The 142,914-nt window shown below is 45.2% G+C and overlaps 4 protein-coding genes and 1 long non-coding RNA gene across 7 annotated transcripts in view; 3 read left to right on the plus strand and 2 right to left on the minus strand.

The window, feature by feature from the left end:
• Positions 1-2,939: 2,939 nt before the first annotated feature.
• ARHGAP25 (Rho GTPase activating protein 25) lies at positions 2,940-36,785 on the minus strand. Its single transcript, XM_083368336.1, has 11 exons — positions 36,722-36,785; positions 27,755-27,954; positions 18,725-18,812; positions 15,961-16,080; positions 14,330-14,537; positions 12,934-13,066; positions 10,986-11,059; positions 9,182-9,303; positions 6,284-6,486; positions 4,704-5,299; positions 2,940-3,353 (listed from the first exon to the last, which is right to left on the minus strand). Exons 1-11 carry the CDS (start codon positions 36,780-36,782, stop codon positions 3,131-3,133), a joined length of 2,028 nt encoding a protein of 675 aa, XP_083224462.1. The 5' UTR covers positions 36,783-36,785; the 3' UTR covers positions 2,940-3,130.
• A 9,659-nt stretch (positions 36,786-46,444) lies between these two features.
• CDS2 (CDP-diacylglycerol synthase 2) lies at positions 46,445-94,548 on the minus strand. The gene is made up of 13 exons (XM_083368348.1): positions 94,433-94,548; positions 69,860-69,993; positions 68,853-68,949; positions 67,136-67,233; positions 65,523-65,662; positions 62,296-62,354; positions 58,373-58,455; positions 56,812-56,899; positions 56,029-56,097; positions 54,117-54,269; positions 52,207-52,326; positions 51,485-51,588; positions 46,445-51,273 (listed from the first exon to the last, which is right to left on the minus strand). The coding sequence occupies exons 1-13, from the start codon at positions 94,493-94,495 to the stop codon at positions 51,144-51,146; spliced, it is 1,338 nt and encodes a 445-aa protein (XP_083224474.1). The 5' UTR covers positions 94,496-94,548; the 3' UTR covers positions 46,445-51,143.
• Positions 94,549-102,289: 7,741 nt separating this feature from the next.
• On the plus strand, positions 102,290-104,490 carry LOC310644040. Its single transcript, XR_014493218.1, has 4 exons — positions 102,290-102,638; positions 104,059-104,142; positions 104,268-104,349; positions 104,469-104,490. It is a non-coding gene; the product is annotated as an uncharacterized lncRNA (long non-coding RNA).
• Positions 104,491-124,748: 20,258 nt separating this feature from the next.
• On the plus strand, positions 124,749-131,002 carry PCNA (proliferating cell nuclear antigen). The gene is made up of 6 exons (XM_083368281.1): positions 124,749-125,018; positions 126,370-126,467; positions 128,008-128,075; positions 129,761-129,955; positions 130,046-130,169; positions 130,280-131,002. Exons 1-6 carry the CDS (start codon positions 124,798-124,800, stop codon positions 130,357-130,359), a joined length of 786 nt encoding a protein of 261 aa, XP_083224407.1. The 5' UTR covers positions 124,749-124,797; the 3' UTR covers positions 130,360-131,002.
• A 2,729-nt stretch (positions 131,003-133,731) lies between these two features.
• Positions 133,732-142,914, plus strand: part of TMEM230 (transmembrane protein 230) — a 12,346-nt gene continuing 3,163 nt past the window's right edge. Inside the window, exons 1-4 of one of the 3 annotated variants that reach the window (XM_083368265.1) lie at positions 134,122-134,180; positions 136,497-136,603; positions 136,997-137,230; positions 141,737-141,859. In XM_083368265.1, the coding sequence (XP_083224391.1) occupies positions 137,135-137,230; positions 141,737-141,859 (219 nt within the window). In that variant the 5' untranslated portion in view covers positions 134,122-134,180; positions 136,497-136,603; positions 136,997-137,134. Of the gene's footprint in view, positions 133,870-133,919; positions 134,181-136,496; positions 136,604-136,996; positions 137,231-141,736; positions 141,860-142,914 lie in introns of those variants that run through there. The other 2 variants (XM_083368266.1, XM_083368267.1) reach the window with 2 other exon arrangements.

A 142,914-nucleotide genomic window follows, 5' to 3' on the forward strand; every position in this document is an offset into this window, starting at 1 on the left:
CATCTTTAAGAAGTGTGGACTTCAACTCCCAGAATCCCCCAGCCAGCCACATTCTGGGGAATTCTGGGAATTGAAGTCCACAAATCTTAAAGTTGTCATGCTTGAGATGTAGATCTAGTTTTAGCAGATTAAAAAAGATAAAGGTTCCCCCGCACATGCGTGCTAGTCATTTCCAACTCTAGGGGCCGGTGCTCATCTCCGTTTCAAAGCCGAAGAGCCAGAGCTTGTCCGAGGACGTCTCCGTGGTCATGTGGCCGGCATGACTAGACGCCAAAGGCGCACGGAACGCTGTTACCTTCCCACCAGAGTGGTCCCTATTTTTCTACTTGTATTTTTACGTGCTTTCAAACTGCTAGGTTGGCAGAAGCTGGGACGAGTAACAGGCGCTCACTCTGTTATGTGGCACTCGGGATTCGACCCGCCAAACTGCCGACCTTCTGATTGACAAGCTCAGTGTCCTAACCCACTGAGCCACCGCGTCCCTTTTAAGCAGATTAGTCCTAGTTAATAGTTTAATGAAACACCATTAGAACATGGCAAGACTTTAGACTGAATTTAAAAAAAAACAATCTCAGAAGAGAGAACTGGCAAACCACTGGTGAAATGACTTCTAGATAATGCCTTGAATTCATGAATATGTGCTGACAATTGCTCTTTGGAGTAGATGTGAAACCAAACTTGGCCATTAAGATGTCAAATCTTCTGTTCTTGTGTTCAACAGAACCAAATGGCCACAACCGACTCTCACACAGAGGGCCATTGATAACCCCCTTGGACTGGTTCGATGTTTATAGATTTCTATTGCCTCTCAAATTATTCTGGAGAAGCATCAGGCTGCTATTTCTAGCACTCATTTTTTGGTCTGATCCTTGTTCAGCTAATGATGAACTTCGGCACTGTTGCCAAGATAAATACAAAGACACTTCCGTGAACCAAGCTGGAGCTTAACATAAGGCTTACGTTTTCCCTGGCCAGCTTCATTAGAACACAGACATGTACTTGAAGCTCTGTGCAAGCGGGGGCATGCCTGAGCTGCCTGATGCTCATATGGAGCTTCACGTGCACGTGTGAGTGCCCACCGCTCATGCAAATGGAACTGCCCGTGCACGCTTGCCCACTGCTTGCACGGCCTGATTCCGAACTGGCCACGGCCCAATACCAAGCCACAGTGCAGGGGACCCCTGGGGACCCCTGGGGACCCCTGACCTAATCCAACTCTCTACCATGTGCAGGAAAACCAATTTAACCATCTGTGAAAAGCTGTTCAGCCTCTTCATCAAAGTCTCCAGAAATGGAGAAGCACCATCTCTACCGATTAGCTGTTCCACTCTTGAATTTATATTTAATTAAAATCTAGGTAAGTTCAAGTTCTATCTGTTATTTCTGGTCTTAGTTTGTGAAAAGTAATAACTTGCCATGCTTTTAAAACCTCAGTCTTCCACTGTCATAGCAGGCAAGGGGTGGCTTCAGATGTAGAAGACCTCATACTTTCAAGTCCAATAGTAGGCCTCCAATAGGGAGGTCCACCTATTCTCCGAAGCACCTGAGGGCAGGACATGAAGTAATGGGTGGAAGATCATTAAAGAGACATCCAACCTGGAAATAAGGAGGAACTTTCTGACAGTGAGAACAATTAGCCAGTGGAACTGCTTGCCTCTAGAAATTGTGGGTGCTCCATCACTGGAGGCTTTTTAAGAAGAGAATGGACAACCATTTGTCTGGCATGGTCTCGGGTTGTGGTGGTGAACCTATGGCACACGTGCCACAGGTGGCATGCAGAACCCACTCTGTGGGCACGCACGCCATCGCCCCAGTCCTAGGCCTTCAGCTGGGTTTTATAAAACCTTTTACCTTTAGGCCTTTGCTGCCATGTGCAGAAAAAAAAAGGTTCAATCAATCAATCAGTTTCAACTTCTCACGGGAAAAAAAAGATCTCGCAAAGTTGGAATTGATTGATTGAACTTTTTTAGTCCCACCCAGTCTACCGATACCACTGCAGCCACGTCCACCCAATTTGCCACACCCACTCAATGGGCCATGCCCACCGGACAACCGACGATACATAAGTGGGTTTTGGATTGCAGTTTGGGCACTTGGTCTCTAAAAGGTTTGCCATCACTGGTATAGGGTCTTCTGCTTGAGCAGGGGGTTGGACTAGAAGACCTCCAAGGTCCCTTTCAACTGTTATTCCATATTATTTTATCATAAAAGGATAAACTATTAAATTTTGCACTCTGTGCCTAAGCAAGACAATTGATAGATGATATATGGAGAGGATACTAAATTTGGAGTACAGGTAGTCCTCGACTTATGACCACAGTTAAGCCCCAAAATTCTGCTGCTAAGTAAGAAAGTTGTTAAGTGAGTTTTGCAGCATTTTACAACCTTTCCTGTCACAGTTGTTAAGTGAGTCACTGAAGTTGACTTAGCAACACGGTTGTTAAGTGAATTGACTTTGCTTGTCACAAGGTGGCAAAAGGGAATCACGTGACCCTGGGACACTGCGGCCATCATAAATATGAGTCAGTTGCCAAGGGTCTGAATTTTGATCACATGACCACGGGGAGGCTGCAAGAGTCGTGTGAAAAACAATCACAAGTCACTTTTTTCAATGCCGTTGTAACTGGTCACAAAATGGCCACGAAATGAATTGTTATTAGTCAAGAACAGTCTGTATAAACATAAATGATCACAAATGGCGGAGCTCGTAAAAGCTGAAATGGATTTTCACTGTTTCTCCCTTGCAAATCTCAGGCCAGTCAGATGCCAAAATAGCTTCCTTCCTTATGTTTTTTTCTTGTGAGCCCACTCAGTGGTTGGTTCTGTCAAGCAGGGTCCTAGGGCCAAAAAATGTCTGGAAGGGTTATAAAAGCTCTGAACTCTGCCCTGCCCTGCCAGAAATAGAGATCGTATGGAATGCAAAGAGCAGAACAGAACAAAACATAAAGTTTACTTATTTAAGACACCTTTGTTTTTGTTTGTATTTATCATTTGTAAACGGGAATAAAATTTCTTAATTGAAAAAGTATTATACACAGAGCCACCAGAATCAACCATCTCGGTGAACCCACCAGGGGTTCTGTACTGACTTACACGAGTGCAAGTGCAACAGTCCTTCGACAGAAAAGAATCACAGCTGGCTTGCGCATTCTGTCCTCTGCTCAATTCTTGTGGGCAACTGGCTGGTGGACTTCAACAAGTCTTCGTGGTGTTGGTTCTCCTTGTTGACCCCCCTGGAACGTTTAAGCTTCTGGAGCTCAGATTCCAGCTCTGCAGATTTAGCCTTTTCTTCTTCAACCTCTTTCTTAAGCCTCACCACTTTGGTCCAGACTTCAAAGTTTTCCTTCTCAAGGCTGCAAAAGGAACACCAAAGGATATCAAACCAGGATTCAAAGGAGTGAGTCCCTTACTCCTGTAGGGAGAGGAGGAAGGAGGCAGAAAAGCTGGGGCCACCCTCACCCCGTGCTCAGTTCTCCCTAAAGCTTTAGGTTCACGTGGTAGGCAGCAGACAGTCTGACTCGCAGAATGCCACCTCCTGGCTCTTGGATCTAGATGGCATAATGATTCTCAAGTGGAACTGGGCAATGGTGACCCATCCTGACAACCCCGACAAAATGCACAACAAAACATGGCATTAAAGTCTTTAATTTTCAGTGCATCCAGTTTTGCTGCCTCTGCAAAACGTAATATATTACGTAATCTTACACTCTTGTTTAATATCATGCCCTCACACATTGCACACACACACATACACATCAGTGAAATGAATGGCATCTCTCTTACATTGCATTATGTCACTGAATTATCTGGTTCACACATAATGTTAAAGTGGAATTTTTAAACCATGGTTTGTTGAACCTGCCCACGGTGGCTTGGTTTACATAGAAATTATAATGAATGTGGAGCCACAGGTTCTGCTAAGCTGAAACCAAACCCACATTGTGGCTTTGCATGATGTGTGAACCAGTCTCCTCTGAATGCTACACGGGTCCTGTCCATTTCCTCAGAGAAGAAACAACATTGGTGATACTGGTGAGTCAGGCTTAGTTTCCCACATAAACCATGGCTTACTTCTGTGCTGAAACAAGCAGCAATTCACTAAAATCTCTGTCCCAAGTTGTAACTCAGGCCTGGCTGAACATAGAGTATCCCAAACACAGCACCTTGCAGATGAGTTAGACTACAGCTCCTATAATTCCCAGCCAGCATGGCTCATGCACACAGTGGGGAAGGATGCAATAAGTCACTTTTAGAAACAACTTCTTCCCAATCTCTAAAGCAGGGGTTCCCAACCGGGGGTGCGAGATGATATTCCAGGGGGTGCAAAAACTTGGGTTTTCAAAATTATAGTGTATGTGCATAATTTGTTGCCGTTATCTTGAACTTTTTGTAAGGGGTACGAGAATATATCAGAAGTGTTCTAGGGGTGCGGGGTATAGAAAAGGTTGGGAGCCACTGCTGTAAAGAGATGCATGGAAGACCAGTTGACTGGGATGGGATGGTAGACTTGGAAGGGCCCTGAAGCCCAGAACTTGTTCCCTACTGGAATCCAAATTAAGACCCTGCACCAAAATGCCTGCCCTTTTTTCAGCATTGTCATAAATTTGAATGGTCATTAAATGAATGACCATATGTTTAGGACTACCTGTAGAGCTAGTTGGTTGGAGAAAGAAAGGGAATCAAGCAAGGTTGATTCTAATTACCTGCTAATTTGCTCCTCGTGGCTATTTTTCTGTGCCATCAGCTCCTTTTTCAGCTCCGCAATCATTTTCCTAAGCAGTTCAGGGTCTTCTGGATATAAGGTGTCTTCCTCAGATGGGAGCTCCAGAATTGTAGTGCCATTTTCTTTAGACCTGGGAGGGTCGTTCGTTTGTAAACATGGTCCAAACTCATCTCTTAGTTGGCCTGAAGAACTGTTGTCAGCCTCCCTTGAAGTCCCCTGCCCCAAACTGCGGAGACACCCAGAGTCTGAGGCTTGTGTGAAGCTGAACAGTTTAGAAATTCCCTGAGACAAAGTTCTTTTGTGACCTCCTGAGGGAGAATTAGGACCGGGCCGGACCATGGAGGAAGAGGATGAGGATGACAAAAAGTTGCTACTGGAAATGTCTGTTCTGTCCATGTTTTGGTTTCGCCTGTTGGAAGAAAAGCTCTCAAAGCATTTCCTGTTTGGAAGTGTCTGAGTCCTCTTTCGCACAGCCCGTGTCTCCAGAGCATCCCTAGACTGAGGTTCTTCTTTATCTTCTGCTGATGGAGCCAAACCATCACTTAATTCAGAGCTAGAAGCTTCGAGATCATCTTTCTGAAAGTAAAACCGAGAATATGAGGGAATAAGGAGCCCTATTAGACACAACAAAGCAGTCCTGCTGATTTTCGTGCCCCAATTGACACGTCTACTTTTAACACCAAAGGGGCGTCTAACCACTCCCTCATCTGTCCCTTTAAGTCCTTCCATTCCCCTCTAGTCAGTTAGAACTGAAGAAGCTCCTTGGGTGGGAAGTGAAGCATTTTCAAAGGAAAAAACCAAGAACGTCCAGTTGCCTTTCGGAAAAAGCACCTTTGGGACAATCGTGACCTGGATGGTTGAGAATCTCCCTAGAGATTCTCCATCTGAACACTCTGCAGACCGCTTTCTCGCCAGGCACCACACAGACAGATCTCTCTGTGAAGGCCAGAAACCGGGTCTCTCTTGAAGCCCAAATGACCAGGCAAGGCATGACCCAGTCACCAGGGTAGTCTCAAGTTGCCGCTTGGGAGCTGGGAAATCTCATTCAAAATCCACTGTTGATGGAGCCAGTTCAACCGTATCTCTGGCCAAAACTGTGTCAAAAGAGAAGCAAACTTTATCTTTAAAATGGCCAACAGCTAAAGGTGACTTTAAGCTGCCTTACGAGGACTCAAGGGCAACACCAAGAGGATGTGGCATTAAAACCTCCCCCCCCAGACATGTCCATGGAAACTTATACCCAAATAACTTCCTTTGTTATTTTGCATCAATTAAAACATAGTTGTTTATTTAGGTTCATTTGGAGGCAGGACTTCAAGGGCTGTAGTTGTTTTAAGTTTTCGTGCTTCCAGCAGTTATAAAATATTAGCTGGATTTCACTGTTGGTATTTTTGCTAGCTTCTTTGAGCGCCACCTGTAGGCCAAATGCAGGAACTGAGACCTCAGAAATAAGTGGTTTTTTAATTTTTTCAATAGGGCACAAAATCAGGTTTTTGCTTACATGGGCAGATGCCCTCACCCAGGTGAGCCACGGGATTAAAAAGCCCGGCAGACACTCACAATTTGCAGCAGTCTCCTGTTCTCCTTCCAGGCCGTCAATGGCCTTTGTACAGCATCCCAACCCACGGTGCTCCGTAGCACTGGGGCTTTCTTGGCGCTGCTTTCCAAGGGAGGTGGAGGAGGCCTGGCATCCTTGGCTGCAGGAAAGAGCTTCTCGTGGTCACTGATCATGGTCGTCATCACTTTCTGGATCTGGGGAGTCCCTGCAGGAGAAACAAGGAAAGCACAACAGGCATTGCTTTTAACACACAACTGAGCTGGCGTGTAAATGGAAGAGGTTCACAGCTTCAGTTCCCACAGCCAGGCTTCTGATAGCGGGGGACAACTCCTCTGGCCAGTCTGGAGAAAGTGGCTATGAAAGGAGATCTCCCAAAGGTGGATTTAGCTTACAGGTAGCCCTTGACTTACAACCATTCGGTTAGTATCCATTCAAAGTTACAATGGCCCTGAAAAAAGTGGCTTATGACTGTTCTTCACACTTATGACCATTGCAGCATCCCCACGGTCATGTGATCAAAATTCAAACACTTGGCAACTGATTCACATTTATGATGCTTGTAGCATAAATGTGTGGTCCCTTTTTGCGACCTTCTGACAGCAAAGTCAATGGGGAAGGCAAATTCACTTCAGAACCATGCTAGTAACTTAACAACTACAGTGATTCACTGAACAACTATGGCAAGAAAATTCATCAAGTGAGACAAACGTACTTAACAACTGTCTTGCTTAGTAATGGAAATTTGGGGCTCAGTTGAGGTCTTAAGTTGAGGACTACCTGTAGAGCAAAATCTAGGGCAATGTTCACTTCTTCTAGGGCAGGGCTTTTCAACCAGTAGTACGGGTACCACCTGTGGTTCATTGGCACCTGGCAGGTGGTACATGACCATCCTAGAAAAGTGGTAGCAGGGGAGGGGAATGAGCTGAACCGGTGGCAGCACCGCACAAGCCTGAGTGAGAGACGGCTGGAGCTGCAGGGCTGTCAGGGCTCAGCAAAAGCGCCAGGATCAGCGCCAGGATCCAGCTGGAGCTCAGCGCTGATCCTGGTGCTTCTGAGCCCAGAAGAACCGCCGATCAGCTGGAATGCTGCAGCATCTCCAGGGTCTTGTGATTTACATTCAGATGCTTGGCAACTGATTCATATTTATGACGGTCACAGTGTCCCAGGGTCATGTGAAGTGACCAAAACCTGCTGCAACCACACAGCAGAGGGGGGGGATAAAAACCAAACACCCCCCACCCCACCCCCACTGCCAATCCTCAACAGAAATGCTCACAACAATGAAAACCTCGGACAGGAGGAAGAGTGCCACTGGGCAGGCAGGTGTCTTGCTCGGCTGTGGCTTGGGGGGCACTTTTTTTGGTGCCATTGTAACTTTGAACAGTCACTAAACAAACTATTGTAAGTCGAGGACTACCTGTACTTCATCACTTTTTTCCCTTTTTTTCTTTTTTGGTCATCGAGTTTTTGACACCTTGCTAGGCGACTGGTGGTACTCGGATGTTGCCATAACTTAAAAGTGGTACAGTGTGTGAAAAGGTTGAAAAGCCCTGGACTAGGGGAATCATACAATGTATGATTTGGAAAGGTCATCTGATCCAAGCCTTGCTCAGGGCAGGAAAATGCAACCGTTCTGCATAACTACCAAGAGCTGACCAACATTTATGCCCATGTGCCTTGTAGGTGCAGCATTTGGGCCAAGCTAGGTTGGGACTGTGGCCCTGTCTTCTCTGGAGCTCTTCAGCAGCTCTTCTGCAGCTCAGTGGATTAACTTCCAGCTCGGATGAAGACGAGAGAAGAGTCCTGCCTATTAATACAGCCATCAGGGTGGGGTGGGGGGCTTCTCTTGCTACCTTCTCCTTGGCTGTTCCCCCTCCCTGCTGAGGTCAAGATCCTTCTGTGCATCTCCATCATTTTATTCTGTACTCCCACATCTTCCCTTGGTCTGTTGGAGGGAGCTGTAGTCGGGAACTAGTAACGAGGGTGGAGCTGGGGCATTGAGTCAAGGCTTATTTAATTCTCCATACTAATAGGCCAAAGGGAGAATTAGCTGACTCATCTAGAAAGAAGACCAGCAGAAAGCAGTATGAACATGGCTCTGAAAATGTGGGAAGTAGCAACAAAGGCTGTGTAGAAGTGCCGTTGAACAACCTAGATCCCGATGTAGCTGAACTGTGTTGAGAAATCTGAATAGATCAAATCTCACCTTTTGTTCCCCAGTAGTAATTGGAAATTTAAATCTTTGGGCATAATACATTTGTCCAACTGGAAATGATCAGGACATTAAAAGGTGATTTCAATTACAAAAGGTGGTTCCAATTTTGTAGCTACTCCAGTAAGAGAGACAGTTACATTATTAGACAAAAGAATAATTGATCTCCACTAAGAGGATGGCTTTCTCCAAAATCAGGTGCTCATGGTTATTTTGTTCTTAATCTATATTTCCAAATAATAGTGATACCTTGGTCCTCATCATTAATTGGTTCTGTGAAGTGCAACGAGTACCAAAAATGATGAGTAGCAAATTTTTCCCATAAGGAGTAATGCAGCGAGTCAGTCACAAAGGCAGTGAACACTGAGAAGTTCTAGCATGTGCTAGAGAACTAAACAAATGAAGATTACTGGGACAAAATTTCCATGTCAAAATGTGTTGAGTACCAAATTTGATGAGTTTCAAAGCATTTGAGTACCAAGGTACCACTGTATTAGTATTCATCACTTTGGTGTCCTAGTTTGGTCTACCTCAAAGGGCTGACAGAGTGGGGCTGAACATGAATTGTAGACAGACAGTTCTTCAGGTACAGGACAAGTCATTGACAGCAATTTTATAGACATCTGGCCCCTTAGAGACCCACAACAATGTCAAAAATCCTTGTGCAAGGAGCGGGTTCCAGTTTCACCTCTCATAATAGTCACTGGATCTTCCATCTGGGGTCGGATGAGGTTCACACCAAACACAGTTGCCAGATTCTCCACACTCATCTTGTTGGTGTCAGAACTCTGCTGGACTTCATGCAGGAATCTGTTAGAATTGAAATCAAGAATCCATGTCATCACCTGGATGCACATAGATTGCAAGGGAGGAACAAATAAGAAAGGGATAGAAACTGGGGCAAGAAGCAGAAACCTAACCTAAATCAACATCCCATTATGAACTCTCTAATAGGGCACTTCTCAATGGCAAAATTTCAAACAAAATGGATATGTCTGAATGCTGGAATACATGTTAGAAAATATTTTGTATTGCAACAACTACAGAATTATTCAGCCAGTAGATGGCAGTGTTTAGTTTGCATCTATGGTTATAATCTGTGTTCTGAGGAGAGTTTCCTGTGACAGTTGAAAACAATAAGTAGCAAGGTCCATGGTGACTGTACACTTTATTTGATCTGTATGGCTATGTAACCATCATCTGCTACCAATCTTTATGGCTATATCAGGGGTGTCAAACTCAATTTCATTGAGGGCCGCATCAGCATTGTGGTTGCCCTCAAGGGGCCGGGTGGGTATGGCTAGGGTGGGTGTGGCTGGAGTGCGTACTGGGTGGGCATGGCCAGCTCTACATCGTTCGCATCAAGGGTGCCTATGGGGGCCTGGGCAGGAGTGGGGCAGATCTGAGGGTCTCTGGCAGGAGGAGGGTCTCTGGGCCAGGGCCAAGGCAGTGGGGGCCGTTCCCTCACTGTTTCCAGGATGGCTTCGCGGGCCACATGAAACCACTTTGCGGGCCGGATCCGGCCTTGTGTTTGACATGTCTGGGCTATATAATAATCCTCTGCTACTATTTCTATATAATAAAACAGAATTTCTAATAGGTTATGGGCCCAGTACCCAGAGATGAACCCAGTTTAAACCCAATATAAGCCCAGATTAGAGGAGAAATATAAAGTTCAGCACAGAACAGAACAAACCAATCATAACCAGCTACAGCAAATAAGTGCAAGATACAGCAGCAGCAACAACAACAACAACAAAAAGACAGCAAATGGCCAGTAACACAGCTGAAACAAAGATTTCATTTGCGAATCTGACAAACCAGAACTACTAGTCTTGGAAATTCAAGATGAAAATGCTGCTAGTAAGGGAAGGTTCATAGAAATGTATAAATGAAACTGACTTAAGGGAATGGGTGGAATATAAGGGAATATACAAAAAGAAAAAGGACTATTTTATAGGGAAATATACAATGGCAAAAAGGACTATTTCATAAGGGAATATACAAATAGAAAAAGAATTATTTTATTGTGAAATACACAAAGAGAAAAGGGACTATTTTATAGGGAAATCGTGGGCGCTCCATCACCAGAGATTTTTAAGAGACTAGATAAACACCTGTCTGAGATGGTCCCTTCCAGCTCTATTCTATTCTATTCTATTCTATTCTATTCTATTCTATTCTATTCTATTCTATTCTATTCTATTCTATTCTATTCTATTCTATTCTATATTGTAAAAAATATACAAAGAGAAAAGGGACTATTTTCCAATAGTAGAGATTAGTTTGGTTGTAATTTTGTAATTTGCAAGACAAGACGATGACTCGTTGGTAGCAGGGGCTCTGAGTCTTAAAACAGATGAACTCAGAAAAGTTGTTAAAATCGCATTTCTTAAGATCAGCAATTTAGGATCGATTCCAAGAGAAGATCAGAGCAGCAACGTGTTTTGCTCTTTGGTTGAAAACAGCGAAGTTTTTAAAGAAAAACCTACCGGCAGATGTAACTCAGAAGGTTATAGTTGTCCTGGGGTAAACATGCCAGCTGCTTCACTAGCTGTGTGTGACCCTAGAAGAATATTAGGATGGTTTTTAATTGTCACTTGATATGCACTGATGGCTGCCATGAAATTCCACCAAATATTTGTAATTTGCATGTTTTCTCTTGGAGAAATACACCTTGGCTCATACCAGATGAAGAGACGAGCTACATTGCACCGAGTATTGCCTAGGTTTGCAAAGAGGGATCGTTTGGTGTAGTCGTGCAATGTTTCTCAGCCTTGGCAACTTTGAGGCCTATGGACTTCAACTCCCAGAATTCCTCAGCCGGCCATGTATGGAGTTCAAGTCCAGATGGCTCAAAGTTGCCAAGTTTGCAAAACCAGGGTGTAGCAACTAAGCAACTAGAAACCAGGAAATCAGTCTTGCCTTGGGCACAAAGTCAGCTGGGTGAGCTTGTCCGGTCGGTCTTTCTCTCTCAGCCCCAGGAAGAAGGAGGCCAGGGCAAACCACTTCTAGAAAACCTTGCCAAGAAAACTGCAAGGTCTTGTCCAGGCAGTTGCCAGGAGTCAAAAATTGACTCTAAGACAAAACAAAACAAAAACTCCAAAGCCAAAAAGTTGTACAGGTGGTCCTGACTTACAGCCACTCATTTAACGACCATTCGAAGTTAAAACCACAATGGAAACAGTGACTTAGGACCGTTTTTCACACTTATTGCAGCATCCCCATGATCATGTGATCAAAATTTGGGACACTTGGCAACTGACAAGTATTTATGGCGGTTGCAGTTTCCCAGGATCACGTAATCACCTTTTGCAATCTTCTGGCAAGCAAAGTCAGTGAGGAAGCCAGTTAACAGCCATGTTACTAACTTAAGAACTGGAAGGGATTCACTTCACTGGCAAGTGATTCTTTCTGGCAAGAAAGATCATAAAACGGGGCAAAACTCTCTTAACGACTGTCTTGCTTAGCAATGGAGGTTTTGGGCTCAGTTGTGGCTGTAGGTCAAGGACTAGCAGTACAGGTTGTGGGGAGGGGAGAGAAAAACTATGCACCCTCTCCTGAACTTCCATGGTTCTTGATCTCTTTGCCAAGTTTAGCCTTTTCCACCTTGAAATATCTTCATGTTCTTCAAAATATTTGCAGCTCAAGGATGGAAGGAGAAACAATTAACCAGTGGAACCACCTGCCTCCAGAAGCTGTGAATGCTCCAACACTGGAGGTTTTTAAGAAGAGACTGGACAGCCATTTGTCTGAAATGGTACAGAGTTTCCTGCCTGAGCAGTGGGTTGGACTAGATGACCTCCAAGGTCCCTTCCTATTATTGTTGTTGTTGTTGTTATTTAATTATTAAAACAGCAATCAGTCAGGGTGTTGCTGGAAAGTAGACATTGTTTAAACACTAAAATGCCTAATTTATTTAAATTAAAGGTAAAGGTTCCCCCACACATGCGTGCTAGTCATTTCCGACTCTAGGGGCCGGTGCTCATCTCCGTTTCAAAGCCGAAGAGCCAGCGCTTGTCCGAGGACGTCTCCGTGGTCATGTGGCCGGCATGACTAGACAACAAAGGCGCACGGAACGCTGTTACCTTCCCACCGGAGTGGTCCCTATTTTTCTACTTGCATTTTACGTGCTTTCGAACTGCTAGGTTGGCAGAAGCTGGGACGAGTAACAGGCGCTCACTCTGCTACACAGCACTCGGGATTTGACCCGCCAAACTGCCGACCTTCTGATCGACAAGCTCAGCGTCCTAACCCACTGAGCCACTGCATCCCTTTTATTTAAATTACTAGGGTTCAACCTGTAGGGTGGTGGGGAGATGGACTTTGGCCTCTCTCTTGGACCCCATGGTGGGCCACCCCATAATATTATCAGAGTGGGAGGAACCATTTCAGGAGGATCATCAGTAGCATTTTGAGAAGTACGTGTGATTTCAATACCTTGCCTTCCTCAGACGTTAGAAGCTGACCACACAGGAGAAAATCCTCGTACTGGCTCCAAGGAATGACTGGCTGAGGAAGTTCTCGTAGGTAAAGTTTAAGCAAAGAAGCCACAGTGTGCACATCTGTATCTCTGTAAAAAAATAGAATGAGCCAGACATTGCAGGAAGTAATCATTCCATTTTAATCTACAGGTAGTCCTCAACTTATGATCACAATTGAGCCCAAAATTTCTGTGGCTAAGCAACACATTTGTGGTGAGTTTTGCCCCATTTTATGACCTTTCTTTTCACAGTTGTTAAGTGAATCACTGCAGTTGTTACATTAGTAACACGGTTGTTAAGTGAATCCGGCTTCCCCCATTGATTTTGCTTGTCAGAAGGTCGCAAAAGGAGATCACATGACCCCGGGACGCTGCAACTGTCATACATGTGAGTCAGTTGCCAAGCATCTGAATTCTGATCACGTGACCATGGGGATGTTGCGACAATTGTAAATGTGAAAAATTGTCACAAGTCACTTTTTCCAGTGCTGTTGTAACTTTGAATGGTCAGTAAATGAACCGTTGTAAGTCGAGGACTAACTGTACTTTGGAGCGGTCTCACTTCTAGGATATACAATAGTGGGATGTTTTAACTACACAGGTGGTAGATTCTAACATAATCTAAGTAGAAGAATAAATCCTTTAAAATGTACGGAAGGAACCTTTAATAATAAGTAAATAATACAGTTGTTCTCCAAGACTCTCTCAAACCCTGATTCCAAACTATTATGTGAAATTTTCAATTTAAGGAAACATAAAAACAGTGAGCATAAAGCAACAAAATATTTATCCCAAAGCTTTTTCACCTTTGGGATAACTATGACCTGGATGACCGAGAATCTCCATAGAAAACAAAATATTTACTTGATTTGCTTGATTTAAAAAAACAGAAAGCCTATCTAAAATTAAAAGAGCAACTCCATGCCTAGGAGTCTATGCCTACTACAGGCTCAACAAATTACGGTTGTTGTTTATTTAAGGGCAGTGTCCATTCCTAGAAAGATCCTTTGTAGAAATGCAATGTTTCTCAACTTTAGCAACTTTAAGATATGTGGAGTTGAAGGAGTTGAAGTCCACATATCTTTAAGTTGCTAACACTGAGTAATTCTTCCCCATGGACTGCAACTGCCAACAGTCTTCACTACTTGGAGATCGTAGGATATTAAAACCCACCTTAGTCTGAAGGCTGATTTGGCTAACGGGAACTTCCAGCCCAGCCATTCCCATCTGGGCACCCTCCAAGTTGAAATGGATTCCAACTTTTAGCAGTCTCAGCAATGCTGACTGGGGGATTCTGGGAACTGGAAAGCTCATCAGTCTTATCACTGCAAGCTTGAGAAATGCGCCACCTACTGGTCAAATGAGGGTCTCTCGCCAGCATCAAATGCATCCCGCAGTTTCTTCACCAAATTGTCTTGGCCGGGGAGTCGGAAAATGCCCTCTTCAGTCAGTCCATTCTTCCTGATGAATTCTGCACACTTCTCCACCAAGATAGGAACCTGATGCTGTCCAAACCTCTGTTCATACATCATGGTATCCCCCAGCTGTTGTCCAAAGACCACTGGAAGGAAGGAAGGAAGGAAGGAAGGAAGGAAGGAAGGAAGGAAGGAAGGAAGGAAGGAAGGAAGGAAGGAAGGAAGGAAGGAAGGAAGGAAGGACGTTTTCAAATACTTTTTCAATTCTGCAGACCAAATCCGTATCTGAAGCCCTGTCAAAAATTTCAAGTATACTAATAGTGAAATAATAAAAGTATGTTGTAAGCTGCCCAGAGCCACTATATCAGTGAGATGGGCAGCATAAAAATTTAATAAATAACTAAATAAAATAAAAAGTTAAATATCACCAAATTCTTGGATCCTCTAGTCCAGCGTTTCCCAACCTTAGGAACTTGAAGATGCGTGGACTTCAACTCCCAGAATTCCCCAGCCAGCATAGCATAGCATAGCTGGCTGGGGAATTCTGGGAGTTGAAGTCCACGCATCTTCAAGTTCCTAAGGTTGGAAAACGCTGCTCTAGTCTATCATCCCTCTGTTGATGCAGCCTAGGACTGCATTGGCTTTTTTGGCAGCTCCATTCCATTCCGTAGCATACCATTCCAGAAACAGGATAAATTGAGGCAGGTGAGCCCACTAAATGTAGAACCCGCATAATCTATTAGGTCAGAAAGGAAAACTAAGCACCAGAGAGTCTGAATGATATTCAGCCCTCTGGCCTTTAATTGCTTGCTGTTGTTCATCTGCCCCACTCTCATCCCACTCTACCTGTCTGATGACCGCTGATGCCCTCCCTAAACAAACATCCATCTGTATTTATTGCTAGATGAAGCAAGCAGCACACAGGCTGGCCCTTACTATGCTGCCCTGATTAAAGTTTGCAATTTTCCAATCCTCTCTTTGTATCAAGCTAATTTAAGAATCAGAGAGTTGCAGAAAATAATTTATTTATTTATTTATTTATTGATGGGATTTATATCCCGCCCTATCTCCCGAAGGACTCAGGGCGGCTAACAACAAAACATATAATAAGTACATAAATCAAGATAAAATGAAATTGAGAACATAATAATTGTCAGGCTTTCCCCCCACAAAGCAGGAACGAACCACTGAAGAAGCTCAAAGGAAATCTAAGAATTCAACTAAGTCCCGTTTCCTGAAAAAAAGTTAAAAGTCATTATCAAGCCCTCTTCCAGGTAGGTACTTTTAACCAGGTCCTGCTATTTTATGCAAAGCGCATTTCCAAAATCAGCGCATCTGACCCCTTGAGAGAGAGATTGTACTGCAAAGATGCCTTGCCATCCTAAACGTTTGCATGAGATCCTAACTTTCAACCTTTCCCTTGACTTCATCCCTGGAAATTTTTGCCCTAAATTCTTCTCCTGGCAATCCAAGGCAATCCATTGTCTGGCCTGTCCAGTTGGTGTGAATATGATGGACACAGACTAGAATTTATCTGGGTGTACCCTATATAATTCTGGCTGTACGTACCTCCTAATGGGGAGCCAACCACTCTTCGGAGCAGCTTGACCCATTCTTCCATGTCAGCCTGAGAGTTCGCCATCAGCACAAAGGAGTCTGGTCCAGTTCGAGTTTGCTCTGCTGAGAGCCCTGTAAACAGGGGGAAACAGATGACTTCTAAGATATATTTTGCAGCAGGAAAAAAAATCCGCACAGTGCACTTGCTAAAGAAGGGGCCTAAGTGTTTATAAATCCAAAAAAATGATTGAGATATAAAGAAAGAGGAAGATAGAAAGCCAGGACAAGAAGCAACGGATGGAAACTTATCAAGGAGAGATCCAACCTAGAACTAAGGAGAAACTTCCTGACAATGGGAACAATGAATGGCTTCCCTTCAGGCATTGCAGGTGTGCTCCATTACTGGGTGGTTTTAAGAAGAGATTGGATAGCCATTTGTCTGGAATGGCATAATGGGGTCTCCTGCTTTAACAGGGGGTTGGACTAGAAGATCTCTGGTGCCCTTTCCAACTCTGTTACCTTGTTATTCTGTTATATGTAAAGCCTCGCCTTTAAGATCTTAAACTTGATCTTAAACAAATATAGACCTTTCAGACGATAGATGAACATTTTAATCATTTAATTAGACATGAGCTTCTAACTGTAAACGAAATATAACAATTTAAACGTGGGGATCTGCCATTTGTTTTAGTCTCATGCATTCTCCTCTCCCACATCAACCCCCTGTTTGAAATTTCATGACCTTTCTGCATCCTCATATGAGATTAGACAAGACTTGTTACATAGCAAACTAATTTAATGCACTTTGCAATTCTTTATCACAGTTAAACTCATCTATAATACAATATAAGCAACATTATTATTATTGTATAAAAACTCATTTATTTATCTAGGGTTTGATATTTAGATCATATTTAGCATTTTTATCCATCTACTGAGTCCTTCCCAAGGACCTGGGATAGGCATATGCTATTTGATGATAGTACGTAAGTCTGGTAATAATAATAATGAAATTGGAAGGGACCTTGGAGGTCATCTAGTCTAACCCCCTATACCATTTCAGACAAATGGCTGTCCAGTCTCTTCTTAAAAACTTCCAGTGTTGGAGCATTCACAGCTTCTGGAGGCAGGTTGTTCCACTGGTTAATTGTTCTAACTGTCAGAAAATTTCTCCTTAGTTCCAGGTTGCTTCTCTCCTTGACTAGTTTCCATCCGTTGCTTCTTGTCCTGCTTTCAGGTGCTTTGGAGAATAGCTTGACTCTCTTCTTTGGGGCAGCCCCTGAGATATTGGAACACTGCTATCACGTCCCCCCTCGTCCTTCTCTTCATTAAACTAGACATACCCAATTCCAGCAACCGTTCCTTGTATGTTTTAGTCTCCAGACCTCTAATCATCTTTGTTGCTCTTCTCTGTACTCTTTCTAGAGTCTCAACATCTTTTTTACATCGTGGTGAGCAAAACTGGATGCAGTATTCCAGGTGTGACCTTACCAAGGCATTGTAAAGTGGTATTTGTACTTCACTTGATCTTGGTTCTATCCCTCTGTTAATGCAGCCTAGCAGTGTGTTGGCTATATTAAAGGTATTAAAAAACCCAACTAAACCCAAAAATTAAGACCAGAAAACTGAAGAAGCAAGCAAAGGCAAGTCATGCATCAGTTAATGCAGTCATCTAAGAGAGAGGTGTGAGCACTCACGTGAAGTATTACTACTTTATAAAGCCCTAGTGAGGCCACACCTGGAATACTGCAACCACTTTTGGTCACCATATCACAAAAAAGATGTTCAGAGTTTGGAAAAAGTTCAGAGAAGAGCAACTAAGATGATCAAAGGCCTGGAGACTAAAACATATGAAGAAAGGCTGCAGGACTTGGGTTTGGCCAGTCTAAAGAAAAGAAGAAATGATAGCAGTATTCCAGTATCTGAGGGGCTGCCACAAAGAAGAAGGGGTCAAATTATTCTCCAAAGCACCAGAGGGCAGGATGAAAAACAGTGGTTGGAAACTGATCAAGAAGAGAGGCAACCTGGAATTAAGGAGAAACTTCCCGACAGTGAGGACAATGAACTGGTGGAAGAGCTTGCCTCCAGAAACCGTGGGCGCTCCATCACTGGAGATTTTTAAGAAGAGGCTGGACAGTCACTTGCCTGAGATGGTATAGGTTCTCCTGCTTGAGCAGGGGGCTGGACTAGAAGACCTCCAAGGTCCCTTCCAGCTCTATTCTATTCTATTCTATTCTATTCTATTCTATTCTATTCTATTCTATTCTATTCTATTCTATTCTATTCTATTCTATTCTATTCTATTCTATTCTATTCTATTCTATTCTAATTCTTTTCATTTCTGATTTATAACCAGCAACTACTTCTATAATTCCATAGTTTCTCTCTTTCCCAGAGCAAGACAAATGATTGAACCACAAAGCACTTGGTCTCTCACAGCCCTTCAGAAATCTTAGTTATGGCTTAGTAGTTAGTAAACCATGATTTACAGCTGTGTCTTGTGCAAGTCATCAGCTCTGGTTGACATATTAATTTATAGTTAAACAAACCACAACAAACCGTATTATGCAAATGCACACAATTATAATTTGCTGAATTATACACTAAGGACAGAAGTCATTTTTCACTGTTCTGTCATCAAAGAAGGAGAAAGGTTATGTCAGCTGTACTGCTCAGCAGTTTCCATATGCATGCAATTAATGACGGTTTATCCAAGCATGTGTTTGCTAGTCCATCTGGACTAGTTCAACGTGCAATTTAGTTTCCTGTTACTGACCTGGGATGATTTCAAAGATGAATTTTCCAGCTTCATCGGACCCAGAAGCCACTTCTCTGATGGTGCAGCCCTGAAGTTGTAATGAACCCTAAAGCCAAACAGTTGCAAAAGATCAAAAACAGAAGGCTCTCCATTCTTTCACCATACCGTGATCTCTGCTTTTATAAAGTAAATATAATTATATTATACACATAATGCACTGTAAGCATTCCACAATTCACATTCATCTAATAAGCCCAAGAGTATAATGTATTAAATCAATCTTTAAAATGGTTAGATGTTAATATAACACATATAAATCTAACAACAAATACATAGGATCAGATTTGGAGTATCAGCAGGGACCTAGGATCAGCTAGTCTGACCCTCTGCAATGTACAAGAAACTATTGTTGAAGAAAAAAATCTTCATCAGGGTTCAGTCCAAGCCAGGAATAAACAACATGGCGACTGCTTTAGAAAGAAGGTTGCAGTTTATTGAAGAGGAGAGCCAGACAGAAAGATGGCTCTGGAAGAAAAAAGAGAGACCACATGTAATGGGAAGTGGGTTTCATACCCTATTGGGTTTTTGTTTGGAGTCGTTTCCTGTTCGAGGATTTGTATTTCCTTTGACCTGAGTCTGAATGTGCCCTCTGGGATCTGTGGGGTAATCCTATTATGTCCTGTCCTAGAGTTTGGGTGGGGTATGTAGGTTTTAGGTCTCTTTGTCTTCCTAAGCTTCTAGCTGGAGGCCTCCAACCTTCCTGAATGGATTATCACATCTGCATTTCTACAGAGCTGGTTTCTGCTCGGGGGAGGGAGACTTGGGGCTATTAAGAAAAACTGGGCATGCTTTTCTGCCTCTTTAAGATCCTTTGAGGAAATAAAATATTTTGCCCTTTTAATATTTCCTTCTCTGGGTGGGCTGACTTCCCACACTATTTACAGCTGTGTTTTTCAAACGGCAACTTTTAAAATGAGTGGACTTCATTTCCCAGAATTCCAAGTTTGAAAGACACTGATTTACACCATCCAGTAGATGTGGGCTTCCCATCTTCTTAGAACTCTCTGGAGTTGGAGAACCCACAGCCTCTGTAGACTGACTATTCCCTGTTGGGGCAGATCTTACTGGCAGAAAATCCTTCTTTATATTCAAGTGACGTCTAGATAGCTGCAAACTGCGCTCCTTGTTTCTAACCCTAGATTCCGTGGCCACAGGAAACAAATCGAATTATGGTTACAAATTAAACGCTCATACCTTCAAAACCTCAGTGACTCCCACTGTCTCATTTCACATCTATCCAAACTGATCTGAATTTATAGTTTATTTTTATTTTATTTATTTAATTCCATTTATATCCCGCCCTTCTCCGAAGACTCAGGGTGTCTTACAAGCTTAGCAGTAGCCTTCATTCTATGTATATACCTGCTTATTAGGGCTTTCACACACACCCCAAGCGGCATTATTACAAAGTCAGCTTAATTGCCCCCAACAATCTGGGTCCTCGTTTTACCTACCTCGGAAGGATGGAAGGCTGAGTCAACCTTGAGCCTGGTGGGATGTGAACCTGCACTAATTGCAGGCAGCTGGTGTTACTTAAGGAGGCATTAGCCCACTGCGCCACCAAGGCTCTTAAGTTTAGTACTTAATAAGTTTTTTCTTTCACAAAACCAGAAATAAATATTTCCAGGAGTGGAGCAGGCTAATTAAAAACAGCAAAGGTAACACAGGGCAGAATGCAAAGGACAAAATGAAGGAATGGCAGCTGGATAGTTTTGAGGAAAGATGTGTGAATGGATTTGTGATGTCCATTTTCCAGCATATAAAGGGACGTCTCATGGAAGAAACTCAAGATAACACCTTGTATCCATGTGAACATGTAAACATTTGGACACTGCAAGTGTTTGGGGTAGACAAGATGCTTCATGCACTAGGACAGGGGCAGGCAACCTCGGCTCTTTTATGACTCATGGACTTCAACTCCCAGAATTCCTGAGTCAGCTGACTCAGGAATACTGGGAGTTGAAGTCCATGAGTCATAAAAGAGCCGAGGTTGCCTACCCCCGCACTAGGAATAGGGCACATGCAAAACTGGGACCACCCTCTCAACTTGTTGGACCATTCCTTGCTGATTTCCTTTTATATCTTTTATATCTTTTCAGGGATATGAACAAACTGGGGGCCTGAATAAATTCTGACTAACATGGATTTCAAACAGTAAGAAAAATCCAGTTCGGTTCACAAATACAAAATTGGAGGAGATGCATTCAGAGGCAGGCAAACTGAACAAATCTCTGGTATAGCCCACAGCTAAAAATGACAGCTTACTTCATCGCTAGTGAAATCCCAAGACTCTTCTGAAAAAAAAGAATCAGCCCTTTCTTTCTTTTTTTTTGTAATATATTTTATTGATTTTTTTTAAAAAAATAAATCACTTCATAATTGGTGAACAGTGTGTTGTCTGGGTTACATTTGTAAAACAATCACTAACAATTGATTTCTATAATCCATAATCCACATAATAGTTTTAGTTGATTTCCTCTTTTCCCAAAATATCCTCTTTTGCAAACACTGAGTTAATACAATTCTTATTGTTTGATAGATAACAATTAAATATATATATTTTCCCAATAGTCCTAAAATAATAATCACATCAATAAAATATTTCTGTTCTATCCAATCATCCTGGTTGCCTTATCATAGAGCCCGTTACAGTCCTTATTTTAATTTGTTTCTCCCACCAAATTCTAGATATTCTTACCGGTTAAGATTTTCTCAAAAATTAATTACATTTAAGAATTTAACTCTATTTTTCCATATGAACCACCTCACATTTTTACATTTCTTAAGAAATAGATAAAACAGTAGAAAGAAAGAAAAGCAAAAGTAAAGAAGCATTAAAAATAACATACTACCTAAAGTATTCCTCTTAGCTAATATGTATTTATTTCCTAAAGGGACGCGGTGGCTCAGTGGGTTAGGACGCTGAGCTTGTCGATCAGAAGGTCGGCAGTTTGGCGGGTCGAATCCCGAGTGCCGCGTAGCAGAGTGAGCGCCTGCTACTCGTCCTAGCTTCTGCCAACCTAGCAGTTCGAAAGCACATAAAAATGCAAGTAGAAAAATAGGGACCACTACAGTGGGAAGGTAACAGCGTTCCGTGCGCCTTTGGCGTCTAGTCATGCCGGCCACGTGACCACGGAGACGTCCTCGGACAAGCGCTGGCTCTTCGGCTTTGAAACGGAGATGAGCACCGGCCCCTAGAGTCGGAAACGACTAGCACGCATGTGCAGGGAAACCTTTACCTTTTACCTTTACCATTTATTTCCTACATTTCTTATTCTTTTTAACCATCATTAAAAATGTTTAATCTTTAAACATTCCATTTAATACATCTAGTCATCTAGTCCTTTAACTCTTATTCAAAACATTTTTTATTCATTATAATTTTCTTAAATTCAATCACATTTAAATATCTAAAATATTTCCTTTATCTAAGTCATTTCAACTTTTTTATATTACTCATATCAAGAGAGAACAAAAAAGGGAAAAAAGCATACTATTTTATATTTAGAGAATTCATCCCTCTTAGAATGACATATATATTCCAAAACTTTTCTTTTTCTTTAACCATACGCAAACAAATGTTTCTTTTTAAAGTATTCTCTCTGGTAAGTCTTTTCTTAGTTTCCACTTTAGTCTTTTTCTTTTGCCCAGTGTCTTTCTTAATCAACGTATTTTGCTTATTCAAAAAGTTTTTCTCTATGTTCGTAAATGTTGCTGTAGGTATAAAAAGTAAATCAGGAGAAGTGTCTTTGTACGGGACTTCTGCCTTTCCATGTTTGTTGAAAATCTTTTTCTTTTTCTTTCTCTCCACTTCTCTTATCATTTCCTTTCTCTCCAACGTTCTTGACTTCTCTACAGTCCATTTTATCCGATCTGTTTTCTTGTCCTCAGATTTATTTTGTAGTCTTAAGGGATAAGTTGTTTTTTCCAATTCTTGTGAATTTTTTCCCACTAGGATTAAATCATGTTTCCTTGTTTTTTTCAGTTCCATCTTTAAGTCTCTATTCTCAATTCTATGTCCATTTATCTGTTTTATCTGCTCCTTCTCTGTTGGAATTTTTTTGTTGTAGAATTAACCTGGAAATAGATTGATTTATATTTTCAAAGTTGTTTTGGATTTCTTTGTGGTTTAAAGTTATTGTTGTTTGAATTAGTTGCAGTATACTATATATTTCCTCCTGTGACGTATTTATGTTTTCTTGATATGTTCTTTCTACATATCTCTGATCCATGATAGCCAAGAATTTGAGTTTTCCTCTTCCTTTCTTTTCTCCGTAAATAGCTTTAGAGTCCCAATTAGACACATATTTGTAATCCAAATAGTTCAAAAAAGATTTTTTTCTGAAATTTATAATTCTCTCTTTGTCTACAGCCCAGATTATTGTCTTTTTTTGTCACAGCTATTCTTTGTTGTTAAAGCTTTGAAGGTCACAGACCTAGATTAGCTTTTCCAAGATTTTGCCAAGTCTTATATTAAAGTCATAGCTGTCATAGTCTTCATCTTAGGTTTCAGGTTTTATATTTATTTCACTTCCATATATTTCGATCCTCCATAAAAAGATTAATTCTCCACTTCCGTTAGTATAAGGGTGGGGCAGAAATCCCCCACCTTCCCTTTCGGAAGTATTTTGCTTCCTGGGGATCTTTTCCAGGGAATCAAATATAAAAGAGAAAAGAGAAGATCAAATTCCTCACCTAGTTTCAAGCAGGCTGTTCACAGTTGTGCTGGTTAGTGCTTTTGGACTTCGGTTGCTAGTAGCTTGGGCTGGTCGATGCAATACGGCCAGCCTTTCTCCTGTCAGGTTAGAAGGCTTTCCCCAAGTTGAACGGAATGGCCGCTGCCGTTCCAGAATTGCCGGAGCACCCTTCTTTCTTCATCGCCTCTCCGGGGTGACTTAGACCCATTTAGGGTCCCCTGGCAGGGCAAAATTAGCCGTGGGGGTGCAGAGAATCTGCAAGCCTGCGACCAGTCGCTATCACACAAAACCGGAAGTCCCAGAATCAGCCCTTTCTATTTAGCCACAAAGGAACCTGCTCACCCCATGAATCAGACCGGTCATGGAGCAATCTAGGAAGGTGCCTTGTGACTTGACAACAGAGGAAACTCAAGTTCCTTGCAAGCACTTATGCTTTTGATCCTGGATGGACCAGAGCAGGAGGCAAAGCAGCATGGGTTGAGCTACCCTAGCTGTAGGAAACCAGAAACAGGCAGGGTTGGGTGGCGGAGCTGAGAGGTAGGACTGCAGTGGCAAAGCAAGAGCACGGGTGAGCTTCTGAGAAGGGAAATTTACAGACAGGAAGCAGACTGAGGGGGAGGGAGATGGAGGACAGGATGCTCAAGCAGAGCAGAGAGGTGCCAACTGTTGAGCAGACTCTGTTCTTCCACACTTGGTTGCTCTCCTGAGACAAGAGGTGGACACACATGGGTCAGGGGAGTAAGGATGGCATCAAGGAATAGCAGCTTTTGAGAAAGGTTCTGGAAGTGGGATCTTGCCCTCCATCCAGAAAAGTTATTGGTCATTAGAGAAGAAAAAGATAAGGATCAGATTAGGATGGTCCTGCTAGATTCCAATTGAACGGACCTAATTATTGAAAAATAGTGGTGGCCCAGTGGTTAGAATACAGTACTGCAGGCTACGTCTGTTGACTGCCGGCTGCCGGCAGTTCAGCAGTTCAGTTCTCACTGGCTCAAGGTCGACTCAGCCTTCCATCTTTCCAAGGTGGGCAAAATGAAGACCCAGATTGTTGAGGGGCAATACGCTGACTCTGTAAACCTCTTAGAGAGGGCTGTAAAAAGCACTGAGAAGCGGTATATAAGTCTAAGTGCTATTGCTATTGCTATTATGCAAAGATCCAGATTCTTGTAGAGGCTGCAAAGAGTTAGAGATTTCTGTATCTCTTTGTGATCTGCAGCCCAGAGATGCCAGCTTGGTCCTTCTCCTCAGAAAGGAACTTTTCTAGAGATTTCAGGAAAGGGGCCATTTGCAGATTTGTTCATGGAATGAAATAAAGCTACAGATGCATTTTTTTTAACCAATCACTTATACAACACCACTTAAGCTGCCCTAAGATTTAAAGCCAAATTTTAGCTGCTGTATCATTGCAATTTGGCATTTTATTCGCAACGAGCCCAGGAGCTGCAGAAAAACAGTTTAGGAGCCACACACAATGAGGCTGTCCACTCCTCCTACTGATCTAGCAGTTGAAATATTACAGTTGGACACACAGACAGCTAGAATATTGAGATTGAATTTGGTGTTTTTGTCCACCTATTGAGTCTTTCTCAAGGACCCGGAATAGGCAAATGTTGTTATTTAATAACATTAAAATATTGCAGGATATAAGCTGTTCCTAGTAAAGCTGCCTTTTGCAATTGAATAATGGTGATTTTGTCTGCCAATGGTGTTCAAGTGGTGCTCCAGATGTTTTGGAGTTGCACCCAAAGTGCTGCTGATGATGATGATTTTTATTATTATTATTATTATTATTATTATTATTATTATTATTATTATTATTATTATTATTATTATTATTATTATTATTATTATTATTATTATTATTATTATTTGAACAATATTGAGACAGGATGTGACAGTTTTATCCTTCCCAAATATCTGGGAAAGAGCAGGTGCTGTTGTTTGATGGGATCAAAGGTATATAATCCTGCAATCATCCTGAAATTTCTGCTACTTTATGAATTATTCTTTTTTCCAAGAAAAGAAAAAGATCAGTTTAGAAGTGAAAAAACAATCCAGGTTGTTTCAGATGGAAATACTCCATGTGGAGGAAGCCTTAAATTTCAGGAATAACTTGAAAATATTTTACTGGGATTGTATTAGAATTATTTATAAGTACTAATCTCCCTTTAAATTCTATCACAATCCTAAAGCAGGGGCACTTCCGCATTCCCATGTAATTCTGTGAAGCATAGAAGATGGAAAGGGAGCAGGCACTTAAACCCCTATAAAATATACAAAGGTTTTCAAATAGTGTCCAAAGCACCACATCCCTTTTCAATTTCACTGTTATCATCTGAAATTGAAGAAAAATACAACAAATCTCTAAGTAGTTGAACAGAAGGGAAGCTTAACTATCAGTTACAATGATGGATACTTTGTTGACTCAAAGATACTGCTATGTTTGTAAGCCGCCCTGAGTCTTCGGAGAAGGGCGGGATATAAATGGAATTAAAATAAATAAATAAATAAATTTTTAAATGAAAATAAATGTTAAATTTGCCAATTATTAATATGCATGCTGCATTGGCAGAACTCACAAGCATAATACTCAAATTGAAACTATGAAACGACACTCATGGTCTCTGGGCAGCTTCATCACATCTGTGAACAATGGGCATCACTGATTTCCATAGTTTAGGTGGGAGGCTCTCATTGAATTTGATATCTAATGCCCTATATTTCTGTATTGCTAACATTTTTCAGCATCAGTTTTCATTGAATGGTTGGGTAAACCCGGTAGGAACTTCACAGAGTGGCTCTTTAGAAAGAGGTACAGATCTTGTCTTGCAGTCGTGGGAATGCAGAAAGTTCCACTAAATGTTTTAAAAAAGGTGTTGGAGTGCAGAAAGAAAAGGCTTTGGCCTTTTTGTTACAAACAGCATGCATTTGTGTCCCTTTCAAATTAAAGGTTTGTTTCCTTATGAGAGGGTACAGACTCCAGTGCCCATCCCCTTCTCTGTTTTCAGAGTCACGAGCTTTTGGTTAGCACCGTGAAAGAATGAGATATTCAAACATTGAAACTTTGTTCGTTACATTTCAGAACTCCCCTTCAGAAGCCCAAATGCTTGGCACAGTCTGCAAGAAAAGACCCTGGCAACAGAGCTGGCTTAATTGATTGTCTAGGGCAGGGGTAGGCAACCTGAAACAGTGAAAGAGCCACTCAGAACTGGTTCCCTCACAAAAGGAAAAACTGGGAGCCGCAAAAAATGTGTGCACATGCGCGTACATGCGCGCATGCGCAGAACAGGGTTTGACTGAAGAGTGGAGCCAAGGCAAGATATGCACCTACCCTGCATATTTGAATTGATTGGTTGAACTTTTTTAGTCCCACTTTTTTTTTGGACTGCACATGGCAGAGGACTGGGAGCCGCAGGAGACAGCTGAAAGAGCTGCATGTGGCTCCGGAGCCGCGGGTTGCAGACCTGTGGTTTAGGGCAGGGGTAGGCAACTTGGCTCTTTTATGACTTGTGGACTTCAACTCCCAGAATTCCTGAGCCAGCCATGCTCATAAAAGAGCCAGGTTTGCTCAACCCTGGTCTAGGGCTAGGCCAAACCTAGAATCAACCAGCAGCATGGAGGACATCAGCTGAGAATAAATGGCATGATCATGAATCTCAGTTCCAAAAATCTGACTAAATATTGCACCCTGGATGTAGCCCAGAACCTTCTTAAGCCGAAGGAGAAACTCTGAAACTTTATCGTAGATAAATCATCCTCTACAAATACTAGACATTTAAGGAGCTCTTTCGTAAAGAGAGGGACCAGCTCTTCCTTTGACCAGAACTTGCCTCCAGAAAATAGAAAACACAGACAACATTGTCAAGACTTCTGAAATATAATTTCTTCAACTCTCTGGAGTTGGTGCAAGAGCAAAATGCCTTGAAAGCTCTAAGAATTAGAACAGCCCATCAAATTATTTTCCTTGCGTTCTTTCCTTCCCAACTCCTTACGATCGGTAATTGGCCACCCACAATGCTAAAAACCAGCCACTCTTCTCTAGTTCAGATTTCAAACTGAACGGAAGAGAACTAGAACTGAAGTAGGAGGTTCTAGTTCAAGGTCCCTCTGTACTTTTCCTGGCTCCCGAGAACTTGATTGGCCTCCTCTACAGAAGGTGCATTTCAGTGATTCTATGCATTTCAGTGATTCCAAACCCTTTCCCCCCCTCAGCCTTTCCATCTCTCCCATCACCCCAGCAGCATAAATATGCATCAACATCAAGAATCTTTCTCCTCCTCCCTAATGTTACCTGAGGCTTCAGCTCTTCCTCTTCCTTGTAATAATACAGGTGTTGCCCCTTCAGCACGAAGTATCTCTGCTGCCAGTTCTTGACAATGGATCGCTGCTTCTTAAGCCAGCCAGCTTTCAAGGGGCGCTCCAGAGGATTGGGGGGCTGAAGCCAAGTGCTGGAACCTTTTGCATCAACAGCCATCATGCTCTGCGAGCGAACTAGGGAGAGAAGTGAAATGTGAGCCCAGAAGAAAGAGGGCCACCAGAAGAAGAAGCAGAGGACAATCAAGGGAGGACCTCTGGCCCAGAAGCACATGAGGCTTCCTTGATAGGAAAATCTGCCATTGGGTCTCCAGAACCAGACCCAGAGAGCAAAGCTGATTTTTGCTTTGCTAAGCCCACTGCCTGTGGCAAGGAGTTTGCTTGAAAGGAAGCTCTATCTCTGAGTGGACTTCCTTTTTCCTGCGTAGGCGGTGCGCTTTACAAATAAGAACATAAGGCATCTTCTTTTTGTCATTAAATCTGCAGATGAACCCAGGGGATCCTCGTTTGAGCAGACACAGAGCAAGAAGCATCTGTTGTGTGGGTGGAATACACCAAAAATGCCTGGACCATTACTACTGCATTTATAAGCTGTCCTCAAGGAAAAGATAGAATTCTTCACCTATTTGAGATCTTACACACTGCCTGGTTAGTTTTCAAAGAGCAATAGTTGTGTATCTTGATGAAAATACACCTTGGGGAAAAAACAGAAGTCCTGCAAGAGCAAAAATAAACAGCAAAGAAACAGAAGGGGGAGATGAAAAAGTCGCCACCTCATCTAAAGACAATGGGTGGGAAGTGTCTACACTGGAAAGTCATTTTAGTCGGGGTGGGTGTTCAGGGTGTTCAAGAAAGGGCAGAGCTGGGCACCTTCCAACTTATGCAAAACCTCAGTTGCAATAGAGCAGAAGGCTCATGTCTGAACTGTTGGGGTCTTAGTGTCCCTTGAGATTGGTTTTCATCTTGCGGACATTTGATTACCATGTCAAAGAGCAGCAAGAACCCAAGAAAGTCTCAGTGCTAGAATCAAAGTTGTTTGTTGCTTGCAACAGAGGTCTCCCGTTGATCCCATCTCTTTCCTAAGTTCTTTGCAAATTATTACAGCCTTTCTAGAATGTGAAATCGGCTTGGAAGAACAGAACCTTGGCTACTTCCAAAGTACACGAAACAATTATTGGCAAGAGAATTCAGAAGTCCCTCATCCTAGCCATCCTTGGAATTAATGGATAACATTAAAACCTAGTTGCTGCCATTTCTGCAACCTTTCAAAAGTCTGATTAAAGAACTTTGTGAGCATCTTAATTTGATTGTCTAGAGACGCAGGTGAAGAATTACAGCTTTTCTCTTGTGCCATTTTATCTATCCTGTCATCTTGTTTTTATTATTTGTTTTGTAGTGCCCATTTATTCATGCAGAGGCCTTTGCTTTCAACACAGTAACAAAAGCACCTCCCCCTTTTCTGAACGTGGGTGTAATGTCCTGACACAAGTAAAAAGAAGCAGAACTTGATGTCACAACTCTATTTCCATAAGTCACACACACACACACACACACACACACATCTTGCCTCTGACAGAGATCATGTTGTCCTTTAACCGGCCAAATGCTCGTGCCCATCTATAGATGTTCAGTTCTACCACATCTTGGCTGACAGATTGGGATAGCCACTGAGACATCGAAGTTGTGTGTCTGTGTGTCAAAAAGAAGGCAGCCATGACTGCGTGATTGAAGCCCAATCTTGGTTTGTTTATTTATTTATATCTCACACTTCTTAACTCTCCATCTCCTTCAGCGAGGGGCTCTGGGCGGTGCGCCATTTAAACAATTTAACAAAAGTAACCACTGAAGAAGCCTCTTGGTCGAGAAGTGGAATATTTTCAGGGAAAAAAGTAAGAAAGTCCAGCTTCCTTTTGGAAAAGCACCTTTGAGACAAACATGACCTGGATGATGGAGAATCTCCTTTGACACTGGACTCCATGACTTTGCTTCACAATGCTTAATGTCTTTGCTTCATGTCTGTGGAGATTCCCAATTGTCCAGGTCTTGGTTATCCCAATGGTGCTTTTCCAAAGGCAACTGGACTTCCTTACTTTTTTCCTTGAAAATGTTTCGCCTCTCATCCAAGAAGCTTCTTCAGTTCTGGGTGAGAAGCAAAATGTTTTGAAGGAAAAAAGCAAGAAAGTCCAGTTGCCTTTTGTAAAAGCACCGTTGCAACAACCATGGCCTGGATGGCTGAAAATTTCCATAGAAAATTAAACAATAAACGCAAGCATTAAAGCACCTTGGTTTATAGTTATTAAAAGTTCAAAAGAAGAAAGGCTTTAATTTTGCCACTGTGACCATCCTCTGGCTGCTGCTGGCCACTGACATCTAGGAACATCTGGAGAGCTGGTTTTTCCACTTTTGACACAAGGGAGGCCTCTACAGTAAACACAGCCACACAATCAGTTTTTATCACACTGGTATGATCTGTCATCTAGGGTTGTCTCTTTTAGCCTTCCAGCTCACAGACACACACACACACACACACACACACACACACACACGGCAACAAATTTAAAGTTTCCACTGCTGGTTGACTTTCGTTCTCTGCATAGACTGGCAGACAAACTTGTTGCAAGAGGAAATTAGGTGGAAATGAAACTTCTGGGGAACTTGTGGTGTAGCGGCTCAGAACTTCAGCTGATTGTGTGGAAGAATTCAATTTTGCCCCAAATGCTGCCATTTCACTCCAGCTTAGTTCAGTTCAGATCCAGCCAAATAAATCCCCTCCTGAAATCCTATAACTCTTCTCCAGCAAGAGAAGTTCAGAGGGTCTCTAAAGAAACCTAAAATTTGTTCCTGAGTGCTCTCTGCTGGCTGCTGTTGGGTGAGGCAGGAGGAAATTGAGGGTGTGAATTTTTTTTTAAAAAAAAAGGTTTTACCTCTTTCCATTTTGATTCATCTCATTTCTTTGAGGAATTAGTGCAAGCAACACACTTCTTGAAAATGGAGATCAGCAGACTCAAGAGATTGAAAGAAGGCAGCAGCATCCCAGGTCCATACTGTTGGCAAGTTCTACATGGAAATCTCCATAAAGTCAAGTTATTGGTTTCTCTTTTTAAATGTTTCCTTTATTTTTTATATTTTTATTGCATTTTAAAATGTAACTAAATAAATAAGGTTGCCAAAACAGAGGTGAGCAATTTCTTTTTGGATTTCCAAAGTCTTAAAAATCTTAAAAAGTTAAAAAGTCTTAAAAAAATTTAAAGACTTAAACTTCAGTCGTATTTGCCTTAGGATGGGCTTGCTGGTCTTCTGAGCACAGACCATGTTCTCTGGATTTAGGCTCCAGTCAACAGGGGGCAAAGGCAGAAGACATGGCGACGCATCCCCATATAAAAGAAGAAGCAGAGACTTCCGGCTGTTGTTTTACACTCCAGAGATAGGATTGGTTTTTCTTTCACTTTCAGCATGTGAAAATCTGTAACACTGATTTCACGTTTTATGACTGGAAGAGGAGTTGGAGAGCCCAAAATAGATTACAGTAGTCATTTTGAAAGGGGCTGAACTTGTAAGGGCTATGTTGCGTTTTGATTTCCCTATCCTGCTGTAGAAAATGCTGCAACAAAGCTCAAATCTCTACCTTGGGTGTTGAAAATCTGAAGCTTTTACAAGAGATGCAAAGCATCTTAGAGGGGACTAATGGATTGTATGCAAAGATATTGTAGGAGGACAGCACCCCCCGACTCTGAGAAAGAAATATTTGGGGAAATATAAAAAAGCAGAATATTATATTTCCCCAAAGGAATAATGAAAAATCTTAAACAAAGACAGCTCCAAGTCTCCCTCCCCCAAGCAGAAGCTTTTAGAAATAGAGATTTGATCATCCTGTTCAGGAAGGTTGGAAGCTAAAAGCTGATGAGATTAGAAAGACAAAGACCCCTAAAATTTATACACCCCACCCAAACTCTAAAGAGATGACCTTTAGGACATAATAGGATTAACCCATCACCATCAAAATACCAAAAGGACATGCTCAAAAGCTCAGGTCAAAGTTCATGCTACAGAAACAAGAAGAACAACTCCAAACACAAAAGCCCAAGAAGGTATAAAAACCTACTACTCCCAGCAACATGTGGTCAGCTGCTCCAGATCCTCATGTCTTGTGGTCCTGCTCTTCAATAAACTACAACCTTCTTTCTAAAGCAGTCTCCATTTTGTTTATTCCCAGCTTGGACTGGACCCTGATGAAGATTTTCCTTTCAACAATATAGTAACACAGCATTTTTCAAATTAAAAAAAATGTCTCTCCTGCTATGAAGAAGAACTTCCACTGGCTATTCATTTATTAGATTTTTATCCTGCCTTTATTATTTTTGCAAGTAGCCCAAGACTCAGCACACCTTCTTCCTCCGATTTTCCCCACATAACAACTCTGTGTTGTGGGCTTAGAGAGAGTGACCATCCCAAGGTCACCCAGCAGGCTTTTGTGGCTAAGATAGGATTAGAACTCTTATCTTAGAACCGACTCCTGGCTTCTAACCTGATGCCACTAGACCAAATTATGTATTACTTGTTTATTAAATAATAAGCAATCAGTAAGTTAATAGCTTTCTTATTGATTTCTGTTGCACATTCCAAATACAGGACAGTGCAAACAATGGCCAGGGAAACCTTTGACTTCAAAGATGCTCCCACAGAGTTCCTGATCACACCCACTACTACTGATCTTGTGAAACTTTTCCTCATGTAACTTGTAAATTTTTTTCCTCATGTTCACCCCTTTTGGAAAAGGAAAATACCCTGTTTTTTAAAGCCTTTACATTTTTACTTAAATTAAGTCCTCAAATTAAGTCTTCCCCCACATCAAGCATATAATCACGGTGTCCTATTTATTCATTTCCCACCTTTATTATTTTTACAAATAACTCAAGGCGGTGAATCTGAGAGAGAGAGTGATTTGCCCAAGGTACCCAGCTGGTTTTCATGGCTAAAGCAGGATTTGAACTCATGGTCTCTTGCTTTCTAGCCTGGTACTTTAACCACTAGACCAAACTAGCTCTTATATGTTATACTCTTATGAAGGAAAATGCGATTAGTTTAGATTAATCCTGTGCACCTGTAAAGGTACATGAGAATGAACCACAGACTAGGCCATGGGTAGGCAACCTCGGCTCTTTTATGACTCATGGACTTCAACTCCCAGAATTCCTAAGCCAGCATGGCTCAGCTTGGAAACCTCTCCCTTTCCCCTCAGCATGGCTGGCTCAGGAATTCTGGGAGTTGAAGTCCACGAGTCATAAAGCGGCCTAGGCCTAAGCCAGGGGTAGGCAACCTCGGCTCTTTTATGACTCATGGACTTCAACTCCCAGAATTCCTGAGCCAGCTATTTCCACTGACTTTGGAAAGCCAAAAAGAAATTGTTCACCTCTGTTTTGGCAACCTTATTTATTTAGTTACATTTTAAAATGCAATAAAAAAATAAAATAAAGGAAAAATTGAAAAAGAGAAACCAATAACTTGACTTTGTGGAGATTTCCATGTAGAACTTGCCAACAGTAGGGACCTGGGATGCTGCTGCCTTCTTTCAATTATTGTTTTTTTAAAATTGCTTAAGTGACTCTAAAGTCAAAATCTGAGATTGCTTTTATTCCCAGGACATTGATATTTTTTTTAAATTACTCAGGGACACAGATTTAAAAGATGAAAACATTATTATAAGTACTAGAGTGGCTATATTATTATTTTTAAAATTCTGTGAGAGAGGTTAAAGGCAAGATAACCATTTGGGAATGTGTTTTTTTTCAAAGAAAAGTGGGTTAAACAGAAGTTTAAGACTGATGTGTTATTTCAAGTGGACATTTGAACGTTGGTCTCAGGAGAGGTCTCTTGCGCTTTTGTTGAAAGGAAGGTCTCGGCCACTCCTTGCTCGCAAATGTGAGTGGATGCCAGTCCCAATGAAACATACATGGTAGGTTGGCTGTTGCGGCAAGATAAAATAGAGCAAAAAATTTAAAAACTATGTGTGGTGCTGTCAACTTTATGAGTAGGCCAAACAAGACGCACACCCAGAAGAACTAGCTCTTAAGTTTATATAAGGTTACATTAATAGAATCTTGCCAGCCTGAAAGTACATATCTCTCCTCACATCTTTACATCCAAATAATTAGGGAGGGTCCTTCGGAGACCCTTTCCATACCCCCATTCTTTCTGGGAGCTCAGCTGTGCTAATCTGACCACTGATAGGAGCTGGCATAAAACAGAATAAAACAGAATAATATAACTTGAAACTGTATAATATATTAAGAGAAGGAAAGATTGTATAAATTTGGTTTTAGTATGGAAAATTAAAGACCAGGTGGAAAGAAGAATAGAAAAATTGGTTTTTTAATGATTGATGTAAATTTGTTTTGTCTGTAGTTGTTTTTATTGGGTATTTTTATTGACACTACTGTTGTGGATATCAAGCGGATGTTGAATTTAACTACGGCAGTAAGACTTTTAGTAGGGCAATATTGGAAGAAGGAAGAACTGCCGATTATAGAAGAATGGACTGTAAAAGTTCCCAACTTGGAGGATATGGCAAAGATTTTAGTATACTTGAAAGACTATTTGCAACAGAGAGATACTGTGGAGTAAATATGGGACTAAAAAGTATTATCCAGCATTTGAATAATTATTGATGTGATATTTATACTGTTTGGAGTTAATTTATATGAGTTAAAGTGCGATAGCTTTAACAGTTTATGATTGTTTGCATAAGGTAGATTATGATTGTTTGTATTTTTATACCCTGTACTTAGCTCTGGGAAGTCGGGGAGGGGGGAGGGGGAAGGGAGGGAGGGGCTGGGGAGGGTTGGGGAGTGGGAAGGGGGTGGGGTGGGGTTGTGTTTTGTTAAAATGTATTGTAAAACTTTTTAAATAAAAAAACAGAATAATATAAAGTAGAAATCAGAAAGTTGTCCAAGGTACATATCTGACTTTTGAAGTGCTAAACTTATAGTTTTACTTCCATTTTTATTTAAATTATTTCATTTCTGCAAGACTCTTCCCTTTTACCACCCCCCCCCCCAATAATCTACAGGTTCAATTTTCAGTAAGACAGCAGTGGAAATTCTTTTTCTCTTGCTACAGGCTGCCTTCCCACAATCTACCTTCCCTGATGGGGTGCGAAGGACTGAAGAAAATAACGCTAGGCCTGAAGTCTAAACTGATCAAGGACATGCTTTCCCCAGACTGACTTCAAGCATGAGGCAATTGAGAAGGGATCAAGCTTTCATCATAAATCTGAAGTGGACTCTTGCAGAAACCTTTGAAATTAGTCCAATGGTCACAGGTGACTTAAACCTGAAAACTAACCACTTTTGATTTAAGGAACCACAACATTCTTTCTACATAGATTTATTCTCCTAGTTCATTGCCTTTCAAAACCATAGTCTACAACTGCACTAATCTACAACTTACAGGTTAGTTTTCTCCTAGAGAAAGCTATCACAAATATATAAAAACTCCCGACCACATTAAAGCAAGGGGAATTTGCAAGTGTGGGGAATTCCATCTTTTGCAACGATACAAAAAAATCTTTATTTAGACAAAAAGGACAAGGAGAGCAAAAGACCTCAAGTAGTAAAATGACGATCACATGTATTTCTTCTCTACATGATGAGGAGAAATGCTGCACTGTTGGGTTGGAGGGGGAGAGAAAATGAAAATGGGAGGGGAAGTTGGAGGGAAAAGGGAAGGTGTTGGAGAACGCTAAGTCAACAATGCTTGACCATGGAACCTCTAACTTCTGCAGGAGGTTCTTGGAAGCAGAGCACAGCCCTCCCTACTAGGCTGAGGAGCAGTGAGCTAAAATGCCCCTTGAATCACAAAGTGCTCATGATCAGATCCTGTCCACTGGCAGGTGCCAAAACCTAGTACAGCAGGGATCCATGAGGAAAGCAACTGACAAGATCAGAACTCACAGAACCCGTTTCCTGCAGGACCATGTGCTGTGTCCCTTTTCTTGAAGACTCATTGAAATGGCATCAGAAGGCATGGAGGGCCAGAGATTTTGACTTAACTGCTCAAAGAATGCGCTTGATGTTGACACCCTCAAAAATGGAGATTTTGCGGGCTCAACGGGAACACTAATTCAACAGAGATGTTGTTGTTAGTTGCGAAGTCGTGTCTGACCCATCGTGATCCTCAAGAGATGCTACAGCACAAATGATTGATCCACCAGAAACTTCAACCTCCAACCAAGATCACCCTAACTGCAGATTCCCCTCCTGTTTTCAATACACCTTCCCTTATTTGACACAGTCTGAAAAGTGGTTGAAAAAAAGAAATGGATGCAGTCAACCTTGCGGGGTGAGGTTAGATGGGGGTTCTTTCTCGGCAAGACAAGAAAAGAAAATGATTTGATGGGCTTGAATGGTGCCACCAAGAGCCCTCTGGCTGTTTTTTTTTTTTTGCCAAATGGGCATCACAGAAGTTGCGGGGGGGGGGGGGTAATGGCTTCTTCCAGCTTGTGAGAATGGAACGCTGGAACCCCACAGATTCTAAATCTACATGAAGTCAAAAGCCAGAGCAAGACCTTGCAAGAACAAAACCACCTGCCTGCTATACGGAACTGCAAAAGAACTGAGCAAAACTGGGTGATGCATTTAAATCAGAGCCTAAAATGGCCTATCACTAGATACAGCTCTTTGTCTCAAGGGGCAACATTTGCCTATTGCTAGGAGGAGGGCTGGACCTCAGCAGAAGCCTTTCAAACCCAAACCAACCCTGAGACCCACAAGAGGCAGACTGAGGAAGCAGGAGAGGAGAGCCTTGAGTGGCTCACCTGGGTTTAAATCTCTACACAGCCTGCAAAGGGAGCAATTCCACGTTTTCACAGCCTTTACACACCGAACCCGAGGACAAAGTCTAGGGCTACTATAGACTCCTCAACTCATTTTTTAAAATAAGAGAATACCTATTTTGGACATATTCTTCTTCAGATGCAAATCCCAGTGACGAGGAAATTTGAGAGACATCCCAGCTCCAGCTGTAAGGCTTGCATCCACGCAGGGGCCCGTAGCGTGGGTCCTTTCTCCTGCTCCAGACTATGAGCACTGGAGAGATGTTTTTCAATTGACGTTTGAGCTTCCTTGAGAAAAGCAAAGTCTCGTTGGTTTGCCAACAACTTCCGCCTACCCAGTGTGGGATCCTCTGTGACATACAGATAGTTCTCTCTTGCTTTCTTGTGGCACAAAGTTAGTTCCCTCGCTTTCCAGATGTTAGTCTGACTTCAGTTCATTTCACAGACAGGAAGAACCTGGTGGGGTCACCTTCATTCTTGGTAGGTCCTTGGTTGCATTTAGCTCCATGTTCTCTGGAGCGTTCCTCTGCAAAACCACAGACGTGCCATGCAAGGCACCCGCCCTGGGTGGCTAAACACATGGGTGCTGCTGTCTCACCAGCTTTGAGGAAGTGAGCCTTCGGCATGTGAAGCTGATGGACTAAAGCCGGAGGCGGGCGGGCAGGCGGGACTGGGGAAAGAACAGCTAGAAAGTCTTTGGAGTGTTTAGTCTGCTCGTCTCAGCCCACAAAGTTGGGAATGACTAAAAGGCAGTGATGCTCTAGGTCAGGGGTGTCCAACATTGGCAACTGTAAGAGTTATGGACTTTAACTCCCAAAATTCCCCAGCCCGCATGGTTGAAGTCTTAGTTGCCAAGATTGGAGACCCCTGACCTACGTCAAGCTGCCACCACCTACATCTTCTGGTGTCATTTGGTCTTTGGGTAGAAGAGCTGACTGCGTGGGCTGTAGACCTTTCACTTCCACTGCAAGGCAACATAAGACCTTGGCATGATGCATTAGTCACAAGTTGGGCAAAACTGGGAGAGCTTGCAGGCTCCTTAGAGATTCAAGAGTAGATACGCATTCACCAAATATCTCCATGGGAAACCTTCCCTACACCACACAAGCAAGCTTTTAGCCCAGAAACAAACAAAGCATTAGAAAGACATTCAGACTGGCCTCACCTCAACACTCTTGCTATAAGAAGGGAAGGGAAAACACAGCAGGTCAGACTGAGAGAGCTCCAAGCAATCTTGTCGTGTCTGCTTCCTGATCTGGTCAAAGAGCTTCTGATTGAGACAGGGAGCTTTGCTAGAGCCAAGGGTCATGGTACCACCTAGATCGGGGGTAGGCAACCTCGGCTCTTTTATGACTCATGGACTTCAACATAGCTGGCTCAGGAATTCTGGGAGTTGAAGTCCATGAGTCATAAAAGAGCCGAGGTTGCCTACCCCGACCTAGATCCTTCAGGACCACCTCCTGGTCACATAGTTCTATCTCAGTAATAATAAAGATGGGATGAAAATAAAATACCTGTCAGGGCCCACTTCAAAACCTCATCCCAAAAAAACAGGACTCTTGGAACAGTTTCATTCCAAAAGGAACTTTTATTAGGAGAAGCTGATAGCAGACATAGAAGGCAGGATCTGAGGCTTTCCCACTCAGATCAATAGGTTAAAAGAGTCCCAAGCAAACCCCACCCCAAGAGTTCATCCGGTCAGTTTGAATGGGCCAATCCCCAGGGGTTAAGTCTGCTGTGGAAAAAGAGCTGATAACGGGGTCCTTTCCCATGCTTGTGAAGATGTAGTTGGGTCTGCACACCTTCTCTTCCACAGCGAGAGATAAGCCAGATGGTTGGAGGCACATTCCTTTATCACCCCAAGGTAACATCAAGGGAGACAGTTCAAGGAGTAAGGATATAGGAACAGTGGAAAGGATACATTGTAGCTAAGCAGAGAGCCATACCACAGACCCTTCCCCCCTCCCCCTCAGGAGAATGGCAGAAAGAGATGAAGAAGAAATGAAATAGGTCCTCCCCCCCCCCAGGGAAAGAATGGGTTCTGACGGTATCTTACTCACTGGATGGGTTAACTCAGTAGAGTTCACCTTTGTTTCAAGACAGAGCTGTGGGCGAGCAGGGTGATGACAAGATGGTCATGGCAATCAAGCTGTTGAAGCCACCATTTTAATTTTCAGAGTTACCCCTCCCATCCCCAAATGCCTGTGGTTCCAGAACAAGGGCAAACGGAGTAATTCAAAATTGGCATCTTTTAGAGCAGGGTTGGCGAACGATGGCCCCTTTATGACTTGTGGACTTCAACTCCCACCCTGGCTCAGGAATTGTGGGAGTTGAAGTCCACAGGTCATAAAGGGGCCACCGTTCCCCACCTGTTTTAGAGGATGCATTTTTTTTTTATTTGCAGTCACAGTGCCAGAGCAGGAAACATCACTTTAGGCTTTGTTCAATGAACCATTGGTTTGTGTTCTTGATTACCCATGCTCCAACACCAAAATTCAAAAGCATTAATATTCTTCCTATCTCGCTCCTTTAAAGTCCAATTTTCACTTCCATTGAGTATCAGATGGAATACTATGGCTTGCACTTCCTGGACATCTCAACTATCTGATTTGCAAACATTTCATGGGTTGGGTTGAAATACACAACTAGTGGCATCAATGATTCCCCCCCTTCAATTCTACTGTAATGCTGTAACACACAGGTGTTAAACTCGCCACATTACGTGACGTGTCGTGATGTATCTCGGGGTTTTTTTCACATTGCCAGGGCTGGGGTGGGCGTGGCCTCTGTATGATGCAACTGGCCTGTGGGTTGGCAGATTGACACCCCTGCTGTAACACAATAGGAGCTGGAAGGGACCTTGGAGGTCTTCTAGTCCAGCCCCCTGCTCAATGGTTCTCAACCTTTTCGTCACCACAGGCCCCCTTTAAATACCTTTTGTGGCTTTGGACCCCCAAGACTTAACTCAAGATTTAAATTATAACGTTTCTTCAAGTCTTCATGGACCCCGTGACATTGCAGCCCCCCAGGGGCCCATGGACAGAGAAACAGTGTTATAACGTGTAGATTTGAGTTTGTGAAAGCAACACATGCAACCATTCCCTCTCCCCCCCCATGCCACAATTTCCACCAAGTCAGAAAGGTTGGACCACATTTTATCAGAACTTGTTGTGACTCAGGGCCAGCCTGTGGGCCCGACAGCCGGGTCCGATGTATCGGAGGACTCAGATGTGGGGGAGGAGGGAAACGAACCGGCTGATGATGATTTGGAGACTTTGCAGAGTCCTCAGCCGGGAACCTCTTCTCAGCTGTGTGAGCCCGAGAGTGCGGAGGATGATGACCCACAGCTGGCCCTGTTCAAGGACGCCCGACGCAGGAGGCAGACGAGCAGGGACAAACAAAGGAAGGCTATGGGACTCCTCGGGAGGAGGCACAGGGAGACCACGCCCTGAGCTCTCTATAAAAGAAGTGTTTGGGGAGGGGCTAGTTGCTGAAAGCAACTTTTTCTTTGAGAAGTCAAGCTCTTGTATTTTTGTAACAGTGTAATTAAAACTTGGCAGAAGCCTTTTGATCTTGGACGCTTTCCAGACTCTTCCTTTGATTAGGGGTGCGAGAAGAGGGCTGGTTTAGAACAGTTTGCTTTCAGCCACCCACCCCTTAATACTACGATGGAGCAGCTTCTTGCCGAGAATGTCCAGCTCAACCAGCAACTCACCTTGCTGGCCACTCAGGTGGCACAACTGCAGGCTCAGGTACATGCTGCCCCCCCACCCAGGAGGAAATGTCAGTTAGCTATGCCGGATAAATTCGCTGGTAATCCAGAACTGTTTCCTGCCTTCCTGGGACAATGCCAGCTTTATATCAGCGTGAAAGCAGCTGATTTCCCCACTGACCGAGATAAGGTGGGATTCGTGTTGAGCCTTCTGTCGGGAGATGCAGCTCGTTGGGGCACGCCTCTGTTGGCACAGCCTAGCCCTTTGTTGGATAACTTTGGGGGGTTTTGTGACCATATGCGCCTCATGTACGAGGACCCGATTAAGGCACAGACGGCCACCCGACGCCTGAAAGCTTTGAGGCAGGGTCAGCGCCCTCTACAGGCCTATATCAGCGATTTCCGGCTGCTTAGCCAGGATTCCGCCTGGAATGAGGCTGCGCTCGTGGATGCCTTTCAGGATGGCTTGTCAGAGGAGATGTTGGATGAGCTGGCCCGCGTGGACATTCCCTCAGACCTGAATGGGCTGATCCATCTTTGTCTGCGGATCGATGCCCGGCTGCAGCAGCGTAAGAGTCGCCGTGCCACCCCACAGACCCCTGCCGCCCCTGTTGTGCGTGAGCCCCCGGTCCAGAGGGAGGAGCCAATGGAGCTGGGTGCCGCCAGGTCCCGTCTATCGGTGACGGAAATGGACAGACGACGATCGGAGGGGTTGTGTTTTTACTGTGGGGACCCTGGACATTTGGCTGCTTCTTGCCCGAAGAAGCGTCAGCGGGCGTCAGTGACCAAGCCTGCCCTGAGAAAGTCCCCTGCTTTGTTATCGGGAAACGGCCCGAGCCCGATCTAGACGGTGTGAAAGATCGGGCGACCCACAACATCCACTCCGAGCGACGCCGTTCCAACGGTGCCTGTGAACCTCCACGGCATTTGATTTTGGAGGCACGTCTGATCCTCCCTGGCAAGTCAGAGGGGATTCCAGTCCATGCCTTAATTGACTCTGGGGCTACCACTAACTTTATGGATTCGGCCTTTGTGGCCAAATGGGCTGTTCCCCAGTGTCCAGTGGATCCGCCCATGCTTGTGGAGACCATCGATGGTCGAGTGCTCCTGTCCGGGCCTATCACGGCCGCCACGCAACCCGTGTGTATGGCCATCAGTACCCATGTGGAGGCCATTCAGTTCTACGTCACTTCGGATCTGCACTTCCCCGTGGTCTTGGGACTGGCGTGGCTCCGGGCGCATGATCCACAGATCTATTGGTCTCAGAACTTGGTCACCTTCCCAAGTTTGCAGTGCGTGGACCACACCCGCCATATCTGTGCCGGCCAGGTGGAGGGTTCCTCAGGGGTTTCCTTGCCTCCCGAACTGTCCGACTTTGCTGACGTGTTCAGCGAGTCAGAGGCGGACCAATTACCCCCGCACAGGCCCTACGACTGCTCCATTGACCTAGTCCCTGATGCGCCTCTCCCAGTGGGGCGTTTGTACTCCATGTCGGAGCCCGAGTTGGCTGCATTGCGGGACTTCCTGACGAAGAACTTGGCTCGTGGTTTCATCCGGCCCTCGTCCTCGCCAGTGTCTGCGCCCGTGCTCTTCGTCAAAAAGAAGTCGGGCGAGTTACGGCTTTGCTGTGACTACCGGAAACTCAACGCTATCACGGTGCGTAACCGCTACCCGCTGCCCCTCATCCCCGAGCTCTTGGACCGACTCCGGGAGGCTAAGATCTTCACGAAACTGGACCTGCGTGGAGCTTACAACCTCGTCAGGGTTCGGCCGGGTGATGAGTGGAAGACGGCGTTTGGTACTCGCTATGGACATTTCGAGTACACGGTGATGCCGTTTGGCCTGACCAACGCCCCCGCTGTGTTTCAGCATTTTATGAATGACGTCTTTCGGGATCTGTTGGACCAGTTTGTTGTGATTTACCTGGACGACATCCTGATTTACTCCCCGTCGCGTGAAGCGCATCATCAGCATCTCCGTCAGGTCCTGCAGCGCCTCCGGAATCATCGGCTGTTTGCCAAGTTGGAGAAGTGCCAGTTCTACCAGGTGACCATTGATTTCCTGGGTCACCGCATTTCTCCTGAGGGCATCGCCATGGAACCGAGTAAAGTTGAGTCATTGCAGAGTTGGCAACCCCCGCGTCGCGTGAAGGATATTCAGCGACTTCTTGGATTTGCCAACTACTATCGGACATTCATCCCTGGCTTTGCTGCCTTGACAGCCCCCCTCACCCGGCTCCTGCAGAAGAAGACTCGGTTCCAGTGGAACGCCCCCGAACAACAGGCGTTCCAAGCTCTGAAGGACGCCTTCATGAAGGAGCCCATCTTGAAGCATCCTGACCCGCAACGGCCATTTGTCGTGGAGGCGGACGCCTCCGACATTGCCATTGGGGCCGTGTTACTTCAGGCAGCGACGCCCAACGGTACCCTTTTCCCTTGCGCGTATCACTCACGGAAATTGAATCCCTCGGAGCGCAACTATACCATCTGGGAGAAGGAGCTGCTGGCCATCAAGGCGGCGTTCGAGGCTTGGAGGCATCATCTGGAGGGGGCGCGGCATCAAATCGAGGTCCGGACGGACCACAAGAATCTGGAAAGCCTGCAGACCGCTCGGAATTTGAACCAACGCCAGATCCGGTGGTCCCTCTTCTTTGCGAGGTTTGACTTCCGGGTGCGGTACATACCAAGCGGGCACAACCAGAGAGCGGATGCTCTGTCCAGGAAGCCCGAGTACACCCGAGTGGAAGACAAGCTTCCGCCCAGGACCGTGATCCCCGTCGAGTCTTTTGCTGCGGTGCGGGAGCCGGTGGATATACGGGCTCGGATCCGGGAGGCGCAGCAGCAGGAGGCGTGGGTGGCTCAGCGGAAGGAAGAGGTGGGGCCAGATTCGCCTTGGTCGGTCACGGATGGACTCCTGTATTATCGTGACCGGCTCTATGTTCCAGGAGGGCCACTCAGGGGACTCGTCCTCAGCCAATGTCATGATAACCCGGCTGCGGGGCATTTTGGCCTGTTCAAGACTCTGAACCTGGTCTCCCGTACATTCTGGTGGCCCCGAGTCCGACACGATGTCCAGTCTTATGTCACCTCCTGCGTCCCATGCAGGCAGGCCAAGTCAGCGACAGGGGCCCCGCCTGGTTTACTGCAGCCTTTGCCAACGCCCAAGAGACCCTGGGGGGCTGTGTCCATGGACTTTCTGACGGATCTACCCCCATCCTCCGGCTTCACGACAGTGTTTGTGGTGGTGGACATGTTGACCAAGATGGCGCACTTCATCCCCTGTCGCGGCTTACCGTCAGCTCGCGCCACTAGTCGCATGTTCATCCAACAGGTGTTCCGGCTGCACGGCCTTCCCGATAGAGTCGTCTCCGATAGGGGGGCCCAGTTTACAGCCCGCTTCTGGCAGGAGTTGATGCGGGCGTTGGACATTAAGGTTTGCCTCTCGTCCGCGCATCATCCTCAGACCGACGGGGGTACCGAGAAGGTCATCGGCATTTTGGAGCAGTATCTGCGCTGCTACGTTAACCTGCAGCAGGACAATTGGGTGGACTATTTGGCCATAGCCGAGTTTGCCTTTAACAACTCGCAGCACACCTCCACGCAGATGACACCGTTCTTGGCCAATGTGGGTTATCACCCTCGGTTTTTCCCCCTTTCTCCCGTGGACTCACCGGAGCCGGCAGCGAACGAATTCATGGCGGAGTTACAGGCGATCCATCGGTTGGTGCGACGGCAGCTGGAGAAGGCCAAGGCCGACTACAAGAGGTTCGCCGATCGGTCGAGAAGGGATACGCCTCCATTATCGGTGGGGGATCGGGTCTGGCTGTCCACCAGGAACCTACCATCCACTCGGCCGGCGAGGAAGCTGGACCACCGTTACCTTGGACCGTTCCCAGTCGAGGCCGTCATCAACCCGGTCGCCTATCGTTTAACTCTGCCACGTTCCCTGCGCGTGCACCCCGTCTTCCATCGGTCCTTGTTGGTCCCCGAACAACCGGCTTGTCCACTTCGCCAAGCGGAACCTCCCCCATCAGGACCTCGTGATGGCGACAGCACCCCCGAGTACGAGGTCGCCAGCATCAGGGATTCCCGCTGGCTGAAAGGTCGCTTCCAGTACCTGATCGAGTGGAAAGGGTACGGGCCGGAGGACTTCACATGGGAAGACGCGACCGCCGTTCATGCCCCTGCGTTGGTGACTGCTTTTCACGAACAGTTCCCATCCCGACCGCATCCGGATCGGCAGACCCGGGGGAAGGGCCCTGCGGTGCGGGATAGTGTTGTGACTCAGGGCCAGCCTGTGGGCCCGACAGCCGGGTCCGATGTATCGGAGGACTCAGATGTGGGGGAGGAGGGAAACGAACCGGCTGATGATGATTTGGAGACTTTGCAGAGTCCTCAGCCGGGAACCTCTTCTCAGCTGTGTGAGCCCGAGAGTGCGGAGGATGATGACCCACAGCTGGCCCTGTTCAAGGACGCCCGACGCAGGAGGCAGACGAGCAGGGACAAACAAAGGAAGGCTATGGGACTCCTCGGGAGGAGGCACAGGGAGACCACGCCCTGAGCTCTCTATAAAAGAAGTGTTTGGGGAGGGGCTAGTTGCTGAAAGCAACTTTTTCTTTGAGAAGTCAAGCTCTTGTATTTTTGTAACAGTGTAATTAAAACTTGGCAGAAGCCTTTTGATCTTGGACGCTTTCCAGACTCTTCCTTTGATTAGGGGTGCGAGAAGAGGGCTGGTTTAGAACAGAACTCCACAAGCGTGGTGGCTGGAGAATTCTGGGAATTGAAGTCCATACACTGCTCTGACAAAGGGATGTTTTTAGACCAATAATCTCCCCTGGGTCTGTGGTGTAGGGAAGGTTCCCCATGGAGATATTTGGTGACTGCGTATCTACTCTTGAATCTCTAAGGAGCCTGCACACTCTCCCAGTTTTGCCCAACTTGTGACTTATGCGTCATGCCAAGGTCTTATGTTGCCTTGCAGTGGAAGTGAAAGGTCTACAACCCACGCAGTCAGCTCTTCTACCCAAAGACCAAATGACACCAGAAGATGTAGGTGGTGGCAGCTTGACGTAGGTCAGGGGTCTCCAATCTTGGCAACTAAGACTTCAACCATGCGGGCTGGTGGATTTTGGGAGTTAAAGTCCATAACTCTTACAGTTGCCAATGTTGGACACCCCTGACCTACAGCACCACTGCCTTTTAGACATTCCCAACTTTGTGGGCTGAGACGAGCAGACTAAACACTCCAAAGACTTCCTAGCTGTTCTTTCCCCACTCCCACCTTTGGCGTCGAGTCATGCCGGCCACATGACCACGGAGATGTCCTCGGACAAGCGCTGGCTCTTTGGCTTTGAAATGGAGATGAGCACCCGCCCCTAGAGTCGGAAACGACTAGCACGCGTGTGCGGGGGAACCTTTACCTTTAATGAAAATTAAAATTTATAATCCCAATTGCTTCTCTCCCAAGATCTCTACTATCCCTTTAAACAATCTTTCTAAATGAATCAAAAATGGTGACAACATGCTCACTGACAAGTTTTAGCCTGCAGGAATCATCTGATGCCTTCCTCAGTTTTCCTTTTTTGGATAATTTATGTTGTTTTTTTTCTTAACTGCTATATATATTTTGTTGGTTCGGTTGGTCTTGGATTGGAAAATAATAAATAAAATTACTTCCTTTTTTCCTTTAATAGTCACTTGTTGCAAGCCTATATAAATCTAATGGATTTTTACAGCACTGCTGCCTGTTTAGCTTTGTTTGCAGTTTGCACTGTTCTCAGCCCCTGCCGTCTTGTTGCACCCATGTTTTACCACCCTTGGAAATGAACCATCCATTCCGGCAGAAGCTGAAAGAAATCCGGCTCACCCAACTCTGCGTGCCAATTAAGGATGGTGCAGATGTTGTGGTTTGCAAAGGTGATTCACATCGAAATGCTCTTCTGCGAAGTCTCAGCCAGCTGCTTCAACTAACCAATTGAAAATACGCCCTTTTTCCAATATTGCATGTACAAGTAATTACTTTAGATACGTTTTATTTAATAACATTACAGTATATAAATAGGGTAAAATGCCTTTGTACAATATTTCACATTTTGACAGAACAAAACAGCAACTTTTTTTAAAAAAAAAACTCATATAACTCAAAGATTAGCCATTGGCAAGGGTGCCTTGCTGGATATGGTCAAAAAAGTCAGGTTGGTGGCCACAACAGTGCAATTGAAGCTCCGCCCGTTTGCAACACACATAAAAAAATGCAGAGATTTTGGACTGCACCAGTGTGGCCCCCATCCTGACCTTTTTGAACCCACCCTGCCGACTCTCCTGCTTTATGGGCATTTGCAAAAGAAACGAGACAGCCATCAACATCTCTTCCTCAAAAGGACACTGCACAGAGAAATAAGCACAGGGCACGGCAAGAGGGAATGGAGAGAAAGAATCAGTTGCGGTAGGAAACAATTTCTGAATGGAACTAAAGGCTAGGAAGATACAAGGTGCTCACGTAGCTATGCTGGCAGGACTAATATGGCCAGCTTTAGGTGCTGTCTACAGGAAGCCACTGGTGCCCTAGACTAACTCTGCCAACATCTGGAGTTGTTTAGCAGAAGGAGATATTGGGGGGGGAGAGAAAGGGGGACCTGGCTAGAGGATGCTGGCTTTTTCAGTTATAGCAGGGGTCTCCAAACTTGGCGACTTTTAAGACTTGTGGACTTCAACTCCGAGAACTCCCCAGCCAGCATGTGCTGTTGAAGTTCACAAGTTTTAAAATTGCCAAATTGGGAGGCTCCTAAACTACAGGACGTAGACATTTCTCCAGTGCTCCTCAGAATCTTGCTTCTTCTTGAAGAGGCATTTGGAGGCCTGGAGGTCCAAGCAAGCATCAAGTGGAAGCACATGAGAACATTATCCATCCCCTAAAAAAGTGTTTCTCAGCCACAGCAATATTCAAGATCTGGGGGCTTCGAGGTGCTGAGGTTGAGAACCTGTCTTAAAATGCTACACCTTGCCTCCCACAGCTTAGGCTGCTCGACAGGGTGGAATGAAAGAGCTGACCCACAACTGGTGCCCAACTGCTTCACACACACACACACACACATGCCCCTGCCTACCGAACAATCCACCGTCTACATCTATCTGCAGTATCTCCACCAATCCTTACGTCTGGCTTCAGAGACCACACAAACACCTTCAGATGACGGTTGCTCAAGAAATGGGCGGGCCAGGGCTTGGATCCAGGTCCTACAAGGCTTTCTAATAAGATGCTGTGCACCATCCTGCGGCCTCTTCTGCCACGTGGCTCTCTTCTGATTTCCCTTGATGCCGTTGAATTCCTTGTTAGCTCCCTTGCCTAACGATACTTCCAGCCCCATAGCAAAACTAGGGTGTTGATGGTCAAGGTTGCAGGCAAAACAGCCTGTGCGGAACAGGTAATGTAACCCACCTTCCTCATCAAGGACAACGTTCATTTCAAAGGATTCGTCTACACGTATGAATTTACATGTTTGGTCTAAGCCCTGCTTTCAGAAGACTTTAGTCAGAGCCTTTTTGAAAGGGTAAACTATGACACTCTCTTCACTTCCTGCACTTATTTTTCTGTTGCATTTTGGTATCAGGCCATGCTGTGAGTGGAGGTGGGGAGTACACCTCTCTGTCTATTAGAAAACCCCCCAAATCAAACAAGGTTTTCTGGAGCTGAGCAAACTGACGCCAACAATGGCAAGAGTCCTAGTTCTGCTCAGGGGGATCCCCACTGCAGCTGCCTTCTAGCCAACATCGTTATTTTCACCTTCATCAATATACACCCAAATTCTGCCATACATGTGCCAGCTCACTTCCTTCCTGCCACACCTTTCCTTATATAGAAACCATAACAAGCCTCCATCTAGTTTAAAGCAGATTTCCCCAGCGTTTCCGGCTTTGCAGACTGGGGGGAGGGGGAAAGGGAGGGGGGGAAGACAGGGGGATGGTTCCACATAAGCGGCCATCAAACACACCTGCCGCTCATGCCAATGACATGTGTGCACACACTCACCTGCTCTTCATGCCAGGAGGATGCGTGTGCTTGTCGGCCATTTCCGTGGCCCGGTTGCAATCCCCTCATGGCCCACTAGTGGGCAGTGGGCCACAGGTTGGGGACCCCTGGATTAGAGCATCTGCAGGAACAACAGGAGAGGAGACAAGCCTGCTTTGCTGTCCCTGCAGACACCAGCTTCAGCTAGCTTCCTTTCAGAAGCAAACTCACGTTGTGCTGATTTTCTGGACAGCAAATGGTTTGGCATCATGAAGAGCGATTCTGCCTCCCTTTCCTTGCATGCAGGGACCCATGTAGCTATTCACACATCCTGAAGCACACGGGGCTCTGGCCTTCTCGTTCACGAACAGGTGCTGGGAAGGAAGCCAGCAACAGGTGGGGTTGTCTTCTCTACATGTAGGGGATGTACAGGGGGGGAGATCAGGATGGGAATGAGGTTAAGATCCCAGCCGATCCTCTTCCCGGCCACTCTGCCTCCCTGGAGAGGTTTCCAGGCCCAGAACGCTCCTTCTGCCTCCACAATCTCAAGCCATGCAGCTCAAAGGGACGATTCTTGGTTCTGTCAACTGTCTTAAAAACTCAAGATGACAAGAGAGCAAAGAGGACAGGAGAATTAGCAACCTCAACCACGTCCCTGCGCCAGTTAGGTCCAGGGCGTAATGCAATTTTCTCCAGATTGTAACCTCCATAGGGCTTGAGTTCCCACAATTCTCCACCAATCTCTGGCCGTGATAGCTGAAGGATGGTGGGAGTTGAAGTTATCATATATCAAGAGGGGGCAAGAGGGGGCTGTTCGGACACTCACAAGCTTTCAACCTTAGACATTTCTCATGCTGCAAGGAGAGGAATTCCCTTCCCTTCCTCTCAAAAGCACACTCAAAGGAGACAGCCTTTATTACCAGACAGACCTGAACTCCTGACACAGCTGCATTGGTGGCCAACACTGACCGTCTCCAGCCTCCAAGATTTCCCCCACCAGCCAGCCTTTGCTAAGGATTTTGGGAGCTGAAGTCCACACATCTGTAAGGGCCAAAAAAGTCTGCATCCGTGGGAAACAACGCTGCCGTCCAGAAACACAGCTTCAAATCCTATCGATTTCTAATACATCTGAGCAAAAAGAAAAAGAAATCACCAATTCAGGTCAGAAAGAAAGCTAATCTGACCGAATGGTCCCTGTTACCAGATATTCACCTATATTCCAACACTTGAAAAAACAAGCATGTTCTTCTCTGTACAGATTTTTCTGCCGTCACGTGAAACCTCCCGTCTTGCAGTCTAAAATGGCACAGACCAAATGCAGGTCTAGGAGTGCAACCATTAGCAGATAATGAAGAATTTCACATCAGACCCCCCAAAAAAGCAGATAAAGAACTTTCTAAACTGCACGACAACCAAGACTTGAAGCCAGCCCTGCATATATGACTGCTCTGGCTGGGCTGCCTCTGCTCTTCAAAGCACCCTCACTCAACCTGAGCCCTCTTTAAGACGGGCTGAATTATGCTTTCTGTTATCCCTAACTAGCATGATCAGTAGTCCCACTCGTTGGGGATTGTGGAAGTTGCAGTCCTTCCTTTTCTGGAAGCGTCAAGGTGGGCAAGCGTGCGTCTTAAATTTTCAGGAGGCCGAGTCTTTGGTTTCAGTAGTCAAATATTTCTGTATTTTGTACCTTCTTTTTTTGCCAAAATGAAATTCTTTTTATAATTTATTTCTGTTGCATAAGATGTGAGCAATATTTTTAATATATATTTCTGTAATCTTTGGGGGATTTTTTTTTCCTGCCAGGAATCTCTTTTCTAATCTAATGAAGCTCTGTTTCATTGAGGTAAAGATGTAATAATTACCTCTTCAAATAGGAAGAAAAACTGTTATCTTTTCTGATTTTTTTAAAGAGGAATCCCAGAACAATTTGACTCGGACCCTCCTCGCTAGCTGCATTTCTATGATGCAAGGAAGAATGAGCAAATACTACAGCATCACAGGCTTGCATGAACAGAGCGGAGGCCGCAAGCCTATTGACACAAAACAATGCCAGGACTAGCTGTTTAAAGGGAACATTTTTTTTTCCAAACAATCCAGTTTGGGAAGTTCTGCAATCTTGTAGCATTTCTGTAGAGGGAAATGGCCAAGGCGCACACACGTGCACACACACACACACAAACGGAGGCACAAACGCTTCCCAACCACCAAGAATGCAAATTGCTACCTGGCAAAAAAGAGTTGCTGAGCAGCTCCTGGGGAAGCCAGCATGGCCGGCATCTTGGTTATTCTGGTCTCGACACTTTGGTCAAATGATACAACCACGTTGGCTACATAGCACAGTTCAGGAAGGGAACGTCGGTGCACAAGCAGGCCCCTTTCCTTTTCTGAGCTACAGAGTAGTATCTCTCCCCCCCACCCCCCCCCCCCCCCGTTGGCCGCTTCCTTTCTCCCATCTCTCTGTCCACCTCACCCTGGGGGAAAAACAAATGAGACCCCCACCCACCCCCAGGAGGAGAAAACCCCCAAGCATAGCTCTGAAGTTAAGGCTGCGTTCTGAAACACTCAGCCAAGTCGGTTCTTCTGCGCCCCAATTTCTTCCAAGCGAAGCCCTCTCTCCTGTCTGCTCAGAAGCAGACAAACTGTCCCACGCAAACCACCGACACGACCCCTTTGATATGGAAGAAAGGGGAAAGCAAGAGAGGCTCAGCTTGGTTATTATGCTAGACCAGGCAAGGTGGATAGGTGGGCAGGGATCCTATGGCGGGGGGGCGGGGGGGTGCTCGCCCTTATTCAGTCACAGCCCGGGGGCCGAGCTGTCTACGCGTCCTCAGAACCGGGAAGCACCCCCCTGTCGAGCAGGTGAGCCTTTAGCGTATTGAAGATGTTCAGCTGTTGATCAGGCCGCAGCGTTAAGAGCTGCTGGATCAGCTTGCTCGGATTGGGGCCCCTGGAAAGAAGAACACAAGAATGGGGGTGGTCAGATAGACTGTTTCTACCAGAATGGTAGGAGGCTCACTCCCCTTGCTTCCCATTCAAACCAATCCTTATACAGCTCACTGGGGGGGGGGTGTTCCCAGTTCTACTTTTCAGGTGTTGATGACCACAAAGCTGCCAGCAACTCAGTCAGTTCTGTGTGGTGTTTACTTCACAACCTTTACCTGATAAAGCTGGCAATATACACATTGACAAAGGTGGCCATCAAATACTGGCAGTCAAATCGATCCATGATGCCCCCATGCCCGGGGATGGTGTTGGCAAAGTCCTGCCAATTAAAAGAAAACGTTTTATTGAGCCTTCATGAATTCCAATATTCAATCCATGAGAAAATTAGAAAAAAAAACTGAACGCTAGCGGCTTTGGAACCTATATCACTGAAAGCTAGAGTTGGAAGGGGTACTTGAGGACATCCAGTCCACCCCATACCCCCAGTGCAAGAATGCAAAATAAAGCATCCCTGATCCAGGACTATATCTACTCCTCACTCAGCTTCACAGGGGTGTAAAGCACAGCAAAACTGAAGCAAGCAGCCCACTTTCACTTAGCAACTGCTTACTAAGTTGCTGGTCCCGACTGTGGTTGTTAAACAAGGTTTCCCAATTAGAAACGAGAAGAACTGTGATTTCTACTCCTTCTTTAGGCTCAAGAAGCCGGCCGGATGTCTTGGGTCAGTCCCTCTCTTTGCCCACCCACCTCTAAGGGTTGCTGTTGAGAAGGGAGCAGGACAACCACCACAATGATTGTGCACCATAAAGACATCAATTTAATCAATAATAAAACATCTCTTCCAAGAAATGCAACAGAAGAATTTGATCAGACCCTTTTTCTAAAAACAGTTTTACAACCGCTGGGACGCTGCTACTGCTGCCCAGCTGGGACCTACCTTGATTTTGAACGCTCTTTTGAAACCGCTGGCGAAGAAACCCCCAAAAGGTCCAATCAGGGATGCAAAAGTGGAGAGGGCAATGCTGTGGATCTGGAAGGGATACATCCGGACAGTCTTCTGCAGGAAGGAAAACGGGCCAGGTCAGTGGCATGCCTCACACCTTGCTCCTCGGGGCTCAGCTTTCTGGCCAGTTTATTGGTTCACTACGAGGAGCTCCTGCTTTGCCAACAGGGCCTCATGAACTTCCAACAGGAGTGTCAAGCGTGGGGAAATCAGAAGATCCAGGCAGTTCAAATAAATATATAGGTTTATTGCAAGCTTAAGCTCTCTGCAAGAATCTGAGCTACCAAAGGTCAAAGCAAATTGGCAGTAAATAAGAACCGATGGAATTCAAAGTGGGCTGGACTTAGATGTCTTGTGGGCACGAAGGAACTTGAGGCTGATGACGTGCTTGACCCCTCCCTTGTGCTCAGTCTGGTCATCTCCTACAACAGGGCTTTTCAACCAGTGGTACGGGTACCACCTGTGGTACACTGGCACCTGGCAGGTGGTACGCGACCATCCTAGAGAAGTGGTAGCGGGGGAGGGGAATGAGCTGAACCGGTGGCAGCACCGCACAAGCCTGAGCGAGAGACGGCTGGAGCTGCAGGGCTGTCAGGGCTCAACAAAAGCACCAGGATCAGCGCTTCTTTGGGGCTGTCAGGGCTCAGTGGAAGTGCTGATCCTGGCGCTTTTGCTGAGCCCAAAAGAAGCGCCGATCAGCTGGAATGTTGCAGCATCTCCAGGGTCTTGTGATTTACATTCAGATGCTTGGCAACTGATTCATATTTATGATGGTCACAGTGTCCCAGGGTCATGCGAAGTGACCAAAACCTGCTGCAACCACCCAGCAGACGGGGAGAATAAAAACCAGACACCCCCCCACCTCCCACTCCCGCTGCCAATCCTCAACAGAAATGCTCGCAACAATGAAAACCTCAGACAGGAGGAAGAGCACCGCTGGGCAGCCAGGCAGGTGTCTTGCTCGGCTGTGGCTTGGGGGGCACTTTTTTCAGTGCCATTGTAATTTCAAACAGTCACTAAGCCAACTCTTGTAAGTTGAGGGCTACTGTACTTCATCACTTTTTTCCTTTTTTTTTCCCGATCATCAAGTTTTTGACACCTTACTAGGCAACTGGTGGTACTCGGATGTTGTCATATCCTAAAAGTGGTACAATGGGTGAAAAGGTGGAAAAGCCCTGTCCTACAAGATGCGTTAGTATTAATCACATCCTCCGAGTTTGACCATCATTATCTGAAGTCAAATTAAAGGCCAAAGGCTCATTTATGAGAGGAATTAAACCAAAAATCTAATATGGTCTGGAACTCAGCCCTAGGTTCTGTGGGATGTCTTCAGGGCCTCTGTTTGCATTTATCCCTTAGTTCAATTTTGGCTGATTCTCTGAACTTGGGTTCCAACCATGATGTGATTTGGCACCCTGCACCGTCCTGACCCAACCTTGGAGGTCAACAGTGAGACACTGATGGACTGAATCTTATTTTGGCACACACACGTGTGCGCACACACACACACACACATTCTTAATATGTTAAAATATATTGAGAAATGTATACGCATACACACACATACATATATCCTGTTGTAAGTCTTGCAAAAGGCTTAAGATCTTATCTGCCCATTTAGCTCCCTCCTAAAATGAGAAATATTCTCCCAAAGTTCTTTTTAGGGGTTGGAGAGTTTTAGGGACCAAAATGAAAATAATACCTATTTCACCCCTTACTCCACCCCAGAAATACAATATGATGGCCATAATCCCCCTGCCATATAGCTTGTGAAAAGGAACACACATTTTAGCAATTTTACAACACTAACAGGGCAAGCTGAGTTCCTGACTCTAAAAGCTTACCCAGCCAATCACAGACTGAAGCACCAGTGGGATATTATATTCTTGCAGCTGGAAAAGCTCCGAAGGCTGACAGTCCACAGTGAAGCTGTTGGTGTCGTTGTTGAATTCAACTGGACAGATAAAACATCTGTATCCGGACATCAAGTACGACAGCTTGGTTGTGATTGATGGAAGAACAGAAGCATCAGAGAATTAATTTCTGCCATGGTACATAAACATAGATCAAACTCACATACACGGAAACCAGAAGGGATAATATTTTTTTAAGGCTTAACTACAAATAGTTTCAGTTAACTATGGTAATTGGGATGGGATTTCTGTCACTAAACTTTACATGGTTGTAAAGCACACGGTCACGTGGCTGAATCACTTAGCAACAGCAATTCCAGCAGTCCCTGTTATCATTCAGTGAGGATCACAAGTCATTAAGCGAGGGTGTCCTGTCGGCTTCCAGCAACCCAAGTCAATGGGGAAGCCATCAGGCAGTCACAGGTAGCTCACAAGCAGGCTGATGGGCAGGTTGTGGCTGGGAGGGTGGGGGCAGGCGAGGATTTGGCATAGCGAGCGCACCACAAGGTTTGGGGCGGCGGCGGCTGGGCACGAGAGACTCCCCCTAGTGATTCTTGACCTTCCCTGCTGGCTTCCCCATTGTCTGGGGAAAGGGGGAGGAAAGGCTGCAAATGGTGATCACATGACTGCAGGGGTGCTGGGATTGGTGAAACTTCTCAGGCCAGTTTTAATACCTCTCGTTCAGTGCTGTTGTAACAGAATAATCACTGAACGAGTGGTTGTTAACTGAGGACTATTTGCATAATACTCTCAAGTTGATAGATTAAATTGACCATTAAACCTTTTTGCTTAATAAAGGTGGAATTTCTTTCAAGCTAATTTCAGCTGGGCACGTCCGTGGAATTTTCATGGCAGCAACCTGGAAGACTTTTGCCACTACTTTCTTTCCAGATGTTGGGTTAACTTTCCCATCTTTTTTTACTGTCCTGGAATTTTGGCAGGAATCCAAATTTAAGCATCCCAGACAGTCTTCTAGTGCCTCACCATCCAGTGAATGGAAGCCCACCTGTCAGACCCTTAATATATTTCTTTCTTATGTCCTCATTTTCGGGTTCTGCCGTTCTATTGGGGGGAGGGGAACCTAGAGGTCTTCTGCAGTGTGCTTCCTTTGCTTTGTTCTATCTTCTTTGAAGCATCTTTCTTGAGGTGTGAAAGAAATGTGCCTCCGGCCATCTGCCTTATCACCAGGTGGAGGGAAAGAAACTGCAGAGAGACCTGACAGCCTTATCGGTTCTTTCCCTTAGCACTTATGGATTGGTTCAATTCAAACCAGCCAGATGGACAGTTGGGTTGGGGTCTGAAAAGGCTCTTTTAATGTAACATTTCGCGGGGGAAATCCTCAGATCCTGCCTTACTCTCCTGCTATCAAGACCTTCCAATAAAAGTTCCTGTTGAGACTATGCAAGTTTCAAGAGTTCTGCTTTCTTGGGAGAATTAACTGAGGCAGGTCCTTACACCACCACATATCTGGGACATCCAGTCTATTGCTCAACTCTTAATGTTGGGAGGATTTTTCAAACATTGAAACTGGAATTGAACTCCCTGAGATTTAAATATGTTATTCTGGAACAATGGAGAACAAAAAACCTATTTTTATCCTTCCTCGTGGTTCTCATGAAGAAACAAACACAGTCCCTGTAGTCCCTCTTAGTGTTCAAACTGTCCTAATTCAAAAAATGTGTTGTCTGCTCACATCTTTTCCAGTTTGAATAAGCCTCTCCTTGTGCATTTCCTGGTGGACGTTGCACCCTGTGGATCAGACCTGTCTATTACAGCAGTGTCCAAATTCTTTCTTTTCCCCTCTCAACTGCATGGCTCTTATTAAAGTAAAGCAAATACTTACTAAAAGGCCAAACACGACAGTGGCAAAGAATCCTCCAATGAACCCTTCCCAGGTTTTCTTTGGGGACAACTGCAGATTCAAAAAAACAACCAAAAAGGAATGAATAAATAAACAGAAAAAGAGGGGGGAAACAAGCAGGAAGCTGAGGACCAAAACATGCAGGATTTCCAAAACTGAAACAGAGGAGAAGAACTAGGAGTGTCATGATAGCAGCCTTCCAATATTTGAAGGGCTGTCACAGAGAAGAGAGGGTCAACCTATTCTCCAAAGCACCTGAAAGCAGGACAAGAAGCAATGGATGGAAACTAGTCAAGGAGAGAAGCAACCTACAACTAAGGAGAAACTTCCTGACCAATTAACCAGTGGAACAACCTGCCTCCAGAAGTGGTGAATGCTCCAACACTGGAAGTTTTTAAGAAGAGACTGGACAACCATTTGTCTGAAATGCCTGAGCAGGGGGTTGGACTGGATGACCTCCAAGGTCCCTTCCAACTTTATTATTATGATTATAATCAGTGAAACAGCCTGCCTTTAGAAGTTGTGGATGCTCCAACACTGGAGATTTTAAAGAAGAGATTGGACAAGCATTTGTCTGAAATGGTACAGGGTTTCCTGCTTGAGCAGGGGGTTGGACTAGAAGACCTCCAAGGTCCCTTCAAACTCTGTTATTCTGTATTCTTATGCTACCCCATCAGCTGGAGTGGATCGTGGATGACTCTGGCCTTAACTGAAGCCCAAGTCTGACTCCTGCAGATGTTCCAAGCGCCCCAGATATGAACAGACCTTGATCAGCGGGGTGCGTCCAAAGAAGAATCCAAACATGTACGCCATGATGTCATTGCAGATGACACAGGAAATTGGGACAATAAACCTACACAGGATCCAAGGTGGGTAAAAGGGAGAATTTGCTTCAGTAACAGTCAGATAATAAAACTACCAACTGAGAGGGTTGTTCGCTTGGACCAGGGGTAGGCAACCTTGGCTCTTTTATGACTCGTGGACTTCAACTCCCAGAATTCCTGAGCCAGCATGGCTCAGCTTCGAAACCTCTCCCTTTCCCCTCAGCGTGGCTGGCTCAGGAATTCTGGGAGTTGAAGTCCACGAGTCATAAAAGAGCCAAGGTTGCCTAACCCTGCACTAGACTAAACAAACCCAGTTCCCACAACTTGACAGCTCTCTAGTTCAGGGGTAAGCAACCCTGGCTCTTTGACTCGACTTCAACTCCCAGAATTCCTGAGCCAGCATGAGAGAACTATGGCCCCCTCATGACTCGTGGACTTCAACTCCCAGAATTCCTGAGACTGCATGGCTCAGCTTGGAAACCTCTCCCTTTCCCCTCAGCGTGGCTGGCTCAGGAATTCTGGGAGTTGAAGTCCACGAGTCATAAAAGAGCCAAGGTGGCCTACCCCTGGCTTGGACGATCCTGGTTGGGAAACTGAAAAGCTCTAACCCTCTGGAGGATACCAGGCCAGAGAAGGTGGTTTTAGACAGAGAGAGCATTTGTCCTAAACATCCAGCAAGGCTCTTTAAAAAGCTTTGCCCCCCCCTTTCCTTGGAAGACGCTCCCTATTATCTCCCCAATGCTATTTGTCTTTTACAAAAATATAACAATATTTTATTTGCTACAAATAAAATATCCTGGTTTTTAAGAATACAGGTACCATCAGACCTGACCAAAACACCTTTGCACCTGTTGCGTTGAGCCCCTTCCAGCTGGAGGAAGCTCCTGTGCCACAAAAGTGCCTTGCAGGTTCCTATGCACCTAAAGGTGGTTTGATAAAAGCCCCCCCCCCAAATGGTTGCAAAGAGGCCCGAATGGCCATTTCTTCACCCAGAGCTGAACCAAGAAATGCCCATCAGCTTTGACCCCCCCCCCTGACTCCCCCCCTCGATGGTCAGAGCTGGGCTGCCAAATGGGGGGGGGAGCAATATTCAGAAGCACTTTGCATACCGAGATCTGATGTGCATCTTTTACACCATGCTCAAGCGAGGGAAAAGCTTTTGGAAAACACTTCAAGGCAAACGTGCTTGTGGCTTAATGCACAACAGCTACCGCTCAAAACCCCAAAGGGGCAATTCCCTGATTGTTAGTAAGAGCAGACGCAGCCGCCGAGAGAAGCTTCCGGACTGGACAGGAGGGTCTTTTGCTCTGTGGAGACTGGAAGCAGCCTAGAGACCCCAGCCCATGAAGCCTTCCCCCCCTTCAGCCAGAGACCCGTGAAGCCTTCCTCTCCGTAGGACCCATCAGGCAGCAGCTACATGCACAAGGTCTCTCTACGGGATGCTACCACGCCCATCCTCCCCAGCCAGGGGACATCGTACCCCGCCCGCTACGCTGACTCACCAGATCATTCCTTCAAATAGGTTGTGAATGATGAGGTGCGACTGGGTAACAACTATTAGCAAAGTCACATGGGTCCAGCCAAACTAGAAAGAGAGAACATGCAGTCCAGTTTGGAGAGGAAAATATTTCGTAGAGACAAGCCAAAATGCTAAGAATATACACGCTACATATATATCTATATCTATATCTCTGCACGTATATATGAAAGAGGGAAAAGAGGGGGAAGAGAGAGATGGTGGGTACAGCCAAACTCCCACTGGGAGTTTTTTTCCCCAATGCTTTTGTAGTATTTCTGAGCAAAACCAGAAAGATACAGTAGTCTTCAACTTACAACTGTTCTTTTAGCGACCGTTCAAAGTTACAACAGCACTAAAAAGAGTGACTTACAACTGGTCCTCCTACTTATGACTGTAATGGCATCCCCCATGACCACATGATCCAAATTTGGGTGCTTGGCAACTGGCATTTACCATGGTTGCACTATCCCGGGATCATCCGATTGCCATTTGCCATTTTCCCAGCTGGCTTCCAACAAAGTCAAGGGGAGGAGTAGGTTTCACTTAACAACTGCAGTGACTCACTGAACAACTGTCCTGGTTAGCAACAGAAATTCTGGTCTCATTTGTATGCCCTCAGTTTGTAAGACAACGGCCAAAGAAATGGAGTCTTGAAGGAGATTTAAAGACTTTTCCTGCCGGTGTTGTGCTGGGTCATTAATTACAATTAATGTGAGAGGCTCTCCAGTTCATCTTCTGGATGACGGACTTTCTTCATTAAGCATCTTTTAAACTTGCCCCAACTAATGATCTGATTTTTGGGGGGGGGGGCACCCCTCTACAGACAATGATGTTTCCTTTTTGGACAAATTGCAAGGGCAGCTTTTAGCAAGGCGAGTGAGGAGAAGACAGGCCATCGTGCTCCTCATCTCTGAATACAAAGGCAACTGCAGCGGTGCTCTTAAGATAATCTTCCCTTCATTGTCCAATCTTTGGAACAGCAGGCTCCACTTCTGCATGTTTCTCCATTCTTTCTTTCCAAAAGCCATTAAGCAAAATGTACAGTTCAGAGCCTGAGAACAAGGTGGGTTCCAGTCCTCAAAGCCAACCAACCAGAGGAGAAGGGTGTCCTCCATTTTAGCTCTCCATCCTGGTTGGTGGTGGCTCTAAAGAGCAAGGATAGCGTGTGTGAACTTTGGTTCCTTGCCTGGGTGTGGATTCAATGAATGGCTCGGAAGAGAAAATCAGCAGAATACGGCTGAAGAGAGAGCTGGCGACATGTGACCTTAAAAACACCAGTTCCTAGAGCAATGGTGTTTGACAGGAGGATTCCACAGAGTAGGGTCAAAAACGTCAAGATGGCTCCCTTGCCGTGCGTATCCTGACCTCAACCTGTCAATAGCCCTGGCTCCGGAAGCCACTTGCAGAGCGTGGGTGGTTCCCAAGCCAGAGATGGCCACTTGTACACCTACCACAACCACTGGCTTCAAGGTCATAAAGTATTGTGCAGGGGGTGACTGCAAAGGGAGGGAAGGGTCAAAAAAAGCAAAGATGGCAGCTGTACCCATGTGACCAAAGCCGCTCCCTTTTTCTATATGCATTGTGCATGTGATGCGTATTAAAAAGAGCCAGTGGTTCAATTGCCCAGGCGCTAGCACCATCGTTAGCTGTTTGACATGCCTGGGACAATTCTGGCCCTGCACCAAATATGTGTTAATTTGGCTAGGAGGGTGAAGAAACATTAAGTGCAAATCCCTGAAAGTTTGTCTGCACAATTTTGTACTGAGGGTGGGCAACCCGCTCTTCAATCTGGCTTCTTTCTCAGCTGCATTAAAGATTCAAATCTAGCTGGGCCGTGAGGTTTCGCCATGATTTATTGTCATGCACAGACTGAGAAAGTTTAATGGTCAGCTCTTTGAGGTAGTCTAGAGAAGCAGCACACCTAGAAGGACTTGCCTCATTTTACTGTAACGTACCAGTAACAGAATCCTGCAAGTCTAAAAGCAGAACTCTCCCCCGTCCCCTTTATAATCCAAGAAACTGAGGGGGTGTCCCTTCTGAGATGCTTCCCAAGCCCCCATTCCCTCCTCTTGGTCTGCAGCGCTTCCTCCTGTCTCCCAAGGCCATTCCCACCTACCATTACATTAATGCTGCCTGCTACTACAGCTAGTTCTCTACTTACAACAGTTCATTTACTGACCATTCCAAGTTACATCGCCGAAAAAAGTGACGTATGACCGTTTTTCACACTTAACCAACCACCACAGCAATCCCCATGGCCATGATCAAAATTCAGATGCTTGGCAACTGACTCGTACTTATGACAGTCGCAGCGTCCCCTTTTGCAACCTTCTGACCAGCAAAGTCAACGAGGAAGCCAGTGTCACTTAACAAACATGTTATTAATTTACTAACTGCAGTGACTCGCTTAACAACTGTGGCAAGAAAAGCCGTAAAATGGGAGAAGACTCGTTTAACGAATGTTTCACTTAGCAACGGAAATTCTGGGCTCAGTTGTGGTTGTTAAGTTGAGGACTACCTGCATGTGACTCATCATCGCACTGCAAATATGGAGACCATTCTGCTTCTTGATGTGCACTCAGTAAGCACCAATTGCAAGCGCTGTCAAGGTGGAGCTGCCCAGATAAAAAAAAGCACTCTGAATTGACCTTCCTGCAATCCAGGCCTGCCTAGAACCTTCAGAGGTTTCAGAAGGGCCTCGTCCACTCCAAGAACCCAGGGCTTCCTAAGTTCTCTTCACTATGGCAGACAAGCATCCTGTACAAAATATCTGGAATGGACCAACATGAGGAAAGGTGCTTTTTTAAAGAGTGAACAAGGACCTTCCAAGGTCCTGGAAGCTCCTCGCCATCAAGGGCCTTCAGACTTTACCTTTATGGAAAGACACCCTACGACGTCTTGCCATAAAGGGCAGGAGACCAGATTATCTGAAAGGTAATATCCATCCATATCATTTTCCAAACCTTTTAAGACACACAAGGATGGAGTACAGCTCTCTAGGCCTTCCCAGTGGTGGCCCCATAGCCACGCATGTCCCTTTCTCAAGGATGTCTTCGGCTGTCTTGCTGACTGGTTCTATGGAATAAAGCAGGAAAGGGGAGACTCGGGCTCCCCCACATCCCCTGACAGCCTCTGCTTATCCCTCTTGCAAAGCTCTACATCTAACCACACTATTTACTTTACTTCTGTTTTTGAAACCAGTTTATCATAGATGGTTATTACCATGAAGTTTGTATTCGGCTTTGCAATACTGTCACACCCTAACTTTATGGTGGAAGATTGAAGCCCCACAGGCTGTAATTTTTATTTTGAATAATTAATCTAAACCTAAATAATTAAAGTTGAGGACCAGGAGGTTATTTGCTAAAGTGAATTTGCTTTGCAAGTTTTTGGTCTGCTTCCCTCTAGGACAATCCTTCTCAACTCTGACAATTTTAAGAGGCGTGGACTTCAAGCTGAAATGAAACGAGTTGAAGTCTCATCTCAAAAGTTGCCAAGGATGAGAAATACTGTTCTAAGAAATTGGAAGAATTTGATTTTCGAACTCTCCACTGAGGTAACTCATTAGTTAGCCTACTTACTGAACGTCCATGTTTAACAGACTGAAGTACTACAAACCACACTCCCCAGACATGAAGTGCAAATAAAAGAAGAAAAAAAAGGATATTTACGAGGGCTGAATGTTGATATGCGGAGAACCAAAGATGCCAAGGAAGCTTTCAGATCATCTAGAAACCCAGGAGTTGTGGGTTTCTCCACTCAAGCAAAACCTCTAAGATTAAGGTTTGTTGTTGTGTCCGCGTGCCAATTTTGTGTCCATTTCCATCTCTCTCTTCCTCTCAGTTCCCCCCACTCCCAGGTGGGCTATTAACTCTGAAAACACGGAATCCATTTACATAATCTTACCATGTAGAACTGAAGACGATAATGCTTTTTGACCAGGCTCAGCACGAACATGCAAAAACCTGCAGTAGAAGAAAGAAAATGGAATTTAGGGGGAGCTAGCTCTCCACCTGCTCACCCACAAGGGAATTGACAAGGCCCAATTAGCACTTCTGATCCCAGTGAAGTTGGAGAGAAGACATTGTCTTGTAAAAGCCTGCTACCAGCCCTGCAGAAAAGGCAGGGACAACCCCTTTTACAAGAAGGCAAGAGGCTGGAACTAAGTCTGCCAAATTTATGGATACAAAAGCAAACAGAACAAGACACGAACCATGAAACAGGAGCTATTCAAGCGGTTGCCTTCAGCAAACCAGCCCTCCCACGCATTCCCCTTTTATACAGTTCAGGGCGTGGCTCTCTCTGCCTCCTTCCGAGGTGCCCCATTGCCTTCCTCTGTTTACTCCTGATTGACTGCCTCCTGCGTCGGGCGTCCTTGAACAGGGCCAGCTGTGGGTCATCTTCATCCACGCTGTCAGGCTCACACAGCTGGGTCTGCGTCGTGACCAGATGGGAGGGGCCTGGCTGAGGGCTCTCATCAGCAAGCTCTCCAACCCCCTCAGCAAGCTCTTCAACACCCCCCTCCTCCTCTGAGTCATCCGACCCAACTGCCGAACCCACAGGGTGACCCTGAATCACAACAGACATAGATACACACCTTACATGAGGAGCAACACCACCATTTGCCTCTGAGCCACAATTCGGTTTCAGAAACCACAGCCTCCCTGTGGGCTCCAGGCACATAACCCCAAATCATTGCCCAAACTGGAAATGCTTGAAATTTAGAAGCAAAATGGTCATTTTCAGATGCACAGCACTTTTCTCTCTCTCTTTTGGTGTGAGGGGGATAAAGTTGCAAACTAGATATGTTCAGCATTCAAAAACCTTACGTCAGACCAGATTAAGAAACAAACAGTCTAAAACTACTTTCATTGGAATGATTAGAGTAACAGAGTCTATAGGTCTGAATGCATTTCCCCCTTCCTTCCCTTCGTCTTCATGAGAACCAAGTAGGGGCTGTTCTAAGTCATTTTCTCACATTACTTTCTTAGAACTGACTCAGCCACACACACCCCTTATCTGACCATTGCTTTGGTGGAAGCTCTCCTTCCTGTCCTTCAAGGGCATTCCCTATGCTCGCTACAACTGATTTCCTCTATTTTTTCTGACATTCCCTAATCCAGGAAACTCCCCCAAATAAATAAGCTGTTCAGATGAAACCACCATTGTGTATGTGCACCCTGAGGCTGAAAGGAATGAAAAACATACACAACCCAATTGGAACAGGACCCCTGCAATATCCCAGGAAGATTAGGAAGGAGTCAGAGTGATGGGTCTTGATGGGTATTGCTGCTCTGGATATATGCTGGGAAGAAGCTGGATGGCTCCCGGCAGCCTTTCTTGTCTTCCCCGGATTAAACTCACAACGTTACATCCCCCGTGTTCTTAAGTAGCCTCTCCTGAGCAAACCCAGCCACATGTTCTGCTACCAGCTCCGCCTGGGTCCAGCCATTGTTCACACTGTTCATGAAGGATGAGAATCACCCGGGCAGGAGGCCCAAGCATTCGATTCCACTCTGCCGGGATCTCAGAGCTTTGCACAGGAAGCCTGTAGTCAGCCAGAGGAAGAAAGTCTCCTTCCTGTTGTCAATGCTGCTAACATCGGATGTTCTTGCTTGACAACATAGGGAGACGTAGCCTTCCTTTAACTCGTATATATATTTTTAGAGCTAGAATTAGTGGACGCTGGGGGAGGGAGAACGTATCTCAAGACTGTTTGTAATAAGAGAAGAATTTGGCGGGTTGTTAAACAGGGAGGGAAAGTTTGCATTTTAAACTAATTGGAGAATGTGATTTATGATGCTTAAATTAAGGGAGGGAACTGTGTTTGATAGGATGTGTTCAGCAGAGGAGAATTCAGATCTTGGCTTCTAATATGTAGGTGCCGAAGCTATGCGAGTATAATAAAAGATTCTTTAAGGTAAACAATGCCTTGAAGTTCTTTGAAGTACTGCATTTGTCACAACCATGACACCTGTTGTGGGATTACCACTCCTGGAAAGTGTGAGGTCTGATGGTTTCATGTTTCACAAAGCCAATGAGACACGAGTGACCTTCATTTGCTCTCCCTGCCAGAACCCAGTGAGGCAAGATCCCCTTCAGAAATGCTTGCAATCCAATCCTGAACTACAGTTCCTGAATCAGTGTTGATACAGGCTGAGTTTTGCAAACATAAAGATCTCCTTATCTCCACTCCTCTTTAGCTCATCCATCCATCCTTCGCACAGCAATCTCAAACCACCTCCTGAAGACCGTTCCAGTTAGGGGGACAACAAAAACCCAGCAGGGGTGAAACGGCATGGCTCTCCTTTCCTTTTCCCACAATCCCCTACATCACCCTGAGAAAAGAATCCCCTCAAGTTTGACTCATAACTAGAGGTTATGCTGTGGCCAACCAGAGCTTCTCACCCTCAGCAACTTTTAAGAGGTGTGAACTTCAACTCCCAGAATTCCACAGCCAGGATGCTAGGGAGCTTATCGCTAGGCAACTTGTCAGGAAGGAAGATAAAAGCCAGGACACAGTTCAGAAGTAGAGGTAATCCTCGACTTATGACCACAGCTCAGCCCAAAATTTATGTTGCTAAATGAGAATTTGTTAAGTGAGTTTTGCCCCATTTTGCGACATTTCTTGCCGTTAAGCGAGTCACTGCAATTGATAATAACAGGGTTTTTTAAGTGAATCTGGCTTCCCCATTGACTTTGCTGGTCAGGTTCCAAAAGTTGATCACCTGACTTTTAGGACACAGGAACGGTCATAAGTATGAACCAGTAGCCAAGCATCTGAATTTTGATCACATGACCATGGGGAGGTTGTAAATATGAAAAATGGTCAGAAGTCACATTTTTCAGAGCTGTTATAACTTTGAACAGTCACTAAGTGAACTGCTGTCAACTGAGGCCCACCTCTACTTTGTGTTTACTTCGTGCTACCTATTCACAGGAATCTGAACCACTTAGTGGTCAAGACAAATGGGCACCAGAGTCAGAGAATGTCAAAGGGGGAGGGGGGGAAGAGTTCAGTCTCTTCCAGGGCGTAGAGACCCCAAACGGACGATGCCTTTGATCCAGCCTTGGGCTCCGCCTGATCATCTCCTCCATAAACCCAAGCAGGAGATCCCGACGGTTCTGCTTACCTGTCAAATAGAGGGCAAAGGAAATGAAGCGGTGATATTTGCTAAGAATGCGTAAGGGCTCCTCCCTCTGCACCAGAGTGAAAAAATAATCTGTGGCCGTCTCGCCGTAGAAGAAGTAGTTCACACAGAGCAGGAAGTACCTGAAAAGGACATAGCCAGACTGTTACTGAGCCTTACCAGTGTCTCCACCCAAGGGATGGTTAGAATTCCCGGGGGGGGGGGAGGCAGGGAGGCTGAACTAAAATCTATAATAGCTTTGGAGGTGTGAAGGCCTTAGCTTTTTTTTTAGAGGTGCTCTCCAAATAGCTGATCATACAAAAAAAAGCTATGGGAGCATCTAACCATGGATGACAACCTTCTTGGGTCACAGGAGGAAGACTGCAAAGTTCTCCACTGTTGCTTAAATTAATGTCAAGTCCCAGGGAAATCAGAAGTTCCAGGCTGTTTGAATAGGTTTCAAGATTTATTGCAAGCTTAAACTCTCTACAAGAATCGGAACTACTAAGTCAAAGCAAATTGGTGGTAGATAAAGAGTCAATAGAGTTCAAGGCGGGCTGGACTTAAATCTCTTGTAGGCGTGAGGGGACTTGTGGCTGATGGCACGTTTGACCCCTCCCTCAGGCTCAGCCTGGTCGTCTCCTGTTTTTAAAGCAATGGTTAATATTACAGATTACACTAAAGTTAATTCTTGTATAAAAACAAAGTAAAATCTAAGAGAGCTATGAAGGAGATACAAACTCAATTTGCTCCATCCCAATTCAAGCTTGATCCTGGCACTGGCTGAGGATCACCTGCATTCAGAACTTCAAATGGGCTGGATTCAGTAAATTCAGTAAAGGCAGGTGGGACATTCTCACTAAAAATGTGCCCAGAGAACAACCTCCCTCAGTCTGTGCCCTCCGTGTAAAGATAGTAATACCGGATGAGAACTCCCATCCGGCTAGTTGGAGAAGATGGAAGCTGTCCCCAAGATACCTGGAAGGCAACAGGTCAAAGAAGCCTCCAGCTGAGGACAGCTGGAAGGGAACTGAGGAATGAAGTGTCATCACAGTTGGCAATGGCAGAGGTTAGTCCTAATGGCCCAAAAAGATGACGTGTAACCTCCGTCTCCACCCTGCTCCAGTTCAAGGAAGGGCGAGGAGGATGCCCAAGGGTGGAAAAGCTTTCCACAGAGACTTCCTTAAGATAAATGGACACAAAACTCCCCTTGAATTTCTCCAGACCATATAGACCAGACATGTCAAACACAAGGCCCGGGGGGCGGATGCGGCCCGTGAAGTGGTTTCATGCAGCCCGCGAAGCCATCCTGGAAACAGTGAGGGAACGGCCCCCACTGCCTTGGCCCTGGCCCAGAGACCCTCCTCCTGCCAGAGACCCTCAGACCTGTCCCACTCCTGCCCAGGCCCCCATAGGCACCCTTGATGCGAACGATGTAGAGCTGGCCACGCCCACCCAGTAGGCCATACGCACTCTGGCCACGCCCACCCAGTAGGCCACGCCCACCCTGGCCATACCCACCCGGCCCCTTGAGGGCAACCGCAATGCTGATGTGGCCCTCCATGAAATTGAGTTTGACACCCCTGATATAGACGAACAACGCTGCCCCCACTTACCAACTCAGAGTCCTGAACCAGGGCAGCTCATAGGAATGGTACACGTTGTAACCAATGGTGATGATCTCATGGAAGCATTTGATTTGGACACACATCACCTGCAAGACACGGTCTTCCATTTTACACTGTCCCAGGCCCAAGAGCATTTTCATGGCAGCAATAATTTCTTCCAATAGCCGGGTGGGGATCTTTTAGCTCCAAACCTTTTAGCCTGATGATAATATTAGTATAATCATAGCAGAGATGCAGCTCAGTTCAGTTTCTCTCACTACAGTTGCTCTTAACTGGGGATGATGGGAGCTGACATTCTATCAACAGCCAGTTTGGTCTCTAGCAGGTAAAGCCCCAGGCTAGAAAGCGGGAGAGCCTGAGTTCAAGTCCCACCTTAGCCATGAAAGCTGGGTGACTTTGGGCCAATCACCAGGAGACGGTGAGTTCTAGTCCTGCCTTAGGTAAGAAAGTGAGCTGGGTGACTTTGGGCCAATCAGTCTCTCTCAGCCCAATCCACCTCATGGGGAAAATAGGAGGAAAGTGTAAGGTATGTTCACCTTGAATTATTTGTAAAAGTAATAAAGGCAGGATACAAATAAATAAATAAATAAAAACCATCCAGATTTCTGAGGAGGAAATGGCGAACTGAAGATGACTGTGGCTGAATGAAGAGCTAGCGAGTAGACCAACTCTTTTGCAATGTCTCTCTGGACAAGGAGAGGGTTTGAGATTGCCCTCCAGTGCTCCAGACAGCTGCCCCTGGGAAATTGCTTGTTAATTGCTTTTAGAAACCTTTGGATTGACAAGTTTGAGAGCATTGGGTAAACGTTCTCCTCACAAAATAAATTTTAAATACAAGTGTCAACGCTGCAAACATTGGATGTTTTTGCTTTGACAATATAAGAGGCAGCCTCTTCCTTTAAATTGTTTTGCTCTTAGAATTAGATGAAGCTGGGGGAGGAGAATGTTACTCCAGCTGTTTTTAATAAGATAAGAAATGGCACTTTATAGAACGGAAAGGAAGCTTTGCCTTTCAGACTGATTGGAGAATGTGATTCATGACTGCTAATTGGAGGAGGGAACTGTGCCAGATATTAGGTGCTGAAGGGAGGGGAATTCAGATCTTGGCATCTCAACATGCCGTGCTGACACTTTGTTCTCATTATTATAGACTCTTTAGAATAAACAATGCCTGAAGGTTCTTTGAAGTGTTTCATTAGTCGGAACCATCACATCATGCCAAGATCTGAATTCCCCTCCCTTCAGCACCTAATACCTCCAATTAGCAGTCATGAATCACATTCTCCAATCAGTCTGAAGGGCAAAGCTTCCTTTCCGTTCTATAAAGTGCCATTTCTTATCTTATTAAAAACAACCAGGGTAACATTCTCCTCCCCCCAGCTTCATCTAATTCTAAGAGCAAAACAATTTAAAGGAAGAGGCTGCCTCTTATATTGTCAAAGCAAAAACATCCAATGTTTGCAGCGTTGACAACAAGCTTAAGCACTTTAAAAACTTGTTTGGAATAAACAGCAAAAGGGTGATTAGAACTTGGATTCTGGAAAACCAAATGGTCCCTCCCACTTGGCTCTCTCGCGGACATGGATTTGGATTGCCTTCTAACCTGAGATTCAAGCCACCCATCCATCTGGAGGATGGAACTTCTCCAAAGCCCTCCAGCTCCCAGAGACACAAGATTTTCTTTTCAGACACAACAAGAGCTTACAATCATCATCAACACCATGGGTCCCAAGTAGATGATGATGAAGAAGAAGACAATCATGGCCAGAGTCAGGATGCCTCTCACCCACCAGTTCTTCCATCTGCAACAGAGGAGGAACCAAGCTTGAACTCTGGAGAGCTCTGATTTCAACAGCACAACTAGAATACAATCTGTCCCTCCTTTTCTGTTTTTTCCTTTAACATTTACAAACAATAATAAACAATACAGTGGAATACTTAATATTAAGCATTAACCTCAAAGCCAGAAGATTTTTTTATATTATAAAATAATACAATGTATGACATAAGTGTCTTATCGATGACACACTTAATTTTAATCATACCATTCAAGCAGCCCTATGTTTATTGACATTTTAGAAATTAGATTTAATATTGATATAGAATTTTCTTCTGTTTTTTAAAGGTTGAACTTTTCTAAATCAGCAGTGTGGTGCACACATTGTTGAGGAACAAACCTTTATGGATTGGTGCAACAACCGGACAACCCCAGATATACTGAATGTCAGCTAGGGAACGTGAGGTTCAAATAATCTAAAGCCACCACTTGCCTCTTTTCCCCCCAATGCAGACCCCACCTGGCTTCACAAACTATATAAAGCATGCTTTGCTTCATGACGGCTACCAAATAAACCACATCTGGTTCCATTTACAGCACATGTTAAGCTATGACCCAAACGAAGCATGCGATGTCTTCTCCGTTGGATTGGTAGTGAGGAGACCACTGTCGGTGTCTGGATGAAGCCATTGGGGGAAAATATCCCTCGTCCTGATCCTAGCATATGGTGAAGTGTGAAGTGTGTTCCTGAGTCAGAACTCAGTTGGGAGAATTTTTGAAACACAATGTAACCTAACAAGAAAAAGAGGTGGATGCTGTCGGCAATTGTGCTACCGCCATCTGAATGATGGTCCACCAGGCAAAGCCAATTGATAGCTGCCCACAAGAGGGGGGGGGAAACCCGAACACTCAAGAGCGTTTTGACATCCTGGTACCTTGAGGACAGATGGGACAGTGCTCTGTTGAGGACCTCAGGGGTGTCATCGACCGAAGGGGCCGGGGCAGCCTCCGACTTGCTCTCGCTATTCGATGCAGTTCCTCCATCCACCTTGTTCTCCAGCTCCAACTCCTGCAAATTAAGATCAGTGAGGGGTTTCCAGCAACTCAGCACGGGCAGCAGAAGCAGCTCAAGGTTGCTTGCCATCCAGCCACTCAAGCCTGCTTCAATCCGACTCTGAGCAAACGCTACGCTGGACCCCGCCGTCACACAAAAGGTTTAGCCACAGCTTCTTCAGGGTGGCTTGATGAGCGAGTCAGCAGAGCAGCAACGCTTTCACAGCTTTTGAAATGGACTGTGTTGAGAAGGTCACACCGTGACCAGGGATGCAAAGACGGCAAGGGGATCAGCCAAAAGCAAGCAAGTAAGCTGCATTAGGGTGTTTAGAAGAATACCTGTTAGCCCACCAACAAAACTAACCATAGGTATGAAGATACTGCTAAGCTTGTAAGCCGCCCTGAGTCTTCGGAGAAGGGTGGGATATAAATGGAATTAAAATAAATAAAATAAAAATAATAAGGGAGCGGAAATTGTGAACTGGAAGAAAGCGGATCTAAAGCTGATCAGGACAATTTGAAAGTGTTTGTAGGGGGAAGAATGGAATTTAAAAGGTGTTTTGGCATAGCTGATTCTGTTTGAAGTTCTTGAAACTCGTGATACAATTGAAAGGAAAGGAGGGCTGAACCCACCAGCCCTGACATTAAGATGGGAACCCAGTCCTCCAAACCTCGAAATCCCTGTCTTTTCGGGTGACTTTATCCATGACGGTGTCCTCCCTGCATTGAGATGAAGCGTGGTTAATATTAAGTTCTCCTGTAAATCCTGCTTGTGACACCAATCTTAAAACGTTGCTTTCAAATCCTGCCTCTGAAACCAATCCTAGCTAGAAGGATGGACTTCATTCATGGATAAGGGATTCATTAAGGAGAAGGAAAAATTCTCATGGTAGCCAGGACTGGGAGAACACAGCACTATCCTAAGGATAGCATCGTAGGAATGTTAGTGGACCGCTAACAAAACATCAGCTGGTCAATTGGGCAATCTTTTGCATTTTAACAGAATAAAGAGTTGGAAGGGACTTTGGAGGTCTTCTAGTCCAACCCCCTGTTCAAGCAGGACCCCCTACTACACCATTCCAGACAACTGACTGTCCACTCTCTTCTTAAAAACCTCCAGTGATGAAGCACCCACCACTTCTGAAGGAAAGCCATTCTACTGGTTAATTGTCCTCCCCATTAGGAAATTTCTCCTTAGTTCTAAGTTGCTTCTCTCCTTGATTAGCTTCCATCCGTTGTTTCCTATCTTGCCTTCTGGTGCGTTGAAAAATAGGTTGATCCCCTCTTCTTTGTGGCAGGCACTCAAATATTGTTATCATGTCACCCCAGTCCTTTTTTTCACTAGACTAGACATACCTAATTCCTGCAACCATCCTTCATATGTTTTAGCCTTCAACCCTCTAATCAACTTTGCTGCTCTTTTCTGATTCTGATACACAAAGTGAATGCATTTAAATTTTGAAATTGTTACTTTAAATGCACCCACTTTGTGTATTGCCAGGTAGCAACTTTACAGCTAAAGTGGAGAAAGATGGTAGATTAAAGTAAGTAAATTATTCACACCCAATTATTTCTTAAAATGGCAGTATTTGTTGGTATCAGCAGATACGAAAGAAAGGACCTCCCTAATTCACAAGGACAAAGGCAGAAACCAGATATTGCTGACAATATTCCCAGTTGTATTGTTAGCTGTTTCTATGGCTTTCTTGATTTAAAAAGAGAAAGAGAGAGCTATTTCAGTTCAATCAATTTTACAAAGGGAGAGATTAACCAGACATGCGTGCAATGCACCATCAATTCAGAGTATCACCATTTCTACAAGCCTGGATCCTACCTTTGACTCATGTGTCCAAAACTGAAAAATAAGCCCATGGTTTACCTCAGAAGTGAAGGCTGCATCATCATCATCATCATAATTGGAAGGGACCTTGGAGGTCATCTAGTACAACCCCCTGCTCAGGCAGGAAACGCTATACCATTTCGGACAAATAGCTGTCCAGTCTCTTCTTAAAAACCTCCAGTGTTGGAGCATTCACCACCTCTGGAGGCAGGTTGTTCCACTGGTTAATTGTTCAAACTGCTATCATGTCACCTCTCGTCCTTCTCTTCATTAGACTAGACATACCCAATTCCAGCAACCGTTCCTTATGTTTTAGCCTCAAGTGCCCTGATCATCTTTGTTGCTCTTCTCTGTACTCTTTCTAGAGTCTCTTTTTTACATCGTGGTGAACAAACTGGATGCAGTATTCCAAGTGTGGCCTTACCAAGGCATTGTAAAGTGGTATTAACACTTTACGTGATCTGGTTCTGTCCCTGTGTTGGCTTTTTTGGCAGCTGCAGCACACTGCCGGCTCATATTTAAGCCATTGCCCACTGGGACTCCAGAGATCCCATTCACAGTTGCTACTATGAGTAAGGTACCACCTATGCATTTGATTTTTCCTGCCTAAACGTAGAACCTTTTTTCACCATTGAATTTCATTTTGTTAGATAGTGCCCAGTGTTCAAGTCTGTCCAGATCCTTCTGTATCTTAAGCCTGCCTTCTGGAGTGTTGGCTATTCCTGCCAGCTTGGTGTTGTCTATCCCCTTGTCCAAATTATTGATGAAGATGTTGAAGAGCACTGGGCCCAGAACCGAGCCCCGGGGCACCCCACTACACACTTCCCTCCGTGTAGATGCGGTTCCACTGAGGACCACACGCTGAGTACGGCTGGTCAGCCAGCTACGAATCCATCTGGTGGTGATGCTGTCTAAGCCACGTTTTTCTATGTTATCAAGTAGTAGCTTGTGGTCTAACTGTCAGTTAGTTCCTTCCTTTAGGTCCTCCATCTTTGGATCTGCTTCCTCTAGTTTTCCTTCTATTTTCTGGGTTGCTAGTTCCTTCTTTGTAGTCATGTTCTGGGTTTGTAGATTTAGATTAGAAAATTGTTCTTTTATCTCCTTTGTGTTATTTCTAGTCTCTTCACGAGCTAAAGCAATAGTCTCTTGTATTGATTTCAATGTGGAGTGAATTTCTTTCTGATCTTCATCCATATTTTCTTGGCGTATATCAAACTGAAGACCTTGGGGACAAGTGTTAGAGATGGGGGTTTTTTTACATTTAAAGCTGAGTATGGGACTTCCATTTCATTTTTTGTAGATGGTCTTTATAATAAAAATTGTTCATCAATCAAAGATTTGTAATCCAAAATACTCCATCATCTCAAGCAATATGTGTTTCTCCTGCAGGGAAATAGTTTCACAACAGAGCTCTGAAAGTCAGTTAATAGTTATATTCATAGTTCAGGCAGGCAGGTTTCAAAGTAGTGCATCATTTCTGCCACACCGATAAGCAGCCCAAGAGTCCCCCCCCTTTTCCCAGCTGCAGTCTTTTTTTTTTATTGAAAAGTTTTAAAATACAGTTTTCCTTTAAAAAACCCCCCTTCCCCCTCCCTGCTCCCCCCCTACCTCCCCCCAACCTCCCTCCCTCCTCCCCTCCCTCCACCCCCCCTCCCCCCCGACTTCCCAGAGCTAAATACAAGGTATATATATATAAAAAGGCAATCATAAACAGCCATATACTAACAACTATAAATTCTAAAATCCATGACTCTCTAGCTTATATAGGATAAGACACACCTTAACAATATTAAATATATATAAAAAACTAGAATAAAAAAAGGAAAAAAAACGAAAGAAGACTTATTCGAATGCTACATAAAACTTCTTAACCCTATACTTGTTCTGGATAAACTCAATCCATTTTCTCCATTCCATAATATAACGTTCTTGCGAATGATCTTTCAAATAGGCCGAAATCTTCGCCATCTCTGCCAGGTCGGAAACCTTTAAAGTCCACTCTTCTATGGTCGGCAGTTCCTCTTTCTTCCAATATTGGCCTATCAAAAGTCTTGCCGCCGTAATTAAGTTCAACATCAGCTTGGTGTCCACAACTGTAGCGTCTACAATTATTCCCAACAAAAAAAGTTGCGGACAAAACTTTATCCTCTGTTTAAAAATCTTCTGCATATTCCACCAGACTTTTATCCAAAAAGCCTTAACCTTCTTACATGTCCACCATATGTGAAAATATGTTGCATCTTCATCACCACACCTCCAACATTTAGGCTGATAATTCGGATACATACTTGCAAGCTTTTTAGGATCTAGATGCCATCTATAAAACATTTTGTAAAAGTTCTCTCTTAGATTTTGAGCTTGAGTAAATTTTACGTTCCTCACCCAAATCTTTTCCCACATGTCCATTGTAATAACTTCCTGGATGTTTTGGGCCCATTTTATCATACAATCCTTAACAAGCTCTGTTTCCGAGTCAATCTCTATCAATGCAAGATATATCCGTTTAATATGTGCTGGTCCCTGATTTCTCCCAGCTGCAGTCTTCAAAAGTGAAAGTTTCCAAGGACAGCAAGAAATCTTATCTAAATCTGGGCTTCAAACCAAGTTTCCTTTAGACATAACAAATTGTAGTGCCATCATTCACCACTAATGTCGTTAGCACTGTTTTCCAGCTTTTTAAATCCAAACTTATATTACAAGCTTTTCAAATCTCTTTTTTTTTCCTCAAAAGCACTTTTAGTCCCCAAATTTCAAAGCCATATATGTGTATTAATTCCAAATTAATCTTGTAATTTTCTGTTTCCCCCAAGTAATTAATTCGCCTCTTTTCCTGAAGGAATGGGGTGGAAATTCCCCTTCCCTCTCTCATTGGGGAGGGTGCCTTGGGCAATTTTTTCCAGTAAGAAGTCTTAAGAGTCATAAAGACAGGCTAGGGTCTCACCCAGTTTCATCCATGTTGCTGAAAGGTTGCTTGTTAGTGCTTATTGTCTTCCATTGTCAGCAGCTTCTGACTAGCTACACGAATGTAGCCAGTCTTTCCCCTGCTAGTTTGGAGGGCTTCCTTGAATCAAACGGAAGGGTTGCCACCCTCCTGCAATCAACAAGCGCCCCCTCCTTGTTTGTCACCTCTATGGGGCAACTTTCAACACTTTCCAGGGTCCCCAGTGGGGCGAAATCGAACGTGAAAGACGGAGCCTGTCTTCCTGTGCCCGTCCCACCACAACATCAAACTGGAAGCCCAATCTGATTTACAACTTTATGACTCTGCAAATCAGCAAACATACTCTAGTTTAATAAACTATGGTTAAACCAATGGCAGCTTAGCACAATATATGAATGCTTGCAACTACTACTGAGAATAGCTGCGACAATAACTTCCCAGCGCAAAGAACCTCCTTCTTAGGCCCATCAATTCACTTGCCTTTAATTCTTCTGCCCACAACAAGGTAAGGTAGTTAAGATGGCACTAAACATTATAATTAAAAGTCTATTTGTTCATAGACTCATTAGCTTGCTGGAAATTTTACTAAAGCGTGGGATAAATAAAAAACAAAAATAGGAACAAAAATGGATCAGGGTCAAATTGTTCAAGGCCAAATAGAACATTCTCATCCTTGAGTAGTGGGCTGGGGAAACTAAACATGCAAAACACAGAGTTATCCAGTTCTATCCAATTTTTTTAAATCATAAATAAATAAAATAAATCACAGTGTATACTGTTTTGATTGCTTTTTAGTGTAATCTTAATTGTAGTTTAATTTTTATTTCTCAATTCTGATTGCACTTGGCCCTGGTAAGGTCACATTATTATTATTATTATTATTATTATTATTATTATTATTATTATTATTATTATTATATTTTATTTTTTGCTTCTTTACCACATTAACAGAATCATACATGATGTGTTTTATTTGCATTTTTAATTCATTTGCAATCAGAGATCACCCTTAAACATTTCTTAAAACATGGGTACAGAGAAAAAAAAAGAAAAATAAGTAGGTAACAGTAATAGTTTGGGGAAAAACTTTCTGCAGCCAGAACTACCAAGCAGAGCTTTGTCTGTGCAGCTTATTTACTTTGCTCAGGTTGATGAGGTCTGAAGAGGGCTGGCCTTAGAGGGGCTGCAAGATCAGAGCATCTCTTGGATGGATGGATTCTTACAGCACCATGAATTATACAGGAATGTGCCTCATGTGGATGGGGGAGAAGAAAATCAATAGGCAATCCAAAAATCAAAATGCCAGCTAACCGGCCCTCCTTCCATCTCCTCTGCCAATCACTGGTTTGTGCAGCTGACTAGAAAGGCCAGGGAGATGCTCCTTATTGGTCCAACTCAGGTGTTTCCATAGCAACTGCCTTCTGCTCACTCATGTACAATGATACCCAAGGTTTCTGATGCTCCTGGTGTTTGTTACAAAACTGGGCTGACAGACTAACACAAAGCAGGACAACTTCCTATACTTCCTCCTCCCCCACCCCACCTCCCACCCCACCATCCTCAAACCCTAATAGGCCGAATCAGGCTTACCAGTATCAGCCATCATGGCAACCACACAAGGTAGGATTTTTAAAAATGGATTAAAATTGCATTAGGCACAGTGCTTTCATCGGCACCTTGCTGGAAGTGAAAACGTGATCAAGAACAATTGGCTTTGAACATGAACATGCCCAATTTTGAAACTACTGATACAGATGTGACACAGGTATGTCCGTAAATATATGTTTATGGGTAAGAATGCCATGGACAACCAAGAAAGAAACAGATTATCCTACTTTGGGCACATTGTGTGAAGACCCAGCCCTCTGGAGAAGAATCTGATGCTGGGAAAGTGGGAAGGCAAGAGAATAAGAGGACAGCCAGCAGCCAAGCGGATGGACTCAGTTACAACAAGATCTGAAGGAAAGAGCGGAGACCCTAATTCCGTAGTGGCGAACCTATGACACGGGTGCCACAGGTGGCACACAGAGCCCTCTCTGTGGGCACGCGTGGTGTCGCCCCAGTCATAGGCCTTCAACTGGGTTTTATAAAACCTTTTCACTTTAGGCCTCCGCCATGTGCAAAAAATAAAAAAAGGTTCAATCAATCAATCAATTTCAACTTCTCGCAGGAAAAAAAAGATCTTGCAAAGTTGAAATTGATTGATTGAACTTTTTAGTCCCACCCAGTCTGCCGTTACATGGGCCACTCCCACTCAATTGGCCACACCCAACATAAGTAGGTTTTAGGTTGCAGTTTGGGCACTCGGTCTCCAAAAGATTCGCCATCACTGCCCTAACTAATGTGCAAATGGAGGTCTTGCAAGAGAAACCCCAGTGCAAAAGAATGCACGACAGAAGAAGGACCCAGACAGTACAAGGCTCCTATATGGTGTGGCGGGCCTGGGGACAGTGGGCAGGGCCAGGTGGTAAGGACAGCTGGTGTCCATTTGTAGATAGAAGCCAAAAAGTGATTGTGCAACTTTTAAGTCCCTTAAACTTTTAAGTCCCTTCGTTCAGCATTGCTGTAACTTTGGTCACTGAAGGAATAGCCATTAAGCGAGGACTACCTGCAAAGAGTTGGTGGTGACATTTCCCACTGATGGATGTGGAGTGTACAACTGCTTAATCCTTTAGACAGCTGGCACGCAGATTACATTTAGCTTGTTTGATTAATAAACGCTTCCTGTTGCTTCTCAAGCTTGCCATTTAACACAGAAGCTACTGTGCACTGTTAGAAAGAAAACTCATTTTAATATACAGCTAGTCCTCAACTTGTGACCACAATTAGGACCAAAATTTCCATAGCTAAGCAAGCCAATTTTTATGACCTTTTCGGCCAGGGTTGACGAGCTATTATCCTTGGCTGATTGGAAGTCAGCTGGGAAGGTGGCAAATGGTGATCCCAGGGCCCTGCGGTACTACAATCACCATAAATACGTGCCAGTTGCCAAGCCACAAATTTTGATCAAGTGACCATGAGGATGGTGCAAAGGCCGTTAAGTGTGAAGTACTCGACTTTTTTTCAGTGACATTGTAACTTCAAATGCTTGGAAGTCAAGGACTAACCCCTATCATTCTGCGCCATGAGCGATTCCACATGAAAATCACCTCAGCAAAAGCCTCATCGGCTTCCCTCTTTTAGTTCCATCCCAATAAATTTGCCAACTCAACTTCTGGATTCCTTTTCCAGCTATAGGCCGTTTCTAAATTATCCCAGTGCCATAAATGTACTAAGTACTCATGTATTTCTGGGTCAAAATTCAATACAGGTAGTCCTCGACTTAGGGCCACAATGGAGCCCAAAGTTTATGTTGCTACGTGAGGCATTTGTTAAATGGGTTTTGCCCCATTTGATGACCTTTCTTGCCAGTTGTTAAATGAATCGCCACAGCTGTTACTAACACAATTGTTAAGTGAATCTGGTTTCCCCATTGGCTTTGCTCGCCAGAAAGTCACAAAAGCTGATCACGTGGACCAACCAATAAGAATTGGTTGCCAAGCATCCAAATTTTGATCGCGTGACCATGGCGATGCTGCAACGGCCGTAAAAAGCGGACATAATACGGTCAGCTTTGAATGGTGACTAAATGAACTGCTGTACGTTGAGAACTACCTGAGCTGTCTCTAGAAAAATGTTAAAAATAGACTGAGACAGAAAGCCGGTTGTTCTCAGGCAAATGGGGCGAACCAGAGGAAAAAAAGGAGTGCCTTTATCTTATCAGGTAAAGCCGCATCGACCCAGGAGAAGGCAATCTTGTGGAGACCTTTGACAAGAGTTACCTAATATGGACATGGTGCGATTTTCATTCTGGACAGGCAAACAAAAGCACACAAAACACAGCCACATCAGAAATGTCATCCTGCAGTCTTACGGGTGTTATTAAATGTTTTATTGATGGCCTTGCTCCAAGGATGGTCCCCTTCCCTCCCATCTATTTCAGGCTCAAAATACTGGAATGACCTCCATTCAATTCCCATTCCTGGGCTGCTACAGTATTCATCAGTCATGCAGCTGCAGAGAACCCAAATAAAGGGCAGCGTTCGCCGAGCCAAGATTTGTAATCCAGGGTTCCCCAGCCTGGCGCTGGATGGATACTTGGCATAGCTCACCCTTCTTCAGTATTCATGCTGCTTCTTCTAGCTGGGAAATCCTTGTGAAGTTGAGCAGCCGGAATGTGTAGATTATTTAGCCATGACAAAAGCACGTTGCCCGGGGTGCACCACAAGGAGGCTATGTCTACATTGCATTCTATTTAATTCTATTCATAATATTATTTATCACTCAAAGTGTGTTATTATAATACTTCACTGTTCTGGTATTTTATATTTTGATATGCATTATGGACCATAAGAAAGGCTGAGCACCAAAGAATCGAGGCCTTTGAACTATGGTGCTGGAGAAGACTCTTGTGAGTCCCCTGGACTGCAAGGCGATCAAACCGGTCAGTCCTAGAGGAGATCCACCCTGAAGTTGAAACTCAGATCCTTTGGCTACCTAATGAGAAGGACTCACTGGAGAAGAGCCTCATGCTGGGAAAGGTTGAGGGCAAGAGAAGAAGGGGACGACAGAGAATGAGGTGGCTGGATGGAGTCACTGAAGCAGGAGGCGTGAGCTTAAATGGACTCCAGAAGATGGCGGAGGACAGGAAGGCCTGGAGGATGGGTCGGACACGACTTCGCAGCTAACAACAACATGCATTTTATATGCTGTTTTTGTGAATTTTTATGCACTAACGCTATACTCTGTAATGCCATATGCAATAATAAGAGCTGAACCTCCCGTTCTCCTCCCCCAGAAGGCAATGAGAGCTTATCATTTCTAAAACAATAAGGAGATACTGCTGACGTTATCTGGGAGTTGGGGATACAACTATGCAGTACACACGTAATGAGGCAAAAACCACTAATTCTTTATGCTTTCGCTTAACATTTAGCTAGCATGGCACCATCTCACCTCTCCAGATGGCCCACTTTCACCAGTTGATGGACAGCCATTGAAATGTCCTAGTTTGGAAGGAGAGTAAGAGAATAATAAGAGTAGGAATGGACTTTGGAAATCCATATCATATTAATTCCGTGTCTTGGTAATCAAGGGCACCCAGTGGAAATCCTAGTCAGCTGTGGCTAACGTGAATTCGCCTGCCTCCGACTGCTCACTTAAGGGTTTTTTCCCCCCCGATTGTTGTTTCTTTTCGCTTTTCAGTAATTTGCAAAGCGACACTGTACCGTTCTTCATATGCTTTAGCCTCCGGGCCCCTAATCCATCTTTGTTGCTCCTCTCTGCACTTTTTCCAGACCCTCAAGCCTCACAAGATCAAAAGGAAGCATTTGAATCTGAAGCATATCAGATTGAGACACCTCCTCTGCACTATCCTTAGTTCTAGTTTGCTTCTCTCCTTGACTAGTTTCCGTCTGTTGCTTCTTGTCCTGCCTTCAGGCGCTTTGGAGAATAGCTTGACTCCCTCTTCTTTGGGGCAGCCCCTCAGATATTGGAACACTGCTATCATGTCCCCCCTCGCCCTTCTCTTCACTAAACTAGACAGACCCAAGTCCAGCAGCCGTTCCTTGTATGTTTTAGCCTCCAGACCTCTAATCATCTTTGTTGCTCTTCTCTGCACTCTAGAAAGAGTCTCAACATCTTCTTTACATCGTGGTGACCAAAACTGGATGCAGGATTTCAAGTGTGGCCTTACCAAGGTATTGTAAAGCGGTATTAGTACTTCACGTGATCTTGATTCTATCCCTGTGTTAATGCAGCCTAGCACTGTTGGCTTTTTTTGGCAGCTGCAGCACACGGCTGGCTCAAATTTAAGTGATTGTCCACTAGGACTCTGAGATCCCTCTCACAGTTACTACTATTGAGCAAGGTACCCCCTATACTATACCTGTACATTTGGTTTTTCTTGCCTAAATGTAGAACCTTACTTTTTTCACCATTGAATTTCATTTTGTTAGATAGCATCCAGTGTTCAAGTCTGTCCAGATCCTCCTGTATCTTAAGTCTGCCTTCTGGAGTGTTGGCTATTCCTGCCAGCTTGGTGTCGTCAGCAAATCCCCCAGTTCCCTTCTCTACTTTTTGGGAGACAAAGTTGTCTGCTAGGTTTGTCAGGAATCTGTTTGATCTTCCACTTGGTGCAGAGTCTGTCTCCCAGTTGATGTCAGGGTAACTAAAGTCCCCCATTACTATTGTGATACCTTAGTTAGCTGACTAGCAAAAAGTTCATCTATTTCCTCTATTTGGTTGGGTGGCCTATAGTATACACCTCTGGCAATATCGTTTTCCCCCTTTTATATTGACCCAAATGCATTCAAGACAGTTTTCATCATTGTTGTGCTCTATTTCTGTAGAGATGTAGTTATTTTTTATATAGAGAGCAACTCCACCTCCTCTTTTATTTGGTCTGTTTCTTTTAAATAATTTAAATCCCTCTAGCTGTGTGTTCCATTTGTGGGTTTCATTCCACCATGTTTCCGTAATGGCAACAATATCATATCTGCCCTCATTTACCTGAATTTCTAGTTCACCCTGTTTGTTGCTCATGCTCTGTGCACTGGTGTATAGACATTTGAGTCCTTTATGACTGACCCTGTGTTTACTTTCTACATAACCTGTGTGGTGCCTGAGTTCCCCTATTTTCTTACCACCTGATTGGTTAGTGCACGTGGTGTGGCACTCGCTATTAAAAGCTTGATTTTGCTTGACAGCAAGGTAAATATTCTTGTCCACACACACACGTGTTACATGCACTGATAATGCTATAAATTTTAGATTGCCAGGAACAGGGATGTTCTGTATCAATTAACTCACTGTCCCCATTTAGTTTAAATATTCCTCCAGAAAAATCTGTGAATTTATTGCCAAGTAACCCATCAGCGTGATTGCTCACGAATGAGATATTCTTGGTTTCCAAATATCTTCTCTCTTGCTAATGATTTTCTAAGCAAAGGAAGGAAAAAAGTGTTTCAGTTCATCTAGCAGGCATTTCTTGAATGTTGAACTATGTATGGCTGATGGAAAGGAAAAGCCTTAAGTTCCTGTGAGTTTATTTTAACCACACATACAAAAATGTATCTCTCACACACGAAGGGTAAGTTAGTTGAAGCAGAATCCCATAAAAGGAAAAGCATTCCCTAGAATGTACTCCGTGGACATCAAGATCCTAATTGCGGAAGTCAACAACAAAAGTCTAAAATGGAGTTATATTTTGCGTGGTAAAATGAGAAAAATCAAAGGAAAATGATCGTCTCTATTTTTAATGAGAAAAATATTTTTTTCTAACAGTCCTGCAAATAAATACAGGCAAAATCTATCCTTGGATAAAATCACACCAGAATAAAACCTCAGGATGTTGCTCATCTTTTATTCCTTGCTAACAGCGATTTTCTTTTCTTGGTCTATTTCAGGATTGCAAACCTCTGGAGGCAGGGATTTCTCAGGCTCCACTGAACAAGCAGCATTGTGGCTTACAACATTTTCTTGAGATTAGTAAGATGCCTCCTCTTCTTGCAGAACTCAGAAAACAGAAATATCGGAATAAAGCATTTACTACACCTTTTTTCTATCAGCATCAAATTTGGGAAGTTGTTTCAGGGGGAAATTCTGCTCCAAGCCAGAACTGAATTCTGGCCTGTTTCCAAATGCTGGAACTTGCCTGGTCTTACTCAAAACGTCAAGACTATCGGTTCCCAGATATACAGCTCTTACAGCCATAGGTCTTCCCAGAGAGGAATAATAAGCAAGGATGTCTTGGTTCAAGGACTCTAAGAGGTGTGATCACGTATGCGGACAACACTTTCTGCAAGGAAAAGAATCTGAAGAAATTTGGGGAGGGGGGAAAAAAGGATACCTGCTGTGGCAGCCACCTGAGCTCTTTCCTGCCGTGAAATCCAATTCTGCCTTTTCAGCTCTTTCAACCCTACCGGTATTTTTAAAAAAAAAAATCCATTTATATCCCGCCCTTCTCCAAAGACTCAGGGTGGCTTACAAGCTTAGCAGTAGCCTTCATTCTATGTATATGCCTGCTTGTTAGGGCTTTCACACACACCCCAAGCGGCATTATTACAAAGTCAGCTTAATTGCCCCCAACAATCTGGGTCCTCATTTTACCTACCTCGGAAGGATGGAAGGCTGAGTCAACTTTGAGCCTGGTGGGATGCGAACCTGCACTAATTGCAGGCAGCTGGTGTTACTTAAGGAGGCATTAGCCCACTGCTCCACCAAAGACTGTCTAACATGTAGCCACTCAATTTTATTCCATCCCTAACCTTCTTTCTGAATTGCACGTATTTCCTCTTCTTGGCTTCCTTGTTTCTAAGCCAAGCATTTTCCATCTGGAATCAAAAGAACAATAAGCTGCCCTTTCTGGCACTTACAGGAAGCGGAATCCAAAGAAAGAGCGTTCTTCTGGGACGCTGCAGATCACAGACCACACGGTGAACGGAGACTCCCCAAGAGCAAAGCACAGAAACGAAGAATGTGGCTGGTGGTGTCTAATGTTGCATATAATCCAGATGCCCTGCTCTAGATAGGTAGGTAGGTAGGTAGGTAGGCAGACAGACATAAGAAAGATAGACAAAGATAGACAGACAGACTGACACAGACTGTTGGTTGCAAGTAATCTAGATGCCCTGAGTTGCTGATCTTGTTAAATAAACATATTGATTGCATCCAGATATTGCGCATAATCTAGATGCCCTGAGTTGTTTCTTATTAAATGAATTCTTAACACAATACAGGGCAGAAAGATTATTAGTCGTCCCAGTTTGAACCTCAGATTGAGCAGGGTGTGTGTGAAATGGAGCAATAACAGCAACAACCACAGAGACCACTACAACCCACACTGATAGCTATGAATTGCTGCCCTTCCTACGGTATATAATCTACTGTGGGAATCCTTTTCACCCCAAACACCTATCAGTCTCTCCCAATCTTCCTGCCCAGGGCAAGTATCACAACCCAGGTAAGTGCAAAGGAGTCACAGGAGAAGCCATCACCTTGCAAGGGCATACTTCCAAGAACGAAAGTGCAAGCCCATGACTTGTTCCAACTTGATTAGCAGCCTTCTCTAGCTGGATCCCTCCAGATGTTTTGGGCTTCCAGATTTCCCAGTCAGCATGGCCGTTTCCAACATTTGCAAGATGCCTAGTTAGGAAACATCTGTCCTCATCTAGGCATCACCTTGTCTGCAGGAACGCTGACTGCAAAAATTCTGGAATGAACTGGAGTGGCAACAGACCCTGATCCAGGGCCTCCTTCTTGGATTTTGCACACCTTCATAAATCGAGAAACCACAGCAATGCCATTATTTTCCTCTTTAAAGTAAAGGTAAAGGTTTCTCTTTTCTAGCTGTATCCAACTCTTAGGGGGTGATGCTCATCTCCATTTCCTAGCTGAGTGAGCCAGCGTTGTCCGAAGACAATTCCATGGTCATGGTCATGGTTATATGCCAAAGGCACACAGAACACTGTTGCCTTCCCACCCAAGTGATACCTATCTACTTGCATCTGCTTGCTTTCGAACTGTTGGGCGGGCAAGAGATTGAGCAACTAACAGGAGTTAACTCATTCACCCATGCTCAGGTCTTGAACTTGAGCTGTTGGCTTTCCAGTTGACAAGTTAAGCATCTTTAACCACTGAGCCATAGTGCCCCCTATCTTTCTTTCTATTTCTGTTTAAATCTAGCTAATCTTAGATGATTGCCAGGTTATGATCACATAATCTGAATTAGTTTTAGAGCAGGGGTCTTCAAACTTGGCCCTTTTATGGCTTGTGGACTTCAACTCCCAGAATTCCTCAGCCAGGCACGCATCTTCAGACCAACACCATGGAAAAACAAGCAAAATGTGCATCAAAGCTCATTTCAAACCCAGTGAACCCTTTTTTTACTGGATTCATCAGAGATGGGATAATCCCCCAAACCTTGGTTAAAAAAAACAACAGCACAACAGTAAAAACTATGTCCATGACCTCCTTTATGCATTTTGTGATTATGTCATTAAATAAACTATATCACAATTGCCATATATAAAAGAGATCAATTTCTTGCTTGGCCAGGGGGGTTAGACTAGAAGACCTACAAGGCCCTTTCCAACTGTTATTCTGTATTTTGATCAGGTACACATAAAATCCACTGCAGTAATGTCCAAAAAGCCAATGGGGTTTGATAGTCACACAGTAATCACAACTGCATCCTATGCCTATGTCCTTACAATGAACAGTACATCATACTAACACAATTTGCAATTATAAGAAATGTAAGGAACAGCTGAAAACAATTGCCTTTTATCCAGATTCACACACTATTTATGTCATGTGACTGCCATTTCAAGACTCCTTTTTTAAAAGTCTGGAAACTGCCTATTCCTACATAAAGGTTTTTTAAAAACATCAACTAATAGTTGCTCTGTGATAATAAGCAACCTTGAATTTTCTGGCCATAAATAATAAGTTCACTCACCCCTGAGATCAATGCAGAAGATGAGGGAATTCTTGCAAAAAGATTAAACTGTTTTAAAATCAGTCCCACCAGTGTAAACATTATACTTACATCATAACTTCGAATTCTCAAAATTGTAGTATATAAATAAAGCACACAACACCTAATTCTTCTCAACAGTAAGCAAAGAGAACATTGGTGAGACCTCACCTAGGTATCAGGTGGTATCTAAAGGATGCATTACAGAAGTAGGGTAAAACGTTAGTGTGTTGCTTGACCTACAAAAGAACCATATTTCATTTTAAGTTCAGATATTTTCACTCTTATTTGGGAGCCTGTTCCTGAGACTGTGAATTTGAAGCTATCAGTCTGCTCAAGAAAGTCAGAGAACGAAATAAGAATAAACCACACATTTATTCTGCAATACCACATAGCTGTATTTTGGGGGGAAACTGTCAGTCCTTCAATCAGAAAACATACAGATATCCTGGAAAATAGATTATCTACTATGACTAAGTGTTCCTTTCCACATTCAGTTCCTAAAGGGTACCAGCTGCATTCTAGGCATAGCTCAAGTGATACATAACTAATCCTGATAAGCTAGATATGGCCTTAAGACAAGGGTCTCCAAACTTGGCAACTTTAAGGCCTGTGGACCCATGCTGACTGAATAATTCTGGGAGTTGAAGTCCACAAATCTTAAAGATGCCAAGCTTGGAGACCCCTGCCTTAAGAGATACTCCAGAACCTACTCAAACATTGTTATGGGGAAGGTCCACAGATTTCCCTAACATAATCCAGAAAGGGACTACTGAAGTTCAAATAACTAATTTAGTTAAAAACAAAGTTTTGTTCGGCCCCCCCAACCTTCTTCTATTTTGAATTATTTGGGAGGACGTGATGCTCCATGAAAGTCAATTTTTCTTAACAGGAAGACAGAAACTCATGCTTGCAACATGGACTTAATTAGAAGCTGTTTACCTGAAATAAAATTGACCACAGAAAGCAAATGTTATTTTGAAACATCCGCATGGAGAGAAGTAAGCACCGGGGTACCACAAGGCTCCGTCTTAGGCCCAGGACTCTTCAACATCTTCATCAATGACTTAGATGAGGGAATAGAAAGGGAACTTATCAAATTTGCAGGTGACACATGTCATACTTAATCCTTCTTTTCTCTAGACTGGCCATACCCAATTCCTGCAACCGTTCTTCATGTGTTTTTCTCTCCAGGCCCTTCATCATCTTAGCTGCTCTTCTTAAAAATACTTCAAAGACGTCAAAAATATTGGAGCAGGATTCATACGTTAATACAGAAAATTCTTAAAGTGAATATAGAAAGAAAACCAGAGGCTTTTCTCTTGGGGCTAATGGAGAAAGACCTGGAAAAAAATATATGGAACCTCGATGTTATACATGTTGACAGCAGCAAGAGTACTCTACGCTCAGAAGAGGAAGACCACGTCGATTCCCACAACGGAGGAATGGTTGCAAAAAGTGACGGAGCTGGCAGAGATGGTTAAACTCACTGTACTGGTTAAAGAAAAGAATACTATTATTGCTAAGTGGAAACCGCTTCTGGACTTTGTGCTTGAGGTGGAAAAAAATGAAACTTTGATTTTGGGCTTTACCAATTAGATAGATTTAATGTTATTGAAATGGCTAGTTTATATTATTTTGTACAAGTAAAAAGTTGAGGTTTGAAGTTGATATTCTATTGCAGGGGTCTTCAAACTTGGCCCTTTTATGACTTGTGGACTTCAACTCCCAGAATTCCTCAGCCAGCAAAGCTGGCTGAGGAATTCTGGGAGTTGAAGTCCACAAGTCATAAAAGGGCCAAGTTTGAAGACCCCTGTTCTATTGCACCAAAGGAAGTCAGAGGTTAGTGCCTTTTTTTCCTTTTTTCCTCCCTTACATCACTTCTCTACTCTCTTTTCCATTCCTCATCTTTTACTATTTACTTTTGTATTTCCATTGTATCATATATTATAAACTAACAAAACTCGGAATATAAAAAAATAGTCCTTTGACTTCTATCACCAATTGATGGCTTTAGATTTTTTTTCACTCTCGACACAGAAACACACCATCGTACTTGTGCCTTTCCCGGTAAAGAACATTAGGCAAAGCAATGAAAACAAGAATGACAAAACAAAGGCAGAAAACAAAAGAAAATCTAACTAAATCTGGTTTATGTATCATCTAGTGCACAGGTCTGCAACCTGCGGCTCCCAGTCCTCTGCCATGTGCAGTCCAAAAAAAAAAAGTGGGACTAAAAGTTCAACCAATCAATTCAAATATGCAGGGTAGGTGCCTATCTCGCCTTGGCTCCACTCTTCAGTCAAACCCTGTTCTGTGCATGTGCGCATGTACGCAAATGTGCACACATTTTTTTGTGGCTCCCAGTTTTTCCTTTTGTGAGGGAACCGGTTCCGAGTGGCTCTTTCATTGTTTCAGGTTGCTGAGCCCTGATCTAGTGCAAGGGTCTGCGAACTTGGCAATTTAAGACTTGCTGGCTAAGGAATTCTAGGAGTTGAAGTCCACAAGTCTTAAAGCTACCAAGTCTGGAGGCCCCCAGTTTAGAATTTGTCTCCAGATGTCTCTGCCCTTACACACCATAACTACTTCCATCTTGTCCATGAACCACAACACACACTCTTCTGGGCTCCCTAATCTGCCAACCTTTCTCCTTTTGAGGATTTTATCATCTCCTTCCAATTAGAATTTTCTCCTCCGGACTCACTTCCTCCACTTACTTGCCCTGCGATTCAGGCTGTTCAATGTGCTTCTTTTGTGCTGCTCAACCACGTTTCTACATAAACCTTATTCCATCAGCATCTCTTTTGTCTGAGCATGCACACTCTTCAGATGCCCCGTTTACCATGCATTTATCTCATGTAGTGTATGTCTTTGTCCTTCCAAATAACAAAGCAGGAGGAAGAATCCTCCTATGTACAGATAGTCCTCGACTTACAATTCATTTAGTGACCGTTCAAAGTTACAAGTGAAAAAGTGACTTATGATGGCTTTTCACACTTACAACCGTTGCAGTATCCCCGCGGTCATGTGATCAAAATTCAAATGCTTGGCAACTGGCTCGTATTTATGACGGTTGCAGTGTTCCAGGGTCATGTGATCACCTTTTGTGGCCACCTGATGAGCAAAGCTGCATTAACACAGGGATAGAATCAAGATCACATGAAGTACTAATACCACTTTACAATGCTTTGGTAAGGCCACACCTGGAATACTGCATCCAGTTTTGGTCACCACGATGTAAAAAAGATGTCAAGACTCTAGAAAGGGTACAGAGAAGAGCAACAAAGATGATTGGGGGACTGGAAGCTAAAACATACAGGGAACGGTTGCTGGAATTGGGTATGTGTAGTTTAACGAAGAGAAGGGTGAGGGGGGACATGATAGCAGTGTTCCAATATCTCAGGGGCTACCACAAAGAAGAGGGAGTCAAGCTATTCTCCAAAGCACCTGAAAGCAGGACAAGAAGCAACGGATGGAAACTAGTCAAGGAGAGAAGCAACCTAGAACTAAGGAGAAACTTCCTGACAGTTAGAACAACTAACCAGTGGAACCACCTGCCTCCAGATGCTGTGAATGCTCCAACACTGGAGGTTTTTAAGAAAAGACTGCACAGCCATTTGTCTGAAATGGTATAGGGTTTCCTGCCTTAGCAGGGGGTTTTGACTAGATGACCTCCAAGGTCCCTTCCAACATTATTATTATAAAGTCAATGGGCAAGCCAGATTCACTTAACCTGGTTAGTAACTTATCCACTGAAGTGATTCACTTAACAACTCTAGCAAGAAAGGTCATAAATGGGGCAAAACCCACTTCATAAATGTCTCACTTAACAGAAATGTTGGGTTCAATTGTGGTCGTACGTCAAGGACTACCTGTATACAGCCATTTCACTTCTTTCAATAAGTATTCACTCCTTGCCCTGACTTCATCCAGCATCTGCACATATTAATGTTTCTCCAATATCTTTCCCAATGTCTACTTATTAAAAATATTCCCACTACTGGAATAATTTCAACTACTGAAAAAAGTTCTGCTTTTTTTACTCTATCTTGTTTAAGCAGCCTTTTCAAGCCTCTGAATGTACTAGACTTCAATTCCCATAATCCCCAGCCAGCTTAGGGTCTTTCAAGATTTGGAGGGGAGCGAGTTGCAGAAGGCTGCTCCACAGAGTAGAAATGCTGAAACAAGCTTTCATGCAGCAAATTGTTGAATCACTGTCTAAACGAGCTGCCATAACATGAAAGAAATGTCTGTAATCATTCCTTTCTAAAAAAAGTTGCTATTAATGGCCACATGATGTAATGTTGGACACCATGCTGAACCCCGCATGACTTGCTTCCAGCTACATGCACATAAGATGAGCAATTTTGTATTCTGTTATCTCGAATGCTTCTCAGAAGAGGGCTTGTGAAAGCTCAGTGGTTAAAGCGGTTAATAGCTCGAGCCTTCAAAGCTGACAGCCCAGGTCCAAGCCCCGAGCACCACATGACCGGGTGAGCTTCTGTTCCTCGGCACAGCTCCTCCCCACCTAGCAGTTCGAAAGGATGCAAATGCGTGTAGATAAATACGTACTACTTCGGTGAGAAGGTAAAACTGTTCCCTATGCCTCAGGGTATAGTCATGCTGGCCACACGACCATGGAAATGTCTTTGGACAACACTGGCTCTCTCGGCTAGGAAATGGAGATGAGCACCGCCCCCTAGATTTGGACACCAATAAAAAAAGAGGGTGCTTCTCCGAACCAAATGTTAGAAATGATCTACTCATATAACAGAATGACAGAGTTGGAAGGGACCTTGGAGGTCTTCTAGTCCAACCCCCTGCTCAGGCAGGAAGCCCTATATACTATAGCTAGACAAATGGCGGTCCAATCAGCGGTCCACTGATTAACTGTTCTCACTGTCAGGGAATTCCTCCTTAGTTCTAGATTGCTTGCTCTCCTTGACTGTTTCTTGTCCTGCCTTCTGGTGCTTTGGAGAATAGGTTGAGCCCCTCTTCTTTATGGCAACCCTTCAGATATTGGAAGACTGGTATTATGTCACCCCTAGCTTCAAAGCTTCAATCTGCAGTGACAGGGGATTAAATACTTTACTGCTGTTCTCTCTCACCACAAAGAATCAGCTTTCTTAATGCATCTATGATCTATCTTCTAAACAAGCGCATTTCATCGCTTGCTCAGAACTTCCCTCTGTCCAGAAACTAACCAAGATGTTTTTGAAATACATATATTGGCTCCCTGGAGCCCTGAAGCGGATTATATCTGACAGGGGGTGTCCAGTTTACTGCAACATTCTGGAGAGAGTTTGTTAAACTGTTTGGGTCGACTCAGGGGCTTTCGTTGGCTTTTCATCAGTGTACAAATGGAGCAGCTGAAAAAGCTAATACAATGGTGGAACAGTACCTCAGACGCTATGTAAACTACCAGCAGACTAACTGGGCTGATCTCCTGCCTTTCGCAGAGGTAGACTACAATACTACACAGTAGTACTGGACTCACCCCATTTAAGATAGTAACGGGTCGAGATTTTGTGCCTATGTTCTGTGCCAGCCTACTACTGGCCCTGTAGAAAAGGCAGGGACAACCCCTTTACAAAACGGCAAGAGGCTGGAACTAAGCCTGCCAAATTTATTGACATAAAACAGAGCAAACAGAGCAAACAGAAACACGAACCATGAAACAGAGCTATTCAAACGGTTGCCTTCAGCAAACCAGCCCTCCCACACATTCCCCTTTTAAACAGTTCAAGGTGTGGCCTCTCTGCCTCCTTCCGAGGTGCCCCATTGCCTTCCTCTGTTTACTCCTGATTGACTGCCTCCTGCGTCGGGCGTTCTTGAACAGGGCCAGCTGTGGGTCATCTTCATCCACGCTGTCAGGCTCACACAGCTGGGTCTGCGTGGTGACCAGGTGGGAGGAGCCTGGCTGAGGGCTCTCATCAGCAAGCTCTCCAACCCCCTGAGCAACCTCTCCAACACCCCCCTCCTCCTCCTCTGAGTCGTCCGACCCAACTGCCGAACCCACAGGCTGACCCTGAATCACAACAGCCTATGCCTAAGTACCCCCAAGAAGCCTCCTACTTCCCAGACTTGGAATCAATGGGTGATGTCTTTCCAGGGGGGTTGGGTGAATGTGAAGAAAGCACACTAAGGTGTACAAAGATAAACAACGCTTCCCTCAAAAGCCTTTTCATGTTGGGCAATTGATTTATCTTTCAACAAAATATTGAAGGTTAAAGATACCCAGCAGAAAATTGGGGCCAAAGTTCCTCGGTCTTTTTCCCATTACTAAGGTCGTAAACTCGTCACAGTAGAACTGAAACTTCCACCACTGTTGGGGAAAGTCCACCCTGTGTTTTATTGTAGTTTATTGAAACGTGTGTTGGAATCCTCCTTAAGACCTATTCCAAAGAACCTGTCGGGTCCAGTAGCGGTAGAAAGGGAGATGCATTATGATAAAGGCAAGCATTGGACCAGGCCAAAATGTTCTCAACTGTACTTTCCGTTTTGAAGTGCCAGCCAGATGTTCTTGGGCAGACTACACACGCCATGCTCCCCAATCCTTCTTTCCCAGCTTCCTGGATCCTCAATAACCACAGCCACCTCCATGAACTGCCATCAGTAACTTCCCCTTTGGGACTTTGATGCAGCCCCCTCCCAATCCATTCAAATGGCTACCCTTGCCTAGGCTTGCAGCAGCAATCTTCACTGCTGGACTGATTTCACACAATATCCAGAACCAAAAACTAATTATAACTACGTCCTCTCGTATGGTATTGTGGTTTGGTATGCCGGTCTGACAGCCGCGGATAGGAAAGTATTACAGAGGGTGGTGAGCACAGCACAAGACATTGTGGGCTGTTCCCTGACACCACTGGATGACCTCGCCAGGGCTCGCTGCCTTGGAAGAGTGAGGAAGATTCTCAGGGATGACTCACACCCTGGACGGTATCTCTTTAGTCTCCTACCATCCGGTAGGAGATATAGGAGTATAGCCAGACGTACCAACAGGCTGAAAAGTAGCTTTTATCCGTGGGCTGTTGGGCTTTTAAATGGGACATAATCTCTGTGAACTTATGCAGAATTGACTTGGGAGGCCGGTGTGTGGTGTTGTTGGTTCACATGGTGTGGTGGGATGGAGGGTTTGTTGTCACTGTGTGATGGGGGGTGAGAGCACGGGGGGAGGCTCAGCTAATCTCAATGTACACATGTTGTACTTTGACAATAAAAGGTTTATTATTATTATTTTAGGCAGTCAGTTGTGTGAACCCAGTGCAGGCAGTGAATTTGTGGTTTGGTGCTAGTGCAAAATCTGAAAATTAAATCACACTAAGTAACTAAGGAGAACATAGTCTGGATATAACCTATGGGAAGGAGGGAGGGGGGAAGTTACTTAGTTAGTTCTCGTGCCCCATGTCTTCCTTTCTGCTTTCCCCAAGCCATGCACCATTATTAGAGCAATTAATCAGTGCAACAACTTGCCTCTGAAAGTTGCGGGTGTTCCAACACTGGAGGTTTTTAAGAAGAGATTGGACCACCATTTGTCTGAAATGGTATAGTGTTTCCTGCCTGAGAAGACGGTTGGATTAGAAGACCTCCAAGGTCCGTTATTCTATTTTGTTATATTCTAGCTCGATTCTCTTAATCCTGTTCCTTCTATAGTTGACTACGTCTTACAATGTTCATCCTGAAGAGTTATAGAGATGATCAGTAAAGCCCGAACAATCAGCAAACCTCTAACAGCCTGACCATCCATTCCACAAAGCCCTGCCATGAAGAGGGGGAAACGGACAACCAGCATTAACGCATCTGTGACAAGACCTGCCAAGTTCTCCTGCAGAGGAGCAGTGAGGAAAAAGGTGGAATCCACAGAAGGCAGGATCCTGAGGGGGGACTTCAGCGCACGGAGAATCTGAACACTCCATGAGCTCTCTTGAACTGAGCTTGCAAAGGAAAACCAGGCCAGCATCTCCAGCATGAAGGGAACGTGGCCCAAATGTGGAGATGTACTACAAGAACTAGAACTTTGCTCCACACCGTTCAGTATCCAACTCCTGTTGTTTTTTTCCCCAAAGCAGGTTACCAATAAGGATGCCTTACAAATACTGCTTGAGAAGAGGCTGCTTCTTCTCCTTGGAGGTTGATCTCCATCTGCCGTATAAGGTCTCCTGCCTCGAGCAGGGGGTTGGACTAGAAGACCTCCAAGGTCCCTTCCAGCTCTAGGAACCTATGTTCTGTGTTCAATTCTGAGAGCTGAAGTCCTCACCGCTGAAAGCATGCTGGCTAGGGAATTCTGGAAGTTGCCATCCACACAGTTTAAAGCCAGCTCGTGCGAAAACCGGGCCAGATGGCAAGCAGACGCTGCAAGCCACAAAGGCTGCGCGAAAATGTAAACCTGGCCTCGTGCTGCCCGACCAAGCAAGTGTCCGAACGGAGCACGGTTAAGCTGGATGGCACGAGTGTAATTGGCCCCGGAAAGGAAAGGCTGGCCCCGCTGTCTCGGGCTTCGCCAGGCACAGCTGTCTGAAACGGCGCAGGGTCTTTGTCTGAGATGGTTTGGGTCTCCTGCTTGAGCAGGGGGTTGGACTAGACCAGCGTTTCCCAACCTTAGGAACTTGAAGATGCGTGGACTTCAACTCCCAGAATTCCCCAGCCAGCATAGCTGGCTGGGGAATTCTGGGAGTTGAAGTCCACGCATCTTCAAGTTCCTAAGGTTGGGAAACGCTGGACTAGACGACCTCTAAGGTCCCTTCCAGCTCTATTCTGATGGATGGGTGGGTTGATTGAAGCGCACTCGCCTCAGCAGCGCGCTCGCATCTCCCGGTCAACCGCTTCTCCAGAAGACGACGGCCCGCTTCGCTTCCCCGCCGGCCGGCTTCCCCAAGAGCGGCTGGGCGGCCGGGGGACCCCGGGCGAGGATTGCCGAGAAAGGCTTTAAGGGCCGCCGCCGCCGCCGCTCTTCCTTCCTTCCGGCTCCGGGACTCCTGGCAGCCGCCTCGCCTTGGCCGAGCCCCCGGGGCCGAGCGCCGCGCCCTGCAAGCCCGGACAGGGAGGGAGGGAGGCCCGCTTCCCGGCCGCCCCGGGAACACCCCCCCCACACTTCCGCCGTCGCGCGGAACACGCGTCGCCGCATCCAGACGCTGGTCCCTGGCCGGCTCGCCTACCTTGCCCTCGGCGTCCCGCTGCCCCTCCGCCTCCCTGGCCAGCCGCTGCCTGAGCTCGCTCATCCTGGCCGCCGCTTCGCTTCGCCTCGGCCCGACGCAGCAGCCGCAGCAGCAGCAGCCGAGCCCGGGAATGGGGGCGGGGCTCAGGGGGAGCGGCCAATCCCGGCGCGGATCGACCCGGGGGGCGGGGCTCGCCGTCCGCAGGCTTTGCAGCGCAGGCTTTGCGCGCGATTCGGCAGGGAACCCGGGCGGGCGGGGGTCTCCCCCTCGCGGGGGGGGGTTGCTTAGCCCAGGGGTAGGCAACCTCGGCTCTTTTATGACTCCTGGACTTCAACTCCCAGGATTCCTGAGCTGGCTCAGCTTGGAAACCTCTCCCTTTCCCCTCAGCATGGCTGGCTCAGGAATTCTGGGAGTTGAAGTCCATGAGTCATAAAGCGGCCTAGGCGACTGGTAGGCAACCTTGGCTCTTTTATGACTCGTGGACTTCAACTCCCAGAATTCCTGAGCCAGCAAGGCTCAGCATGGAAACCTCTCCCTTTCCCCTCAGCATGGCTGGCTCAGGAACTCTGGGAGTTGAAGTCCACGAGTCATAAAGCGGCCTAGGCGACTGGTAGGCAACCTTGGCTCTTTTATGACTCGTGGACTTCAACTCCCAGAATTCCTGAGCCAGCAAGGCTCAGCATGGAAACCTCTCCCTTTCCCCTCAGCATGGCTGGCTCAGGAATTCTGGGAGTTGAAGTCCATGAGTCATAAAGCGGCCTAGGCGACTGGTAGGCAACCTTGGCTCTTTTATGACTCGTGGACTTCAACTCCCAGAATTCCTGAGCCAGCTATGCTGGCTCAGGAATTCTGGGAGTTGAAGTCCACGAGTCATAAAAGAGCCGAGGTTGCCTACCCCTGGCTTAGCCGAAGCGAGGGGGCTGGCGCTGCCCTGGGTCACCGGCGTTGTGGGAATGCAGCCGCCGTCTGAGCGGAACCAGGGAAGCCGGCAGAAGCGGCGCTGCCTCCAGCCTGCTAATTCCCCGCTGGGCAGAATCCCTTTCCCGTTGTGGCGAAGGTTCCGCCTCCAGACGACTTCTCCCGGGGCGCATCTCGCAGGGCCCCGCACGCGCAGCCTCCCGCGCTTGCTAGCCGGGTCCAAAATCACTCCGCGCTCGCTCCCACCGCCTGCCTTGAGCTGCGCCCGCAGCCCCCGTGGCTTGCAATGCCGTGCTTTTTTTCCACGGAAGGCCTCCCGACGACCTCGCAAAATGCTCCGGAGATGCTACGCGCCTCTTCGTTTTTTCTAAGTCTACAATCCTCCTGCAGTGCGAGCTAAGCTCCGCTCCCTCTGCCGGCCGAAACCGGCATTGCTTGCCGTGGTGAGGCTCGGCTCTGACCTTCGGAGATCGTGGCTGCCACGCCTGGAGGCGTTAGGTATTCTTTCCCACGTTCACCCTTGGCTCCTTTTCAGTTCAGAGCGAAGCGGCTGCGTGCCGGCCTTGGGGGAAAAATTAAATGCAGCCTTCGCCGGTATCTGGAGCTATTTTAATCTGGATCTTTAGCTGGAACTGTTACGTTAGGGACATTGTATGCTTAAGATTTCAGCAAGGCATTCACAAAGTAGACCACAACCTACTTCTTAGTAAAGTAGAAAAAGATGAGATAGACAGCATCTCCACCAGATGGATTTGTAACTGCCTAAGAAGCCGTACTAGACAAGTATTCTTGAATGGTGCTACATCTGGGCCACGTGAGGGCCCCTAAATTGCTCAAACGTTTTCATGCTCGTTACCCAGATAAACCTGACTAACAGCTATGTTTCATTTTCCTCCCCGTTATTATTTTTATCTTCTCCAGTTGGATTTCTCATTTTTCAAGGGCGGGAGGCATGTCAGAACCCCAATATATTTTGTATTTCTTCTCACCTTCATTTTCAGATTCTGCCATTCTGTTGGGGGAGGGGGACCTAAGAGTGTTCTGCATTATACTTCCTTTGCTTTGTTCCATCCTCTTTGAAATATCTTTCTTGGGGTGCGAGAGGAATGTGCCTCGGGCCATCTGCCTTATCTCCAGGTGGAGGGGAAGAAGCCACAAAGACCTGACAGCCTTTTTTTATTGAAAAGTTTTACAATACATTTTTTAAAAAGACAAAACCCCTCCCAACCCCCTCCCCTCTCCCCAAACCTCCCCAACACCTCCCTCCCCTCCCCCTTCCCCGACTTCCCAGAGCTCAATACAGGGTATAAAAATACAAACAATCATAATCTACCTTATGTAAACAACAATAAAATATTAAATCTATTGCACTTTAACTCTTATAAAATAACTACAAGCAATTTAAATATCACATCAATACTTATTCAAATGCTAAATGAAACTTTTTAGTCCCATATTTATTCAATCTGTAGTTCATTTCTTCCCACTTCAGAAGAATGGCAAATTCGATGTCAATTTGTGAATGGGTGCCACTGGACCAGCTGATGGCATAAGCTATGGATGTCATCTGTAAAACATACATATGAAGAAGCAAGATCATTATTCATTTACCTCTGGATCAGCCCCAACATGTTTATTTCCTGACCCCCTCCTTCCCCAGCTAACCAGATACGGAGCTGATACAGCCGTAAAAAGGGCATATTAAAGGCAATAATGAAACAAAATGGCTGGAAAACCTTGGACAGCCGGTCTTTGGCACCATCCAAGATGGAATGGCTGCCATTCAGCTAGCCAGTGGCACAGTTCATTCATTTTATCTGAAAGACAAAAGAAACAAGGCCATTAGTCATTCATAATTATTATCTTATTAAGTTATTATTGTTGGGAAACACTCACCTTCTAAAAGGGAAGATGGACTTAGTCCATGGTTAAATGGATGCCATCCTGCCAGCTGAGTGGACAGTTCTTCAATATCCTCTGTAAGACAGGAAAGAGAAAGATAGAGAAAAGAAAAAGAAAGAAAAGAGAAAGAAAGAAAGAAAGTCCATTAGTCAGTCATCTCTGGAACAGCCCTAAGAATTTTTATCCAATGTTATTCTTGCCTTCAGTGTCTTCCCAGGAAAATGGCTGCCACTCAGCCAGCAGGAGGCACAATTCGTTTAGAACATCTGTAACACAAAGAAAGAAGCAAGGCCTCTAGTCCTTCATCTTATTTATCTAGTTATTTGTTTAAAGCCCTTTACCCCTTTTTTGTGCTAAAGCTTTAGCATGTGGTGAGAACTCAGGTTGCACATCTCTGGATGAAGGGGTTTAAATAGGCTAATATTGTTTTGGACCTAGGTCCTCATCACAAAATGCCCAGGGAGAGGCTAAACCCCTATGACTCCCCCAGGCACCAGGTCCTTTTCCCCGACACACCTGCCCCAGAATGAAAGGGGAAAGAAAAGTTGGTTGGTAAGAAAGGAGCATTTTCCTTCTTTTTACAACTTCCTTGGAAGTAGACAGAGGGGCTGAGGGTGTTGTGTAGTTTAGTCACTCCATAAGCAGTTACTCCATAAGAGGTTTGAGAGATTTACCCTTGCCTCCTGCCTGCTGATTGAAGGCTTCTTCAAAATAAAAATATTTGGGCACCCAAAAGTAAGTATCCCAAAGGATTTGACATCCCCCCTAAAACTTTAAAAGGACTCTGAATTCTCTTCTTCGGCCACAGAGAAATAAACAAATTCATCGGGATATTTTTTTTCCTGGTTTGCTATTCATATTTCCTTCTACCATCACTGTCCCTACTGAACTTTAGATGCGATGAAGAAATAGAATTAAACATCTATTTCTATACAGAAAAATACTTTGAAAATCACATCTTGTAGGAGATAAAATCTCCACTGAATAAAGTACCAAAGTACATCCAATAAAAAGGAGTGAAGATTTTCCCAAAATTATGGTCTAGAGATGGCTCGCCCCATTGGCTTCCTTTCCAACATGGATTTCCTGGACTTTTCTTTTATTGCCCATCCCCAAACCTTCTCCTTTCCACAGCTCTGCCTCTTAGTGCAACTAAGACTGAGACTTCTAGAGAAACAAGGGATTCCTTCAATGGGTGAGAAGCCCCAATTCCTACCTGCCATGATGGGGAAAGTATTATATTTTGAATGATGACAGATACGGATGCTGCCTGTTTACCACTCAGTGTCCGGTAAAAAATGGTCAGTAAGGCTGGAATCATTTAAAAGTGTTTACTCCTGTCTCTACGGTAACCCTGGACATTCTGAGATGGCAAGAGAAATTTCAGAGGAGAATCTGATGATGAAATGTGATGTCATTGCAGTGATGGCTATCAAGAGCTGGCCTTCCATGCAGCTGTGCCCAAGATAAGAAAAGAACACTGTGTGACTTTTTTTAAAAAAAATTATTAAATTTATTATTTAAAACATTGGACACGGTACAAACGGACTGACATACCTTCTTGTCTACAATATTCATATATGTATATATACACATAAAATACACTTAAGATACATATCAATTATATATAATAATACAATACTTAGAGCAATCAACCAATCTATAAATTCTAATAGAGACCTTCCTTTTGTTCCCGCCAAAAATAAAACTTATTCCAAATTTTGTAGTAACCTGATTGATCTTTATTTTTAATTTCCAAAGTTAATTTATCCATTTCTGCGCATTCCCAAATTTTCCTTATTACCTCGTTTTCTACTGGAATTTCACTCCTTTTCCAATTCTGGGCAAATGACATTCTTGCTGCTGTAATAATATGAATCATCAGATACAACTCGTCTTTGGGGTATTTCTCTTTTGTTATGCCCAATAGGAAAAATTCTGGACTAAACTCAACTTCTTGTCTTATTATTTCTTTTAGCCAGGTCCAAATCATTTGCCAAAATCTTTGTGACTTGCTACAGGACCACCACGTATGAAAATATGTACCTAATTCTTCGGAGCATTTCCAACATTTGGGAGATACTGTCTTATACATTTTGGCTAAACGTGCTGGGGGAAGATGCCATCGGTAGAACATTTTAAATAGGTTTTCTTTGTAAGATGAATCCAGTGTTATTCTTTTATTTCTGTCCCAGAGTGTTTGCAATGTATCCAGATCAATGCCATGACCCAAATTTTTAGCCCAAGTCAACATAGGGTCCTTCACTTGTTCCTCGAACAACTTATATCCCAGGAGCAAATTATATAATTTCTTTATCTGTTTATTATCTGGGCCCAATAATATTTTATCCAAGGCCGTTTCCTGGGTGTTTATCCCCCATTCTTTTTTATCTTTCCCGAATCTTGATTGAATCTGTAAATAGACCCACCAATCTAGTTTTATTCCTTGTAAATCTAATTCATTTCTAGACTTCAATTCCCCCTCATCATTCATGATGTCCTTATATGAAATTATGTTGCCCAAGTTGAATAGATTTGGATAGACAATTGCTTCGAGGGTGGATAGCCAGACTGGTACTTTAGTATAGTTGTGATTTCTAATTTTGTTCCAAATGTTAAATAATGCTTGCCTAATCCGATGTTTTTGAAAATGTGAAAATAATCCTTGTTTCTCAGTCCATAAAAAGGCGTGCCAACCAAATTGTAAATCATGACCTTCTAAAGTCAGTAATCTTATATTTTTCAGAATTATCCATTCTCTAATCCAATTTAACGCCGCGGCATGGTAATATAACTCCCAGACTGGCAATCCAAATCCCCCGTTTTCCTTTCTATCCTGCAAGTATTTCATTTTAATTCTTGGTTTTTCCCCTTGCCAAATAAAATTTAATGACAATTTATTCAGATGCTGCCTGTTTACCACTCAGTGTCCAGTAAAAAATGGTCAGTAAGGCTGGAATCATTTAAAAGTGTTTACTCCTGTCCGTACAGTAACCCTGGACATTCTGAGATGGCAAGAGAAATTTCAGAGGAGAATCTGATGATGAAATGTGATGTCACTGCAGAAGGCAAGGAGCGCATCAGTGATGGCTATCAAGAGCTGGCCTTCCATGCAGCTGTGCCCAAGATAAGAACACTGTGTGACTTTTAGACTTGGGATCTGACTCTCCAGAAGTGGACTGAACACAGAACTGTTGCTTGTTTTGCTGTCTTCATCTTGTTTTTATTAGGCATTTGGGTGGCAGGAAATTGGAGTTTACGTATATGTTTGTGTGTGTGTTTTGGTGTGTGTGTGCGTGTTTCCACGTATACTGTGTATCTGTCTAAAAATACAAAACTAACCTGGGTTTCATTTTTTCCTTTGAATATAAAACAACCATGCAAAGAAATTTCAAATGTCAATCTCATTTGGCTGGGTTATCTCTCTCTCAATTGTTTTCTCTTCTCTGGTGAAGTATGCAGGAAGTTGCAGCTGAAAAAAGGAGGAAATAAAATTTTAAAACCTTCGTTTACGCTTTTTAAAATTCAGCAATCATATAATCGATGAGTCAAAGTTTGATTTTTTCCCCCAGTCTCCTGGAAAAAGTCCACAAGGAGCTTCCAATTATACATTAATTTCTTCTATGGTCTTCCCAGTTGCAATGTATGGCTGTGAAAGTTGGACCATAAGAAAGGCTGAGCGCCAAAGAATTGAGGCCTTTGAACTGTGGTGCTGGAAAAGACTCCTGCGAGTCCCTTGGACTGCAAGGCGATCAAACCGGTCAGTCCTAGAGATCAACCCTGACTGCTCTTTAGAAGGCCAGATCCTGAAGTTGAAACTCAAATCCTTTGGCCACCTAATGAGAAGGAAGGACTCACTGGAGAAGAGCCTAATGCTGGGAAAGGTGGAGGGCAAGAGAAGGGGACGACAGAGAATGAGGTGGCTGGACAGAGTCACTGAAGCAGTAGGCGTGAGCCTAAATGGACTCCAGAAGACGGTAGAGGACAGGAAGGCCTGGAGGAATGTGGTCCATGGGGTTGCGATGGGTTGGACACGACTTCGCACCTAACAACAAATACCTTTAATATTATATTTAAGTTTATACATAATATTAAGGAAGAGCTTTTAAAGACTATGTAATAAGTTCCTCTACAAGCATCATTTGATTGAATGGCTTTCCCCCAATTTTAACAGAACAGCATTTTTCAGGGCAAAAATCAGGAATTGGGGAACTCCTTTTCCAACCAACAGGTTGTATTCAAAGTTGGAAGCTTTGCTGAGTTGCTGCTCACTTCATGGGTGACCCTATTGGAAAAGTGTGATTTCAACAGAGCCAGTTTGGCTTAATTACTAAATGGTACCAGGCTAGAAGCCAGTGAGGTCTAGTCCCGCCTTAGCCATGAATGACAGCTGGGCGACTTTGGCAGAAAATTCTAGTCCCGCCTTAGCCATGAATGACAGCTGGGCGACTTTGGGACAACCAACAGGAGACGGTGAGTTCTAGTCCCGCCTTAGCCATGAATGACAGGTTGGTGACTTGGGGTCCGTCCCTCTTTCTCCGCCCAACTCACCTCACAGGGTTGTTGTTGAGGGGAAAATAGGAGGAGGGAGGACTGGATACCTTGCCCACCTATGAACAAAAAAGGCGGGAGAAAAAGCATCTGCACCCATTATTAAGCCAAGCAGCACCTCCTGGACGGAAGCGGGAAAGGTTCGGGCAACCTGAGGGACGGTCCCTCCCCGCTCCGCTGAAGAGCAGCGCCTCACCGGCCTCTGGGCACCCACCGCTCCCCTCCCCACGAGACCGCCGCCCGGGGGCTTTCGCTCAGGCCCTCGCCGGCTTCCTCCCGGAGGAAACCCGCCACCACAGCCGCCGCCCTTCTGTCAGCGAGCCCGCCATCGCCCGCCGCTTTCCCCTCACGGGGGCGCGAAGGTTCCCGCCACCGCCGGCGAGACTGCACGGCGCATGCGCCCTTGCTCCGGGCGGGAGGGGCGGAGGGCGGCGAGCGCTGCGCGGCTGAGTCCCTTCCCGCCGGGGGAGCCTCGCTGAGGGCGGAGGGGCTCCGTGGCCGGCCCGGGGGGCGAGCCGGAGGAAAGGCGGCCTTCTCCCTCTGTCCCCGGTTGAGCGTTAGGCTCCTCGAGGCTCGCCCCCGCCGAGAGCCCCGCCCGCCTTGGCGCCCCGAGCTGGGACCGAGCCTGAGGGCTCGTCGTGCTGAGCTGCGTTCATGGCCGTGTCCGTGGCTGCACCTCACTGTTTGACGCCCTGCGCAGGCGGTCCTCGGTTAGTGGCCGTTGGAAGTTACAACACCACTGGAAAAAACTGACCATTTTTCACACTTCCCTCACGTGATGAAAATCACTCTGCAACTGACTCAAATTTATGACGGTTTGCGGCCCTCTGACAAAGTAAGTCAATGGGTTAGCCAGATTCACTTAACCACAGGGTCACTAACTTTACAACTGCAGCGATTCACTTGTTAACTGTGGCAAGATAGGTGGTAAAATGGGGAGATACCCACTTTCCAACTGTCTCGCTTAGCAACAGAAATTTTGGGCTCAACTGTGGTCATAAGCTGAGGACCACCTGTATTGGCTATAATCAAAAAAGGGGAAAAATGAGAGATACAAAGGAATGGGAGCCTAAACCGCTGCTTTTGGGCAGAGATGGAGGCATTGCAGTCAATGCCAAAGACCCCAGCAGAATTACCAGGGGAATTCTGGGAGTTGGCAGGGGAATTCTGGGAGCTGACATCCACACTAGGGTGAGCGACTGTGCGTTAGAGTGAGCAGCGCTTGCCATCACCTTCAACCAGGAGGCAGCTCTCAGCCAGAGGGGAAATTTTGTGGGGGAAATCTTCAGTTGTAATGGGTCCCATATAAAAACAGGAAAAGCAGCACCAATCTCTGGTCCTGTTAAACAACATGCAGTTTTGCTATATGGGCAGCCCAGTTTATGTTGAACTATTTTGGGGCTGGTTTCCAGACATGACACTCATAATTAAGAGGAGGATCCCCCCGTGAATCTGTTGATTCATACCTGGTTGGTTGGTTATGTACCACCAGGTTAGTGTTCACTCTCAGCAATTACGGAGATGCTCTCCATGCTGAGCTGCCCTTCCAGTCCTGTCTTGGGGATGAAAATTGGTTGGATGGCTTTGAGCAAGTCCCTCTCTCTCACTTGAAGCTACCTCACAGGGTCATTTTCATGATAAAATAAAAGGAAGGAGTATTATGTATGTAATACATGTAATACATATTCAGTGTTGAATATGAGGGAAAGGATGGGATAAAAATGAAAAAATAAAAGTAACTTGATTTATGTTTTACCTTTCTATTTTTTAAAGATGTTATTGTAAGAAAAAATATATTGACAATGTACAAAATGTAAACACATCAGATATTAAAACAAAAGGAAAGTATTCAGCCATTTTCTTAACAATAACATCCACTTGTAATAGATATAAACAAAATCATTTATCATTTTAACACTTTTAGAACTACTGTTAACTTCAAATCAGAAATTAGCAATAATTAGTTTAGAAGAAAGCCATGGCATGGCATGGCTATCTTGACTTATTTGATGCCCTCCCAAAGATCCTGAGTTTCACATGGATATCTCGCTTTACAACCACCTTGCACAGCAACAGAAATTCCACCGCCAATTACGGTCGTAATGCTTTCTGGGGTTCGTGCCAGATACCCCACAGCCATACCTTCCTTAGCTACGGCTTTCTTTGGAGTAGAAGGCAGATTTGCAGAGAGCAGCTCAAGAGGAATCGACTTTTCATTGGCTTTCATCCATGGCCTTAAATGTGCTTTTTTGCAGCTATATCAGCTCTGCGGCTGCTTTCAGCAGTGGCCACATCACCTTCCCGATGCTCTCTAATGGTGGACCAGCCACTTGCTTTTGGTGGGTTCCTTTCTGACTGCAGACGCAAGAAACTGATTGTATTTCTTGCCCTTTAGATCCACTAAGTTGAGAAGTAAGTATATAATTGTTTTACTTGTGTCTATATTTTACCTTTCTCTACATAGGAACCAATAAACAATACTGGATTTCTTCCTAGACAATGAATTGTACATTTTATATTACAGACTCCATCAGTTCTAAAGCCAGGTTGGTCTTTGGGACTGGATTTGGTGCTTCTTCCGCTTCTATTTTGGGGTATCACTTTCTGCTTTTCATCTCAGATAGACTCACATTTTCCTTCGCTTTCTTTTTATATATGATTTTAGGCTGAATCGTCTCTAACCCTGGCGAGGTGTGGACCTTCTTAAGATGTTTGGAATTAGAGGAGTCATGGTCTGTATCTTGTTCGCTTGGCTTTTGGGGAGAAGTTCAGGAAGCAGAAGCTTTGAATCTTCATGTATTGTAAGAACTTCAGTAAGCATCTTCACCCTAGTCAGATCTTGAGTAGTTTCCAGGACACAAGGGACAATTTTTGTGTTAAGGGCATCTGCTGCTATCTTTGCACAGATATTTCTCCAAGGTTTTTTGGAGAACCTGCCATTTTGCCCAGGTCTTAAGAGGACAGTATGCTGGGTTTTTGCTGCTCCTCCTTGAATTTTTGGGCAGGAGGCTCTTCAGTGAAAGGGATTTTTCTTTTTCTTTTCCTTTTAGATGATTTAGGGTCCCCAGCCTCTGAACAGAAGACAGCTGCATTGAGTATTGGGGCCTGTTGTCACACTGATCCTGAATCTCTTTGATAAAGATGGGGATCCTGGACACGTCCTTTTAATGGCCTTCTGGTGTAGAGGCTCAATGGAGGGGAAAAAAACCTGTTCAGTGTCAGCAAACTCAGGCTGGAACTCCTTAAGCACATGGAATCCTGCTGGAACTGATGCTTCAAAGATCGGAGGTTTCATTTCTTTGAGGACCAACGCCACTTGGCTGGTTGAAGATGGCAACATTGGGATAGATCCACCTGTCTGTGGAGATGGATTATTCCCTTCCAAAGGGATGAGAGCCAGAACTCCAGGGTTGCACAACTAACACTCACCTTGCAAAGAGACCTAGTTTACTGGGTTCTGGTTGAAATGGCTTCCATCATGTCAGCTGGGGGCACACGTTGGAGATAGTTTGTGCCCAAGGTATTGTCTCTGAACCACTGACAGCCAATGTTGAAGGTAGGAAGGGCTGTATGGGGCTGGGGGGGTGGAAGATTTTGATACTGAGGTGGTGCATAGCAAGGCTGAGGAAAGGCAGAGACTAGGGTTACTGACTGCTAAGGTGAGAAGCTGCAATTTTTCCCAAAGGAGAGTTTGATGGTGTGAAACTCCTATAGGCAGGTAGCTTTGGATGCTGGTGTTGGCTGGGGTCAACTAAGCCTAGATCAGTGGTGGCGAACCTATGGCACGGGTGCCAGAAGCGGCACTCAGAGCCCTCCCTGTGGGCACCCACACCATGCCTCGGAGGTGGCAACTGTCCCTCTTCAACCAGCCACCCCCCACAGGTGTCCCTCCCCACGAGCGATATTGAGGTGACCACACCCACCTTGGCCACACCCACCCAATCTTCCATAACCACCACAGCCACACCCGCTGAGTAGGCCACACCCACCTGGCACCCAGTGATAAATAAGTGTGTTTTGGGTTGCAGTTTGGGCACTCGGTCTCTAAAAGGTTGGCCATCACTGGCCTAGATCTAAGATTGCTCACAAGTGGTGATCCTGTTGCAGAGATGTTAGGAGGATTGCCTCCTAGAGCAGATACAGCTGTTACTATCAGACAACTTGGAGTCAGAATATTCAGATTTTGTACTGTCCATGGGTCATCCACCACATCTATAAGGGACATATACAAAGAAGCAAGGCCATTAGTTATTTGTCTCCTGATCAGTCCCAGTAATATACTTACCCAGTGTTAATAGAATTAAAAATCTATTTCTATAAAAATAATTAAGAAATATCTATTGGCAGCGGATATAAAACTCCACTGAATTAATTATTAAAGATACAGTATGAGCACATCCAATAGGAAGGCAACAATTTCCCAAAATTGGGTTTGGAGCTGGCTCAAGCCTTTGATTTTCTTCTGATGCTTTCTATCATGCTTTCCTTTGCCTTTTCTGTTACAGCCCATCCCCCAAACCTTTTCCTTTACCACCTCTGCCTTTGTAATGCAAGGATTTGCTTCTGAATAAGTCTGTGGAGATTTCTTTAAAGGTTTTCTTTAAAGGGTGAGATGGCCCAAGTCCTACCTGCCATGATAAGAAAAAATGAATGATTGGAGAAAATGCTGCTGGCTGCTAATTAACTTGAACATCCAGAATTGACTGGCCAGTAAAACCTGGATAATTTCGAAGTATTTATTCCTGTTCCTAGACATTGTAGGTAAGACTGATGTCACTGCAGAAGGCAAGGAGCGCATCAGCAGAGGCTATCGAGCTAAACTTCAGAGAAAAAGGGCCATTGATAGTTTGGGGATTATAACACTGCCCTAATTTTAGGACTATCACAAGAAAATATGGAATCCAAAATGTTTATTCTCCATGTCCGTTCCTGTGTAGATCTTTGGATGTTGCCCATATCCAAAGCCCTGCTAGATGGCCTTCCACCCAGCTGTGCCCAAGATAGGGACATTGTGTGACTTTTAGACTTAGGATCTGACTCTCCAGAAGTGGACTGACCACACTTTTGAGCATCTTTCTTTGTCCTTAGATGGCTATGCAGTATACATGGATACACCCAGCATACTGTGTCCTCAAAGACATGGGCAAAATGGCAGGTTCTGCAAAAGAGGAAAAAACCTTGGGAAAATATCTGTGCAAAGGTCTGGGCAGCTGCCCCCAAAGGTTTTATCTACATTTTAATTACTTTTAAATATCAGCAACTTGTAAATAAAATGTGATGCTAGAGGCACAGCTAGACTACAGCTGCTCTTGCTGCTATTTGTGCAAAGACTCAGAAGGAGAATCAGCAGTTCAAATCACCGGGACCAGATGGATTAAAACCCAGGGACCTGAAGGAGCTGGCAGGCATGATCTCGGAACCACAGAAGCAAATCTTCGGTTTCAAATAATTTTTATTACATTTTAAGGAGCATAAATATAAAAACAGCATCAACTAACAATCAAGGAAATGAATAAAGAGTAAAAAGAATAAAAATACAAATGTGTAAAAGTATAAAGAAAACTTCTATACTGTCCAGGATCTTCAATATGCTGAGCATGCAGCTCTTGGCCTAGAACATCTGATCAAGAAAATCAAAGAAGAAAGTAAGAATTCCTTCACTGTTTTTTCTCTCATGAGTGCCATTAGCTTTGCCACTGTTGCCAGTTCGGTCACCTTTATTAACCATCCCTCTATAGTGCATATCACAGGATCTCCTCCAATGCTGAGTGTATAAAAGTTGTGCTGCATTAATTTTCCAAACTTTTTGAGTTAGATTGCTAATTTCTATCCAATCTTGCTTAGCTCTTTTACAAGTCCACCAAAGGCGATGGAAGGTTCCCATTTGAATCTTGCCTTTCCAAAAAGCATTTATGATTGCAGGATACCCAACAGTTTGCTGAGACAAAAGGTGAGCCATTTTCAGGCTTCCATATTTCTCCCTCCTCCATATTTGCCCCTGCTCTGCTCTGCTTCCCTTCCACCCTTCCTTGAGGTCACTTGCTGAGTAGTAGCCGAACTCAGTCAGCAGCTGATCCGGTACACCCAGTCAGGTTGGACTCATCTGCCAGGCTGAAAATGGGCTCCTGGTTCTCCAGGTTCTCTCTTGAAGTACCAGGAAGCACCCGGGGAGGCACCATCTTAACCCACTGCTTTCTGGTTCTTACGGCCTAGAAACACCTTGCCAAAAAGGTTGGCTGGTCAATTTGTGAATGGGTGCCACTGAGCCAGCTGACGGCATCAGGAATGTCATCCGTAAAACATAAGAAGAAGCAAGGTCATTATTCATTCATCTCTGAATAATGTGACATCTCTGGATCAGCCCTAACATCCTGCCAGCTGAGTGGACAGTTCTTCCCTATCCTCTGTAAGGCACAATAGAAAGGAGCAAGTCCGTTAGTCATCTCTGGATCAGCCCTAATAATTATTATTTTTTATCCAGTGTTCTTCTTACCTTCGGTGGCTTCATAGGAAAATGGCTGCCACTCAGCCAGCAGGAGGCACAATTCATTTACAACATCAGTAACACACAAAGAAAGAAGCAAGACCATTAATCCTTCATCTCCTGAGATGCCCTCATAATATACCTATCTAGTTATTTGTTTAAAACACTTTACCCCTCTTTTGTGCTAAAGCTTTAGCATGTGGTGAGAACTCAGGTTGCACCTCTCTGGATGAAGGGGTTTAAATAGGCTAATACTGTTTTGGACCTAGGTCTTCATCACAAAATGCCCAGGGAGAGGCTAAGCCCCTATGATTACCCCAGGCACCAGGTCCTTCTGCCCCAGAATGAAAGGGAAGAAAGGAGCATTTTCCTTCTTTTTACAACTTCCTTGGAAGTAGACAGAGGGGCTGAGGGTGTTGTGTAGTTTAGTCACTCCATAAGCAGTTACTCCATAAGAGGTTTGAGAGATTTACCCTTGCCTGCTCCCTGCTGATTGAAGGCTTCTTCAAAATAAAAATATTTGGGCATTCAAATAGGAACTCCCGCCAGGAGTTTGTATCCCCCCCTAAAATTTTAAAAGGACCCCAAATTCTCTTCCTTGGCCCCAGAGAAATAAGTAATTCAGGATTTTTCTCCCTGCATTCCATTCATATTTCATTTCACCCCTTTCTTCCATCACTGTCCCTGCTGAAGTTTAGATGTGATGAAGAAATAGAATTAAACCTCATCTATAGAGAAAAATACTTTGAAAAATCACATCTTGTTAGCAGATATAAAACACTGAATAAAGTACCAAAGATAATGAGTACGTCCAATAAAAAGGAGTGAAGAATTTCCCAAAATTGGGTTTGGAGGTGGCTCACCCCATTGGCTTCCTTCTGGCTTCCTTTCCACCATGGATTCCCTGGACTTTTATAGCTGATCCCCAAACCTTCTCTCTTCTTAATGCAATTATTTCCTTCTGACCAAGATATCTTGAGAAACAAGGGATTCCTTCAATTCCTTTACTCTCACAATGAAAACAATGATAGATATGAAACACTGGCACTATCTCCTACTGAGTCGGCGTCCCGTAGAGTGGTCAGTAAGGCTGGAATCATTTAAAAGTGTTTACTTCTGTCTCTGGTAACCCTGGACATTCTGAGATGGCAAGAAAATTTCCAGGGTAGAAGCTGATGATGAAACGTGATGTCACTGCAGAAGGGAAGGAGTGCATCAGCGAAGGCTATCAAGAGCTCAGCTTGGGAGCAAAGAAAACAACCATTCCTTCTCCTGACCACTCACCTTGCTTGGTAGCCAATCTTCACTCTCACAGAAGCAGGAAAAAAGTTTTCATTTGGGCAATAAATCACTTCTTAAGTAAATCTTTTTTGAGTAAAGTAAAATGAACGATTGGAGAAAATGCTGCTGGCTGCTCATTGAGCATCCAGAAACAAGTGGCCAATAAAACCTAGATCATTTCAAAGTGTTTATTCCTGTTCCTGGACGTTGTAGGTGACAGTGGTGTCACTGCAGAAGGCAAGGAGTGCATCAGCAGAGGCTATCAAGAGCTGGCCTTCCATGCAGTTGTGCCCAAGATAAGAACACTGTGTGACTTTTAGACTTGGGATCTGACTCTCCAGAAGTGGACTGACCACAGACCTGTTGCTTGTTTTGCTGTCTTCATCTTGTTTTTATTAGGCATTTGGGTGGTAGGAAGTTGCAGTTTACGTATATGTGTGTGTGTATGTATCCACATATACTATATATCCACCTACAAATGCAAAACTAACCTGGGTTTCTGTGTAGCTATGCAAAAGATGAGAAAGAGACTGCTTTTACAATCAGATATTTTAATTGCATAATAAATAAGGTGCTCTTTATCCCAGTTATTGCAACAATCATCCTGTAGTTCATTTCTTCCCACTTCAGAAGAATGGCAAATTCAATCTGTCAATTTGTGAATGGGTGCCACTGGACCAGCTGATGGCATAAGCTATGGATGTCATCTGTAAAACATACATATGAAGAAGCAAGATCATTATTCATTTACCTCTGGATCAGCCCCAACATGTTTATTTCCTGACCCCCCCTCCTTCCCCAGCTAACCAGATACGGAGCTGATACAGCTGTAAAAAGCTAGCATATTGCTGGGTGGGTCTCTTGCATGGAGTGGGGGGTAACTGCCCCCTACACAAATTGTTATGTGCAATTTAATTACTTCTAAGTATCAGCAATCTGGATCTTTAGCTGGAACTGTTACGTTAGGGACATTGTATGCTTAAGATTTCAGCAAGGCATTCACAAAGTAGACCACAACCTACTTCTTAGTAAAGTAGAAAAAGATGAGATAGACAGCATCTCCACCAGATGGATTTATAACTGCCTAAGAAGCCGTACTAGACAAGTATTCTTGAATGGTGCTACATCTGGGCCACGTGAGGGCCCCTAAATTGCTCAAACGTTTTCATGCTCGTTACCCAGATAAACCTGACTAACAGCTATGTTTCATTTTCCTCCCCGTTATTATTTTTATCTTCTCCAGTTGGATTTCTCATTTTTCAAGGGGGGAGGCATGTCAGAACCCCAATATATTTTGTATTTCTTCTCACCTTCATTTTCAGATTCTGCCATTCTGTTGGGGGAGGGGGACCTAAGAGTGTTCTGCATTATACTTCCTTTGCTTTGTTCCATCCTCTTTGAAATATCTTTCTTGGGGTGAGAGAGGAATGTGCCTCGGGCCATCTGCCTTATCTCCAGGTGGAGGGGAAGAAGCCACAAAGACCTGACAGCCTTTTTTTTATTGAAAAGTTTTACAATACATTTTTTAAAAAGACAAAACCCCTCCCAACCCCCTCCCCTCTCCCCAAACCTCCCCAACACCTCCCTCCCCTCCCCCTTCCCCGACTTCCCAGAGCTCAATACAGGGTATAAAAATACAAACAATCATAATCTACCTTATGTAAACAACAATAAAATATTAAATCTATTGCACTTTAACTCTTATAAAACAACTACAAGCAATTTAAATATCACATCAATACTTATTCAAATGCTAAATTAAACTTTTTAGTCCCATATTTATTCAATCTGTAGTTCATTTCTTCCCACTTCAGAAGAATGGCAAATTCGATGTCAATTTGTGAATGGGTGCCACTGGACCAGCTGATGGCATAAGCTATGGATGTCATCTGTAAAACATACATATGAAGAAGCAAGATCATTATTCATTTACCTCTGGATCAGCCCCTACATGTTTATTTCCTGACCCCCTCCTTCCCCAGCTAACCAGATACGGAGCTGATACAGCCGTAAAAAGGGCATATTAAAGGCAATAATGAAACAAAATGGCTGGAAAACCTTGGACAGCCGGTCTTTGGCACCATCCAAGATGGAATGGCTGCCATTCAGCTAGCCAGTGGCACACTTCATTCATTTTATCTGAAAGACAAAAGAAACAAGGCCATTAGTCATTCATAATTATTATCTTATTAAGTTATTATTGTTGGGAAACACTCACCTTCTAAAAGGGAAGATGGACTTAGTCCATGGTTAAATGGATGCCATCCTGCCAGCTGAGTGGACAGTTCTTCAATATCCTCTGTAAGACAGGAAAGAGAAAGAGAGAGAAAAGAAAAAGAAAGAAAAGAGAAAGAAAGAAAGAAAGTCCATTAGTCAGTCATCTCTGGAACAGCCCTAAGAATTTTTATCCAATGTTATTCTTGCCTTCAGTGTCTTCCCAGGAAAATGGCTGCCACTCAGCCAGCAGGAGGCACAATTCGTTTAGAACATCTGTAACACAAAGAAAGAAGCAAGGCCTCTAGTCCTTCATCTTATTTATCTAGTTATTTGTTTAAAGCCCTTTACCCCTTTTTTGTACTAAAGCTTTAGCATGTGGTGAGAACTCAGGTTGCACATCTCTGGATGAAGGGGTTTAAATAGGCTAATATTGTTTTGGACCTAGGTCCTCATCACAAAATGTCCAGGGAGAGGCTACATCCCTATGACTCCCCCAGGTACCAGGTCCTTTTCCCCGGCACACCTGCCCCAGAATGAAAGGGGAAAGAAAAGTTGGTTGGTAAGAAAGGAGCATTTTCCTTCTTTTTACAACTTCCTTGGAAGTAGACAGTACCAAAGACATGAGTACATCCAATAAACAGGAGTGAAGAATTTCCCAAAATTATGGTCTAGAGATGGCTCGCCCCATTGGCTTCCTTTCCAACATGGATTTCCTGGACTTTTCTTTTATTGCCCATCCCCAAACCTTCTCCTTTCCACAGCTCTGCCTCTTAGTGTAACTAAGACTGAGACTTCTAGAGAAACAAGGGATTCCTTCAATGGGTGAGAAGCCCCAATTCCCACCTGCCATGATGGGGAAAATATTATATTTTGAATGATGACAGATACGGATGCTGCCTGTTTACCACTCAGTGTCCGGTAAAAAATGGTCAGTAAGACTGGAATCATTTAAAAGTGTTTACTCCTGTCTCTACGGTAACCCTGGACATTCTGAGATGGCAAGAGAAATTTCAGAGGAGAATCTGATGATGAAATGTGATGTCACTGCAGAATGCAAGGAGTGCATCAGCGGAGGCTATCAAGAGCTGGCCTTCCATGCAGCTGTGCCCAAGATAAGAACACTGTGTGACTTTTAGACTTGGGATCTGACTCTCCAGAAGTGGACTGAACACAGACCTTTTGCTTGCTTTGCTGTCTTCATCTTGTTTTTATTAGGCATTTGGGTGGCAGGAAATTGGAGTTTACGTATATGTTTGTGTGTTTGTTTTGGTGTGTGTGTGCGTGTGTTTCCACGTATACTGTATATCTGTCTAAAAATACAAAACTAACCTGGGTTTCATTTTTCCTTTGAATAACCAGTTTTTGGACAGGAGTTACTATTTTTGACTCATCTTGAAATGTTGAACAGATTCTAATAGATTTGTTTTTGTAATTTGAATATAGCTATGTGAAATAGATGAGGGAGGGACTGCTTTTACAGATCTTTTAATTGCATAATAAATTAGCTGAATATTATCATAGTCATTGCAACAATCATCCTGTGATATATTTCTTCTCACTTCAGAGGAATAGCAAACTCAGGAATCTGAGTGGAGATCAAGAGCAGAGAAACACAAATATTCCTTGATTTCTTTAATTTTCATCACTCATTGTTTCTGTTAGGTACATGACTATGGCCTAACTGGTTGGGTTGGCAATATATATAAACTATGATTGTATTGTTGTAATAAAAACTGTATAGTATCACTTTAAATGTGTGATGATTGGCCAACACTGTTTTTCCCACAGTCATAAGAGGGAGCTAGAGACATAGCTTCTTTCTCTCTGTTATTCTCTCTGTTACGTTTGCTGTTACATGCTGATTATTGTGGTTTGTGGGTTTGCTACTATTTGCTAAACCTGAAGAACTGTGTTTTGACTTATGGACTGGTAAGAAGACTCTGTATTGGATAATCCTTGGACTATTGTTATTTGCTATCATCTCTTTACTCGTGTATGACCTGAACTGATTTTTTCTTGGACTGTGCTATTGTATTATTCCACAAGTAAAAACTTTTTTACACACCTCAGTGTATCTGTGTGGTTGCTGCGTAAACTTGACTACTCTCAGTATCCTCTTTTTCTGTGCAAGCTCTTGTTAGCTCAAGAGGTACTCTGCACATCTTATCAGTTTCTGTGACTGCCAAAGTTAGACATGTTACTTTCTTACAATGGAAAATGGACAATTTTAGGAATTAAAGACACAATGGACATCACTCTCCGTATCCTAGGATGCTGACATTTTCTTCATTGTTTTTCGCCCACTGAATTCAACACTTAATATGCTAGAGAAGTCTAAGTGCAATAGCACGTAGATTACATACCACTTCACAGTGCTTTACAGCCCTCTCTAAGTGGTTTACCGAGCTAGCATATTGCTGGGTGGGTCTCTTGCCTGGAGTGGGGGGTAACTGCCCCCTACACAAATTGTTATGTGCAATTTAATTACTTCTAAGTATCAGCAACTTGCAAACAAAAAGGTGATGCTGAAGGCACAGCTGGAGACCAGCTGCTCGCTCTGCCATTTAAATCCTACTTGTGCAAAGACCAGGAAGGGGAACTAGATAATTGTTTTTTGAACTGGCGAAGGCCAAACATCAGCTATATCCCTGAAAAATCCAGGATCAGGGAAATGCTGTGGACATAGTTTACTTGGACTTCAGCAAGGCCTCTGACAAAGTGGACCACAGCCTAGTTCTTGGTAAGACAGGACAATGTGAGATGGATAGTACCAACACCAGATGGATTGGCAATTAGCTGACCAACCGCAATTAGTGTGTAAAGTAAAGGTAAAGGTTCCCCCGCACATGCGTGCTAGTCGTTTCCAACTCTAGGGGCCGGTGCTCATCTCCGTTTCAAAGCCAAAGAGCCAGCGCTTGTCCGAGGACGTCTCCGTGGTCATGTGGCCGGCATGACTAGATGCCAAAGGCGCACGGAACGCTGTTACCTTCCAACCGTAGGGGTCCCTATTTTTCTACTTGCATTTTTTTATGTGCTTTCGAACTGCTAGGTTGGCAGAAGCTGGAACGAGTAACAGGCACTCACTCTGTTACGTGGCACTCGGGATTCGACCCGCCAAACTGCCAACCTTCTGATCGACAAGCTCAGCATCGTAACCCACTGTAGTTTTCCTTAATGGGACTACATCTACATGGAGGGAAACATGCAGTGGGGTACCCCGAGTTCTGTCTTAGGCCCAGTACTCTTCTACCTCTTCATCAATGATCGAGACAGGACAGAAGGGGAGCTCATGAAACTTGCAGACCACACCAAGCTGAGGGGAATTGCTAACACTTTGAAAGAGTCAAGATTCAGAAGGATCTTGACCTACCAGAGCACTGGCTCCTGTCCACCAAGATGCAGTTCAGGGGTGAGAAAAGGAAGGTCCAACAATTCCAAAAGGAGACTTGAAGTGATTTTTGTGTCACCTGCTAACAAAAGAAAAACACAAAGACCTTGTAGTAAGCGAAAAGCATTTTTAAGGGTATGAAATCTGCCCAGTGTCAAAGAAACAGGGGCAAAATTCTGGCTTTCACATTTTTCAGATGTAAGATTTTTTACTTAGCAGAGTTACAGCACATTTATTTCATTCCTTGTTTATGCAACTTTGAGTCCAAGAGACCTATGGAGGGAGAGTGAAAGTCTCCCTCTCCTTGTCTCAGCAGGAGTATCGATAGCTGAGCCAAGCCACCATTTTTTAACACTAAGGCCCATTTCAGACTTCCAGAGCACATGTGGGGCACAAACCACATGGATGTGGAAGATTTGCCTGTTCACAAAATGGCTGCCACGGTAGGCGTGTCTATTCCCCACCATATATACTGCTCTCTACCAGGGAGATTCTAGAGGGGTGAAAGACAACTTTGTAAATAAAAACACTCACCATTAATATTGGCTGGGAGCCTGCTGGGTACCAGGGATGGTGCCTCCATCCCTTCTTCCCTAAAAGGAAAGTGTAGCTGGCAGCAGCAGTTAAAACCCATAATGTTCTTTGGCTCTTTAATTCAAGAGTTGTCATTTATGCTGTCCCACAAATTCCTTGAGTATTACAAGAGCCCGAGAAAGTTGTGATGAGCCCCTCCCTGGATATTAAAGCATTCTCCCTTGAGCCGAGTGCAATTTCTGTTGGCTTCATGGACATGGAAGTGTTTGTCAGCAGGACTGTGGCTGCCCTGGTCTTCTAGTCTCTACGTACAATGGCTGCCAGACTGAACCTGTGGAAGTTTTAATCGGGCTGATCTGACCTATGGAATATTTCTTCACAAAAGTTCCAGCTACAGCAATATTGGAGGAGTCCGTGGTGCTCTCTGAGCTTGGTTGATTTCTTGCAGACATTTCATTACCCATGCCTAGCACTGATGATGCCTAGTGTTCTGTAGTGAGTTCTTTGCGCAGGAAAGAAGACGAGGCAAGTGAGTTCAGCAAAGCTCATGGTTTATTGCTTGCAGGATCTGAACAGAATTGGGCTGCAGCCTGCAGCAATTTATAGCCTGGCCCCTAGGCAGCAGCCAATAGGTTTAAAGCACCCATTGCCGCCTAGGGGCAGCCAATAGCAGCACTGGAGACGGGGTGTCTGGGTTGCTGGAGAGCCGTTAGCTGCTCCAGCTTACCACGTGGTGTTACCATTGAGCCCAATACATAACACCCCTTCCCTCTTAGAACAGACAACATCATAGCAACAATTAACAAACAGTACAAGTTACAAGACTTAACATCATAGCATCAGTTAAACAATTTTAACACCAGAATGAATTGGTTTCCATTAACAGCACACTAGACAGTTAACATCATAGCTCCATTATTGTTTCAGTACAGATAACATTATAGTTCCTTTATTTTACAACATAATTGTTGTGAGCCTTGGTGGAGCAGTGGGCTAATGCCTCCTTAAGTAACACCAGCTGCCTGCAATTATTGCAGGTTCACATCCCACCAGGCTCAAGGTTGACTCAGCCTTCCATCCTTCCCAGGTAGGTAAAATGAGGACCCAGATTGTTGGGGGCAATTAAGCTGACTTTGTAATAATGCCGCTTGGGGGGGGGGTGTGAAAGTCCTAACAAGCAGGCATATACATAGAATGAAGGCTACTGCTAAGCTTGTAAGCCGCCCTGAGTCTTCGGAGAAGGGCGGGATATAAATGTAATAAAAATAAAATAAATAAAAATAAATAATCAGCTAGATAAGTAGGAGGCTTACGTGCCCTTGTGGAACGCCTCAGGGTTCCCATCACTTTCTGGTCTACCAACTTACCCATCGGGCCACGCAAACCAGTGTCCCTTGATGCACTTGAGTCAAAGGAATGAAATGCTCTCTGGCTGGCCTCTCCAGGTTGGCCCACCCCAGAGTCAGATTGAACAGCAGAGTCAGCACAGCGGTTGTTAAAATCTGGTTGGCTTGCTCTATCAGGGGATCCATGTTGCACTTCTGGACTCCCCTCCTCTATGCCCAGTTCCTCATTGTTTATGAAGGAAGAGTCTTAAGAGTCCATGTATGGGCTGGCTTGGCTGCAGGTTTGGGGACTTTGGGAGGGACTTATGATTCAGTCCTCGCTTAGTGGCCATTCTGGAAACCGTTTTCTGAGTTGATCAATGTGGCATCTGACGACTCGCCCTCCCTCCAGCCCCACTTCGTAAGAAAGGGGACCAGATGATTTGGTAATTTTACCAGGAACCCACAGATTCCCATGTCCATAGTTTCTGGCCCAAACCCAATCGCCCATTTGCAGCCCCCTAGGAGGTTTTGGTTGAGAGGCTTCTGCTGCCACTCTATCTGGATACAACCTGTCCAGTTTAGTGATCAGTCACCTCCCCCAAAGAAGTTCTGCAGGACTTTTGCCTGTAGCAGTGCAAGACGTAGAATGCTGGCAAAGTAAAAAAATTGCCAGTCTGTGATGCAAGTCCCCTGTAACTGCGTTTAAGTGACTCCTTCGTGGTCCTCACCATACGTTCAGCTTGACCATTAGAGGATGGGTGAAAAGGGGCAGATGTTGCATGTCTGATGAGGTTTGCTCATAGGAAGGCCTGAAATTCAGCAGCACTGAATTGGGCCCCATTGTCTGAAACTAAGACATATGGCAACCCATGTGTGGCAAAGAGTTTTCTCAGCACTTGGATGGTCCTAGCAGTAGTCATGTTTGCAACTGGGATTACTTCAAGCCATTTGGAGTGGCTGTCTACCACTATGAGGAAGAGCTGTCCCTGAAAGGGTCCAGCGTAGTCTATGTGAATTCTAGACCAGGGAGTGTGCATTTCCTCCCACCTGTGAACTGGAGCCTGTGGCATTTCAGGTCTAGATTGCTGGCATTTATAACATCCATGTACCTGTGCCTCAATGTCCTTGTCTAGGCCAGGCCACCAAAGGTAGCTTCTTGCTAAAGTTTTCATTCTGACAATGCCTGGATGGCCTTCATGTAGTGACTGCAAAACTCTATCTCTTAGTGAAGAGGGAATTATGACTCTGTTCCCCCAAAGGATGCACCTCTTGTAAGCTGATAGCTCATGTCTTCTGACAAAGTAACTCTGGAACTCAGAGCCTGGGCTTTTATCTAACCACCCAGTGTGTACCCATCTAAACACTCTGCTAAGTGTTTTATCTGTAGCTGTTTTTGCAGCTATGTCCCCAGCGTGGAGGGGAAATTCTGGCAGGTCCTGAATAGACAGAATTCTGGCCGCAGGGGCTGGGTCTGGTTCCATTAGTGGCAGTGGGAGTCTGCTCAGGCCATCAGCATTTTTGGTTTGTGAACCAGCCTAAATATGTATGCAGAAAGGAAAATAGACCATCTCAACATTCTTGGGGAAAGTATGTGGAGAATTTGTTTGTCTGTTGTGAAAAGTCCCAACAGTGGTTTGTGGTCTGCGAAGACCATGAAGTCCCTGTCATATAAATAGTCATGGAATTTTTTTATTCCTGCTACAATGGCTAAGGCCTCTTTGTCAATTTGAGCGTAATTACGCTCAGCAGAGGACAGTGTCCTTGAATAAAATGCAATAGGGACTTGTGTTCCATTCTTTTCTAAATGACTCAAGACTGCCCCCACCCCATTAGGAGATGCATCACATGCTAAACATACTGGTTTAGACTCCCTAAAATGAGTTACAGTAGATTTGTCTGACAATAGTGCCTTTAGGTCCTGGAAACTTTTCTCGTGAATGCTGGTCCACTTCCATGGAGCTTTCTTATCTAAGAGCCTCTGAAGAGGCTCTGCCAATGCGCCCTTGTTAGGCAGAAACGCATGGTAGAAATTGAGGAGACCCAAGAATGCTTGTAGCTCTCCTTTGGATTTATGACTAGGAGCCAATTGAATGGCTTTCACTTTGGATTCAGCAGGGTGAATGCTGTTAGCATCAATTCAAAATCCCAGGAATTCAGTTGAAGAAACCCCAATACTACATTTACTCTTTAATTTGAGGCCTGCTTCGCGAAGCCTCTGTAGGACAGCCCTGAGTCTGCTGGCTAACACCTCTGTAGATTCCCCGGCAATAAGTACATCATCAAAATAAGGGCAAACACCCTGAATGCCTTTAAGTGTGCGTTCCATGATTCCCTGGAAAATGCCTGGAGCAACGCTAACTCCAAATTGTAAACGCTTTACTTTGAAAGCCCCCCCATGAGTCACAATCGTCTGAGCCGCAGCTGTGGCCTCATCAACCGGCAATTGCTGATAGGCCTGTGCCAAATCTAATTTTGTGAAAATAGTGCCCCCTTGCAAAGAAGCTAAAATGTGGTTCACCACTGGGACAGGGTAAGCGTGTTGTTTAAGGGCTTTGCTAAGTGTACATTTATAGTCTGCACATATTCTAATTTCTCCGTTTGCCTTAAGTGGTGTGACTATAGGAGTTTCCCACTCCCCACTATCAACTGGTTGTAAAACACCCTGTTCTACAAGCTTGTCTATTTCTGAGTCAGTTTTATGTTTGAGGGCAAAGGGGACTCTTCGAAGCTTAACCCTAATGGGGACCACATTGGGATCTAGCTTGAACGAGATAGGCGGGCCTGTGTATGTTCCTAGGGCAGAATCAAAAGTGTCTGCAAAGTCCTCGTAAACTGATGTTAGATTCGCAGCTTGTGTCCGGTTGATACCGGTTACTTGAATGCCTAAAGCATCAAACCAATAGAGTCCTATTAGACATTCTCTGGCCCCCTACTATGACATCCAGGTGCCCATAAAACCTCTTAAATTTTATGGCCAAAGTGGCTTCCCCCTTAACTTTAACTTGAGCGTTTTGAAAATCATTTAAGATTATGTCGGAGGGCCTTAGCTTGGCCCATTTTCTACTGCAACTGCACATGAAATTAAAAGTGTCCAGGGAAATAATGGAGACAGCAGAGCCTGTGTCAAACTCCATTTTACAGGGGACGCCTTGTAGCTCTACCAGCAGTTTAAATTTTTGCTTGAGGGGATGTCAGGCCCTGGTGCGGCATACACTTCTGCGGCTTTTACAAAACCCCATACTAAACAGTCCCTGGGCCCCGGTACCTCTCCTGGTTGGATCTTCTGACTGGTGTTTCGGTGGCTGGTCCCTCTGGCGAGCCTTGCAAACTGCTACGATGTGGCCTGTTTTGCCGCAGGCCCTGCACGTGGCTGACCGGAATCTGCAATCAGCGCGTTGGTGGCTGCCACCACAACCTTTACATCTAGGTAAGAGAACTGCCTTGTAAGGTGTCTCTTGTTGCTTGCTGCTGCAGTGCTGTGCGTTGGGCTGCTTGTGTAGCTTGTTGACTTCAGGATCTTATTCCTCTGAAGATTCCTCTGATCGTTTGGCGTCCTCGTGGTGGACTGTTTCTTTGTGTTTCATTGTTTTGGCAGGCTGGACTGTTTGGACTGCACCACTGGCGGCTTCGTCTGCCATGACTTCGTCCTGGGCTTCCGAGAAGGTTAAATTCGGTCTAGCAAAAAGTCTTTGCTGGAACGTTTGGTTTCGTAGGCCACAGATGAGCCGGTCTCACAGTCGCTCTTCCACGTTGGAAAATTAACACAGGCGTGCGGCCTGGCTCAAGGCCGCGATGTATTCTGATGCTGTCTCACTAGGCTGCTGCATTCACTGTTCGAATGTGTAACGCCAGGCAAGCACCGACATCTTTGGCTGGAAATGCTCTCCTAGCTTCTTCTTAAGCTCAGCGTAGGAGACTGACTCCAGCGGCGTCAGGGCAAACAGATTTTCGGCCAGGTCGAATGTGGCTGGGCCGCACACACAGAGCAGTGTGGTGGCCTTCAACCCATCTTCTGCGACTTGGTTGGCCTGGAGGTAGTTTTCTACCTGGGACAAGTAGGATGGCCATCCCTCCGTATGCTTAATATCGAATTCGCGAAGCCTTCCGACCTTGGGCATCTTCTCGTCTGCTCGGCTGGTTCCTACGTCTTCTGATCCTGCTTCTCCAAGGCCCAGGGATTGATCCACTGAGCACGTGGTCGCTAGCGTGTCTGGCTAGCCAACCGTAGGGGGGGAGAAATGCCTTTTTCTCGCCAGGCGTGCGCTGCCTCTCCCCTAATGGACTTCAGCTCTTTTGGAGAAGCAGGATCCCACCTTCATCACCAGTGTTGTGTAGTGAGTTCTTCGCGCAGTAAATTTATTTATTTATTTAGCGTATGGCTGGTCACACACAATATTAAAAACATTTCATATTTACAAGTTAAAACAGTTAAAACAATTAAGAAGCAATAATAAAACCTAAGAGGAAAACAGAAATAACATTTCAGAGTTTGATGTTGAGTTTGGAAATCCAGTCAGTAGCTACCGTTGTTACGCAGAGGAAGTCCTTAAAATCTCATGGGTATTTTCTATTAATGTATACCCTCACTATATGTTGGATAGTCTGTCGGGGAGCCCCGCAATCACATTGTGCTGAAGGTGTCTTTCCCCATTTATACAGAGAATCAGCACACACCCCATGAGTCGTTCTAATTCTATTGTATGTCACTCATACGTGTCGGGGTAAATTGAACCCTGGAGGTATATTATTAGGATTAATATGCTCAAAAATATCTTGGGAGGTATAGCTATTCCATGCTTCCATCCACTTTTGTGTGGTGCTCTGATGTTCGGCGCAGGAAAGAAGATGAGGCAAGTGAGTTCAGCAAAGCTCATGGTTTATTGCTTGCAGGATTTGAACTGAGAATTGGGCTGCAGCCTGCAGCAATTTATAGTCTGGCCCCTAGGTGGCAGCCAATAGCAGCACTGGAGATGGGGTGTCTGGGTTGCTGGAGAGCTGTTAGCTGCTCCAGCTTACCACATGGTGTTACCATTGAGCCCAATACATAACACCTAGTTTGTCTGTAATGATATAGAACAGTGATGGTGAACCTTTTAGAGACCGAGTGGTCAAACTGCAACCCCAAACCCATTTATCGCCAGGTGCCGGGCAAGCGTGACCGACTGGGTGGGCGTGGGCATGGTGGGTGTGACTACCCCGATGATGCTCATGGGGACGCCTATGAGGGCCAGCCAGGGTTGGGGAAGATCCAGGGGGATCTCTGGCAGGTGGGGCAGCAGGCTGGAGGCTCGTCCTGCGAGGTGAGGCAGGGTGGGTGTGCCAATTGCCGCAGGGCGAGGCGAGGCGAGGGCCGGAGGAACTGCTGCCTGACACCATCGGCCTCACACACAGAGGCCAGTGAGCACATGGTGTCCGTCAGCAGCCACAGCCTGCTGGCTGTTCTGCATCACGGCAGCCCCATTGGCATGGGTGGAGACGGTCCCGGGATGGCCAGAAAGGAGCCCTCACATGGTGTGGGCCCTGTCTACACAGTTGCTCTGATGGGGTGGCTGCTGCTCTGAGCCCCTTGACCAGCCAACCACACAGGGAAGCAGGAGGCAGCGGCAGTGATCCTTGCATCGCCAAGCCCAGCTGGCAGCAGATCCGGAAGCGAAGCTGTGCCGCCCATCGGCCCCCGCACACAGAGGCTGTTCTATAGAAATATTCAGAATTCATTTAATACTTTTGTGAGAATGTGCAGAAGAGACTTTTATCACAAAGCTTCTAATTTCTAAGTAGGCAACCTGTGCCCCACTGGGTTATTATTTGAGATATTTCTTTAACAAAAAAAAAATGACTGGAGGGTAGGGTCATAAAACAGTAAGCAGGAGCAACTTTTGACTTTCTGCTGGCCGCACCATTGAGTTTCCTTGTGGGAAGGTTGCAGGGAGAAAAGCAGTGGGGAAATTTGTCTTAAAAAAAAACAGTGATAGTAAAATGAACAAGAACACAAGTCGGCATCGCGACATCTCCGCGAACAGCATTTTGGACTTTTTTCCAAGCTGGATTTCAATTCCCATACAGTGGCATAGCGTGGGGGGTGCAGGGGGGGCCGGCCGCACCGGGCGCAACATCTGGGGGGGCGCCCATTAAGCTCGCCGGAGGGGGACGATTCCGCTTCGCCGAGGGTCGGAGGAGCGAGCGAGCGGAGCGTAGAAAGCAACCGCATTCGCTGCGCCCAGCCAAAGCGGGATCCCGACCTCTCGCGGCTGCGGATCGCCTCCTTTCTCGGGTGGGGGTGGGGAGGCTTGGCGGTGTCTTGCCTTCCTCTTTCTCCCGCCGCGGCTCTCCTCCGCTTGGCTCTCAACCTGCAAGCCCGCCCCCCCGACCCAGCTCCCGCCCCAGTCTCCTCCTTTCCCAGAGGCAAAGGTAACAACTGCAGCTGCCGCACCTGCGGCTGCTTGCTCCTCCTCCTCCTGCCGTATTGACTCTCTGCGGCCACTCGGTTCCCCCTGCAGGAGGCGATCAGGACGCCCCCCCCCCGACACACGTCGCCAGCAGCGATAGTTTCCAGCCAGGCTGGCGAATCTTTGGGGCGAGGTGCCAAAGAGAAGGAGGCGGCTTGGCTTGGATAAGCAGCGTCTGGGCAGAAAATAGGTCGGGCACCGCAGCAAGTATGAATTCCTGGGGTACAGCCTAAGCAGGCAAAGCTGCAGGGTGGGTTGGTTGGCTTTTCCGGCTTTGGAATAACCTTGGGAAGCTGAGGCATTGTAAGTTGGAAGTCATTGTTTGTCGCCTAACATGTTGGGTCAACCCCACGCCACATGCTAAGCCATAAACCGTGGTTGGTATCCAGGGTTTAGGACAAGATGGAGAAAACTAGCCAATTGTGGGATCATAAATCTTGATGAAGCCCATCATCGCTCCATGTGATGTATGCACTCAATCTACAAACGTAGTCCAAGCCTATTCACATCTGTTGTAAGGTCATTCTCTCGTGGGGTTTATCTTGACATCCACTAAGAATGGAACAAACATGCCCCATTAACCATTTTCAACGCCATGTCCTCTCTTTGTCTCATCCTAAATCACAGCTGAGGCACCTTAAAGTTGCCTTGTTTCAGTTTTAAACTAGCATTTTCCCTCTTCTCCAGAGACCCTTTTTTGCCTTGAACCTAACTCAGGGGTAGGCAACCTTGGCTCTTTTATGACTCATGGACTTCAACTCCCAGAATTCCTGAGCTAGTGGAAGAGACTCGAGTGCTAAAATCCACGGGTTAGGGGGTGCAAATTACTTGCCTTGCCCCGGGTGCTGACAACCCACGCTACGCCACTGTTCCCATAATCCCCAGCTGAAGTCCATCCAGCGCAGAAGAAATGTCAACGCCTACTCAGACACGGCGGACCGCACATCCCTCCCCGCGGCTCCTGGTCGTGTTTGGGGAGGCTGACGGGCTCCTTCCCGTCACATCCGGAGGGCGCCCGGTTGCAAAAGGAAGCGGCCTTCTCAGCGCCCACGAGCGAGCCCGGGCAAAGCCCTTCCAGAAACTGGAGGGCGGGGCGGGAGAGAGAGAGAAAAAAAGCAAGTTCTTTCCCTGCATTTTGATTGGTCAGCAGGAACGCCAAGAGCCCCATCTTAATTGGCTCTAAGCTGCGGACAGCCTTTTCCGGGCGGAGCAAAAGCTGACGTTTGCGCGCACGCGCGCTACATATTCATCCCCCAGCCCTATAAAGAGGTGCGGGAGGCGGGTGGCGCGAAAAGTTTCCTGTTCTCGCCGTCAGGATGTTCGAGGCGCGGCTGATTCAGGGCTCGTTGCTGAAGAAGGTGCTGGAGGCGCTCAAGGACCTCATCACGGAGGCCTGCTGGGACCTGGGCTCGGGCGGCATCAGTCTGCAGAGCATGGACTCCTCGCACGTCTCGCTGGTGCAGCTCACCATGCGCTCCGAGGGCTTCGACACGTACCGCTGCGACCGCAACATCGCCATGGGCGTCAATCTCGTCAGGTAGCGGCCGAGCGAGGGCGCTGTGGGGGAGGGGAAGGGGAAGAAGCCGGGCCTGACGGAGGGGAGACAAAGAGTTCGCCTCATACGCAAAGGCGGGAACCACCATTGCCCGGGAAACCGCCGGTCGCGCCTCTGTGAGGTAAACCCCGCGCGCCATGGCGGGAAGCGCCGGGGGCGGGGCCGCGGAGTGTCAAGCGGGCTTCGCGCGCTCTTTAGCCCCAATGCTAGTTCTGGAAGAGGATTGGCTGCGCTCGGCCCGCTCCTTCACCGGGCTCCCGCCCGATTGGTCGCCCTCTCCTTCGGGGCGTGGCTTGTCTTTTAGGCGCGGGATTGTTCAAGTGTTCTCGAGGCGGCATGGCGGCATTTGCAAAAGGAAAGGGGGGAAGGCAAGGGCAAGCGTCCCTCTGGCCGCTGGGGCGGATGCTCATTTTGCCCAGCCGAGTTGCCCGACAGCATGTGGTGCCTCTTCCCAGGGTTGCTTTGCCTCTTGTCATTTTGCATCTGGAGTTCGTACCCTATTAACAAATCTCAGGACAGGGCTTCCCTGGTGTTCCAGAAAAAGAAAACCTGTTGCAAGTTATTGCAATCCCTGCACACGAAACGTTTCTAGATATCAACTGGGAACTTAACATGTTAATCCTGTCAGCATCTACAACAAAAATTAGAGTGAAAGTGCCAAAAAATGAACTTACACCCCCTCTATATCATATTTTTCCAGCATCAGAAAAGCTGATTTATTTGCAAGAATGTATCCTAATGATAATGCAGAAGTGACAACAATGGTGCTTTCTAAATGACTCTCTAGAAAGTATGTAATCTTCTGACTGCAGTAAGCATAGATAGGCTGGATCAAAATCAGTTACTGGAATTGGGAAATAAAATTGTGTAAATCTGGGCTGTTTGATTTTAAAGTAATATCTTACTGGATGGTGGACACCAGGATGTTGTTGCATATCTGGTAAGCCTTAACACAGAGCACTCAAACCTAGAAAAATGCTGTATAATAATTGGCTGTTGTGTTTCCAAAAAAGTAACAGAATTGCTTGCTGGAAAATGTGTGGCATGTGGGTCGAAGCAGACAAGAAAGTCTGTTTTCTACCCCCACTCTGGGTACAGAAAGGCTTCTGCTTAGTTTATGTGAAAGTGAGTATAGGAAGTTGACGGGCTTCATTCTCTGGAAGCTTTTACAAATGAATATTGACCCACAGTCTCTCTTTGCTTTCCCTTGGGACAAAAGCGTACTGAGCCTATCAGCTTGCACTGACTTGTTTAATTTGTCTCATGCTGTGTATTGTCAAAATAGTACATTATATCAAAATAATGAGATGTGCATTTTCTTTTTCTTTCCTAGTATGTCCAAAGTGCTCAAGTGTGCTGGTAACGATGACATAATCACCCTGAGAGCTGAAGATAATGCTGACACACTGGTTTTGGTATTTGAAACGCCAAGTAAGTTTAACTGAATTATTAAAACTTTTCTTAGGAGTAGTTCATTGTGAAACTAGAGGGAGTAAGATAAATTCTGACTTCAGAACAGAGTCCTTTGAGGCTGTCTCTTAGAATATAGAACATCCAAGTGTATCTAGGTAGATTCTACTGGCAGAGCAATATAGAAAGTTTTTGGGTTTGGCAAGAGAACACATGGCAAGAGTATTGCAAGCTGTGTTTATGATCAAATATAGGCATGTTTTTTTTTCTAAATTAGTCCCAGTGGTTCTTGACAGCTGCCCCTGGGTGAGGTATATATATGTCTGCCCCTGATGAATTAAGTAGTACTATGGATGGCTGAAGGCTGAGGAACTGAATGAGGAATGTCAGGCTTCAGCTGAGTCCTGGCAAGACTGAATGATTTGGGGGCCTGCCAGTTTTAGGACTGTGCCATCTTTGATACTGCATTGCATGGCTCCATACAGTCCTCCTGGACTCATGACTTCAGCTTGAACAGCAGGTGGCAGCCATGGCTAGGAGAGCCTTTGCACAGCTTCAAGTTGTTTACCAGTTGTGTCCATTCCTCAATTGGAAGAGGGGTGGTGGTGTTCACAGTTACTCATAACTGATCACCTCTGCTTAGATTACTAATGTGCTTTGCATGCGGCTGCCCTTGAAGAGTATCTGGAAGCTTCAGCCAGTGCAAATTGCAGCAGAGCAGGCATTATGTGAGCTTCTAAAACAGCAAATTTTAAGGCCTCCATGAGTTGCACTGATTGTCAGTCTGCTAACACCTATCCTCAAAATATTTTTTACTCCTATGTTAATGTCATACTGATGACAGCTTACAACTAAAATAGAATATCCATTATATATGAAAATAACTAACCATGCACAATCAAACTTAAATGTGCATTTTAGTGTGAAGAGTTTGGAATGTAGAACATTTTAAAGAGTAATCCCAACCAGAAACTGATTATATGTAGATTATTTGCAACATTGTGAATCTACAGGTAACCCTCGACTTATGGTTGCTTGGTTCGACAACCACAATCCCGGTTCTGGCTGTGGTCATTAAGCGACTGGAGCAAAAAAGCTGCCTGCAGGTGGAGGCTAGGGAACTCATCTTGCACAGAAGGGACTCCATCAGGTTGCAGAAACAAAGCTCAGATATTTGGGATTCACACTTTGTTTCTACAAGCCGCTGCAGGACTTCCCTTACATGTGCAGAAGGGAACCTCTGCAGTGAGCTGCCGAAACAGCTTAAATCCCAAAGGTTCAAGAGTCCTTTTGCTCTGCAATGTGGCAGGTGGCAGCAAGCAACCGTCCCTGCCAGCTGCTCCATTGAGCGTCACAAGATTACAGGGCATTTGGCAACTGGTTCTAAGCGCAAGCAGGATTGCCAAGCACCCAGATAATTATCAGAGACACTGTGGTTTTGCTACTGTCTTTTTATTTAATAGGTATTCAAATAGCTTTGCAGTTTATGGCTAGTAAACAATATTCAGTCAGGAAATTATTTTGTTCTCGTGAACAATGTTAATTAGTTATTTTTTTATAGATCAGGAGAAGGTTTCAGACTATGAAATGAAATTAATGGATTTGGATGTAGAACAACTTGGAATTCCAGTAAGTGAGTTTTTATTTCAAAGGTACTATTAATTGTTAAATATGTTTGTTGTCTTTTGACTGAATCTATGGCTGCTGCAACAATTTGTTACTATGCTTGCTAATGTTCTATTTTGCCATTTTGATACAGGTAGTTATTGCTTAATGACCCCAATTAAGACCAGAATTTCAGCAATTAGGTGAAACATCATGTGTGTCAGGACCCACCCCAAACCACATCTTAGGAAGACAAAACTCTTGGAGCCAAATCTTAGTCCAAAAGGAATCTTTACTATGACATGCTTGGTTGTAGGAATACAAGACAGGACTTAATATTGTTCTACAAACTAAACCCTTATAAAGAGTTCCCGGTTCAACCCCCCCTTAACCCCATTTGGTCAGTCCCCCATCATTTTTATGTTTATTGCTCTCTTCCATGACACAAGCCAGATGCTCCTACCCTAACCCCCCCCTTTTGTTCCCCCAGTTCAAAAGGCTTCTCTTTTCCTTTGAAATACCTAATACAGGCTCAATACACATTCATTCCCTCCTCCTCCTCCTCCTCGGGAGATGGCAATATCCATGGAATAATGTTTTAAACATACATTTATGAATATGATATAAATGGATTTTGACAGTGTGACTGCACCACTTAGCAATAGCAGTTTCTGTACTCCAGAGTACAGTCATTAAGCCAGGATCTCATGCTTCTCCTGTCCTGTTGCCTTCTCTTCAATTCTGTCTCCCTGTGGCTCCTAGTTGCTTGCCCAACCTTGGCCCTTTGCAAGGCAACAGGGTGGCCAAAATAGCAAACGTGGAGGGAGAAGCTGAAGTATAGCCTGTGGTCCTAAATATATGGGCAGGCTGCTAAGCACCCAGATTTTGATTGTATGAAGGGTTGCTGCCATAATGTAAAGGACTGGACATACATCAGCGCCTTCATGACTTCATACGGATGCTGAACAAGTTACCATTCAGTAAGGAGTGCCTATACATGCAGTATGAATGGCATCTGTTTTTAATGGAGAGATTAAAAACTGAAATGTTTCTGTGTTGCAGAACTGTATAATAGTTTGGAACCAAGGGTGTAATTAATACTTAGCCCTCATAAAATTCTTATTTTCTTAATTCTATACTTGAAGCCATTAGAAAATGCAACATTATAGGTAGTCCTTGATTTATGACCACAATTGAGCCCAAAATTTCTGTTGCTAAAAGACAGTTAAGTGATTTTTGCCTCGTTTTATGACCTTTCTTGCCACAGTTAAGCGAATCACTGCAGTTAAATTAGTATCACAGTTGTTAAGTGAATGTGGCCTGCCCGATGACTTTGCTTATCAGAAAGTGGCAAAAAGTGATCATGTGACTGCAATTGCGGTAAATACAGGATAGTTGCCAAGTGCCTGAATTTTGATCACATGACCATGGAGATTCTGCAACATTGTGTGAAAAATCATAAGTCACTTTTCAGTGCCATGGTAACTGAATGGTCATTAAATGGACTGTTGCCAATCGAGGACTACCTGTAAAATTGTTGCAAAATAAACATTTGCTTCTCTTGTAATAACTTTTAAAACTGTTCATTTGATTTGTATCTATTTGCCCTACTTGGTTTCTGCCCATGAAAAATGATGAAACATTTATGATGGCTTTAGCCTAAACGAGTCCTAAAAACAATTCCTAAAGCTTACATGATGATGTTTCAGGAACAAGAATACAGCTGTGTGGTGAAAATGCCCTCTGCTGAATTTGCACGTATTTGCCGTGACCTCAGTCACATTGGAGATGCCGTTGTAATCTCCTGCACAAAAGATGGTGTCAAATTTTCTGCCACAGGAGAACTTGGGAGTGGAAATGTCAAACTGTCACAAACCAGTGATGTTGATAAAGAGGAGGAAGCTGTAAGTAGGCCCTGAGGAAGCTTAAACTGTCTCTTACCATTGTTCTCTTATCTTTTCCCAGTCCTTTACTCTTCATTCATTTTTTTGCAGGTAACAATAGAGATGAATGAGCCTGTCCAGCTGACTTTTGCTTTGAGATATTTGAATTTCTTCACCAAAGCTACACCTTTGTCTCCTACAGTTATACTCAGTATGTCTGCAGATGTTCCCTTAGGTAAGTGGAATATTGCGGCTCTTGCTGAGAAATAGTGCCAAAGGCTACTTCATTGATTTGATTGGTGGTTTCAGGCTGGCCATTAACTCTTCCTTTTTTGTCTCCTGCAGTTGTGGAATACAAGATAGCAGATATGGGACATTTGAAATATTATTTGGCCCCAAAGATTGAAGACCAAGAAGAATCATAAGAAATTAAAGGGGGAAATGTGATATTTGTGAGGCTGGTAGCCAGTGTCCCTTTCAGTTACTCAGTCTTGGTGCACCAGGTGCACTTAGACCCAATTGTAGATATTTCTGTGTAAATACTTCCCTTTTTATTATGTGAGTACCTACTTTAAAATAGTTGTAGAAGCTGTTTTTTATTATTCAACTTGTAATCCATTTCATATAAAAAAGAATATATTTAAAAAGAAATAACTTCTGTGCGTGGAGAGCCCGTGACCCTTTAGTTGCTATCCCTAATGACCATGCATGAGAATCAGAATTTTGCAGTATTGCTGAACCATTATTTTTTCACCCTTTTAGTTAAAACAAGGATGCTAATAACTGCAAAAAAGCAATGTTTGGAGGAAAAAATGTTTTAATGGCTTACCTTGAAAAGGGAATCTTCAGAAATGAATGCTTTTCAATAAAGAATACTACATTTTTTATTTTGCCTCATGATAGCTTATTATTACTGCCCAGTGTCTTGGCAGGGTGGATAATAATGATTTTTTAAAATACGGTAAATAAAATGGATTTTATTTAAATTGGATTTGTTTTATTCTTATCAAACTTATTTTAATAAATGGTTTTGGAGTAAAAAGCTTATCTAAAGGTAGTTTTCTGTTTAAGATGGAGCTTAGTTATGCAGCATGAGGCTGTATATTCTGCAATATTTACATTTTTGGTAAACTTATTCAATGAATCCAAACTCTGCAAGGTGAGATAACATGCACTGCATTGATGCATTCACACAATTTCACAATAATCATGAGATAAATCATAAAACAAAGTTCAGGAACACTCCTTTATCCCATTGTTTTGCAAATCTATTGAATAGAAATGCATCTGTTATAAGTGCGAGGAGGAAGGGCAAGCAGTAAAAATGAAAGAAACCTAAGCAGCTTATAAACCTTGTGATCTTTCTGCACATAGCTTGAAGTGCTTTGTTCCTCCCTTGAGCAAAATGGCGGCAGGCTGTAAAAGAAACCCATTTTGGGAATATTTTAATGAAGTTCCTCTACCTACAGGCAAAGCAGGTATATGTGTAAAATGCAAGCCATGCAACAAAGGGATGCAAGGCCTGGTGCCCCGAATGAAACAACATCATGAGAAGTGCTGTGATGAAACAAACATGTTTGAAGAGGCAGGACCTTCAGGTGGCTAAACTCTTCATTTCACCATATTTTTTAGACTGCCGTGAGGTATTGTTATGCTAAAGCAATAATATTGTGGGAAGTCACCCACCCCAAGAAAGAAATATTTTTGGGAATATTAAAAAGGCAGAATATTATATTTTCCCAAAGGAATAATGGAGAAGATCTTTAAAAAGCAGAAACCCCCAGTCAGAAACTCAGCAGAAACCAGATCTCTAGAAATGCAGGTGTGATAATCCTTTCAGAAAAACTGGAGCCAGAAAACATGGGATTAGAAAGTCAAAGATCCCTAGAATCAACAACCCCTTACGCAAAGAAATCCAACACAGGAAGCAAGCCACAGATAAGCAGGATATGACCTTTGGGACATAATAGGATTAACCCAACACCATTAGAATACCAGAAGGGCACACTCAGAACCTCAGGTCAAAGTACATGACGCAAGAACTACAAAGCCTAAGAAGGTATAAAAACTTACTCTCCCAGTTACATGTGGTCAGCAGCTCCAGAGCCTCATATCTTGTGATCCTGCTCTTCAATAATCTACCATCTTTCTAAAGCAGTCTCCATTTTGTTTATTCCCAGCTTGGACTGGACCTTGATGAAGACTTCTTTCAACAATATATATCTCTTATTGTTACTGCACGGCACTGCATTTTTATATAGTTTAAATAGGAAGGTTCCAATCATTAACAAATATTAATTGGAATGGAAGCCATTTAAGGGATTTGGGAAGGGTGCTGTGGAAGCCCAATTATTCAGCAGGGTCTCTTCTGAGGTAGGACCATAAAAACGCTCCTCCTGTGCTTCCAGGTGGCAGGCAGCCTCGAGCTGGCAATGTAAAGTCTTCCTGAAAATTCCCTTTGTGGAGTTGCAGGGTCAGAGGCTTCCCACCAATTTTGCCGGACTGGTCAAATATTGATACCATGAGTGGAATGCTACAGTCAGGCTGCAGTCAAGCATTTTCTAGCCAAAATTTGTTGAGGTGAAACGGGATTCTGACGATTTTTCAGCTCACCCTGGAAAAAAAGGGGTGGACTGAGCACACACCTTGAAGACTTGAGGGAGTGTTGGAAGAATAGCTAGAAATATTTTAGTATGCAACTAAATTGGGAAAGCTAAAAAAAGCATACATTTAAGAAGTTACATTCCCAAAGAAGCAATAGAGCTGTGTGCCTGGATAACTACAATGCTGGAGGAAACCATGTTTTATTTCCCCAGAAGAACTTATTCAACTTACACACTGCCCATCTCCCAGGCAATTTAGACCTGCCTCTGGCAAATAATCCTAATAAATCTGCCCTTAATAAAACCAAACCACTGGCCTTGCAGATAAATCAATCGGAATAGAGCTGGAAGGGACCTTGGAGGTCTTCTAGTCTAACCCCCAGCTCAGGCAGGAGACCCTATCTATACCATTTCAGACAAGTGGTCCAGTCTCTTAAAAGCCTCCAGCGATGGAGCATCCACAACTTCTGAAAGCAAGTCATTCCACTGGTTATTTTTTCTCACTGTTGGAAAACGTTTCTTAGTTCCAGGTTGCTTCTCTCCTTGATTAGTTTCCATCCTTTCTTGTCCTGCTCTCTGGTGCTTTGAAAAATGGGTTGATCCCCTCCTTGTGGAGCCCCTCAAATACTGGAAGATTGCTATCACGTCCCTCTAGCCCCCCTTTTCTCTAGACTGGCCATTCCCAATTCCTGCCACCTTTCTTCGTTCGCTTTATTTTTTATTTATTTATTTATTTTAATTCCATTTATATCCCGCCCTTTTCCGAAGACTCAGGGCGGCTTACAAGCTTAGCAGTAGCCTTCATTCTATGTATATGCCTGCTTATTAGGGCTTTCACACACCCCCGAAGCGGCATTATTACAAAGTCAGCTTAATTGCCCCCAACAATCTGGCTCCTCATTTTACCTACCTCGGAAGGATGGAAGGCTGAGTCAACCTTGAGCCTGGTGGGATGCGAACCTGCACTTGAGCCTCCAGGCCTCGCAGATGAAGAGCCTCCCAGTGGAAAGTCATTCTGGGGTCCCTTTAACGCAGAGGTAGGCCACCTCGGCTCTTTTATGACTCATGGACTTCAACTCCCAGAATTCCTGAGTCAGCTATGCTGACTCAGGAATTCTGGGAGTTGAAGTCCATGAGTCATAAAAGAGCCGAGGTTGCCTACCCCTGTTTTAACCGCTCCATTGGTGGCTCGGCCCGGGTGCCATCCAAAAGAGAGGCGCAGCAGCTCAGGGAAAGAACCGGGAAGACGGGCTGCTTTATCCGAAGCCAGAAGCTGGGCGCAAACCCGCCTCAAATCCAAATCTCTCCCGCCCAAGGGCGGAATCCTCCCAGGTAAGGAGCTCCGCGCACTTCGCCAGCCTGGATACAGACCGAGCGGTCGCCTTTGCACAAACAGGCCGGCTTCACGCCCGGCGACTGCGCTGCAAGCCAAGGCCGGGCCAGGCGCCGCGGCTCCGTCTGTCTCGGGCGGGAAAGGCGCGCCTCGCCTGCCCGGGCCCGGCGCCCTTCCCCAGGAGGAGGGCCGGCGTCTTTCCGCGAACCGCCCGTGGGCGGCGCAGGCGCTCGGCGACCTAGAAGCGGCTCCGGCGAGCCAGGTCGTCGACTTCCTGGGCCGGGAAGGCCGCCGTGGCTCTGCCCCGAAGGTAGGCGGGGGACGCGGGGAGCCCCTCCGGCCCGGGGAGGAGGCCGCGCCTGCTCGAGCCCGCCGCGCGCCCCGCGGGGAGCGGCCCGACTTTGGGTGGGCTGGGGAGGCTCGGGAAGAAGCCCGCGGGCGGGGTGGGGGGAATGGCCGCCTCGTCTCTGCCGCCTTAAGCCGCGGGATCTGCGGTTAATTAAACTAAACCGCAACTGGCTGCCTTCCGTCCCTGGACTCCATGGCAACGACCTCTGAGCCCCTAAGCCAACTTTGAAAGGGGGAAGGGGGCTTCCACATCTCCCCAGCCGCATAGAACGCAGGCCAGGGAATTCTGGGAGTTGAAGTCCACACCTGAGGTTGAAAATATGGGCCTAGCGCAGGGCTAGGCAACCTTGGCTCTTTTAAGACTCGTGGACTTCAACTCCCAGAATTCCTGAGCCAGCCACGCTGAGGGGAAAGAGAGAGGTTCCCAAGCTGAGCCATGCTGGCTCAGGAATTCTGGGAGTTGAAGTCCACCAGTCATAAAAGAGCCAAGGTTGCCTACCCCTGGCCTAGCCCAATCCTGCCATCTCAGAAGCAAGGCTGGATCCTCAAAAGTCACAAAATTGCCAGCCCCCTCTACCTAGTGGTGGGCGTTTGGGAATACAGATAGCCCTCAACTTACAACTGTTCATTTAGTGACCATTCAAAATTACAACATCACTGAAAAAAGGGACTTGTGACCATGTTTCACACTTACATCCGTGGTCATGTAATCAAAATTCAGATGCTTGGCAACTGACTCATGTTTATGACGGTTGCAGCATCCCGGGGTCAGGACCTTTTGCAACCTTCTGACATGCAAAGTCAACAGGGAAGCCAGAATCACTTAATATGTGGTGATTCCTTTAACAGCTATGGCAAGAAAGGTCATAAAATGGGGCAAAACTCACTTAACAAATGCCTCTCTTAGCAACAGAAATGTTGGGCTTGGTTGTGGTTGTAAATTGAGGACTCCCTGGATCTCATCCCGTCGGTAGAGAGAGGAATCTTCTGAAAGAAACAGGCGTTTTTTAAAGTTATGAAACTGCAAATATTGTTCTGTCCTTGCCCTCTTTTTATTTCTTCCTCCTGATTTTCTTCTCCCAGACGCTTGCTTCAGACAGTCTAGCAAGTTTGGGTGCTTCTAAAGGCATCCCTACCCTACCCTACAGGAAATTACTCTGACGTGTTATTGTTTAAATTTGGAATGAAAATAAAATATTTATGAATATATGTGTACAGTAATAGATGCAGTCATTAAGGAAGTTACTCATATTTTCTGCCCAGCTTTTCTTCAAATCGTGTCGCAGAACAGTTCAAAAGCTAGAAGTAGAACAACAGAAGGGATCTTGAAGGTCTTCAGGTCCAGCCCTCTGCTCAAGCAGACCCGACTGGTGTTTCTCAACCTTGGCAATTTGAAGATGTGTGGACTTCAGCTCCCAGAATTCCCCAGCCAGCTATGCTGAGAGTTGAAGTCCACATACCTTGAAAGTGCCGAGGTTGAGAAACACTCCAGACCATTCCAGACAAATGGCTGTCTTGTCTCTTCTTTGAAACCCTCCAAGGATGGACCTTTTTCGTATTGTTTTTCAGCTTTGGTTAAGACTGTTTATATTAATCCTGCATTATAAACAATACAATATAGCACGGATGGCCAGACCAAAGTTACCCTACTTCGGACCCACAGTATCAAGATCTTGCTTCCTTGGGAAGCCTCTGATGCTAGGGAAGGAAAGACGGCAGCCAACCTGGAGCAGGGACTCAGGGTGGCGATGGGAGCACCGTTGGGGGACCTGAAGGGACAGGTTACGGGAGGAAAAGCTGCCTCAGTGGCCTCCGTTGACACCAGCTTCATAGCACATAACTCATCAATGCAAAGACCCAGCTCTCTCTCTCTCTCTGTGCAGAAGGCTGTCGTGCTGGGAAAGGTGGAAGGAAGGAAGAGAAATAGGATGACCAGCAGCAGAGCGGACGGACTCTGTGGGGATGGGGGACCCCTGGCCGACCTGAAGGACCGGCTTAGGGAGAGATCACCATGGCGAAAATCTTACCTCTGCAGTTGCCAGGAGTCCATTCTGACCTGATTCTATGTAATCGAATGCAAATCAAATGATAATGATCTCAGGTCATTATAATCTTTAACATAGGAGACCAGTCACCACCCAGAGCCCCCCTCTGAGCGAGATGAGCGGTTAAGAAGCTTAATATATAACTACTGGTCCCAGGACACAAATTCATTTGTGCCTTCTAGGAGGCAATGAGTTGATTTTAACTAAACCTCCATCCTTTTTTTTGCTCACAGGCCTCTTCTTAAAGACTGTTGACTTCTAGTGCGTTTATTTACTTGGGCTTTCAGGCTATTTCATTCCCAAGATTAGCCTCCTAACAATTCCTACTACAATAAAATAGGTAAATTTATATTTTTCCTTCTAGTGAACAATGGGTTCACTTCATAACCGTTTGCAAAAAAAAGAAGCTCATAAAATTGGGTCAGTCACATGGACGACCCACTTTACAACTGTTAAGATTTATGACCCTAGTGGGCAGCCTCCATTACCGTCGTAGGTTGAGGATTAGGATTATTAGCTCTCCACATCCAACCTACGAACAAAAGTTTGTTTTCTGTTGTTTCAACGTGTCTGTTATGTATTTATTTATTATATTGATCATTTAATTATTTTTTAAATTTTGTATTTTATGTTTTTTAACTTTTTATTGTTGTGAGCCGCCCTGAGTCCTTAGGGAGAAGGGCAGCACATAAATTTAATCAATTCAATTCAATTCAAATTCTCCCCATTGCAGCTTCCAGCGACTGAGCGCTTGTTGCTATGGGACTTCTTGCACAGCTTAATTCAAAGCACTCGGAGGTTCCTATCCACTCACAACTTTTGTGGCTCTGATCCGGGTTGTAGCTGTGAGGAGCTGTTGCTTCTGCTGAAGATGCCGTCCAGAACGAGTTTGGCTGCTTCGATCCCAAGCAGCAAAGTGAAGTATTCTAAGCTCGCTTGCACCGACGAAGGATACATTGACCTGCAGGTAAAAGGATGGAGGAAAGGTTATTTTATGGTTACCTTTTTATCCTACCTTTGTCTTGGATAACTGGAATGCTCCTGCTTCTGTTTTCCCCATAACCACAACCCTGCAGTGGGTTGGGCTTCATAGGAAGGGACTTCCCAGAGTCACCCAGCTAAGAGGGAACTGGATCTTCCGGTTTTTCACCCAGCATTTAATAATAATAATTTAATAATTTAATTTGTATACCGCCCTTCTCCCGAAGGACTCAGGGCAGTGAACAGGGCAATACACAATAAAAATAGAATACAAAAATTAAAAAGCCATTAAACATTATGCCCATAAAATTAATACATATTAAAATTAAAACTATTTATAAAAACCCAACCCCATCCCGTCAGACCAGGCCAGCTTGTTCAAAAAAGAAAGTTTTGAGATCGCGCCGGAAGGAGCGAAGGTCAGGGGCCATCCGGAGCTCAACCGGTAAGCGGTTCCAAAGGTCTGGCGCACCCACAGAGAACGCCCTCCCCCTGGGGGTCACCAATCGGCATTCTTTGATCGGCGGCACCCTGAGGAGGCTCTCTCTGTGGGAGCGCACTGGACGGAGGGAAGTTGACGCTGGCCGCAGGTGTTGCCGGAAGTAATCTGGACCCATGCCATGAAGGGCTTTGTAAGTCATCACTAACACCTTGAACCTCACCCGGAGAGCAACCGGTAGCCAATGCAGCTCGCGGAGCAAAGGTGTAACATGGGAGTATTGGGAAACTCCCAAGACAACTCGCGCGGCTGCATTCTGCACCAGTTGGAGTCTCCGGGTGGACCTCAAGGGCAGCCCCATGTAGAGAGCATTACAGTAGTCTAGACGAGAGGTCACGAGCGCATGAGTGACTGTGCGCAAGGCATCCCGGTCTAGATAGGGCCGCAACTGGCGCACCAGGCGAACCTGGACAAAGGCCCCCCTAGTCACAGCTCCAATATGCTCTTCCAAAGAGAGCTGTGAGTCTAGAAGGACCCCCAAGTTGCGGGCCCTATCTACGGGGGGTAATAGCTCACCCCCCATGGCCAATGATGGAATAATCGGAATTTCCCGGGATGCCGGCACGCACAGCCACTCAGTCTTGTCAGGGTTGAGCCGAAGCCTGTTCCTCCCCATCCAGACCTGGACCGCCTCCAGGCAGCGGGACATCACGTCGAGGGCATCACTGGGGTGGTTTGGGGTCGAAATAAAAAGCTGGGTATCATCAGCATATTGGTGATACCCAACTCCAAAACCACGAATGATCTCACCCAGCGGCTTCATATAGATGTTGAACAGGAGAGGCGAGAGAACCGATCCCTGAGGAACTCCACAAATGAGAGGTCTCAAGGTCGATCTCTGCCCCCCTGCCAACACCGACTGCGAACGTCCCAGAAGGTAAGAGGAGAACCACTGGAGAACTGTGCCTCCCACTCCTAACCCTCTGAGACATCGCAGCAGGATACCATGGTCGATGGTATCAAAAGCCGCTGAGAGGTCTAAAAGGACTAGGACAGAGGAGCAACCTCTGTCCCGAGCCCGCCAGAGATCATTCACCAGCGCGACCAATGCCGTCTCCGTGCTGTACCCAGGCCTGAAACCCGATTGGTACGGGTCTAGGTAGTCAGCTTCATCCAAGAACAAAGGGAGCTGCTGCGCCACCACGCTCTCAACAACCTTCGCTAAAAAGAGAAGGTTGGAGACCGGACGATAGTTGTTTAAAATTGCTGGGTCCAAGGCAGGCTTCTTGAGGAGGGGTCTCACCACCGCCTCCTTCAAGGCGGCGGGAAAACTACTCTGACTCAAAGAAGCAGTAATCACTGCCTGGAGCCAGCCTCGTGTCCCATCCTGGGCTGCATAAGTCAGCCAGGAAGGGCACGGGTCCAACAAACACGTGGTGGAGCTCAGCTTCCCCATGATCTTGTCCACTTCTTCAGGAGTCACAGGATCGAACTCTTCCCAGCATCTTCCCCACTGCACCAGACGGACTCTCTTCTTCCCTGCGTTCTAGACGGGGGATCTGACCTGGGGTCTCCTCCTGCAGTGACCCAGGATTAAGGTCACTTTCAGACGTTACAGGTCTGTAGGGAGGAAACCTGAGAGGTCCTGCTGTGTCTGACTTTCCTGAAAGGGCAGCTTCGTTCAGGGGTTTCTCTGCTCGGCCCTCTTTGCACCAACCAGGACAGTGGAGAGAAGACACGGATGGAGGAGAGTGGCTGCCTTGGCCAGACCAGGCTGCTGCTTATTGATTTACAGGCAAAGATCCTGAAAATGGGCAAGATCACCCCCCTCCGTGGGCCTCCGTTGACAGGCCCCACGCCTGAAATTTCTAAAAAGCCGTGGAGATGAGGCTTGCTGACCCAGTCTGCGGTTTACGTGAGGTTCCCCCCTCCATTTTCTCTTGCCTTTTCTCGTAGAACAGGTTCATAGGGGGCAGATTTATGTGGACCACAGGCGGTCCTTGACTTACGACAGTTCATTCAGTGACCAAAGTTACAATGGCAGTGGAAAAAAAGGGACGTGGCCATTTTTCACATGACCGTTTCAGCACCTCCACAGTCACGTGTTCAAAATTCAGACAATTGGCAACCGACTCACCATTAACGACGTCGCAGTGTCCCGGGGTCACGTGATCCCCTTTTGCAACTTTCTGGCAAGCAAAGTCAGTGGGGGAAGCCAGATTCGCTTAACAACCGTATTAGTAACTTAACAACTTCAGTGATTCACTTAACAACCATGGCAAGAAAAGTCGCAAAATGGGACAAAACAATGTTTTGCTTAGCAATAGAAATTCTGGGCTCATTTGTCATCAGTCGAGGACTACCTGCACAGGGTAAGGAATCCCCAGGATCATTATCTATAGAGTGGTGTTTCCCAGCCTTGGCAAGTTTAAGAAGTGTGGAAGTCCTGAATTCCCCAGCCAGCATCGTGCCTGGAGTTGACCCCTACAGCTTAAGGCAGGGGTAGGCAACCTCGGCTCTTTTATGACTCATGGACTTCAACTCCCAGAATTCCTGAGCCAGAGTTGAAGTCCATGAGTCATAAAAGAGCCGAGGTTGCCTACCCCTGCCTTAAGGTTATCAGGATTGAGAAACACTGCTATAGGGAGTAAGGAAGGATGGCCCCTTTAGAGATAGGCAAGCTCCGTTATCAGGAGGACGTAATAGGGGTGAAACCTCTTTTAAGTCCACAGACTGCAAGGCAGCGTTTGGAGACATCTCAGCATCTCCCTAAATTCACTGGAGTATAAGAAGGAAAAGGTGCAGCACGTTCACACTTGCAGGATTCTGTTGTTCAAGTCAGTCTCAGCCTAAGCAGTCTTAACCTTCCTGAGGAGTTGTTTGCCTGGCGTGTCTACCTTGCAGGGTTGGCAGTATCTCCTGCTGTCCCCACCCAAATGAAGACCAGTGGAGGAAGGTGGGAAATTATCAGCTTCAGGGAGAGGGACGTAGAATTTTATATTTCCTTCTCAAACTTTGATGGAAAGCTGGGGTCATAGGGGAGTCTCCCCCCCTCCGTCCACCCAAGTAGTAGTGTTGGGGAAGATTATGGGAAGTGGAGGCCTGGGGTGCTGGATTCCAGCTGTGGTTTTTCCGACTGTTTCATCTGTTTGTAGGGATGCCCACCAGGGGGCAGCCTTGTCACGGCACATCTTCCCTTGAAGGCAGGACTGCTGAGAAAATCTTTTAAGAGAGTTATATAATAGGACCAGCACTAAAAAGATCCCTGTTAGCATGCCTCCCCCCCCCAAAAAAAAAGTATGATAGAGAAGAAAAAACAGAATGTATGAAAGCGTTACCGAGAGCTTGTTTCCTACCTTAATCACAAATTCAGGAGTCGGAGCATGAAAGACACTGGTGAACTTTAAGCCACTATGATTGTAAGTTTAGATATACAGAGAATTCATTAGTAAAAACTTGTCATAAATTCCTACAGGCTAGGATTTGTTGGCACAGATCCAGGAACGGCTGATGCACCCTGTTTTACTGCCTACGTTCTAACCTGTTCTTCACCCCTTCGTTTTATATCTGTTCACACCCCAAGTGGCTTGTTTTGCCGCAGGCTCTGTTCAGGAGAACAGCGTCTTCCCAGGTTAGGATTCTCACCTTTGGCTCTCTGCTTTAAATGTCCTGGGCTTTTTTTTTTTTTTTTTTGGCAGAAACGTCACCCGATTGGGTTGTGCCATTCCTTTGAATTGGTGGCGAATTTTGAGAATCGAGATTTGTAAAAATTGGGAGGGGATCTGGTCAGGGCCAGTGCTGAAAGTCTTCTTTAAAAAGTTATTTTCGATCCCCCTTCCAAGGAAAAAAGATTTAGAATTCAGTTTTTTTATATATTTTGCTTGAAAACGGCTCTTAAAAAAGGACTTTGTGCCCCCAACCTGGACACCCGTTCAGGTGCATGAACGACAGTTCCCAGAATTCCACAGCCAGCAGAAGCATTGCTGGGAACTTTCGGATTTGGAACCTGGGGCCAGGGAAGGCTGTTCTGCACTGACCCCGTTTTTCTCCTAGTTCAAGAAGAGCCCCCCAAAGGTTCCCTACAAGGCGATTGCGCTGGCCACGGTGCTGTTCCTGATCGGGACCCTCCTCATCGTTATTGGTGCACTCCTCCTTGCCGGTTACATTAGCCACGGGGTAAGTTGCGGTGGGATGCGGTGGCTCAGTGGGTTAGGATGCTGAGCTTATCGATCAGAAGGTCGGCAGTTTGGCGGGTCGAATCCCGAGGGCCGCGTAGCAGAAGTGAGCGCCTGTTACTCGTCCCAGCTTCTGCCAACCTAGCAGTTCGAAAGCACGTAAAAATGCAAGTAGAAAAATAGGGACCACTACGGTGGGAAGGTAACAGCGTTCCGTGCGCCTTTGGCGTCTAGTCATGCCGGCCACGTGACCACGGAGACGTCCTCGGACAAGCGCCGGCTCTTCGGCTTTGAAACGGAGATGAGCACCAGCCCCTAGAGTTGGAAACCACTAGCACGCATGATTACCTTAAGTCGCAAGCAGCGATTCCGCCTCGGGTCTCTGGTGGGCAGCTCTGGGCAGGCGTCCTGCGTGGCCCAAGATGGGAGCCAGGGGAGGCCGCCTCGGAGAGTGGGCCCTGTAGAAGCCCCCGCTAGGCTCAGAGAGGTCAGCTTGGGGCCCAGAATTCGGGAGGGCTGTGGTGGCTTAGGAATGTGGAGCTCCCTTTTGGAAGCCGACAAGAGCTCAGCGGATTCCCGTCTTGGAAGTTTCTCTTTTCACAACTCTCGAGAAGCTTAGAGCAATTGAGAGACAACCAAGAGAGCCTCGTCGCCCCTCTTGGGCTGGGCGGGGGGCTCCCAGGTGGTGTTGCGGGCTGCCCAGAGCCTTGGGCAGCGGAGGGCAAGTGCCCAGCCCAGCCCTCGAGCTTCCGGACACCAGGACCCCACAACCCAACCCAGGCCAGCCCCACTTCCCCGAGAGGCATCCGGCTGCGCTTACCTCCTCTTCAAGGCTGCTGCTGCCGCTGTGCTCGCTCTCCTTTGCCCGGTTGCTCATGGTGGGTGCAGGAAGGCAAAGTGTGTGGGTCAGAGGGAGGCCCACTCCCTTTCCATGTGACCAAAGCATCCTCAGCGATAGGATGGGAGACCATCAGGATAGACCAGGAGGATGGGGAAAGGGCAGCAGGGCTGCTGTTGGCCAAGTGCTAAGGCAGGACTTCCTTCAGACTCTCCCTC

Source organism: Vipera ursinii, assembly GCF_947247035.1.
Source record: "Vipera ursinii genome assembly, chromosome: 8".
NCBI lineage: Eukaryota > Metazoa > Chordata > Lepidosauria > Squamata > Viperidae > Vipera > Vipera ursinii.

What these genes read in the sequence shown, in the direction of transcription:
- ARHGAP25 (XM_083368336.1), bottom strand. Translation starts at nt 36,782, where the DNA reads ATGTCTCTCAAATTTCCTCGTCACTGGGATTTGCATCTGAAGAAGAAT. An exon ending in AGGAAGAGCTGAAGCCTCAG is followed by an intron (nt 18,813 to 27,754) that starts GTAACATTAGGG and finishes GTTTGGCTTTAG; the next exon opens with GGTTCATTACAACTTCAGGG. An exon ending in GGTTGGCTCCCCATTAGGAG is followed by an intron (nt 14,538 to 15,960) that starts GTACGTACAGCC and finishes CCTTCCTTCCAG; the next exon opens with TGGTCTTTGGACAACAGCTG.
- CDS2 (XM_083368348.1), bottom strand. Translation starts at nt 94,495, where the DNA reads ATGAGCGAGCTCAGGCAGCGGCTGGCCAGGGAGGCGGAGGGGCAGCGG. An exon ending in CTATTTGAAGGAATGATCTG is followed by an intron (nt 56,900 to 58,372) that starts GTGAGTCAGCGT and finishes GATCCTGTGTAG; the next exon opens with GTTTATTGTCCCAATTTCCT. An exon ending in GACGCACCCCGCTGATCAAG is followed by an intron (nt 56,098 to 56,811) that starts GTCTGTTCATAT and finishes TTGAATCTGCAG; the next exon opens with TTGTCCCCAAAGAAAACCTG.
- PCNA (XM_083368281.1), top strand. Translation starts at nt 124,798, where the DNA reads ATGTTCGAGGCGCGGCTGATTCAGGGCTCGTTGCTGAAGAAGGTGCTG. An exon ending in ATGGGCGTCAATCTCGTCAG is followed by an intron (nt 125,019 to 126,369) that starts GTAGCGGCCGAG and finishes TTTCTTTCCTAG; the next exon opens with TATGTCCAAAGTGCTCAAGT. An exon ending in TAGAACAACTTGGAATTCCA is followed by an intron (nt 128,076 to 129,760) that starts GTAAGTGAGTTT and finishes ATGATGTTTCAG; the next exon opens with GAACAAGAATACAGCTGTGT.